Genomic DNA, 121,896 nt, shown 5'->3' with positions numbered 1-121,896 from the left:
AGTAGATTAATCACTACCTTGCTTCCTTTTACATAGTAGGTACATATTCCTGAAAGACTCAAGCAAATTCAAATTTTGTGAAGCAAGTCACATTTTAAATGTGCTAAGGCAGTTGTGACTTAAAGAAATCCTGTTGTAAATCTTTTAATGAGCAAAAATAGCTTTTTTTTAAAGCAGATAATCTGACATCTGTAAATCTAATTTTCCCCATATATTGGGTTTTCTTAAGTGAGGTATGCTATGAATAACTAGGCACCTATATCTGTGTTACCCAGATGTTTTTTGATGATTGAATTTACAAATATTTACCTTGTTAGAGACCCATAAAATCTCTTCTAGTTACTAGAAAGAGCTTTTGTAGATCTTTAACAAGATCCAGAATATGATATTTCATCATAATAATATATGAAATTGTATTCACTCTAATCATGTGAATAATTCTATTCATTATATCATATATGAAGTATTTTGCATATTTTTTATGAAAGTAATAAAGCATCTTCCACTTTTTTCAAATTTCAGCATCCTGGCTTTAATTATTTTGCCTTCGTAATTGTAAAAATTATCAAATCATAATTACATAGGCTGGCTTATTTTTGTCCATTTCAAGTGGTAAAAAGATGCAAGTAATAAATTATGTCTGTAAGTTGAGTCTCTTTTTAAAACAATATTTTGCAATTTAAAGATACACAATATTGGCTTAATGTCACTGCTTCTCTACTGTCTCTAGAAAGAGAACAGCTCTCTGCTAACAAGTAACGATTATATCACAAAGGTTATGAATTTCTTAGAAACAGGGCAAGGGATTCATTTCCAGATGTTGCTACATAAATACTAGCAATATTTTTAACTCAGCAGCACCATGGGGACAAGAGTGGGTGAGAATTTTTGAGAGTCCAAAGATGGGGTGAAAGTGAGGGAAAATTCAGATGTAGAACTCTTCTATTTCATGATTTGGGGGTCTGGAGGACTCTGCAAGTGGTTGGGGGCTGTCCCTAGTCCCCCTGCCATCTGGAGAATGGGCAGCGGGGGGCTCAGAGGTCTCCTTGAGTGTGGAGGAGGATGCAAAGGGAGATGATGGGGGAGAGCTGGATGACCCCTCAGTAAGACAGGAAAGAGAAGCGCAGGAGGCCTCGGTTGGCGGTGTGCTTGAAGCAGACAGCGGCCTTCCATTGGAAGCTCCTTGCTTTGGCTGATGGGGATGACATTTTCTTGAGGGGAGATAAGTTTCCAAATTATTGCAAAACCCACTAGGAGCCGAGTAGGCTGAGACCACGGACAAATCTGAGAAGGAGAGCTTTAGGCCCGTGTCCACATCCGTTTCCTGGGCATCTTCCAGGTCATCCACAGATAGTTTGGGGTTCTGTTTCCGCTCCAATGGCTCTTCTGCTGGGGAACCCCTCTTGACCCCCCAGAGTGGATCAGCCAAGGGCAAGGAGTCAGGGGCAAGGATGGCGCCTCCGGTGGGCAGACAAAACAATGACTTGCTTCTCTGGAATGACCAGGGAAGGGGCCGAGCATTTCTTTGAGTCCGTCCTCCCTGATCCTTACGGGCTAGGTCAGGGTTGGGGAGCCCGTTGACTGGACCGCCGAATGGCTGCTGCTGGCTGCTGCTGAGGGTGCGACTCCGAGGGATGAAGCAAGAAGGGATGGAGGAAGAAGCCTTCTCTGAGAAGCAGTGAAGCCTGCTGGTTCTAGACTTTCTATATAAACTGTGTGCCTGTGGGGAAGACAGGAAACACTCCATTAATGTGGAATTGTCAATCTCCTGGTATCACCTCTGCAATATTATGCTTGCTATAATCTCATTGGAAAAACCTAAAAGAACACTAAGATAACTCAATGGAAGCAGGACACTATACTTGGATGCACAGCAACATTAATAATATGAAAACAAAACAGCAATATCAATGACCATAATAGTAATAATTTAAGTAATTATTTCAGCAAAAAATGTTGACCATATTCTATAAACTATATCAGATGATCCAAATTTATAGTGAAATGAAATGTATTGAAGAAAAGATTTTGCTCTTCCTGAGCAATAAATTCCTAGAAAAATTCCTAATAAAAAGGAAACAAGAGTGGCTCCTTACATTCCCTGTCCTTTAGTGTTATAGCCTATATAAAGGAAGCTAGTAACATCTTATATTACAGTGGATTATAGAAATGTATGCAAACATGCACGCAGTTTTTGGCTGGATCAAATTGGAAAGTCACAGCTTGTCAATTTAAAAACCTATGTCAGGATTAAAATAAAATTCTAAAATTTGTCACAACTGAGAATACTAAATAAGCCCTAAAATGAGTGGAACACAATTTAAATACAACAACTAGTATTCCACATATTTCACCTCAGAAACATATAAACAATTAGTAGGTATTGATTGCTCTCTCCCTAATACTCCATTCACTTTTTATGATAATAGCACTGTCCAGTAAGCTATGGGAGTCATTAACTACCAGGTTTAATCCCACCTGCCACAGTTTCTGTGTGGGGACTTGGGCATTTGCCTGTCCTTTAGTTTTATTTCTTGTACTTCTGTTTTCTGTTCATTGCTTTCAGAAATTCAAAAGAGAAGCCTGCTGCTTACTATTGCTTAAAATCCGCAAACATTGCCTTAAATCCAGACAGCCATTTGCAGCTTTCTCCCTATTGTATAACCAGTCTTGCACAACCTGACACACAGTAAGTACTTTATAAAAATGTTCACTGACTGACTGTGTATCTCTCTCCACAAAGGACCCAAGCAAAGGGATTGGAGACAGTGGTTCTATCTGTGTCTCAATATCTGCACTCTATTATACTCCCTAGTATTGGAACCAGATTAAAATGTAATTGAGAAACTTAACAAAATAGGCAAAACACAAAATTCAACAAAATAAATTTAACAGAATTAATAAAAAAATAAACTAGATGATATTAATATGTAGTTTTCTAAGTCAATATGCAAACTTCAGGTATCTCCTGTAAATCGCTAAGACTCCCCTTTTGATTAGAATTTGTTACTACTGCCCAATTACAAGATGCATCCAGACTTATTAAAAAAACTTGCAAAGCATCTTTCCCACAACTTTGTAAGGTAGTGTTTAACCCTTTTTTGTGTTGAAGGCTCAGGTCCTAGTCTTGTCATGTATAAAATGAAGGATTTCACCCTGGAAACATGCATGCTACTCAGTATCAGAGAGCACCTAGCAAAAATGCTGACTTCCCCATGGGTCTTGCAGAATAAGTGACCTCTCTATCTTAACTCTCTCCTTTGAAGTAGTGGCAATGCTTATTAGTGTAAGGGTCTGATCTATGTGGATTTATTCAATTAATCTCTTGGCTCCAGCTCCCACCATTGGGAAAATGCCACTCTTTATTTTGTGTCATTTTATTTTTTGCTGAGGCAATTGGGTTTAAGTGACTTGTCCAGGGTCACATAGCCAGGAAGTGTTAAGTGTCTGTGCTCAAATTTGAACTCAGGTTCTCCTGACTTCAGGGCTGGTACTCCATCCACTGCACCATCTAGCTGCCCCAGTAGAGAAAATTTCAAAAGATAAACTAGATAATTTTGATTATATGAAATTGGAAAAAGTTTTATACAAATCAAATGAGTTCATTTAAGGTAACAAGATAAGTGGCCTAATGAGAAAAAGATCTTTTTATCACATTTCTTTGATAAGAGCTTACCATACAAAATATCTAGACAACTAAGAGAAATATTTAAGACCAAAAGTCATTCCTCAATATGGAAGTAATCAAAAGATATGATTAAGCTATTTTTTGATCCAAGGAAGAATTTAATCAACAGATATCATAAACAAATCAAGACTAGTTATAAAATGTTACCAACTATATTTTAAAATGCTCTAAATCACGAGTAATAAGAGAAATATAAATCAAGACAGCTCTGAGATTTTACTTCATACTCTAGCAAACTGGCAAAGATGGGGAAAGATAGGAATAGACAATGTTGAAGGAGTTGGAGAGAAATAGACACACTATTGTGTATATAAAATAATGGAGTTAACACAGAAGCATAGCTTAACTTCTGACAGTTCAACTTCAAACAAGCAAAAGGGAAAAAATCTCAAATATGAAACAGCAGTTATCATGTTAGTTATACTTTAGTTCTCCCCAAACTCAGGCATCCTAAGTTAATCCTAGATCTAGAAATTGCTGGACATAGTTCATGGACCTAGTCTCAAATTTCCCCATTGGATGCTCCTATCAGAAATTAGCATTTCCCACTTGATCTTCCAACTGTTACACAACATTTTCTAGCCATTTCCCACTTAGTTTCATAATAGGTCAATGTCCACTTAGTTGAGTAACTTAGGAACTGAGATCCACTCTTCATGACCCTGATTTTCTACTCAACTCAACTTCCTTATTAATGACCTCCTTGGGTTATATGCTTAGCAATAAAACCTCTAGATCAAATGAAATGGGTATTTTAAGCTATTTTATCTATAATTCCAGTTAGTTTTCAGGAAGGTTGGACCAATTCATAGTTTCAACAACAAAGCATTAGCGTGTCTATTTCTCTCCAACTCCTTCAATATTGTCTATTTCTATCTTTCCCCATCTTTGCCAGTTTGCTAGAGTATGAAGTAAAATCTCAGAGCTGTCTTGATTTATATTTCTCTTATTACTCGTGATTTAGAGCATTTTAAAATATAGTTGGTAACATTTTATAACTAGTCTTGATTTGTTTATGATAACTGTTGATTAAATTCTTCCTTGGATCAAAAAATAGCTTAATCATATCTTTTGATTACTTCCATATTGAGGAATGACTTTTGGTCTTAAATATTTCTCTTAGTTGTCTAGATATTTTGTATGGTAAGCTCTTATCAAAGAAATGTGATAAAAAGATCTTTTTCTCATTAGGCCACTTATCTTGTTACCTTAAATGAACTCATTTGATTTGTATAAAACTTTTTCCAATTTCATATAATCAAAATTATCTAGTTTATCTTTTGAAATTTTCTCTACTGGGGCAGCTAGATGGTGCAGTGGATGGAGTACCAGCCCTGAAGTCAGGAGAACCTGAGTTCAAATTTGAGCACAGACACTTAACACTTCCTGGCTATGTGACCCTGGACAAGTCACTTAAACTCAATTGCCTCAGCAAAAAATAAAATAAAATCTTCTACCCCTTATTTGTTTAAAAATTCATCCTCTATTCATAGCTTTGAAAGGCATATAATTACTTCTTGAAATTTTTAATGATATATTTAGATCATATACCCATCTTGAATTTATTGTGAAATATGGTGTAAGGTGTTGGTCTAAGTTTAATTTCTTCCAGTTTTCCTAATAGTTCTTATCAAATAGGTAATTTTCTCATAAGTAATTTGTTTTCAGGTTTATTGAATGCTGAGTTATGGAGAAGGATGTGTTGCTAGCTAACTTTCTGGAAAAAAAATAACACATTTTAAAATTTGATCTGCATTATTCATACTTGCTCCCATCCTTTTCTCAAGTCTAAATTATCAACCTAAGAAATCAAGTGCTGATTGCAATTATTTTTACATTTCTGAAGTATAAATGCTCATACTGAAAATTTAAAAATTGGAGTTCTCTAGCTGGTAAGAGCTGCTCTAGCACACCCCTTGTGGGGTTCTATTATATCTGCTTCCTCTTTATCTAGTTTAAACTATTTTTAAATTTTTTAAACTACGAAATAATTTTAATGATTGCTACTTTGTAATATAGTTTGAGTCCTGGAGGTGCTATTCTTTTTCCATTTCTATCCTAGCTTTTCTCCACACTAGTTCCCCTGATATTCTAGATCTTTTGTTTGTCCAAATAAATGGTTTACCTTTATAAAGTTTCCCTTTGGTAGTCTGATTGATATTGCTTTAAAACTACAAGCTAACTTTGAAAATACTGTAATTTTTATTATGTTTACTCACCATTGTTATGAACACTAAATGTTCCTCTAGCTACTTAAGTTATTCTTTAAGAAACATTTTGTAATTCAGTTTATACAAGTGTTCTGTGTGTTTTAGTAGACAGATTCTCAAATATTTTGTGCATTATGAAGTTATTTTGAATGAAACTTTTCTTCCTGTCAATTCCTCTTAGATTCTGTTATTATATAGAAATGCTGTTTTTTTTTTTGTGTGGATTTATTTTGTAGCCTGAAACTTTTCTGAAGCTATTATCTCAAATAGCTTTTTTATTGATTTGCTAGAATTTCTCTCTGTAAACCAAAATCTTATAAGTAAAGAAGGATACTTTTTGTCTCTGTCTATCGTTATGCCTTTAATTTCTTCTGCCTGTCTATAAAATATTAGGATAAGGGCATCTCTTTATTTGATTTATTTAATGGGAAATCTTCCAGTGTATTGCCATTCTCATAGGATGATTGCTTTTGGTGTTGGATAGATACTTCTGTTATAATAAAAAAAATCCTTATATATTTACACTGTGGGCAGAGAGGTGGCCTGTTAGATAGTGCACCAGGCCTGGAATCAGAAAAACTCAACTTCCTGATCTGGCCTTAAGACATGAGCTTTGTGTTGCTAGGCAGGTCAACTGCTTGAATCAGGTTCCTCAAAAATGAGCGAAAGAAGAAAATGCCAAAACACTGCAGTATTTTGCCAAAAAGAGCCCAAATGGGTCATGAAGAGATGGACATGATTGAAACAAATGAAAAATAACAAAAGTCCATATTTTGTTGGATTTTCTAGGATAAATCAATATCATACTCTGTTAACAACTTTTTCTGCAACTACTGTTATAAACATGTGATTTTAGGTGTTTTTTATTACTTACCTTAATTGTTTTCCAAAAAAAATTCATAATCTTTACATTTTTAGTATAAATACAACTGGTTTATGATAAATGAGTTCTCGAATAAATTACTGTGATTTTTTTTTACTAAAATTTCATTTTAAAATTGTTGAATTGATATTCAGAAATAATATTAATCTTTTGCCTTACCCTTCTCTGGCATTAAGACTATATTTGTCTTATAAAAGGAGCTTGGTAAAGTGTTTTCTTTATCAACTTTTGAGAATAATTTGTATGACACAGGTATTAAATTTTCTATAAAATTTTGATATAATTCTCAAAATTCACTAGGCCAGGATTTCTGCTCCCCCACCTTTGTTGGCTAATTCTTCAATGAGAATTGGGTTATGAAATTGGTTTAAATATTGCTATTCGGGATCTGTTAATTTAGGTATTTTATATTTTTGAAGGTATTCCTCTATTTCTTTTGAGGTCTTGGTTTTGTTGACATGAAAGTGCATAAAAGGATCTGGTAGTTTGATAATTCTCTTTAGTTCCTCTGGTTTTGTCATGATTATATTTTGTTCATTTCAAAAAATTTGTTGAGCTCTGTTATTTTTCCTTTTTTTTTTTTTAGTGTTCCAACTGTCAGGTTCTTTTCATAATGACTTAGATTTATTGGTAGTATGGAATTTTCTAGGGCACAAATAAAACCTTTGCTATTATTATATTATTATCATCTTGTAATATTATTGTTTCTGTTTTACAAAGGGAAAAACTAAGAAGTAAAGTGACATCTCATGACTGCCCAGATAAACATTGGGGCAAGGAACTGAATTCAATCTCCTAAATTTTCATTTCTGGAGCTATTTCGAACAGTTCAACAGATTATCAGTCTCTATGAGATGATTCCTGGAATCTGATGGGCTGAAAACTTCTATACACCAGAGAACACCCAGCTACACAATTAGGCAAGAGTGTTTTTGTCCCAAATATAACTCTTGTGAGATATGTCAGGAAAAAAACTTCCCTTTCAGGCAGGAGGAGACATATCTCTGACAATGGTGTCAGAAAACACATGCTGGAAGATAGTAATCTCTGGATGCAAGACTGAGAGAATGTGTTCAGTACAAAATGAGATAAAGACTGAGGGGCTACAGAGAATGCTACTGTCACTGGCAGGGAGACAGCTTGAATGGGAGACCAGAAGAGGCATGGGTGACTGTACAATGAGAGCATGAGTCTAGGTAATTTGTGTTGGGAAACAGGAAAAATGTTGGTGTATTGGAGCCAGAAAGTGAGATGATTTTCAGGAGCTCTGGGGGTAATTCTGTGAGGAAGAGAAGTTAGCATGGCCATTAGGACAGGGATGAAAGTGCAGTTTTTTTGCACTAGGCTTGGAACTGAGAAGGAAATGAATGAGAGGCTTAAGAACTTGTGCCTTTGACACACAGCCACAGCAATCCTGAGGAGCCATGAAATGTGTCGACATTAGATCATGTTTTTTGAATGGCAAATGACTATTGCTTCTTATCATTTCAATATGAGTATAGATAATGTCTCTGGATCACAAGAGGTCCAGACCTCAAGATCTGAGTAGAACTAGTTGCAATGGTCTGAATGTTTAGGAGTGGATGGGAGACCAGATGGGATGTTCTGATTGAATCCATTACCTAAATTATGATGGAAATCAATGGGGAAATTATTTTGTTTATAAAAACTCATCTTACAAATGAGTATTTAGGAGCACATTTGTCTTATAAAATGAATTATATCATATGGAGGAATGCAAGATATGACTTCATTACACCTCATATCAACTAATTGCCAAACCATCTTGTGTCTTTCTTGGAAAGATTTGGGGCCTTACAATCTGTTCTGAAGTGAACAACACCTGAGTTATCTGTTATTCTTTTCCTTCCAAATTTTACCTGTGTGCTTTTCTTTTGCCTCAGTCTAGACCACTCACAGAAGAAATCCTTATTCCCATTTTCTTTCAGCCAAAATCTTTATTTAGGCTTAATCAAGTTTCATTTCCACAGAAGCTTTTCCCTGCTTCCTCAAGTCCGATTTGCCCAAACCCAGGGATTTTCTTTTCCTTCATAAAGGGATATTTGGTCACATTTTAAGTTCCTTCTAGAGGCTTCCCATCGACCTCAGGGCTTTCTGTGTAATTCCTCCATTTTGATCTCTTCTAATATATTCCCTGACTGAACAGACAATCATGTCTACCCAGTCACCTTTTCTTTCAGCTGGACTATGTTTAGCCTGGAGCAAATGAGGTCAAGTATCTGAAGAGTTGTTATGTGGAAGACAGATTAAACTCATTCCATCTGCCTCTTGGTTCTGAAAAACTAGGAGCAATGAAGGAAAATACTGAGCTGAGGGGAGATTTAGACTTGATGCAAAACCACATCAAACCCATGTATAAATTAACAAACATAAACAAAAAACACCCCTTCCCACCTCTAATTCTTCATTGTAATTCTTCATTACAATGAAGAATCTAAAAATGGAATGGCCCATTTTGGAAGGTAGTGAACTTTCCTTCACTTGAAGTCTTCAGACAAAGCTTAAATAATCACTTTTGGACATAAAAGGGGCAGAAAGTATTAGCCAGTTGTTCTAGTACACTTGTCCCAACAATCTATATATAACTTATGAAGATGATATAGAGACCATTATGACATCTTGTAACTTAATGTGGGAGTCATGATATTGAGATTTATTATCAGTAAATATTTGATTTGTATACCTATTTTATATACCTATATATATCTGGGGGTCACATAAAAATTTCTCAGGTAGAAAGGAATTACAAGAAGAAATAATTTAAGAAGCCCTGATGGAGAATTCTTGGTTCAATAACTTGATCTTGAGGAAACTTGATATCCCTTCTGACTCTGATTCTGTGATTTATTCTCCATTCTTCCCTTTCTCCCATGCCACGCCAGATAATTCTCACTTAAATTTTACTAACAGTCACCTAAAGAAGTAAGGATGGCTAGGTGGCACAGTGGATAGGGCATTGGGCTGGGAATCAGGAGAACTCCTCTTCCTGAGTTCAAATCTACCCTGAGACATTTACTTAAGTCACTTAATCCTTTTTACCTAAGTCCCTCATCTATAAACTGAGCAGAAGAAGGAAATGGCAAACCACTCTTGGGCCAAGACCCAAATGGGGTCACAAAGAGTCAGATGTGACAACACAAGAAGTGAAGAGATAAAATTTTGGATTTGTTAAGGATGTTTTGTGTGGTATACTCCCAGGTAAAACAACAGATAAGCAGTTAAATAGGATTTATTTGTTGATCAATCAACCAGCATTTATTAAAAAGCCTACTATATTCAAGGTACTATACTAAGTAGCAGGAATATATTATTTGTCTAATTAAGAAGAGGTCTGGGGTTTTGATAAATCTGGGTCTGCAAGTATATAAGATGTGTTGTCTATAGCTGGCTAAGCAAGGAAAGAAAGGAGAAGCAGCTGAAGCTTGGTCCTGATAAGCATGCCCATAATGGCTTTACATATCCAGTTTGCTTTCATCTGTTTCATGGTCCTAAAGTATTTCAAGCCCTGGCCAGCTGCAGCATCAGAAATCTGGATCCAACAGTTACTCACCTGAAGGACATATCTATGAAGGGAAAACTTCAGCCTTCTCACTTCCAGCAAGTGTGCATTTTTTTTCTGTACAGGCAAATCTCCCAAATTGCTAATGCTCTTCATTGACCCTGAAATTACTTTTATTTACTCTGTAGACTGTTTATTCACCTTCATCCTGTAGCTTCCCTATCTTTCTTCAAGGTTCCATCCAAATCCCACCTTTTTATAGTTTTCTCCTTATGCAAATCCTCAAATACTTGGGATAAATATTCCCCTAACTCACCTATAGATTTGAAACTCATTAGTTTGTCAGACCCCTCAATCTCCATTGCAAGTCTTCATATACTTGGGGTAGACATTCCCCTAATTCACCTACAGGTACGTTAGTTTGTCAGGCCCCTAAATCTGGTTTACTCCATCTGCTGAGATAGTTTACTGGGGTGAGGCTGCTGTCCATGCTATAAACTTCTTGCAGCCACAAATGAGTGTGGGGGGACAAGTGGACAAGTGGGGGGACAAAGGTAGATGAGCAGCCCTTAGAGCAGATTGGCTAGTTCTCTTGAATATGCCCTTAGCATATATCTGACATTTAGTAAGTACCTAATAACTATGTATTGATTAACTGTATTTAATTTTCTAATTATATGTTGTTTTCCTGCAATAGAATGCAAGGTTCTTCAAAGCAGAAACTATTTTGTTTTTGTCTCTGCATGCCTAGGAGTAGCACAGTGCTTGACACATAATAGGTGTTTAGTAAATGAATGAATACTTACTGAATTAAATGTGTTTAGAGATCTGTTATGATATCAGACCTTGGTAAGATCATTGTACTTGATGATATTTCTTTCCAGTACTTTTGCTGTGTCTGACACAAAAAAAGTTCTGTAGTACTGTAACATAATAAAAATGCTTAAATTTTAGAAGCTTATGCCTGAAGATTTTGTTTAAATGATTCAAAAGGACTCTTCTAGGAGTCAGCAAGGGAAAGAGGTGAAAAAATATAATGGTTGTTTCAGCTGGCTTTTTTGTTTTTCTTCTTGAAGACAGTAATGGGGTTATCATCAAAATCCTTCCATCGAGCACTTTGGCAACATATAAAAGCTGATAAATTCTTGACTTGCCGGGTTGATCATTTCATCCCTGGGAATGTAGAGGAAATGAAAAAAAAAGGAGCTCATAAGGAGGAACTGGCTGGAAAAATTAAACAGAGGTAAGGGAAACTTTCTGAGGCTGATCAGTCTCAAAATCAGGACAGATTAATAAAGGATTTCTAAGACAATTCAACATTGACCCAAGAGGTCAGGAAAATAGTTCTCAGTGAGATCAGAGCTAGGGTACGTAAGTCTGAAACTCCAAATGAGAAGTTGGATCAAGAGGGCTTTGAGACTCTTGATGTAATTCTGATGATATTGGACAGGGCTTATGATTTAGATCAGAGTTGGACAGGATGACTGTTCAGTTGGACATCCAAGGTTCTCTCTGTATTTCAATAATCTATGATCTCATTGATATGAAAACCCCTCCCCTGTATCAACAGAGATCAGAACTCATCTATACCTCAGTATCCTATGTAATTCTTATCACTGTATTCATAAAACCTCCCCAAAGGATTCTCCCAATTCTCCATGTTTGCTACTTGTTCCTTTAATATTAAAAAAGGTTTAATGATATCTTTTGTTTTTATATACCTAGGATTTTCCAATATTCTTTTTCTCCTCCCAAAAATCTCTCCCTTATAATAAAAAATAAAAAAAAGAGAGCAAGGAAAAAATTCAGTAAAAATGACCAACATATAAGAGAAGTTTGATGATATTTGCAATATTCCATGCTCACATTCCTTCACCTCTGCAAGAAGGGAGGGAAATAAGAGATATTTTCTCATATCTTCTTTGAGATCAGTTTGTTCATAAACATCTAGGTAGTACAGTGGATAGAGTATTGGACTTGAAATTAGGAAGATCAAAGTTCAGATTTGATATTAGATTTACCAGCTGTGTGACCCTGGACTAGTTCTTTGTTTACCTTGGCTTCTTTATCTGTAAAATGAGGATAATTATGAAGGATTAATTTTATTGGACTTGAAGTTAGGAAGATCAAAGTTCAAATCTGATCTTAGATCTACTATCTGTGTGCTAGACTAATCCTCTGTCTGCCTTGACTTCCTCATCTGTAAAATGAGGATAATAATGAAGGATTAATTTTTTTGTATATGTCTATGACAGAATGCTGAAATAATGAAAAATAATTCTTGTTTAATCCACAAGTTTGTAAAACAGAAAAAGGAGGCAACATAATAGCTAATAAACTGCAGGATTATGCAAGAGACCTCTGGACAATCTTAAAATCAGAATTATCTTCAAAAGGAGAAAAAGGACTTGCATCAATATTACATCAAAAAGAGAAAATGATAAACAGAATAATTCAGAGTATATTAATTTAGAGAATAATTAAAGTAAGAAAGTGTGAGTGGGTGTGTGTGTATGTGTGTGTGTAATGGGGATGTGGCTTGCAATTAAAAAAGAGAGATTCTGAATTTGGTTGGCCAGAACAGAAGTCAATGCTTCAGATCATTAAAACCAGCTGAGACCTGATATGCCGATCTGACTTTGGACAGAGCCATCTTCTCAGAAGGGAACTTGGGGACTGTCACCAAATGAGCAAGGGCTGGAATAATCTGGATATCTGCCAAAATTATCAAGGCTTGGAGGACTCCTAGTATGGCCTGGAATAAAATTTATGAGGAAGGGGTACATGAATGTCATATATTTATAGAAGGAAAAAATTATTCATGATTTCAGCTTGGCTAAATAAGTAAGTCACAAGTTTTCCAGAAAAAGAAGACTTTGTACATGAACTCTGCTTCCAGAAAACTTTGTAATGGCTATGGCAAAAAAGAGTAAAAGTAAAACTCTGCTGTACTTTCCCAGGAGTGTCAGCTCTCTCTGGTTCCCTATGTCCCTCTCTTACTATTTGGAAAAAATCTGTCTTTATTTTCAACTTTTGCAGGTTTTTCCCCTAGGCTTTTCAAAGAATGTGATCATTATAAGGATTCCTGCTCCATGAGTCTATGTTTCTAAAAAGTCCCTATTGCTATTAGTTCATGATGAGCTAAAGGGCAGTGTTCATTGCATGACCCTTCGAGAGGCTATCCAAATTTTTCCACTGTTTTGGAATTTGATTGTATTGAATATGGCTCAAAATACTGGTCCACTGTCTGAGAATTGGGAATATTTGTTGTATAGACATTTGTTACTATGGTATTTGGAATGTTGTATTGCTTAATTTTTTAATTATATAATTTATGTCAAAGTTGGAATGACTCATATATTACTCTTTTGAAAAGAAGATAGGTATATCAGTAAAAGGGATATACCTATGCCGTGGGAAGAGGACTCCCACTAAATGTGAACTCCAGCTAAATGGTAAAGTATAGCTGAAGGAGCTTGTGCATGGGAATTAGGAGATCTGGTTTTAAGTCCCAACTCCACTGTTGAAAACTCACACTTATATAGCACTTTAAAGTTTATGATGCTAAGATGTCAGTCCCTATACAGATGCTCTTCCTGGAAGCAAGAACCTGTGACTGCCAATCATTCAGATTCATTGTACTCCACCAAATCTGCTCTTATAGCTCCCATCTTTATTTATTCCACTGTTTTAAGCTTGGCTTTGTTGGGCTAGGAAAAGATAACTAATGTATCCTTATTTAACATGCATCTCACTTCCATATATACATTATGATGATCATTAGGGTTCCCAGCCACTCCCAGTCTATTCTGAAACTGAATGAGCCCCAAACACACACTGGTACTCTGTGATATTATAGAAAAAGCATTTCATTTAAACTCAGGGAATTGAGTTCAAAGCTTAGCTCTTTGTATGACCATGATTAAGTTGCAACTTTCTCATCTCTAAAATGAGGAAATTGAATTAACTGATCTCTGGGGTCCCTTTCTAGTATAGATCTCTGAACTAATAATTATTATTAATAATTATCAATGGCATTTACTTGCCACACTCATGAATCCAACCATACGAACTATAGAGCTCCCTATTACCTCCAGGACCAAATAGGAAATCCTGACATTTAAAGCCCTTCACAATTTGGCCCCTTTCTTTTTTTTTTTTTAATTAAAAAAATTTTTTTTAAATAACTTTTTATTGACAGAACCCATGCCAGGGTAATTTTTTACAACATTATCCCTTGCACTCATTTCTGTTCTGATTTTTCCCCTCCCTCCCTCCACTCTCTCCCCCAGATGGCAAGCAGTCCTTTACATGTTGAATAGGTTACAGTATATCCTAGATACAATATATGTGTGCAGAACCGAATAGTTCTCTTGTTGCACAGGGAGAATTGGATTCAGAAGTTAGAAATAACCCGGGAACAAAAATACAAGCAGTTTACATTCATTTCCCAGTGTTATTTACGTGTAGCTGCTTCTGTCTATCCTTGATCAATTGAAACTGAGTTAGATCTCTTTGTCGAAGAAATCCTCTTCCACCAGAATACATCCTCATACAGTATCGTTGTTGAGGTATATAATGATCTCCTGGTTCTGTTCATTTCACTCAGCATCAGTTCATGTAGGTCTCTCCAGTCCTCTCTGTATTCATCCTGCTGGTCATTCCTTACAGAACAATAATATTCCATAATGTTCATATACCACAATTTACTCAACCATTCTCCAAGTGATGGGCATCCATTCATTTTCAGCTTCTAGCCACTACAAACAGGGCTGCCACAAACATTTTGGCACATACAGGTCCCTTTCCCTTCTTTAGTATCTCTTTGGGATATAAGCCCAGTAGAAACTCTGCTGGATCAAAGGGTATGCACAGTTTGATAACTTTTTGAGCATAGTTCCAAATTGCTCTCCAGAATGTCTGGATGTGTTCACAATTCCACCAACAAGGTATCAGTGTCCCTGTTCTCCCACATCCCCTCCAACATTCCACATTATCTTTCCCTGTCACTTTAGCCAATCTGACAGGTGTGTAGTGGTATCTCAGAGTTGTCTTAATTTGCATTTCTCTGATTAATAATGATTTGGAGCATATTTTCATATGTCTATAAGTAGTTTCAATTTCTTCATCTGAGAATTGTCTGTTCATATCCTTTACCATTTATCAATTGGAGAATGGTTTGACTTGTTAAGTGTGGGTCAATACCTAGTTTCTGCCATACTAATTTCCAATTTCCCCAGGAATTTTTGTCAAATAATGCGTTCTTATCCCCAAACCTGGGGTTTTTGGGTTTGTCAAACACTATATTATTAAAGTTATTGGCTGTTTTGTCCTTTGAACCTAATCTATTCCATTGATCAACTAGTCTGTTTCTTAGCCAATACCAGATGGTTTTAGTAACTGCTACTTTATAATATAATTTTAGATCTGGTACAGCTAGGCCACCTTCATAACTTGGCCCCTTTGTACTTTTCCAGTTTTTCTTGCCAATCTTCAATCCCAGGGACAATGGCTTCTGTGCTTTTCCTCAAACAAGACATTTCATCCCAGTTCTGGACATTTTCTCTGGTTCTCCTTCCTTATCTCTGCCTCCTGGCTTCCTTCAAGTCTCAACTAATACCCCATCTTCTTCAGGAAGCCATTCTCAGCTCTTCTTATTCTAACATCTTCCCTTCTTTTTGTTATTTCTTGTTTATCATGCATAAAGCTTGTTTGTATGTAATGGATTAATTGTTGTCTCTTAGAAGACAAGGATTGTCTTTGTCTTTTTTTTTTTGTATCCCTAATGTTTAGCACAATACCTAGCACATGGTAGCACTCAATAACTTTTTATTGACTAACTAGCAGGGACATCTTCTGCAAGCCATTAAGTCTTTTTCAGTCTTGTTTTTTTTTCCTTCTACAAAAGGAAAGGAAAAATGTAGAAAGAGCAGGAGGCTTATAGAAGGATTCCAAAGAATTAAGCTGTAGCTCTGGCTTGATCCAATTTCTGTGTGATCAGGGACAAGTAATTTCTGCTTAACTTTTATATTCTCTAGAAGACTGGTGGGATTAGACTGGATAATTTTTCTGTCTTTAACATTCTGTGTTGGTGACTAGATGGCCTTTGGGTTCTTCCCTAGCTGAAATGGTCATATAATTCCATGATTACACAGGGCTAGATCAGTGAAAATACACATATAAACTGAGTGCTAGAAGTAGACAATAATAGAGATTTTGGAGCAGGGGAAAGGATTATATTCAAATGGTCTTTAGCACCTGAAGCAGTTGTGTCAATCTTCATCTGGGTGTAACTAGTCCTGGGGTCAGGTGTGGCAAAGTTTCAAGATCAGGATTGACCCTCATTCTTGGAGAGGTAGGCTGGGATAGCAGCTCATAAACTCGAGGGATTCAATTACTCTATAAGAAAGTGTATGGAAACAATAGAAACTAGAAATGAAGAATTAGCCAGGGTATAAAAGTAACGAGTTCTTCCAGAATGAATAATAACTGGTGAACTTCATTGTATTGGAAGTCTCTCCTGAACTCCCTAGGGTCACCTTAGAATTTTTCTCACAGGTTACTCCCAGCGACATTAACAAATTTACTGTTCTATCTGATTCCTTTCCTTTTGAAGTAAGGGAGAAGGGAGAGACAGGGGTTCACATTCCCAGACATCCCTACTCAAGTGGTTCATGGGCTCAGGGAATTCCTTTGATGTTTGGAGTAAACACCTTTCACTAAGTAACCAAATAGCTTTCCATAAATTAACCTGCCCAAGAATGCCAACGGGATGGAGATGGATTTTCCTGGCAGAGATATCTGGTTCCCTCCCAGAAATCAGCATAAAACTAGACTCCAGGGCAAGTCTTAAGGGTTTTTGATCTAGCTTCTGCAGACAGCTGGCACATAAGTAGAAATATATTTGGTGAATGTTTTTAGAATATAGAAGGTTATTAGCATAGTTGCAGAGGTCAGAAATGAATCTATGTATTTTCATGGTTCTTAATGACAATATAATAGCCAGTAAAAGGGAAAGAGCCTGTCATCATATAATCAATAGATTTTTGAATTCTTGTTTAAAAATATTTTGATAACTATGACGAGGTCTTTAATGGTGTGTTGGACAGAGAAAAAACTAAAAAGATGATCCCCAAGGCAAGCAGGGAGAAGATGATCAATTTAGCTCCAAAGTCCCACCCTCTGGGAAGGTCTTCTAAGGCAAAAATCCAAATTATGTCAAATCCCTGAGGTTCACTCTCTGTAGTGATCTTGGGCAACCTTACCTTGCAATGTCCTGTCAGAAATCCCAGTCATGTCCCTGAGGTTAAATTTTTTTCTTATAAAATCTACTTAGACCTTCCTTAGGGTCAGTCTGGCACAGCATTCTGCCTCATGATATCTTTCTCTTTACTTCTCCTCCATGCCATGTGGTATCTCTCCTAGCTCCACTATGCTTCCCCAACCCACTTTTCCTCCTTGCAGCTAACTAAGTCTTTTTGGGTACCAAGCACTTTCAGGATTTAGCCTACCAGCTAAGGACATGTCCCAACCTAAAATGGTTTTTTAGGTTCATAATTACCCTTTTGCTGGGTAATTATGACTTCTACTGAGGAACTTGTCTTTCATATACTCTCCCACTCTATTTCATATTTACCATTCCCAGTTTCCATTGTATCCCTTCATTTTGCCTAAATAAATCTACCTTTTGCCAAAGAGAATGGCCACACGAATTCTTCACATGACTCAACCCCAACTTTTGGGACCTACCATCATCTGGTGTCTACATCATCCACATCAACTATTTTGCTATAGTTTTTTTTTTCCTTTGTAATGCTCTTTTTATACATTAAATAATCTTATTCTGATAATTTGTTCTTGTTCAGTTGTGTTGTTTGGGGTTTTTTTTTGGGCAAAGATACTAGAGTAGTTTGTCATTTCTTATTCCAGCTCATTTTATAACTGAGGAAACTGGGTAAGTGACTCTCCCCGGGTCACACAGCTAATAAGTGTCTGAGGTAGTATTTGAACATAGGAAGATGAGCCCTTTTGATTCCCAACCTAGTGCTCTATCCACTGTGCCATCTGGCTGTTCTGAGAAAGAGTTCTCCCTAAACTGCTAGAAAGGCCATGACACCAAATTGCTTAAGAACTCCTGTTTTAATCCACTTCTCAACAAATGGATAGCCATAATATATATAATATTTGTATAATATATAAAATATACCAAGGGCATCTCACATCTTCAACTATCATTCCCTGTGGGATTTAATAATTTTCGGTAATTTGTCTTCTCATTCTCTCTTTCCCCTCTTACCACTTTGGAAGCTTATTTCCTTTTTCTCTAGCATAAGAACACTTTCCTTTGTTCTCTCCTGTGGCCATACAGAACAATGCAATATCATAGCATCATTTTATGTGTAAGGATTTGGCCAAGAAAATCACATATCCAGAGCCTAAAAGAAATCTCAGAATGTCAAGTGGCAATCAGCTACAGGGATTAATAAAAACCAATCCATTAGAAGGAGAAGCACAGTTCATTTATATGCCTTATCTGGCCTTTTACTAGCCTTCAGGGGGTTGGTTATTCCATTTATCTTGAATGTAGTGGGCTCAGGCAAAGCTTGGGCTTTGTCCAACTTAGTACTATGTATCCCAGTAGAAAGATATGAAGACAGTTTGGAGAGGAAGAAAATGGCATACTGGTAATAAGAATACCTCAAATTTGTATAAAAAATGCTATAGATGGGATTTCTAAAGTCCCTTTCCAGTTCTAAATCTATGATCTGCTATTTCATTTGGTATTGACTGGACTAATGATAATTTCATTTTACAGGTGACTCCACAGAGACTAAGAGAGAGTGAATGACATCCATGGCTTAGTAACATGGCAGAGTTGGGACTAGAATCCAGATGTTCTGTCCAACAGTCTTTTGGCATCATGCTGTTTTTACTGAAAATACTGCTTCAAATTTTACAAAAATAAATAATTTCTTTGAGGAATACTTTTAGAAAATTAGTTTTTTTTAAAAAAGTAAGAAAATAAGAAACTAGTTATAAGAATGTGGTCATTGAATGGTGAATATATAAAATGTAGATATATGTATTTTGTATACACACATATATACATGTATGACATATACATGTATGTGTGTGTGCAGGTAGGTTTATTTGTTATTTATCATTTGTGACTCTTTGTGATCCCACTTAGGCATTCTTGTCAAAGATACTGGAGTGATTTGCTATTTCCTCCTCCAATTCATTTTATGGAATAAGAAATTAAGTTGGGCTAAGTGACTTGCCCAGAGTCACACAGTTGGTGAATGTCTAAAGTAAGATTTGACCTTGGGAAGAAGGGTCCTGTTGACTCCAGGTCTGATACTCTTAGTATCATTTTCATTTTACAGGTGACTCCTGTAATCTGCCATCTGGCTGCCCTCCAATCCCTGAAGGTGTTGCTAAATACTTTGGTGGAGGGAGTGCTCACAAGAGCCTTAATAATAATAGTCATTATTGTCTCTGTGGTGAGACTGGCTCTTGGATGACAAATGGTCTATTACCAGACCTGTAGTCAAAGCCTTCTTTATTGGGTTATAACTGCCAGAGCCTAAATCTACAGGTACAGTCAAAGAGAAGTATCAGACTAAGATGGTAGTACAAATATATAATATCATGAAGCTTCCTCAGCTCCATAATTTGGGACAATATTATAAGTAAAAACTGATACCTTCCATCTCTTTGGAACGGTGATGGGGAAGTATGGAATAATTTCCCATTCAAATGGACTGCAATCAAGGTCATGAATTGAAGGAGCATGCTTCTGTTCATTAATAGGACAGGACCTCTTAATTCATAATGTGGTCTCTAAATGCATCATATGGACTGGATTGAGAAGTTAGTTTTTGATTCACTGATGGAGTAGGTTTCCTTTAATTGAAAGCTGGCTCCCTTCCTAGAAAAATCCACAATGGAAGGAAAGAGCCATTGTCCCTACCCTTGGGATTGGAACGGGAACAGTCATGGGATGCTAGCAAGAGCCCATGAGTTTAGGAGCGTGTGATCTGGCATGACCAGTAGGAGGAGACTGGGCTTCAAAACCAGGGCCATCTAAAAACTTTCTCTTGACCCATCTTATATCCTAGTCAGCTATGGAAGCAGAAGCTTCTTGACTCTGTTTTGAGCTTTCTCTTATTTCTCTTGGTCTTTCCCCTTTTCTCTCAGGTTCAGCAGAGGAACAAATGGTTAGCCATGAATTCACATTCTCTATTTTTCATTTTTAATTTGGATAGAGATGAAGAGATGTGATCATGTTCTTGTGGACTCTTCTTTTTTTCCTCTCTTCCTTGTCAGTTGGAAACTGACACACTTTTTCTCTGTCTTTTTCTCTCTCTGCTACCTTGTCTCTGTCTGTCTCTGTCACTATCTCTGTCTTTTACTTTCTGTATTTGTCTGTTTTGTCTATTTTTTCTCTGTCTCTGTTTCCCTCTCTCTCCCTTTTTTCTCTTTCTCCTCCCTTCCTTTTCCCTCCCTTTTTCACCCTCCCTCTCCTTCTCCCTTCCTCCCTTTCCTCTCTCTCTTCTCCGTCTCTTTCTTTCTCTTCTTTGCTCTTCTGGAGGACAAAACAATGAAGAATATAATAAGCTTATCAACTGCTCCATGAAGGCCTGGATATAAAGTTACTCCTCCGGCAGACAGAGTAGCTATCAGTCTTTATCTTCCCTATTCCTTCTTTGCTCTCTACATAGAGTTAAGAAATCAATGTGGAGTTATTTCAAGGTAGACTCCCTCCCCCAACCCTTGCCACTCATTCCCCACCAGGTATCTATTATTAATACATTGTCCTCTTTTCAGGAATAATTTCTTGCCTTATATTTTTAGGATTATTGTTAAAAATTCTATTTTCATCATATACAAGTCATTTTTGATAGATTTGTATGTTTGTACTGAGCTAGGAATTTCCCATGGTAGTCTATGTGTTTGATAGGTCTCAACTTTTACTGGATTTATATCTTCATTATTGAGCTAATAATTTCCCCTGGTAGTCTATGTGCCTGATAGTTTCCATTAAATCTCTCTCCTTTTTTCTCTCTCTTGAGGAAAATTTATCTTTATTTCATGGGATTCAGCTTCCAGGTATTCTCATGGACTATACATAGAAGATCTTGAAATATTGGTCCCCCAAAGATTTGGGATGTAAGTAAACTTGAAAACAATGATTAATAAAGTCTTTTAAATTACAATTTCCTCTTTCTTCCCTTCTCGCCCATGATAATAACTAACACTACTATATCCCTTTCTTCACAACAGCCCTGATAATATACAGCAGCCTATAATTTGGAAATTATACTTAAGGAAACTGAGGCTCTATAGTGTGACATAATTTGCCAGGATCACAAAGGGAGTAGCTATGGAAAATAACTTTCTGGGATAACAAAGCTAGTATTCACAAAGATTTGAATTCAGAACTCCTGACTGTAAGACTCATATTCAATACCTCACTGCTTCTCAAGAATAGATTCTATTTTTTTTTAAAAAAGGGAATAAGTTATGGCTGACTCTTCATGACCCCATTTAGGTTTTGTGTTTTTTTTTTCTTCTGGAAAAGATATTAGCATGATTTGCCATTCCTTCTTTGGCTCATTTTATACATAAGGAAACTGAGATAATCAGGTTAAGGGACTTGCCCACAGTCACACAGGTAATAAGTGTCTGAGACTGGATTTATATTTTGATTTTTCTGACTTCAGGCTCAGATTTCTATCCACTGTTCTACTTTGCTGCCATAGGTTCTAATTATCATCCACTTATAGCAACATGCTAGCCCAGATTGTTGTGTTTCTTATATAAAGTAAGATATAAGATGACCCATATGAATTGCTAAAATAGCCATGGAGGCATATTTTGTGCATTTGGAGGGATTCCATTCATATATGCTTCTTACATTTTAGGCATTTTTCTTTTTTGAATGTGGAGATTTTAATTTGAACCTTCCTCATTTGTAACAATCCATCTAAAATGATTTTTAGGATGACTGAGACTGCAAGTCATTCCTTCCTTCCTTCCTTCTTTTTCTTCTCTCCCAGCTTTCTATACTTCATCATTTCCTTCAGTAAGTATGTTTTTTTTAATTTAAATTTTATTTTATTTAATAATAACTTTGTATTGACAGAATCCATGCCAGGGTAATTTTTTACAACATTATCCCTTGCACTCGCTTATGTTTCGTTTTTTCCTCTCCCTCCCTCCACCCCCCCCCCCAAGATGGCAAGCAGTCCTATATATGTTAAATATGTTACAGTATATCCTAGATACAATACAGTTCTCCTGTTGCACAGGGAGAATTGGATTCAGAAGGTAAAAATAACTTGGGAAGAAAATCAAAAATGCAAATAGTTCACATTCGTTTCCCAGGGTTCCTTCTTTGGGTGTAGCTGTTTCTGCCCATCATTTATCCCTTGAAACTCAGTTAGGTCTCTTTGTCATAGAAATCCACTTCCATCAGAATACATCCTCATACAATATTGTTGTCGAAGTGTATAATGATCTCCTGGTTCTACTCATCTCACTTAGCATCAGTCCATGTAGGTCTCTCCAAGCCTCTCTGTATTCATCCTGCTGGTCATTCCTTACAGAGCAATAATATTCCATAACATTCATATACCACAATTTACCCAGCCATTCTCCAATTGATGGGCATCCATTCATTTTCCAGTTTCTAGCCACTACAAACAGGGCTGCTACAAACATTTTGGCACATACAGGTCCCTTTCCCTTTTTTAGTATCTCTTTGGGGTATAAGCCCAATAGAAACACTGCTGGATCAAAGGGTATGCACAGTTTTTTTGGGCATAATTCCAGATTGTTCTCCAGAATGGTTGGATTCGTTCACAACTCCACCAACAATACATCAGTGTCCCTGTTTTCCCGCATCCCCTCAGTAAGTATAAATCAGGTCAGTTATGTCCTTAATTCAATGCTAGATTTTGAAGCTATGAATCATTAAAATGAAGATGAAACTTTATAAAAAAGTTATCTTCATCCTCAGATGTTCTGCTAGATACCTGGAAATATTCTCTTTTTTCTTTTCTCATTTTGTATTTAAGTTTAAAATGAATTTTAAAATCCTGTTATCTTCCTTCAAAGAGCTATATACAATACAAAACAACCCTGGTTGAATGCTAGATCCAAAGAGCAGTTACTGGTGAATTAATGTTAATGTGGGGGAGAGCTCTAATAGAATAATCTTAACATCAACTCTAGGAAATTGTGTTTTGGACTTTGCATTTAATATCCTCATCAATGTCTTAGATGAAGTAAGAGATGGTATGAGCATCAAGTTGTCTGCTGACACAAAATAGGGAAGAATGGCTAACATGCTGGATAAAAGAATCTAGATCCAAGAAACATCCAACAGAATTCAATGTCGAGGTAAGCTGAATAACATGAAGTTTAAAAGGAATAATTCTGGGTGTCCCAAAAGTCTTCACGTGCTTGAAAAGTACACAAAGACTTTTGGGACATCTTGTATCAAATCCCTCACTAGAGCTAAAGTCATTAAATATCCAGAAGACCAAATGTGAGATGGATAGAAAATATGCTAGTGATAATCACAATTCTAAAAGACCTCGATAGAATAGAACATTGAGCTGAATATAAGAAAATGAAATGTGAAGTTGATTTCTTGAACCCACATGTAAGATTCTTAAGATTCATCATCTGGAAAAAAATACCTGGGAAGGGTAGTGGACTGCAAACTTAATGTGAACCAAAAATATGATTGGCAGGCAAAAATGCATATATTCATACATTGAATTAAGATAAGAATGATGTCCCAGATTGTTTTACTCTGTCCTGCCCTAGTCATACTTCAACTAGATATTGTGTTAAATTGGGAGCCACAGTTAGAAAGGACACTGATAAACTGAAAACCACAGAGAAGGGGGCAACAAGAATAGTTCAGATCCATGTCATGTAGTGCTGGTTAATGGAATTGGGGCTATTTGGCCTAGAGGAGAGAAGACCCTATTGGGGCAACATGGTGGCTACCTTTGAGTATTGAAGCTTAAGTCAAGAGAGATTAAGTTTGTTCAGGCAGAACCAGCAGCAAGGAGAGGAAGTGGAAAAAAGGTAAATTGTAGTTCAATATTAAATAAACTTCCTAAAATAAGAGTTATCCAAAGTTTGACTAAGTGGCTTTGACAAGTAGTTGGAGCCTTCTCACTTGAATTCTTTAATCAAAGACTCTCTGACCCCTTTTCACATGTTTTGTAATGGGAATATATGTGGGGTATGATTAGACTAGAGGGCTTCTGTGGTCCCTTTCAACTCTGAAATTCTGTATTCTGTTTTAGAGATCTGTTACTTCTTTCCCCTGTATAAATAAATACACCTTAACAGGGAATCTGAAACAAAGCACAAAAATACAGACACAGAAACAGACACACAGACACACACCAGCAGGAAAGTGGATACACAGTGAACTTCCTCCCTCTGTATCAGAATAAGAAAGATACAAAGTATCATCAGTATCTTAGTGATTCTGTATCTCTTCTTTCTGGAGACTGCCTATAATCTTAGATTTATGAAATTCTAGACCTGATTTTACAGGATTTGAGGATAGGAGGGGGTGGTGATGGTGCTATACACCAATGGAAAAAAAATACACTCAGCTATGGAATTCCTACCCTTTCCAGACACTTTTTTAAAAAAAAATTCCATTAAATCTTAGACTGGGGGAAAAAACCCAGCTGTCTAATTTGCATTACAGTCCTCACAAGAATTTTTCACTATTTCTACAACTTACCTCATGGTATCCATAAATGGATATAGATAGTCAAATCAAAGGGGAGCTCATTTACTTAGAACTTCAGGCCACTGAGGATGGTTGTGGGATTTACAATCTGAGAAAGACTGAAAAAGAGGCCTGAAGGTTGCTTGTCTTAGATGGTTAGAGCTCCCTGGATGATTAGGACTTAGAACTTAATTGACCTTTCCCATCTCAATGATTCTCTGAATATTCAGATAAATATTCCTCTGGGCACAAAACATTTTGCTTGATAAGTAATATTTCATAATAAAGAAAAGCACATGATAATATTACAGTGTAGTAGGGGAGGGAGGGGAAGCTTGATTTGGAGGAGGAAGACAAGTTCAAATCTCCATTGTTTGAAACCCAGGGCAAATCAGATCCTCTGAGCCAAAGTCTCCTCATCTATAAAATGGGCATGATGATATTTACTCCATAGGGTTAAGGAGAGATACTAGATCTATGATTTTATTGATATAGTAAAGACATTTCTTCTATCTATGCAGTGCATTGCATTTATTAGTCTAGAGAGCTGCTCTCTCTAGCATCCAATTGTTTTTGGATTACTTAAACTCTGTGGTCACACAACCAGTATATGTCAGAGGCAGGATTTGAACTCACATGTCTCTGGTTTTAAAAGTCCATTATACCATGCTACTTTGAGGAATGTGCTTTGTAAGATGCAATTCACTATAGAAATGTGAGCAATTCATATCAAATATTTCACCAGGGACTCTGTTAATCCTTGCTTTCCATGTTTATTCAAAAACCTACTATACAACCAAGAACCCATTATAATTTTGTTTTGCTATGAATAGTCAGAGGACTAAACTCTTGCAAGAGTGAAAACAAGAGCCAATAATAAATGTCATTTTTCAGGCTGAGAATTGCCAACAGGGATGCCATAGGGACTGGTCTTATTTATCACCCACAGTTACACTTGGGAAAAGGTAGGAAGCAGCGCATTAAGTCAAGCTCAGAGTATATTAAATTGAAAAGAGTATGAGCATTGAAGTGCTGAGAAACAACTAGGTTATTAATCTGTGTTATATATTTAGAAAGCTTATAAATCTAAATAGGAAACAACAGAAGGACACCTAAGTCAAATAAGCTAACTCATATATCTGGGGGGAAATGGGCTGAAACATAAATATTTGATGCTAGGGAGAGACATACAGAATAATAAAGTGCAAAGGAGGAAATTTCTTTGACAAAAGAGAATGTTGTTTCTCCATCTATCTAAATCTGATGAAGTTATTCCTGGATATTTTTGTTTACTTGAGTATTTTTAGTATGACATACATAAGTTAATTGTTACTCTCACAAGGAGATTCCTGTTTTCATGAAGGGTGAGCAGAATTTTTCCATCAGAATATTTTGAATTTGGGAAAAGAAGAATCCCTTCATATTATTTTATGGACTTATCTACACTGCCAAGTAAAAAGCAACTAACCAGACAAGAGAAATGAAAATCCACTTTTAAAAAATAACAGGATATTATAGGAAGGAAATTTGATGGGAGAAGAAGGCTGGGATGATTATTCATATCATTGGATGTAGAGCTGATTTGACAATTATTTTAGATTATCAAAGATAATCTTGTCACTTTTCTCTATGACATTACATTGTTTGATATTTTTCAAAGGGGTCACGGGTCATGCTTGAGTGCAGGGTGATGGGGTCCTAAAGAGCAGGATGTGACTGGGACAACACAACAACAACAAAATTATAGCTTGAGCTTGGAATCCAGCCTATTGCCTGGTTTTGTCAGTTAAGAACATTTACTTACATTTTTGTAATAAAAACCATTTTTAGCTCCAGGATTATCTGAAACCAGGTGGGAAAATTTGACCTTTGAAACTGTGATTTACTGACATCCCACATTCCCCCCCCCCCCCCTTTTAGTGGACAGAGATGAAAAGACTTGGACTCCATATCTTGCTTCTGACAAATACTGGTATTTGGGAAAACCATTTAACCTCTCAATTTTCTAGGCAACTCTCAAAAATAATAAAAAAAAACCAAACATCTATTTTCTCTCCCTTTTACCTTCCCTACTAAGAAAGCATACAATTTCAAATCTCTTATTCCTTAAATGTATAGTAACACTAAACAAATTTCAACAGGGGCCATGTCCAAAAATACATGTATATATTATATGGATATATTTATTTTTCTCTTTCCTTCCTTCCTTCCTTCTTTCCTTCCTTCCTTCCTTCCTTCCTTCCTTCCTTCTTTCCTTCCTTCCTTCCTTCCTTCTTTCCTTCCTTCCTACCTTCCTTGCTTCCTTCCTTCTTTCCTTCCTTTCTATCTCAATGGATAGATGAATGCTTCAATCTGAACACTGATTTAAAAAGTATACATCACTATTTTATTAAGTGGAAGGTGACTTGTTTCATCATGAGTCCTCCAGAATCATGGTTGATAACTATTGATTTCATTCTCAAGACTGAAGACTATAAGTTGTAGAGAAGATGCCAACCTACAAAGGGAGAAAACATTCCTTATCTGAAAGTTCCCTAAATCAATAAAATCACAAGTACAGTCCCTATCCCTAAAGACTTCTGTAATGGGCTGAGGCTTGAGTTGATGCACTGAGGTCCCAAGCACGTGAAGCTAAATAGTAATTGGACCATACTTATTATTTTTGTCATAGAGAAACTATATATGAACATTCAAAAATTTCTGAGTTACTAGGCCTTGTCAGGCAATATTCTTTCAAACTCCTGCTGGGATCACAAAATTAATATATATGCTTGGAGAAAGAATGGCCCCCACCCACTCTTTGTGCAAGTCCTGATGTGTTGTATAGGAAATGACGATTTTGGTGGGTGGAGGCAAGGGAGTGGAAAGGGAAGCGGAAGGAGAGACTGCTGGCTGGCGTCTTGACACAGATGCTCGCATTGCCATTGCGACGGCCCTTCAGCTCAGATCTCCCTCTGCTGGCTGGCTTCCTGTCGCACCTGCCCATATTGCTATCACAATCTCTTGCCCACATTGCTATCGCAATCCTTTTTCACCTCTTCACTTCAATAAAGATTGAAGATTTTTCCCTTAACCTGAATTCCTGACTCCGGCTGATTTTAAATACGCGGTCATCACAGACTTCAGATGAAATTATCAAACCAAGAGATATTAGATGAGACCAAAGAGCCACAGATCAAACAAATATGAGTAAAAGAGTGTCAAGGTAGGATTAGTCTTGAGAAAATTTTATTTGACTATTGACTTATTAATTCTCCAAGAGGGAAACTGATCACCATGGCAGAAACTTTCAGGGGTTTTAGTCATCATCCTCTTGATTTAGAAGTTGGATTGCCTTGGAGGTTATGAGGTATTATGAGGTACACTGTCCAAAGAACAAAACTGGTATCACAATTTGTATAACACACACTCATGAGGGGCTAAATAGATTGAGAATCCAAGTTCATATCCTTCTTAAAACACTAAGTCAGTGTATGACCATTAGGAAGTCACTGAATATCTGACTCCCATTTCCTCAACTGTAAAATGGAGATCGTAATAGTACTTACCTCACAAAATTGTTGTAAGGATCAAAGAAGATAATTGTATAGCACTTAGCATAGTGTCTGGCATATGGTAAGAATTATATAAATGTTAGTTATTGTTATCACTACTGCTTTTGGTGTTGTTAAATGAGACATTTGTAAAATACTTAGCATACTGCCTGTCATATAATAAACACCATATAAATTATAGCTTTTATTATTATTGTTGTTAAATGAGACATTTGTAAAGTGCTTAGCATAGGCTGGCACATATTAGGCACAAAATAAATAAGTGAAGAACATTTCCATCATGGAAATTGATGGAAATTGGAGAGACAGACCTACCTTTCCTCCTCTCATCATATTCAGACTGAATCATTGAGCCCAATACTAGGCACTTAGGAAATGCTAAATAAATATTTGATTAATTGAATTGAATGTTAATCTTCCAGAGCCTCATCTATAAAATAAATTCATCTCTAACATTCTTTTTATCTATGAAATTTTGTGATCCCAGCAGGAGTTTGAAAGAATATTGCCTGACAAGGCCTAGTAACTCAGAAATCTTTGAATGTTCATGTATAGTTTCTCTATGACAAAAAACATCAGGCTTCATTGCAATGTTGTATCACAATAGTTTAGTCTTATATAAATAGAATATCCCATCATTTCATGCTTCCAATTGCCTACTCAATAAGTACCAGACACTTTACTTTGCCATTAATACTTTCTCTCATCTTTCTCTGAGTTATTTTTTGCTTTTATCTATCATTTATATATCATATCCTCCCTCATATCCCCTACCCTCTAATTAAATAGGAATCCTTGCTGTGGGCAGACACATTAGCCTTAGCTAATGTCATTGCCTATACTTGGAATATCCACCTATTGGTTCCATCTGTTACTCTTCTACTGAACCTTTAGGTCTGGTTGAAATGTCACTGACTCTATGAAATCTTCCTTGACAACCCCCAGCAAAGAGCAATCTCTCTCACATGACAGATGTTTCATGCTTTCCTAATATGCTTATCACATTCTAATTTGCATCCTATCTATTTGAATAGATATCTTTTCTCTCTTCATTTCCTACTGATCTGGCCTTGGATGAACCAAATCTTTTAACTTCTCTCACTTCCTTTCTCTGAAATGGAGAGTATAAAATTTTCTCTACCTAATTTGTAAGGTTATAAAAAGAAAGAGCTCTATAGAACACAAAACACCATGTAAATGGAAACTATTATTACAAGACTCTAGACTGGAGCCATACCCTTATCATTGTATCTCTCCCAGTTTCAGTTAGTTGGTTTTGCAAACATATTGAACAAAACAGCTTGCAAAGCAGACTCTGGCTACAGTCACACTGACCAGCGTTTTCCCCTTCCCCTCCCAACCAGTGCTAATTTCTTCTCCTGTGACAGCTATCATTAGTCTGAGAGAAAAAGATACTCAGGACTGGTTCTCTCAGAATAGATTCACATGGAGATAAGAAAAAGGGAGGAGAGACTTTATTTAATTTCTTCAGTTCTCTGTTCGATTTCCCTTCATTTAAACTTATTTCCCACATGGCTAAGCTATATATTACTTTAATGACCATTTGTCTTTTAAGTTTACAAAAACTTCCCTCCCCCAATGTAATAAACAATCAACAAAAAAAATGTGTAATTTAATGGCAGACCAGAATTAGAACCTGTGAGTCTCTCTCTGTGTATGTGTTTTTCCATTTGAATTGATTAGACTCTCACTTCTACTATTTCCTCTACCTTTGAGTGTTGTAGCTCCTACAGTTCACGGTTCTATTATAGCTGGAAAAGAAAAATGCAACTCAAAAGTCAGAGAGAAGATCCTTTCCTATGGAAGCTTCCTCATTGCCCTACCTCCTTCATCCTCTGGGTCTGCTCTAGTTACTTTGCAAATTTACATTTGGGTAACAAAGCCCAAATGGATCTCACTCTTTTTTCACTGTTTGGATGTTTTCTGCAGTATCTGTTACTTCCCTTGAGACTGACCCAGAGCTGTCTAAGATACTTGTAATGTCAATGCCAGAAATAAAACACTACCAAGATCAGAAGGAGACATAGTTTTCCAGAAGAACAAAAGTCTATCATAGAAAACAGACTTCAGTCTAAACTTTTCATAGCAAAAACAGAATTAATTCTTTGCTTGACTGGAAAACAAAAAAAATCTTGATTTGATAGATTTGATTTATAATAATAATAATTCCCTACCCTTGCAAATACACTATAGAAATATAATGCTAGATTTCTTACTAAATTGAAACTATTACTTAAACAGATAGGGGAATTCAATTTCATCCCATCTAATTCAATGAACACTTAATAAGTTCATGCTTTTATAAGTCACTGTGTTAAGCTCTTGGGACACAATCTGGGATTTGTTAACACTAAGCTCCTTGAGAAGAGAGATTTTTCCCTCCTTTCTTTCCATCTCCAGTACTTAGCACAATGCCTGACACATAGTAAGTGTTGACTGACTAATAATTGCAAAGATGAAAAAGAGATAGTCCTGTGTTCAGATACTCTAAAGAGCTAAATTTCTATAATGAAAGCAAAAAAAAAATCTGAAGTAATTTTGGTGAGGAGGGTACTAACAATTTGGAGCATTGTGGAATCAGGAAGGGCATCTCATAGCTCAGCCTTGAAAAGTTTCAAGAAGTAGAGAAGAAGCACAGTGAGTGGATAGCTTGTACAAAGATGTACAATGATATGTACAAGGAATGGGAATTAAGGTCAGTTTGGTTAAAAGTCAAGAGTACATGAAGGGGCCTAATACAAAGGGCAGTAATATGGTTTAGTGAAAATGGCATAGGATAGTTTCTTAAACTGTGGGTTGCAAACCCATATGAGGTCTCATAATTGAATGTGGAGGTTATGAAACTATGATTTATTATCAGTAAATGTTTGATCTGAATATTTATTTTATATACCGATATACCTGAGGTCACACAAAAATTTCTTGGGCAAAAAGGGGTTGTGAGTGGAAAAAGTTTATTAACTCCATAATCCTAGCTTCAAATCTGTGATCTCAAGGTTGAAAAAAAATCACATCTAGAGTCAAATTAGTTATGTATTTTAGAGATATCAGTCCTAGTTTATTTGTAATGAGGAAACTTCTTTGCACATTCTCCATTTCCTGACTCTTAAAAGACTTTTTACTCTAAGAGTCTCTCATTCCAGGAATCCTTTCTCATCCCTGTTTCCTAGCTTTCCTGATTTCCTCAAATCTCAGCTGAAATGTTACATTCTGCAAGAAGCCCTTCTCAGTCCTCCTTAATCTTGGTGCCTTCTCTCAGAAACTACTTCCAGTTCATCATCCATCTATCTATCTATCTATCTATCTATCTATCTATCTATCTAATTATTGTTAACAGGAAGAGAATTGTTAATGATTAACATCATTAGCACCATTAACATTAATAACTAACATTAACATTAATGAGATATGTAATATATGCACAAGATATGTACACATATATAATATATGTTATGTATTTCATATATATATCTTGTGCATTCATAAATTGTTTTTCATGTTGTTTCTCTTCTTAGAATATGAACTGCTTGAGTGCAGGGAATGGCTTTTGCCCTTTGTTTCCTCAGTGCTTTGCACAATGTTTGACATACAAAAAATAAGCTCTTCATTAATCTTAGTCGATTGACATATTCTCTGGAGTTTTGTTTTCCTGCTTAATAACTGTTATCCTAGAAGGATTTTCTGTTTTATTTTGTAATTCATTCCATTTCTATGTTATATATATATATATATATATATATATATATATATATATATATATATATATATATATATATATATATATATATATATGAAAATCAAGTTCTTGAGCTTTTAGAAATAATTTTCTTTGGCAAAACAATGCAAACAAATCTCACCCAATTTGCTTAATTCTTGAAACCTAAGAATGATTATTTTTGATAGAAATATATAATAAAAGCAATGAAAGATAAGAGGCATCACTGTGTACCAGAGTAGAAAAAGCACTGGATCCAGAATCAGAAATTTTGGCTTTGAATTCTGACAATTACTAGTTGCATGGCCTTTGAGGAAGAAAGGTATCCTGTCTGAGCCTTTGTTTATCTATAAAATGGGGATAATAATTCTTGCCTTTTTCCTTTACAGGAAAAGGAAGTACTCTGTGAGCCTCAAAACCATACAGGAATGGGTGCCATTGTTGAGTGTGCTGATTAGCTTGAATCCAATTGGTGGCAATTCTAGAATCCAAACAAATATTTCATAAACGATTCATTGCCCTTTGTCAAATGCAAAATGAATAGCTCTGCAGTATAGAAATACAGCCTTCCCTGGGGATGCTCAAACAACACATATCTGTGGCTTCTGGGAATTTAGAAATCCCAGATCTGCTCATCTATGGACAGGGACTTAGTTAGCTGCCTTATATTTCCAAAATCTACATGGCAGGACAGGGCATGATACCTGCCAGAGATGTGTGACAGATAAGATAATCAACAGTAATATTGATTCTTAGCACACAGGAGCATGATGCTGTGCGGGGCTCTGAGAAGCAAGTTAAGGAAAAAACTTTGCCCTTAAGGATAGGGCAAGTTAAGTTACTCATATAAACATAAGGCCTCAGGAAAGACATTTAAATAGACATGCAGCAAATTTGTTGACTCTTTGTGATCCCATTTGAAGTATGTTTTGGTGTGTGTGTATGTGTGTGTGTGGCAAAGATACTGCAGTAGTTTGTCATTTTTTTCTCCAGTTTCTTTAACAGATGGGGAAACTGAGGTAAACAGGATTAAGTAATTTACCTAAGGTCCTGTAGGTAGAAAACATCTGAGGCCAGATTTAAATTCAGTTTTTCTGATTTGAAGGCTAATGCTCTATCCACTGAAAAGTCTTCACATTATACATAAGAAGTGAGTTTGTTAGTGATTATATTTTCAGATTTGGCACTATTCTCCCAGTTTCTAAACACTTCTTAGTCTCTAATTGGCTTTGACCTAATGGAATAGCATCCCAAACTGGAGAAGATTTAGAAGTCTGAGCTTAAAGTCAGACCCGAGGTTGCTTTGAGAGGGTTCAGATCAAAAAGCACCTCACACCACTCACATAACTGGGGGATGGTCTGAAAGGAAAGATGGAGTGAAGAGAAAAGTAGGAAATGAAAAAGCCAAACTGATTCCTGGCCCCTGGATTCTAGAAAATGGAAAAGAAAACCCCAAACACTGAGTTTTCCAGTAAATGGTTAACACTGACTCTAGGGAGAAAATGTGTGTGCCCTGATGTATATGCATAAACTTTTAAGTTTGATCTGCATTGTAATATTTTCTCCATTATTTTCTTAAATCCAGACAATCAACAAAACAATAAATCAAGCCCTGATTAGTTTGATGATTTCCAAGATATAATTAATTACACTGAAAATGTAACAATCAACTCCTTCCAAAACTGCAGACTTGGCATTTTTTCCCACCTTGGCTCTGGGGACTACTCATTCACTCTCTCAAATTATGTGCTTCTAGGATAAAGTCCAGATAAGGACTGGTATAATCAGAAAAAATTAATGAGTTTTGGGGGTGATGGAAACAGGGAGCTTGGAAAGCCATAAACCTCAGATGGGAACAATGTAATTGGAAATTCCTAAAAAGAAAAAAGAGCTCACATTTATGTAGAACTTCTTATGTGCCAGGCACTGTACTAAGCCCTTTACAATATTATTTCATTTGCTCCTCACAATAACCTAGGGAGATAGATGCTATTATTATCCCCATTATATAGATGAAGAAATTGAGGCAAATGGAAATTAGGCTCAGGATCACAATTATCTATAAATGTTTGAGGCTGAATTCAAATTTGAGCCTTCCTGGCTCCAACTTCATTTCTCTTTCTCTGTACCATTGAGTTGTCTCTATGATCCTATAAACTTATATATTGTATTTCTCTGCCTCTTACATCTTGGATATTGTTTTCATCCTCCTTACCTCTCTAAATCCAGGCAAAGAAGACCACTATTTCTATAGCCTCCATTTAGGGCTTTACAGTTTAAGATCTGGACATCTAACACCAAAAATCTTCCAATGATCAGTTCCCACTTTCTAACTTATATAAGGTTAATAAAAATCCATCTTCCTTAAACTTCTGGGATAATCCTCTTTAGTATTCAGTAACTACTAAACAAATCTAAAGGCTTGACACTAATTGACCCAGGAGGTGTAGCTAAACACTTTCATATATTTCATTTAATTCTATGCTCTTGACATAAGCAAAAGATATTGATTTTAATAATATAATTTTTTTCTCTCTTCCTCTTAGCATTTCATGACTTTTGATATTCAGTAATTTCAATCATGTCTGACTCTTTGTGACCCCATTTGAGGTTTTCTTGGTAAAGATACTAGAATGTTTGCTATTTCCTTCTCCAGCTCATTTTAAAATTAGGAACTAAAGCAAATAGGATTAAGTTACTTGTCCAAGATCACACAGGTAGCAAGTATCTGAGGCTGGATTTGAACTCAGGAAGATTAATTAGGTTCAACATTCTATGTACTATGGTGCCATTTAGCCACCCCATCAATTATGGTATCCCCTCTATTAATTTCCTCAAAATCTAGGTCACTAAATTCCTTTAATATTTTTATGTGAATCAATAAAACAGACAAGTTCTATGTGGGAAACCTAATTCATAATTTATAATTTGTATTAATTTAGCCTTTACAATAAATCTCCACAATTGTAATTCTCTTCATTCCCATATGTCATGTTTATATGTATTTGAGTTATGTCTATTAGGTTGTAACTAGAAAGCATGATGGATTTCAAATCTGATTCCAATTCCAGGTGTTTTGCTTATTATTTGCATTCCTCAAGGTATTTAATTTAACTATTCTGGGACTCAGTTTCCTTATCTATAAAATGATTTATTGAGGTCCTTGTAATTTATAGGGGTGAGTATGTGAGAGCCAGCTCAAAACCAGCCAAAATTGTTAACTTTTCAATGTGAGCATTTATACCTTGGAAATCAGAAAACACTTGTCTACTCAAGGCTTGATATAGTATTCTGTCAATTGTCTAAAGAAAGTAATGGAGAAAACATTAATAATGCAATTAAACTTAAAAGTGAGTTTTTTTTCCCCTTTTGGCACTAAATCTATTATCTCACTAGAGGCTAAAACTGTTGCAATTTCCTTGTGTCTCTATAACATGAACACTCGATATCTAAGTTTATTTTCCCATTGTATTTGAACAGTCACAAATGAATAGAAAAAGTCTTGAATTCACTTCATCTTTTCTTGAATTATACATTATAATTATAGTATAGGTTTGTGTTGATTTTCTTTTTTTTTTAATTCCTTAAGTGTAACACTAATTTTTAAAAGATACAATTTGATTGCCACATGATATAGCACTGTATTTGGAGTAAAAAAAATCTGATTTTGAATCTTGGTTCCAATATTTGCTCTGATCCTGAGCAACTCAGTTAATCTCCAATAGCCTCAATTTTCTCATTATATAAAATGGAGATAAATAATACATATATTGCCCATTTCTCAGGATTGTTAAGAAGAATGCCATATCAATGTTTATTACCATGATTGCCATAGATCTTCAGAAGCACAGATCTGAAACAAACTTCTAGAGATCAGCTGGTCCCATCACCCAACTCAGCTCCACATAAACTAATGGATATAAATGGTTATCTATAATTAAACATCCCAAAGGATGAGAATTGACATGTGTTTTTCAATGTTAAATGTACTTTTTATTCTAGGACCAAAATCTCTTCACAATGCAGCTCCAACTCCCTTTCCCAAATACATCCCATCCTAATCCATATACTGGATCCAGATGGCTCTGGAGGGGAACCTGAGACAGGTGGCCTTACACAGCCCTTCCTTCCTTAAATCCACTTCACTTGCATGTCATGTTATCACCTTTTTGATGTTTGAAAACAAAGGACAAACAACAAACTAACACTTCCCAGCATGGCAATCTCTATAGTTGTCTCACTGCCTCTGATTATCTCTAATTAATACTTTCTCACACTGCTAACTTTGCCTGGAATGAGCTCTACATCTTCATCAAATCTTACCAGTTCTCTCCCACCCAGTTCATGTCCCAACTCCTTCATGAAACTCTGTTGTCCAGCCCATAGATCTCTTTGCCTGCCTTCCTATCACCATGATTGGATTGCGCACTTATTACATATCATCTTTCACCATTAACTTTTTATGTGTCTAAAAACTCCTGTCCTATACTCCTAAAATTTCACAGTACACATTAAATTTCACAGTGTGTACCAGTTCTTTCTAGAGAATACTACAGTTGAATCTCAGGACTACTTTAGGGGATTAAGCTCATTTCAGAGAGCAAATTTGTACCAGTTCTTTTTGGAATAATTGAAAACCAAAGTTGAATCTCAAGACCACTTTAGAGCAAAATCTATTTTCAGGCAGTTCTCCCATTTTAAAGTTCTCCTTAAATGCCCAGTACTATGTTTTAACACAGCAAATGGTCAATTATTTGTTGACTAATCTGAAATCAAGAAACCTTTTTCTTAGCACTAATTTAAACTTCTATCTTCTAGTTATGGAGGAAAAAAATAAACAACAAACCAGTCCAAAGTTTTCTTTATAACATGAAGAAAGCAATGTATGTGGACATCCAGAATGCCATGATTCGGTTAAACCTTTGGGAGACATTTCTCAGTGCCAGGCCAGCTGCCCATAGCTTATGTTCTATTTTTTTTTCTCCAGAGCCCTGGGTCTTAGTTTCTCTTGGTCCACTGCCACTGACCACCCAAGTAGGTCTCTTCCTTCTTTCAATTTCTCTAAAGCAATTCACTCACATTTTAGATCCCCCGGGTAGAAGGCTTCTGGCTGTCACAGGGTTTATCCCACTATGAGAACTCGCTGACCGCCTGAGCATCATTCCTACACTGATTCCAAATTCAGTGTCTGATCTCCTCTTCCCATCTCAGTTACACAAATCTAACAACTTTGCCAGATTTATTCTGATGAATCATTTCTCAAGAAACTGCAAAAAAATCCCCCATCTCTAGACTTTCATCAATATAAATTTACAGGAAAAAATGCTTTAAGCACATGGTAATAACAGACAGCTTAGTGATGCATTGGATAGAGGGCTGGCCTTGGAGTTAGAAAGATCTGAGTTCAAATACTGTCATAGACATTACCCATGTGATCCTGAGCAAGTCATTTAACCTCTCTGCCTGAGTTTCCTCAACTATAAAACGGAGATTATAATAACATATATCTCCTAAGGTTGTGAGGTAATATTTGTAAAATGCTTTGCAAACTTCAAAATCCTCCATAAATAGAATTTCCAGTAAGTGCCATGCTCTCATGAGTTATTTCCTCTTAAATTCTGTCAATAAGAATAGCTCCTTCATACTTTTCCCCTTGATCTCATTTTCTTGTCATTTAAAAATGTGTTTATATTTGTATTTGCGCAAAGATACACCTGTAGGTAAAATTGTGTGTGTGTGTGTGTGTGTGTGTGTGTGTGTGTAAATATGTTTTGCATGTATGTAGATTTGTCTCACCTTCCACAATAGGCTGTTACTCATTACCCCCAAGTTGCTGGACCTTTGGGGGTAGCTAGCTGGCACAATGAATAGAATGACTAGCCTGAAATCTGGAAGATTCATCTTCCTGAGTTCAAATCCAGCCTCAAACCCTTACTAACTATGTGACTCTGGGCAAGTAATTTAACCTTGTTTGTTCAGTTTTCCCATCTGGGAGCAGGAAATGGCAAACCATTTGAGTATCTCTGCCAAGAAAACCCCAAATAGGGTCACAGAGACTTGAACTTAACTAACAACAACATTCACCCCCTAAAATTACCTAGTATTGATTTTGCATATCCTTCCTATAGTGCTCTCTGCATACATGTTTCCCCAGTAGAATGTAAACTTCTTGAAAGCAGGCTCTGACGGTATGGGGGTAACCCCCACACCTGGCATAGCGTTTGACCCACAGCATCAGCTGCTTGATTGATTTTCATATGTAACAAACAAAAGTGGATTCAGTCCTCCTAGGACAAAATTGACCAGTACCAAATAGAAAAGAATAGTTCACTCCTAAATCTTGACTGTCCCACTATTGTTCAGAAGTTCAAAATTGTTAATTTTTTAAACAGAAACATTGAATTACCCACTTATATGCTAATATTGAGGCATTTCAGTCATGCCCCATTTGGGATTTTTTTTGGCAAAGATATTGAAGGGGTTTGTTATTTTCTTCTCCAGATCATTTTTACAGATTAGGAAACTGAGGCAAACAGGGTGTAGTGATTTGTCCAGGTTCACACAGCTAGTAAGTAAGTGTCTGAGACTGGATTTTAACTCATATAACTGCTTGCTTAAATGTAATTTCATAATAGGAAAGGAGATAATCTTTCCTGACACAAATAAAAAAAAATTATGGGACTAGGAAAATTGTATAACCTTTCTTCCTAGAAATGTTCAGAAAGAGAAAAGAAAGGCAGTTGTCTGGGATGATTCAGATGTGACATCAGTCCAATAACTCTAGTTATTTTATTTTCTCTGCTATTTCAGTAAAAAATTTCTCTCCCTTTTCAAGAATACTGTATTTTGTTTCTCTGAAACAGTTTAGGCTCTTTAGGCTATGTTTAAATTCATCATGAAATAATATATTTAAAAGAAAATATGATGAAATAAAGGTTTTTCGAAGAATTGAATTATTTCAGGGACTAAAAGTTTAGCAAACAGGTAGAATATATTTGGGTTCAATTTTTTTCTTAAAAGATCACAGATCCAGTGCTGTAAGAGACCTCTGGGGTCATCAGATTGAGTCTTCTCATTTTATAGATGAGAGCCCTAAAGTAGGGAATTTAAATAGTTTATTAGTCTAGAGTCAAGGAAACAAATGTATGAATTATGAACCTCAGTCCTGTGACCCCAGGGCCAAAGTTTTGCTCACTATTCCACAGGAAAAAAAAAAAAATCCTAGTGTGATAGGCGGGAATGCAGAATGTCATAGCTATCTTTAAGTATTCCAAACAATCCCATGTGGCAGAGAGATTAATTTTTTTTTCTTTTTGATTGCAGACTAAAAAACTAGGAGAAATGGATGAAAGTTTCAGGGAAGCAGATTAGGGCTTGAGCTAACTATAAAGAAAACAAACTTCCTAATAATTATAAAAATGAAAAAAAGAGCTGTCTCATGAAGTATTGAGGTTCCCATCACTGGAATAATCCAAACGAATATTCTCTGCAGAAGGAGAAGAAATAAGAAAGCCCCTGCCTTCAAGAAATTTAACAGGGTATTATAATATATTGCTGGAGATGTTTGGATATGAGTTGGCTTACATGACTTCTGATATCCCTTCCAACATTGAGATCTTGTGATTTATTTCAGGTATGGTCTATTTTTTGAGATAACTTTTTAGGGTGCAAGCAGATATTATGTTCCTGTGCTGATTTTAATGACTGTTATAAAGATTAATCACCTCAAATGATTTCTTCACAGGACTTTTCCAGCTTAAGGTTACATGTAAATATTTTAAAAGCAATTATAGTTTTAAAGGTGCTTCCAGTATGAAAGAATGTTTTGCCATCTTCTAAAAAAATTATCATTTCACTTTTCTCCAATTGATACAGGCAATCTCAGAACATTTTTCTTAGAAGCCAGAAGTTGAAATATATTCTTTGACTACAGACTCAGCCCCCACAGTAGGGAGGGAAGATGATCAGAAAGGCCTCCTGTTGAGATTTATACAAAGGGAAAACGGATTCTTCTTTATGGTCATATACAGAACTGCTTCCAAGGAAAACCACAGTCCTAATGAGGCACTCTGGATGGAAAGTCAAGGTTTGTGGATTTAACCATGATAGGGTGCTGACAGCTGTCACAGTTTGGATGGCACAGATGGCCATAATGATTAGTGGAGAGGGGTTTTTCCTTTCTACTAGAACATAACCATATAGCAGTTCTTTCCACCCTTTCTCAAGCCCTTGTCAAAAACAATTCATGTGTATTGTGAAACAACAAACAACAAACTAAAAACTGACATTTATAAAACACTTTCAAGTTCACAATAACCTTATATAATTATTTCATTTAACCTTCCTAGCAACCTCACTGAGTTGGTATTTCAGGAAGTATTTCTCCCATTTTACAGATAAAGAAACTGAGTCCCAGAAAAATTGAACAACTTACTCATGGTCACATGCTAAATGCCAAAAGGAAGAATTTGAACTTGATTCCATTTCCAGAGCTTTTTTTCTAACAGGAACCAACTTTGAAGTTAAAAACTATGAATTTGAATCCTGCCTTGATATTATCTGTATGACTTTGGCTAAGTCAATTAATATCTCTGAAATTTAATTTCTTCATTTATTAAATGAAGAGATTTGTCTAGATGCTTTCTAAAGATCCCTTTCTGTTTCTTAAAATAAGAGCCTATGGTCTTTTTAATATAACTTATGTCTATGTCATAATCTCTAAAGATCTAAGAGGCATTTATCTGATTTTTAATAGTAATTACAAAGTACAATGATGCTCACATTTATAGGGCAGTCCATCCATTTTTGCATAATATCTACCTTTACAGCAACTTATGTACATTATTTAAAGAAAAAGAAAAACTGAAATACAAATAAAGAATTCCAATCATATTCACTCATTGCTGCAATTTATAATCTTAGCCTATTTTGGAGGGCAGAGAGAGGCCCCGTACATGTCAGTGGGTAAAACTTGAATCTGGGTCTTCCCAACTACCAGAAATCCATGCTTTCTCTCTCGAACCCTTGCTATCACCTAGAAAAAAAATCACCCAATGTGCTGAGAGCATATTCATGGAATGTATTCTGACTTCCTTCATAAACAAAGCGGTCAATGTACAGTTTTACATCCAAAGGGAATCATTCATACTTCTTTACCCTTGGTTTCCTCACCCATAAATCTATCAAACCAATTTAGCATCACACTTATATGTGTGATTAACATTCTCGTTGTAACTCATGTAGTGATGGGATGTCATTGTTGGCAATTCATCTGGGACTTGTCAGCTGTGGAACAGATGCAGCACTCTCCTAGCTGAGGAACAATAGCACAGTGAGAAGCAGGATGCTCTGAGACATTCAGTAAAATACACCATAGGGAAAAAAAAAGGCAGAAAAATAAGAGGCCTGTGTTAAGTTACTTTGGTGGGGACTTATCTGTAGCATTTTATGTAGTCTCAATCCTAAATGTCCTCTTCCAACATATAAGAGAGAAAGTAGGGTTCCTACATTCTCAAAAACTGAGGTGAGAAAGTTCTCTTAAAGAAGGAATCCGGAACCCTTTTCCCCAGGGAAAATAATTTTCCTAGATTAGGGAATGGAAATTTATGACATACATATCCAATGTTGGAAAGAATCAGTAAACCAGATTTGTCTCCAAAAAGGAGATGAGATGATGCAATTCCCTTTTTTCTTTGCAGAGGTGGCAGATCATGATGCAATACTGCATGATACTCCAACTCAGATAATGTGTGGATTAGTTTTGCTAATACTCTTTCTTTAATTTTTTCTTAGCTACAGATGATGGCTTTTTGGATAGGTAAAGAAGGAGGCTGATATTTGAAAATCAAGGTGATATAAAACAAAAAAAGATTCAGTCAATTTATAAACTCTCTTTCTTGGTTACCATTCCACCTGACTCCCACAAGAGTTGCATTTCAGACTATTCCACCTTTTACCTTTTCATAACCTTAGAACAAAGCTTGGAAGTTTGTTACTACCTTAGAGTAGGTTTTGGAACCTAGTTCCAAAAGGTTACCTTCAATTCAGTAAGTTCTGGGACTGTATGATGACAATATATGGAAAATTTTGGCAGTAAAATGATCTTAAACTTTGGGGAGAGTTTGGTTTTATACAGAATGTTCTTGAAAAATGGTCCTCTTCTTGACCTCAGAGGAGGAAATATTCTCTCCTGTTTGTTTAAATCTCTGGAAGACATCTATTTGGAGATTCGTGACAATACTTCAATATCAAAATACATATTATAATTTCTAATTGTATTATATTTTCAGATTTACTGTATTATAGAATCAAAAGATACAAAGCTAGAAGGCATTCAGAGGGTATCGAAGTCCAACTTTTTCATTTTTTTTCCAGTGAGGAAACAGTTTCAATAAGTTAAATAACTTTTTCAAGGTCTCTGAGGTCATAAATATGAAACTTGGGAATTAAACCTAAGCTATCTGACTTCAAAGTCAGAACTATTTTTTATGGAACCATGTTATCAAATAACAACAAAGTGAAAATGTGTTTTAGAAGATGGAACTACTTTGCATGTTTATAACAATATATTCTTGTTAAAAGGAAAGGAAATAAGAAAAAAATGCATTGTTGAAAGTCAACTTACTTGCTCAAAAATGAATGTTTTTAAGAGGGAGTTGAAAAATTTTACTCAGATTCTTTCAGATATCTACTATCATCTAGACTCCTTTATCATGGCCACATCATGTGTTAAATGAACACACACATTTTTCAGAAATAAAAGGATCTTTAAAAGGATTGAGCAAACTCCGATCAAGGCAATGATCCAAGACAGTTCCAAAGAACCCATTATGAAAAATGCTCTCCATCTCCAGAGAGAGAACTAACCAGCTCTGAGTGCAGGCAAACATACTGTGTGTATGTTCCTTGTTTGTGGCTGCTTTCTTTTTCAGCACAGCTAATATGGAATTATGTTTTGCCTGACTTCATATATATAATCGATATAATATTGCTTGCTTTCTCCAAGAGTGGGAGAGGGACAGAAAAGGGAGCATTTGGGCTTTGTCCTTTTCAGGACTATGAACTACTCTCTCTCCCTCCTCATAGTGCCTTCCTTTTAATGGTTTCTTTTTCCTTACTTTAACTGACTCCAGTTAGATTGTTAAATTTTTATGTGGATTTAATGTGCTAGTCAATGGTATATACAAGCATATTCCTTTAATAAATTCTTCCAAATTCCTTTCCTTGGTAACCTTGTTGCTCTCCCAAATCCATTTCATATTCACCACTCCTATTTTATCTCTTCATTTTTTTGGTAACCTCATTTCCTAAATAAACCTACCTTTTGGCCAAAAAAAAAAAAAGAGGTAGAATTTGGAACTCAAAATTTAGAAAAATGAATGTTTTTACATGTAATTAGGAAATATTTAAGGAAATAAATAATTTTTTTTTTTTAAAAAAAGATCTGCTCTCTATTAACAAAATGCTGCTGAATGGCTTCAACAACATTTGAAAACTCAGTCTTAAAAGGATGGGAATGCTAATCCCTATTGGAAACCCACTGAAAAGAGAATTTTATGCTCCCTGGCAGAAGCCCCATGCTTGGGTGGGGATATGGACACCCGGCTGACACAGCATCACCTGCTATTCTAAGAGTACCCACAGATAACTGACAGCAGCTGTTTCTTTAAAACATGCAGAATATGATATGTTTTAGAGTGAAGCCCTAAAGAGAACAAATGAAATGGACCATGTGAGACAAAGATATATTTTTTTTGAAAGAGTTCAAGCAGAAATTTTAAATTCTCTTGTTTTCTTCCTTTCTTCTGGGAGGAAACAAAGTAGAGTGGAAAGGGCAGTAAGTGGTTTTGGAGGCAAAACTCCTGGGTTGAAACACCACTTCTGAAACTTAGTACCTTTGTAGCTTTGCCAAATCAATTAGCTTTCCGAGCCTCAGTTTTTATCTGGACAAGGAAAAGGTTGGACAGGCTGACCTCTGAGGTGATTTCCAACTCTGTGAAACTATGAATGGCCCTTAGAGTCTGACATTAAATCATCCCCAAGACCACTGGTGAGGGTCCACTGCATTTTTCAAGAGAGTCACTCTCCCTTCCCAGCCTGGAGCAACAACAAGGTCACCATCACTAACTCTTTGGCAGGAACATCAAACCATGCTCTTGGAAAGTCTTTTTCTGGGATTGCTTTTCCAAACACTCTGGGCATCATGGATGGAAAAATAAAACCCACATTGAGCAAAATTAACAATAGTAATAATAACAACACAAAGCTAACATTTATATAGTGTTCTAAATTTTCCAGAACACTCTACATAAATTAAACAATGTATACAATCAGTACTAATAGATTAGAGATCATCTGCTTCCAAATCCACATTGTATAAATGAGGAAATTAAGACTGAGAACTACACTTTCTAGCTGCTCCTTTGTACCACTGTTAAACATTAATAATTTTATTAGTATTTATATAGCACCAACTATGTGCCAGGTACTGTGCTCACTGATTTACAAATAATATTTCAATTGATTTTCACAATAACTCTGGGACATAGATGCTGTTATTATCTTTTTGTGTAGTTGAGTAAAATGAAATTAAATCACTTATTCAGGTTCATACAGGTAGTAAGTGTCCAAAGCTGGATCTAAACTCAGATCTTCCCAATTCCATGATAAGAACAGATTCTATTGTTCCTATTCTCCATCCTAGCCTCAATCTTGCCCATCTATTTTCTCTATTGAAGTCTTTTGAGTTTGTATTTTTGTAAATTGATCCAGCTGGGACTCCGGACCCATAGCTAACTGATGAATTTATGCAGCAAGGTCAATGGAAGCTTTGTTTTCATTGATGATACTGTATTAAAGATGCTAGTAGGTACTAATCATATGAGTTCTGTTCCCAAGCTAGCCCATTCCACATGACTTTCACACTAATGTTCTTTTTCATTCTACTTCAAGGTCAAAATGTTTCACAAAAAGTTATTTAATTCAGTTCTCTATAGTAAAGGCTGAGCTACAGTTCAATTACACCAAAGATGACAGCTTTAAAGCTTCTCAGTGAAAATTTCAAACCCTCTGGAGGAGCTCAACTCAGTATTTAAATCCTTCATTTTGTATCAATTAATTTTTTCTATTTGAATCTAACCTATGGCATCAATATAAGCCCATTCTTTTATCTAGCCTTGGTGATGATAAACAACTGCTCTCTATTTTCTGTGAAAGGAGTTTTCATATATATATATATATATGAAGATCATCATTAAATCCTTCTTCCACATTCAAAGACATAAAATAAATTCTTAGCTAGCTACAAATTCCCCCACTCCCAACTCTAATACATATCATCTCTTGTTTCACACAGTATTCGTTCCATATATTTACTGAGTACTGATTACATTCAAAAAAGGCAGAGCAGTACAGTAATTAGGGAGCTGAGCTCAGAGACAGGAAGACATGAGTTCAGGTTTTATCTTAGATGAATACTGGCTGTGAAATCCTTGACAGACCACCTCTCAGTGCTTAAAGCAAAAGACTATAACATTACAAAGACATTGCCAATCTGCATTGGTTAAAGGGAGTTTCCTCCCTGGAAGTTCTTCATGCCAGTGAAATAACAGATCCAATTTCTATTCTTATTACATGCAAGATATTGAGCTAGATACTGTGAAGAATATAAAAATATTCTTATAATCTAGAAGTATCAGCCAAGTAGGCACAGTGAATATTGTTGGATCTGGGAGTCAAAGAGAGCTCAAATACTTATTAGCTGTATGATGCTGGGCAAATCACTTAATCCCCATCTGCTTCAATTTCCTGAACTGCAAAAATGGGGAGGGGGGATAATAACAGCAGTAAACTCTCAGGGTTATTATGAGTTCCATATCTTTGCAAATTGCAAAGAATTATATAAATTCTGGATATCTGTTAAACAATAACCACAAAATCTTCTAAATTAACGACTAAAATGCTTTTCTATGGGACCTAGTATGTTTCTTCATATCTACTTCTTTGCTTTTGTTGTAGTCACAGCTTTTGCATCTTTCAATTAAGCATACCATGAAGAAGAAATGGCAGGAGAAAGGAATAAGGATTTATATAAAGTCCATGATGGGGCAGGTTATGTGCTAAATGCTTTACAAATATCTCATTTGAGCTTCACAACTGTAAAAAGCAAGTGCTATTATCATTCCTATTTCACAGAAGCAAACACAGGCTGACTTGTCCAGGGTCACACAGTTAGGATGTCTGAAGCTGAATTTGAACTCAGGACTCCCTGATCCTGTGCAGAGTACTTTACTGTGACATCTAGTTGTGAAGCGAAGAGTAGGAAAAGTAGCATCTCACCAACCCACCAGAACCCAGACTTATTTATATCTAAGTTTTTGGTTGGTGAAAACCAAAAGAAAAAAGAATGCTCTAAGAAAAGCATCTCTGAGTTCCTCTCATAAGCCACACGATGTTTAGAGAATTTATAAACATATTTTATGTCAATTTTTTCCTTCCTTTGAAGAGGAAATATAATCTTACTTCAAATACAAGTATCTACCTTAGGGGAAGCAGTCTTCCTGAAACATGGGAGAGGGGAACAGGGTTAAGTTGATTAGGCTGACAATGAAATACAATCTGTATTTTAAGCAAGCAATTAAACAATATTCAGTTGAGCTGGTCTTCCACACTGAATTCCCACAAACTGAACAAAAGACTTTGGCAGAAATTCTAGTAGAAAAAGCAGCTTAGGAGAGGGAATGCTTTTTATTGTAAACTTCTGGAAAATATGGGTAAAAACAGGTTTTCTATTACTATCCTTCCACCAGATGTTGTGGTCCACGCCTGTAATCCCTATTACAAGGAAGGCTAAGGCTGGAGTTCAGAGTCATAAATGGCTCAAGGGCTAGAGCTGACAGGTGAGCCCTCAGAAAGGGGTACCTGGTGGCCTAAGGAGGGCCAAATTGGCCCAGATTGAAAAAACATGGAGCTGGTTAAGGCTTCCATGCTCATCATAAATGGAATTGATTCCTGCAAAGTCCTTGCATTTCCAGGGTGAGTGAGTAGGGAGAAGGTTTTTTTAAAGCATAAGAATAAATAAATTCGAATAAATATAAATAAATAATTTCTCCCTCTACTTTATCCATCCCCATTCACAAACGACTTTATGCCAACCACGCAATGTGCAACCCACTTTTGGAGATTCCTTTAAGGACCCTAGAGGCTTATATTTTGTGAGAAAGCAAAATATTCTTTTCTACCACAATCCATTAATGTTGCCCTGTCAAACTAGTTTTAAGCACGAATCATGATTCCTACATGGCTGTTTTAAAAGGGTCAGTCAGTCCTTTCTGTCCACATTGATTTTCTCTCCTCCACACAAAGTTCCCTTTGATGTCATGCATTACTGAGCCCAGAGACCGCTTCATTTCTCTGATGTTCTTCACACTTTGACGCCAAAGGCTGAACTCGGACAAATTGGAGGGTCTAGGTTTTGTGGGGCTCCTTTTGAAAATACATTTTAGAGGTCACTCCGAACCAAACTCAGGTCAAGCTTTCGTACTCTGCCTCGGGGATCAAAAAGGAGGAAAAGATTCTCGATTTCTGAATTGTTTCATTTGCAAAAGTCATCCTAGTAAACATCTGATTCTTTCTGGTCTTTCAACATTATAAATGCTAACATTCATCAGTTCTGATTCAATTTTACTGTCCTGCCAAATGGTGCAAATACAGATTAACAAAGAACATGAGCAACCTGAGATGAGCTATGCTAATAATCCATGCAACCCACCCGCATGGACCAATGCAGAATCTGGATTAATTGCAAAAACCTAAGAGAAATTTCTTTATATTAGAAAAAAGTTATCATAGAAACAGCATGGGAAAGTTGATAGAGATCAGGAAGATTTAGGTTCAAATTCTGCCAATGACACATCCTGACTGAATGATGCTGGGCAAATCACTTACCCTCTCACTGCCTTAGGCAAAGGTCTCAAATTATAAATTACAGAGTGGGTACACTGGTAAAGGGAGATTCCTCATTTAAAATTTCATTATGCTAATGAAATCTCAGATCTACTCTCTATCCCTATTCAAAAATGATTAGAAACCAAAAATTAGATTTGTATTGTTTTGTTGTTGTTGAGTATGAAGGAATAAATGATTAAATGAAAAAGCATCTATTAAGTCCTTACTCTGGGAGTATCATATTACTATGGCTCATGTATTCAGCCGGATTCCTGAACATTATTCAGCCAGCATTGATAATCAGATTGAATAATTCAGATCTCTAGGTAGCCCTATTTTTGGCTTGAATTATGTAGCCTAACTGCCTATTCTAAGCAATTAACCCCATCATTGCCAAATTGTAATTTCCTTTAATTTTGTGGGAATATGTCTATGTTTAAAGATATATAAATATAATATATAATATAATAAATATTATAACACAATACATAGTTATAATGTTATATAATATATATTATAACAATATAATGTTATATTATATATTATTATAATGTGATATAATAAATATATAATATATAATAAAAATATCATAGAAATTCTATATCTTTACCTGGAGTTATATTAACTTTTTTGTGATTTCAGGAATAAGAACTGCTAATAGCATTTCCCTAATAGCAAAGAGCTTTTTCTTTCTTGCAAAGCTATCATATGGAGAACTCAAAAGCTAACCACTGAGGCAACTATGGAATGGTGACAAATAACAAAGCAAATAATTTTAACACCTCTGGAACTCAGTTTCCTTATCTATACAACAAAAGAATTATACTAGTTGACTCTTAAGTATCACCTAACACTATGACTTATGCTTTCCATGGTGGTTCCTAACTTTTAGAATTAATTCACTTTTGGTTCAAAAAAATCTTGAAAGCATATATATTCAAACAGATCCCAGAGAGATGTATGATGGACTTAAGTTGTGAATTCTGAATTTTGAAGCACAATTAATTGTGACCAAAAGGCTAAAAGGAAATCCACTAGTGGCAGGGGGGTCAGGGAAGAAGGACTTTCAGGTTGTGCATTAGTCTAACTATTATAGAAAGGCAAAAAGTCAACTGAGTAGATTTCATTAAACTTCATTTCTTTCCCTTTTTCAAGGATAATCAAAAAAAATCAGGTCCATAAACTTCTCAAAAATAACATACTCTTTAAATAAGTTTATAAAAGAAGTATTTTTTTTTCCTAATGCATTGCTCAATTTAACAACCACTAATAATGCTCACATTGTCCTCTGAACAACTGGGGACAAGAGGGTATGGAACAATGAATAAATCTCTCTAATGCAAAATGATGCATTTTGCAATCAACAAGCTGTAAGTGGGTGCTTTTCTGCCATTTCTGCTTGGGGGCTCAGAATTGAAATTGCTGACAACTCATTGACTTCAAGAGGTTACTTCAAGAAATATTTAAACCATGAATTGGCCACATTGAAAACCATACAACATCTGCTCTATCAAAACCTGATAGTCATTGCAACTAAAACCCACTGGCATTCCTTTCTGTAAGTTCAGCCGTGGATGCTGCAACAGAGTAAATCAAAAGCCACTCAAAGAAAGCTGATTGCACCGACTGGAGGCACAACAGGAAAATGAAAAGATCCAGCGGAGAGATTCCTCCAGGCTTCTTCCTTTGTTTGAGATGGAGTATGAACTACCCAATTTGTACTTTTGAGTAAAGAAAAGTGAGTACACAAAGAATGAGGACTTTTTTTCCCTTTTTTCTTAGAGTATGAACAACCTGGCTTGTACTTTTGGGTGAAGAAAAGTGAGAGGACAAAGAATGGGAGCTTATTTTTTCCCCTTATTTCTTAGAGGATCTAAAGATGGCAGCATGAGCTAGTTGGCTAAAATTTCCCTCACTCACAGACATGATCTAACACAGGTACCTGCAAAAGGATCTTGTTCCCATCATGATCTTCTGTCTGCCATCTTCCTTCACTTATTGGGCTACAGGGATTGGGCAGAAGAGGGACGAGCTGACCAATGTCCTTCACTCGGAACTCTAGCACGGAGGAATCAGTGGGCACTGGAGTTTGACCACTGGGGAGTCTTTTCAGAGAGAACTGGATGTCCACATCCAGATTTGAGTAAATGGGAAAAATGCAGAAGTCTGACTTCCTCTGACTTGGGTTCCTTTTCAGGATCAGCTCATAGAGCTTCAAGATGTCAGCAAAGTTCTCATGGCGGCAGTAGATGGTGAAACGGACAATTTCTTTCCCGTAATGTACTGGACGAATGGCCCACAGCGGGGTTCCTGGGGCCAGGGTGAAGAAATCCTGACTGCAGGGGAGGTAGGGGAGGAACCTGCCATGTACCCGCTCCGTGTGGTGGTAGTGCCACGGTGGCCTCTGGAAAGTTTCATGGAGCTCTAAAATCTGCTCTTCTCCATATTCCTCCTGTAGGAAGAGAACGACAGCAAGGGCTGGCTGGGAAGCCTTGTTCTGCCTCTTCCGCTTCCGAGCCACTCTCCTTTCAGACACACGGAAGAGCTGGAGATCTGGGTGGACCCAAGCCAATACCTTGTCGATGGCTTCCTGGAGGGCTTTGGACTCACCTGGGTCTGTGATAACGTGGACACTGACAAGGAAGGGATCCTGGGTATCTTCAACAGAAAGTTCACCTGAAAGAACCAATAGAAAGATCATGTTAATGAAAATTTGTTTCTCTAAAATTTTTCTCTAAAAAATTCAAAAAATTTTTATGGTAAAGACTGGACAGAAAAAGGAAGGCACACCAGCCAGGTTGACCTCCATCAGTTCTGTCTCCACGAGTGTCTGCATCATTGGGAGATGGGACTAAATTAAGACAGGGAAAATAACCCTGCAGCTCAACATTTGCTTGAACCATACAGTGTTTGATCAGTCTCAGGATTCTGAATTGTGACAATGAAAAGCACCTGTAGAATAATAACTGACATGTACATAGTACTTTGAGGTTTGCTTCACATACATTAATTATATCACTTGAACCTTAGGACAACCTTAGGAGGTAAGTGTTATTGTTAACCCCACTTTACAGATGAGGAAACTGAGATTAAGGAAACTTGTAACTGGATCAGTGTAATATAGCTATAGTAAATGATAGAGACTGGATTTGAATAAAGGTCTTCCTGACTCTAAATTCAGCATCCTCTTCATTACATTAGCATGCAATGTATTCTTCAATAATTTGTTCCTGTCCTGTTCTCTATGCTTCTACTTTTTTCATTGTGTTGTTCTTTTTCAAATATTATCCTTAATGAATACTTTATTTTTCTGTTTTTAGGGTTTTTTGAGGGAGAAGATAGGGGTCTTCATTGTCATAGGGAATTCACATTGAAAAAAAAACCCTCAAAATGTGGGAAAATTGGAATTGGAATTGGAACTCTACTGTTGGCAGAGTTGTTAACTAATTCAAGCGTTCTGAAGATCAATTTAGAACTATGCCCAAAGAGCAACCAAACTGTACAAAAGTACCACTATTAGGTCGGTACCCCAGAAAGATCAAAGAAAAAGGACCTATATACACAAAAATATTTATAGCAACTCTTTTTATGGTGGAAAAGAATTGGAAATTAAGGGGACTCTCATCAATTGGGGAATGGATGAACAAATTGTGGTATATGGTTGTGATGGAAAATTATTGTGTTACAAGCAAAATCTGGAAAAACTTACATGAACCAATACAAAGTGGTATGAGCAGAACCCAAGAGAACATTGAACTCAGAAATAGCAATATTATATGGCAATAAACTGTGAATGACCTAGCTATTCTCAAAAATATAATGATCCAAAACAATTCTCAAGGCTTTATCATGAAAAATGTTGTCCTCTTCAGAGAAAGAACTGATAGAGTCTAAATGCAGATCGAAACATATTCTTTATTTTTCTTGTTTTTCTTTTTTCTTTTTTTCTTGGTTGTGTTTTCTCTCTCAACATGATTGATATGCAAATATATTTTACATGACTGCATATGTATATCCTATATCAAGTTATTTTCCTTCTCATAAGGAGGAGGATAGGGAGAGGATTTGGCACACAAACTTAAAAAAAATAAATCTTAAAAATTGTTTTTATGTGTAATGGGAAAAATATTTGAAAACTTAAAAAGAAAAAGAAATTCCCTTTTACCAATCCAAATTAGCAATACTCTGCATCTTATGCTCTTAATGTTTTTGTTGTTGGGACCCCTTTGACAAACTGGTGCAGCCTAAAGAGACCCCTTCTCACAATGTCTTCAAATAAAAAGATAAAATACCTAGGATCACAAAAGAAATCATGCATATTGAAATAAAGATGTATTTTCCCCACCCAAATTCATGAAATATATTCATGGGCACCAGGTTAAAATTTTCTGCTTTAGAGAAGAAGCATGGAATATGAATGCAAATTGAAGCATATTATTTTTACTTAATTTTTGGTTTTATCTTTCTCATGGTTTTTCCTTTTTTGTTCTGATTTTTCTTTCACAACATAACTAATGTGGAAGTATATTTAATATGAGTCTTCCTGGCTTGACATTCTATCTACACCTGCCCCATTATCTAATAACAATAGAGTATTTACTTTCAAGGAATTCAAATCAGAGTTTCATTAACTCACATCAACACCTCCACTTGATCAAGATTACATAAGGAGTTACCAGCAGAGTCAGTTTTCCTTCTCTGGGTTCTTTTCAGACAATATCATGTCTAGATTACCTACAACCATGTAAATGCTTTCAATATGTCACAGGAAAAAATTCCGATTCGACATCAGAATTCTCTCAAAATCAGATCTTGGAATAAGTCATTGATTAGGATAAATCCTATGGGGTTGCCTGAGGCTAGTATAGGTTAAATGTCTTGTCCTAGGTCACACAGCAATAAGATTCAGAGGTCAGTTCACAGTTCACAGCACCCTAAATTCTAAGCAACACTATCCACTATACAAATCTGCTTCTGATATTTTTTTTAAACAGAGATATATTAAACATATGGTTAAAAAGGTAAGAAAAATTATTCAATTCAAACAAAAATATTTATCTTAAATCCCTAGCATGGTCAATATGTTGAAAGAAGTATCTAAACAAATAAAAACTTTGATGAAAAAAGAAAAAATAATAACAAATATGGATGGATTTGAGATTTGAATATCTGGAACTATTTCCTATTCTAAGTTACGCTGAAGTAAGCCAATGAAAGTCCTTGGTGCTGAGAAGTCCATGTCATGGAAACTAGGGAGAAAGGTACATGTTACTTCCTTTTCTCCCACTAGTAAAATAATTAAGACCTTCCCTCATCAACCCCTTGCAGATGACCTGGATAGAAAAAATTGTAATACACTGTTGGTGGAGTTGTGAATGGATCCAGCCATTCTGGAGAGCAATTTGGAACTATGCCCAAAAGGCTATAAAATGTGCATACCCTTTGATCCAGCAGTGTTACTACTGGGTCTGTATCCCAAAGAGATCTTAAAGGAGGGAAAGGGACCAACATGTGTGAAAATGTTTGTGGCAGCCCTTTTTGTAGTAGCAAGAAACTGGAATGGATGTGGATGCTCATCAGTTGGAAAATGGCAGATTAAATTATGGTTTATGAATGTTATGGAATATGATGGTTCTGTAAGAAACAACTAGCAGGATGATTTCAGAGAAACCTGGAGATTCTGGGTGCCCATGGAATCTGGAGTCCCCAGCACTCTTCTGACATGGAGAAGAGGATCCTGAAGATCCAGTGCTCTGAATCTCAAAAGATTCAGAGAGCCCTGAACCCTAGAAGATAGAGGTCATAACAAGAACCAGTTGATCCAGAAGACCTATCACTGCAAAAGTGTAGTGAGGGCAGATCCTGACCCTGGAAAAGAGCCCAATTTTGGGAACTAGAGCTAGAGAGATTATTAAACCAAAAAAGACATCAATGTAACTATGGGAAGAATCAGATATAGAGATTCTCCCCATAGAGGAAAGGAATAGTTGTTATAGAACTGTAAGCAGAGACTAAAAAAAATTCTTCTAAAAGGATTACATGAAAGCCTCAAAGAACTGAACAAGAGGTAAAACAAAACAAAACAAAAACATGAAATATAAACTATGGGGAAAAATTGAAAAGATAATTAGAAAAAAAATAGTGAACCTTGTCTATCTAATAGACTTCCTAAAAGAATAAACAAATCAATGACTACATGAGGCAACAAGAAATACTAGAACAAAATCAAAAGACAGGAAAAAAGTAAATGAAAATTGTAAGAGATATGATATCCACAATAAGTAACTTGGAAAATAGGTCAAATAAATTAGGAATCACTTAACTCCCTATAAATGATGATTCCCTCCCACGAAATCCTGAATATTATATTTCAAAAAATCATAAATGAACATTGTCCAATAGATTAAGATCTATTAGAATCAGAAGGAAGAGTTAAGATAGAAAAACGAATAATATCCTTAAAGGAAAAATTCCATTGATGTTATCACCAAAATTTAGAGCTCCCACATCAAAGAAAACAAAACAAAACAAAACAAAACAAAACGTTATAAGCTTCCAAATAGAAACTATACAAGTACCAAAGAATCATAATTATCACAGAAGACCTGGCAGCTTCTACTACAAATGAGAGAAAATCTTGGAATAGAATATCTCCCAAATCAAAAGAGATAGGTTTATAACCAAGAATAACTTAGCAATGCTGACTCTAACTGTCTGGGTAAGGATAAGGATTTTTACTAGAAAAGAATTCCAGGTAGGGGAAAAATAAGCAGAACTAATATACAACTATAAGAGCCAAGAAAAACCTGGAAAGGCAGATTGAAAGAGGTCATATGATGTTGTAGTGTTAATATCCTAATGGGGGAGAAATAACAAGTGCCTATTTAGGACCTTAATATCTTCCATGTGTATTGATTGAGTTAAATAAGGAAAATATTGGAGGGGGGAGAGGAGTTGACTTTATTATAATGGTTTTTAAAAGGTTAAGGGAAGGGAGGGCAACTGAATGAACAGAAATGAAAAAAGAATAGAGAAAGGAGAGAAATAATAAGGTGATACTTAATATTTCTCATAATTGGGCGAGTGAAAAGTATTCATTGGAGGAAGAAGTAGGGGAAGTATCATATGAGCCTTACTTTTACCTTATACAAACAAAAGATGACTGAACACATGCGCATGCACACACATGAAATTTGGTGTAGAAATACATCAAACTCAAGAATGAAACTAGTAGAAGTGAGAAGAAATGATGTTAAATAGTAGGATAGTATCCAAGAGGGAATAACTACAAGCAAAACAAACTTTCTGATCCTGAATTAGGGTAAAAGATAGGAAAAAAGGAGACAGAGGGAGGGCAAGAAGGAGGGATTTTTAATTTATTTAACTTTGTTTTCAGGCAGATTAAGTGAATTTTGCCCAAGAGATGTCTTTGATTTAGAAATGACTTCTCTTTGTTACTGTCATTGTAAATTGTTTCAATCATGTTTGAAGACTGCTGATGCCTCCATTTGGGGTTTTCTTGGAAGATAATGTTTTGGTTTGCCATTTACTTTTTTAGCTTATTTTACAAATTAGGAAATAGGCAGAAATGAATGGCTTGCCCAGGATCAGACAGGTAGTAAGTAAGTAAGTTGAACTTAGGTTTCCTTGACTCTAACTCTAGTGCTCTTTCCACTGCACCACTCAGCTGCTCAGACGACTCATCTAGATTATACTAAACCTTGTGCGTAGTTACTTTAGGAATATTCATATAAAGTATAATGGCCAATGTTGGTCCCAGAGAAGACTTCCCTATCCCCTTTTGTAGGAGTGGAGGAATACAAATATGGAATTATACATATACTGTCAGATTTGATTGAGATGTCAATTGGTTTTGCTGAACAGCTTTAAAATAATTTCTTAATTTTTGTTATGAAGGATGATGACTCACTGACTTGTAGATGGAGGCAGTAATCATAAATGAAGATGATCTAACACAAAAGATAGCAATACTAATCAGATTAAAAATATAGACAGAGACAGTTGGACTAAATTAATCATTGGGCCATTAATTCTGTATCTTCAACAGAAGAATTTTTCATTCTTTGGTATAATTAGGGCAATGCTGCTGTATGGCTCAGAGCTAAAGAGTCTGAGGGATGTAGCTTTCAGAAAAGGTCTTTCAGGAGATCTTAACATAGCGTGGTAGGAAGTACATTTGATTTGGAATCAGAGGATCTTAGTTCAACAATTAACTCCACTCACATAGTTGACTAGAATCACTTAATCTCTATGGAGGTTACTATCTGTAAATGGTAATTTCTTCATCTGTAAAATGGGAGGGTATCTGCAAAGTACTCTTTCTTGCTCTAAATCTATAACCCTTTAACATCTAAGTTTCCATCCCAACTCTGAGGTTAGAATCAATAAATCAATAAGTATTTATTAAAACATTTATTTATGCTAGAACTTTGCTAGATTTTTGGGATAAGAAGCCCAAAATGAAATAGCTTCAACCCTTAGAGAACTCATAGTTAACATATATATATATATACACACACAAAATAAATGCATGACAATTGGAGACAGGAAGTACTAAAAGCTGGAAACAATAGTAAATGCTTCATGTAAAAGATGGTATTTGAATTTTTTTTGAAGGAAACATCAGGATTCTAAGATGGAGGTGAGAAAGGCTTGCATTCTTGGGAGATAGGAAAGTCACTGAAAAGGCATGGAGGCACCAAATGGCACAGTGGATAGAGCACAAATCCTGGAGTCAGGAGGACCTGATTTCAAGTCTGACTTCAGATACTCATTAGCTGTGTGACTTTGGACAAGTCTCTTAATCCTCATTACCTCCAAAAGAAAAAAAAAAAAAAGAAAAGGCATGTCATCAATTAGGGAATGGCTGAATAAGTTATGATACATGAAGGTAATAGAATACTATTATTCTCTAATGACAAACAAGAAAATTTTAGAAAAGTCTGGAAAGACTTACATGAATTCATGTTGAGTAAAGCAAGCAGAAGCATCACAACATTGTATACAGAAACAGCAAGATTGTGTGATGATCAACTATGATAGCCTTAGCTCTTTTCAGCAATTCAGTGATCCAAAGCAATTACAATAAACTTTGGATAGTAAATGCCATTCACATCCAGAGAAAGAACTATGGAGATTGATGTGAATCAAAACATACTATTTTCACTGTTTTTTTTCTTTCTTGTGATTTTCTTCTCCCAACATTCCTCATGTGGAAATATGCTTAAAATGATTGTACACATATAACCTATATCAGATTGTTTGCCGTCTTGGGGAGGAGAGAGGTAAGGGAGAGAGGGAGAAAAAAAGTTGGAACTCAAAATCTTACAAAAATCATTGTTGTTTAAATATAATTGAAAAAATACTATATTATTAAAATAAAATTTTTAAAAAGTAAAAAAAGAAGGCATGGAAATGGGTGGAGGTAGAAGAAAGAATGTCATGTGTGAGGAAAGACAGAGCTAATCTAGTTGGACTATAGCATATGAGATGAAGAACAAATTAGAAAAAGCCTAGGAAATATAAGTTGGAGCTATATTATGAAAGCTTTGAAAAGCCAGAGTAGCTTATATTTGATTTGAAAGTCATTAAGAAACTAATGGAGAATAATGAGTAAGAAGGTGATATGATCAGAACTTTGATTTAGGAAAATCATGTTAATAGAAAATTAACTGAAGTAGGAAAGAAATTGAAGGTAGGGAGACTAATTAGAAAGTTATTGCAATTGTCCAGATGAGAGGTAATTCAGATCTGAACTAAGATGGTGGTCATGCTAGTAGAAAAAAGAAGGACGCCATGAATGGAAAAACAAAAGGTTTGGCAACTGATTCTCCACATGGGGTAAAGGAGAATAAAGAAACAAAAATAAAAATGAGACGGGGACTCTGGATGACTGGAAGGATGACAGTAATCTTTACAGAAATAGGCAAGTTATCAGAACACAATGCTAATAGGGTCATGGGCTACATCCGTGTTGGGGGCAGTTGGCTTCCATCTATTTCCTAATCACAAGTTGTGTCCTTGACTTCAATCAGCTGCATGGCAAATATGGGCACTTAGCCATAAGGGATACTTGGTGGGAGAATGAATATGGATTTACATATATTTCTAATCTCTCCTAGGAAAAAAATAACCTCAAATTGTAATTTAGTCAGCTCCATTACTTTGCCTTCTCTCTTTGGCTACATGCCCATTGGCCATTTCACTGATATTTATGCTACTATCAGAAGATCATGGGAAACAACAAAAAAAAATGCTCAAAGTAAAACTAATTAATTTTTCCACTTGTCAGCCACTCTGGCAAGAGATTTAGCTGGGGGGGGGGGAGGATAATGACACTATACACTAATCTGAGGTTTGGGGATTGTCTCCTATGACTATGAATAATTGTGATTTGTCTATATATTAATTGATGCCGCATCATGATAAAACAGAATGGATAAAGACCTCTGAATAGTTGGAAAGCAAGGAAATCTTTTAGGGAAAGACCTCTTCTTTCATCTGGTGAGTTCTTTTTGATGTCACCTTTTGAAAAGGGCCAGTGTCAGAGTACTGAAGAAGAAAGGAACATTTTTGAAGTTGAAAATAAAAAAAGCAGAGCAGTGAAGTCAAGTGAATTGATCTAGTGCTAAGAAGAAGCTTGAAAATTAAAATAAAGATAAATTTGTTCTCCTAGCCATCAATGTTGCTAGTTGCCCAATGTCCTTAGTGAAGCAAAAGTTTCTGACAGGACAATTAACAAAAGTCATTCTTGATGTCTATATGAAACTTTGCTGCCTTGAAAGGAGCCAAGACAAGAACACTAAAGCAAAGAGACAAGATGGAAATTTTAGCAGACACCTTTCCTGTGAGCTGGTAGCTTTGGTAGCCAAAAAGCAAGCAAGCAAGCAAAGAAAATAGGATTGAAAATGACCTCTCGGTCTTCCCTTTGCTCAGTAAGAACTAGTAGATGTGAATACCCAGACCAACTCTAATGAAGACGAATTGTGTGAAGACCATCCTTGACATTAGTATTCCAGAACTGAAGGAGCCCCTCACGACCTGAGGGTGAAAAGGCTTCCTAGGACAACACAGTAATCATATTAGATATTAAGATTATCTACCCACCAGAGAAAATGAGCTCAATAGAACCAGCAAAAATTCAGTACAATAGAAAAAGCAGAGAAAATTATGTTGCTCATCAATATTTAATGACTATTAATAATTAATAACAGTTTTGCTTTCTAGAAGCAGAGACACAGCAATTTTATTTTCACGCCTTCCATTATCATCTTCCGTAAGGATCTCTTATGCCAACTGTTCAGAGAGTTGGGTAAAAAAACCCAACCAAAACAACCCACTGCCAGTATCACCAATGCAAAAGAAAGAATGAATCTGAAAAGTTTGCTGAACTTTTCTATAGTGGATTAGAGAATTTATTTTCACAGTGAGTTAGGCTTTCAAAAGAGTCTGATATTTCCTTCCAAAACCATCACCATCATTATTATTATCTTTTTAATAGAATATTTCTTTATTTTTATTAAAGCTTTTTATTTTCAAAACTTATACACAGATAATTTTCAACATTCATCCTTACAAAACCTTGTGTTCCAAATTTTTCTCGCTCTTTCCCGTAGATGGCAAGTAATCCAATATATATTAAACATGTGCAAGCCTTTTATACATATTTCCACTATTATGCCACACATGAACATCATCATAATTAACAACACTTATTAACAAAATAACATAATTAACAACACTGTATGTCAGGCATTGTGCTTAACTGCTGGAGAGTCACCAAGAGGTTCACAATCTAATGGAGAAAAGAAAAAAAAAAAATATATATATATACCTCCTTTCTACATAATTATATTCTTTCTTTTCCCTTTCCCTTGCTTTTACCCCTTATGAGATTCTACTTTTGGGACTGAAGGGGAGAATCAAAAAAAATTTGAGGAGAAAAGGATTAAGGAAGATTAAAAAGAATCAAGGAGAATTAGGGGGAAGATATCTATATTTTTTTGCATGAGACAATAAGAATTAGTAACTCATGCAGGATCACACAATTAATAAATTAATAAATAATTTGAGTTTCAGGTCAAATTTGAATACAGATCTTCCTAACTCCAGGACCAGTGCTCTGTCCACTATATTACTTAGCTATTCCGGGGGGAAGATCTCCAAGAAGTAGACTCAAGAAAAAGGAGAAGGTAGTTGATAAGACAAGGCAAAGTAAAAAATAAATCTAAGTGAAAGAATTAAAAGGTAAATTAAATTGATAGAGAAGCCTAGTGAGTGGTGTAAATGAGTGAAATAGTAGGCTGACATAAGACTGAAGAAAAATAGATGTGACTGAAATGTTGTTGAGGCTAAAGAAAGGAAGTTGAGTATATTATAAAGTAATTTAAGGGGACAACAGTCTATAAAAAGTTTAACTAGATTGAAATAAGTGTAAATATTAGCAAATAGTTTTTAAAAGCTAAGATTAAAAATCTCTACCATTATGGAGAGTAGACATTGCACAGTGTGAAATGTTTGCATTTATAATATAGCTGAGTTATTTCCTTACTGAACAGACGTCTTAAAGAACATTTTAAAAAGAGAACGAGGTTTTCCTAAAGGAAAGAGAATTTAAGCTTCAAAAGGGAACAAAGGAAATTGAAATGGAGAAGGGGATGGTCTAACTATTGTCTGAGTATTAGAGAATGGAAGAATGTGAATTGAGAAAATAACAGTTTTGGAGTATATATAAATATATCTTACTTCACAAAACTGAATTGTTTGACTCTTTTGGGAAGAATAAAGATCTAATCTAATCTAATGAGAATTAGCTGAAAACAAGATAATTTGGGTTTAATGTCAGGAAAAAACTTCCCAATTATTGGAGTTGAACAATTTATTCTGTATATAATTTGTACTTAATTGTTTACATGTTGTCTCTCTCATTAGATTGTAAGCTCCTTGCTTGATATCCTCAGCATTTAGCATGATGCTTGAAAGATAGTAGGTGCTTAATAAATATATGTTGATCAGCTGCTTGAATGTACTGCCTGGAGAAGTGGTAGTTTCCCTATTCTTGGAGGTCAAGCCGAAACTGAACAAATGCTCATTGGGCATATTATATAGTGGGAACTCCTGTCAAGTATGAGTTGGAGTTGAGAGCAGAGATGGTCCCTTTTAAATTCTGTACTTTTGTAATTCTGTGACCCCTCTTGTGACTAATAACCCCAGCAAAATAAAGCATCAGAAGTGGGCCAGTTGGCTCAAGCAAGCCATATTACATGATAAATGGATAATAATCAACATAGCGAAGACACTACAAGTAGAAGAAATTAGAAAAGACTTCTTGCAGAAGGTAGTATTTTAGCAGGAACTTTAAATCAGGAGGTGGTGATGAAGAGAAAGTGCATCCTAGGCAAGGGGAATAGCCAGAGAAAACTCTTAGAAGATTGGGTCTTGTTTAAGGAAGAGCAAAGGAGGCCAGTATCACTAGATGAAACAGTGATGTGGTGGAAGTGGGGAGGGTAATAAAGAAGAGTGAGTGGGTTGTGATGTTTGAGACTAGAAAGAGAGAGGAGGCAGTTTATAAAGGGTTTTGAAAGCCAAAGGATTTTATATTTGTTCCTGCCTTCACATCCAACAAGCAACTAAACAGGAAATGACCATATATATCATTAATGTGTTATTATTCTTTTCCTATTTTTGTATCATTTTTTTTAGTATATTTTGCTTTTTGTTCTGTGATTCTGACTTAACTAATGGGGTAAACCTGAAAGGGAAACTTTAAAAAACACAAACATTTTATTCTTGTTTCAATTATTTTCCAGCAAACTTTGACTAAATATGGGCAGCAACTATTTTATTTTTGCCTTTGTAATCCCAGCACCTTTTAATCTTTTGTACTCCCAGCTCCCTTTTCTACCCACTTCTTCATTTCATATCATTTAAATATCCCCTCTCAGTATTTCTTTCACCTCTATCTCACGTGAGGATGTGGCCCTTACTGTATCCTTAATTCCTCTGCGTACCATCTTTGCCAGAAATCGGCCCCTTTATGATCCCTACTCTTTGTTTTTTAATCTCTTCCTGTCTTCTAGCTGCTTCTCTGTGCCTACAAACACTCCCATGATTTTCACATCCTTAAAAAATCCTCATTTGATCTGAACATCCCCTCTAGCCATTATCTCTCTTCTTATATCCTTTCTCTCCTCCCAAGCCAAATTCATTAAAAAGTTGCATACACCTGCTGCCCCACTTTATCCACCCACTCACTGACCTAAAGCCAGGAGTCTGTCCCTACATAGACAAGAAGCCAGAAAGATCATGCTGAGGGTCCAGTAGAACTGACTTAGGGGACAGGGCTAAAGAGAGCAGTGGATTCTCCATTAGAACCTTATAAATCAGAGTCCAACATCGGACACCAATATATATATTAATAAAAAACTCAGCCAGAGACACAGTCCAATGGATACTAACAACAATAATACAGACAACAATTCTGTTGGGATCTGCCTCATGTGAGATTATAAGGAAAGATCTGTGAAAAACTTAAATATTATACAGGGTGTCCCAGAAGTCCCAGTGCAGCTGTAAGCTTTAATAGCTTAAATGCTTATACTGAGTGTTAAACACTTATACAAGTGTCCCAAAAATCTTGTGCAGTTGTAAGCTTTAAAAGTTTAAATGCTTATAAAAAGTGTTAAACATTAAACAGGTGTCCCAAAAGTCTCAGTGCAGTTGTAAACTTTAATAGTTTAAATGCTTATACTATCAAACATTATACAGGATGTCCCAAAAGTCTCAGTGTGGTTTTAAGCTTTTAAAATTATATATATAATAAAATTATTATTTAATTTTTAAAATTAAAATTATAATATATTATCTATAATTAAAATTATAATTTAAAAATTATATAAAATTATAATTAAAATTATAAAGCTTAGGACAGTTATAAGAGCTTACAATGCATTAAGATTTCAGAATACCATGAATACAGATGATGATTATTATTATGAAAGAAGCAAAACCCCTTACTCTTCTAGATTTCTGCTTACACTACAGATGAAGAGCTTTGTCCAACATGGAGATTAGAGATTACAGACATTAATCATGGGATCTGTCATTACCATCAGTACAGCTTCTTCTAGACCCCAGGTGTTGGGCACCCAAGGCCAATGGAACCTGAAAATGGGCAGAGGGACAGAGGCTGGCTGACCCAAGCCGCTGACACATGGGCGTCTGGGACTTTTTTTCTGGAAAATTGGCCCCAGAACTAAGCTGGAGACCTTTTCCACCTCAAATGCCAGAAGGTGAATAAATATCTTGATTGCATCATATCGCTTATTAGTTCAGTTACTACGCCAGCAGGACTTGTCTCCCAGAAAGAGGTCAAGTGGCAAAAGTCCCAGGAGAGGCCACATACAGCATACTAAGCATGTAACATTAAGATGAATAGGTCACTGCTGGATAAAGCTTCAGACTGTGGAAAGGCAGAACAGAAGACTAAGGAAAAAAGATCAGTGTTGAAAAACTAAATAACTAAATAGAAATGCAAAGTAAAAAGGGCAGCATGGGATTAGTAGTGAATTAGCCTGATTCCCTAGGAGGGAAAAAAAATGAGGGCTCATTTCAAAGTTTAATGTACATAATTAATATTTTTTTCATAATTTTCTTAACTCTAGATGACCCACAAAACATTAAATCAAGCCCTGATTTTTAGTTCTTTGGTTGAAGTGTAAATACTCATGTGGAAATTTTAACAGTCAGGGAGGTTCAGTACCAGTTGGCTCCATCCCTTCACCTTCAATGCTTTGAATATTTTGAAGGCAGGTTTTGAAGTTGCCTCATACTAATGGTCTGAACAGGAGAAAATGGTTACAGAATGGCTGGGAAAAGGAACAAACTGTGCTGAAGCCCAACAAACATAATGTTATGAACAGAAAGGAAAGGAAACAGAGAGAGTCAACAAAAAAAGCTATACTTTATATATCTATCTATATATATATTTATACACACACACACACACACACACACACACACACACATACACACACACACAGAGTATAGGTTCTGGCCCCAAGCTGAGAAAAATGGGTTATGTTCATAAAGACAGAAAGTTAAATGAAAACTAGAAAAGTATGGAAAACAATGGATAAATATGCAGTGAGAGAAAGCAGGGCAAAAATTCCCAGGAGAAAAAAAAAGACAGCAAGAAGACTACTAAGAATAATGGAATGACAGTAAGAAAACTCAGAATGCTTCTAAAGAGAAATAAGAAAATTAAAAGAGAAAATAAAGTTGGCTATCAGGATTAAAATTAAGGTGAAATCAGAGTTGGCTCTCAAAAAACCCCAATATGACAAAGGAGAGATAGGCAGTTTGGAACAGATATTGGAGATTTTGTCCAAAACCATAGAGGCTCCAAGAAAGAGAACGACAATCAAAAATATGGATGTGGGAGAAATTTTGATAAAACAAAGGACAATATCATTGGAAGAACATGTAACTTTTTTTTAGAATTCAAAGCAATCAACCTTGAGGACTGGATACATAAGATAATCTAAGGATCCTGGATCTCCCAGAAAAAACACAACAAATTGAATAACTTGAAAATTATGCTGTAATAAATAATACAAGCAAAATTATTTATAAATATTGAAAATAGACATTAAAGTACTTATTGATAAAATTTACAATTACTAACAGATAAATCCCAAGATTTAATCATGAAAGAATAGTGATTAAAATACAATTAAACTTCATGATATAAATGTCAAACAATATTGGAGGGAGTCAAGAAAAAGGCATTTAATTATCAAGGAAAATTAGTTTAAATAACCCAAGAACTAGAGGTGAATTTCCTTGTAGAGAACAACAGGGCAATATCATAACATGCATAAGTGGAGGGGCTGGAGAACAAAGGCATCTTCATCACTCATTTTATTAAGAAGGGGTGAGAACCCTAGAAGATCACCTTTTCTGTGCTTGTTCAACTCTAAATGTCTTCGTAAGAGAGAGAGTTAGGGATCCTCTGGATATTTAGCATCCAGAGAGAATGGATATATATAATATAAATATTAGAATAGACAGTAGTAAATATGAGGGTATAAATTGGAACCTTCAACTAAAAAAAACCATAATGACTTGCATTATCTGGTCCCCCAAAAGTCTGCCAAATATCTCTAAACATTGCCTTATTTGATACTGATATAATCCTGATATAAAATTAAAAATTCATTCATAGGTACTGATACCAATCATATTTATCAACATAAAGAAACATTTTAGTATCTGTTTATCATATTTTCAGAGCACAGTCTTATAGTACATAAAAATCAATGGGCTCCAATATGATTTTCAGCAAACCTATATAATCTCTAATTATATCAGCAAGATGGATACTGTTGGAATTCCACAGAAGCCATAGGGAAAGATTTACACATCAAAGAACTAACAGCAAAAAGGGGAAGATGTATAAAAGGGAAAATGATAAATTAATGAGCAAATGCTAGGAGATTCAACTGAACTTAGCAGATTCTACAGGGTTACAGTTGATGTCTCAGCTTAAGTAAACAGGGGCAATAAAGCTGAGCCAGAAATTCTTCTATCACTGCCCAGTTAATTACCTAAGTTAAAATTTGATGTCTCTGCTAAATTCTGCAAGCTCTAGCTTGTATGATTATCTGTCAAAAATTTTTTTTGGGCAATATTAAAATTGTCTTACTACAATCCTCACAATAATACTATAAAGGAGATGTAATACTACAGGTATTACATCAGAAATGTGATGTCAAGACTTGCAAGTGATTTGGAATTTAGTAAGGGAGGGCTATGCAAAGTCACCAGACTCACATTCTCTCCAAAACCATCAAGGTCCAGTGGCCAGATATAAATCACGATGACTGGAGATGGTCCCAGATGCAGTGGGAGACCTTGGCCTTTTTAAGCTAAGTTTGACTGAGGGAAAGCCCATTGAGCAATTAAGTGTAAGAAATGAGGCAGAAAATAGCCTCTTTTACTAAGTCAAAAAAAGAGAAAAATCAATCTGGGAAGATTAGACCCTCCAAATTTATGGCCAAAACAGAAACAGTCTGTCTACATAAGGTATATAATTGCCAGTGCTCTGTCTAAAGGAATGTAAATTTTGATTGGGGACTTCCAATATATTGGGGTTTAGGGGCTACATTTCTTTCTTAAGAACCTTATATGCAAAACACTCTTATTGATTGGCCACCCCTATAGGTCCCAGTCCAAGCTCAAGTGGTCATTGTTTGGATCCTGATTGCTCAGAGTAAATGTAAAGAGCTACAAAATATTACCCCTAAAGGAGGCTCAAGAAATTTATATGACTTTTCCATGATCATATAGCTTAGTCAGTAGCAGAGCCAAAATTTGAACCCATGTCTTTCCTGATTTCATGCAAATGCTCTTTTCATACTGCCTTGTTTTTTTTTTTTTGTTTGCTTCTTTGCTTTTTAAAAAATAATACTAAGAAAAAAATCTCTTCAAGAATTTAAAAGCAATATAAAAGATATTAGAGCAACTAGGGGTTGCAGTGAATAGAGCTCTGGCCTGAAGTTAGGAAGAATCATTTTCTTGAGTTCAAATATAGCCTCAGACATTACTAGCTGTGTGACACTGGGAAAGTCATTTAATTTTGTTTGCCTCAGTTTCTTCATCTGTAAAATGGACTGGAGAAGGAAATGGAAAATAACCTCTAGTATTTTTGCCAAGAAAACCCCAAGTGGGGTCATGGAGAGTTGACACAACTGGAAAGCAACTGAACAACAAGAATAAAAAATATTATAGTTAAAATACTATCAAGTTTAATATAGTATGAAATTTTATACACAAAGCTCCAAATCTCCCAGTTCAGATCAATCATTAATCTCAAGATAGCACATTCTCAAATTTCATCTTTCATTTACTTAACCTCACTCATTCATTTATCCATCCATCAATCTACTCATCTATCTATCTCTTGTGTACTTAATTTTTTATTTATGAGGCAGATGCCCTTAATTTGCTCAGGCTGGAAGTGGTCACTTACAGGCCAATCCCATTTCTCACTATTTATAAGCAGAAAGCCCCCAATCTCAGTGACTCATCATATAAGTGTTAGACTTAGCAGGGACACTGTAGTCCTCCAGAACTCTAGAGCTCAAGCAATCCATCAGCCTCTGAAATTACATGTTCCAAGACATCTGGAAAATTTTAATTAATTTTAGCATAAAAATAAGTTTTTGCAAGCAACTAGCTAAAAATCAAGTAGTCTTTTGGATCCTTTATACCAAAAAAGATCTGAAATTATGCTTGACATGCTTAATAGCAATCAAGAAATATGCTGGATAAACATTTATATTTGTTAGTGATCTTTTAATGTCACAGTAATTAAGAAAGGAACCAAGGCAATTATCTATAATAGGTGTCAATCATATTGCCATTGTAGCCACAACACTCCAGAGTGGCACACGACCCATTACCAGATAAATATGTAATTGGAAAATATATAATAAAATAAATAAAAATAGAATAGAATATAGTTAGTATGTAGTTTTCTATATTAGTATAAGGCCAGCAGGGATCTTTATGTATGGATTAGTGGTTCTGTTTCCATTTAAATTTGACATCACTGATTTAAGCCATTCAAGGAAAAAAATATTTTTCTCAACTTATATTGAATGTTTTGATAATACTTTACTTTATATTGCTACTATACATCAGCCTTGACATCTTTTTCTCAGTTTGACAAAGAATATAGAATTCTGTGAAGCCTTTTTTTCCCAGAAGAATGTAGAAAGGACCAGTAAAATCTTTGGATCAGCATCCATTTATTGATTATCTTCTGGATTCATAAATCTCAAACAAGAAGGGACCTTAATAAGAAGCAGAGTGGTACAGTGAAAATATAACAATAACAATAACAACAATAATAAAAATGCTTTATATGGTGTTTCAATATGGTTTCCAAAAGCTTTACATGCCATCTTGTTTGATCCTCACATAATCTTATTAGGTATTATTATTCCCATTTGAGGAAACTGAGGCAGAGATTAAGTGACTTGGTCAGGGTCACACAATTAGACAAGTCTAATAAACATTTGAACTCGATTTCCCTGGTTTCTATTCCAACACTGCAGTAGCCACTGCAGTCAAAGGACCCGGATTCACATTCAAGCACATCATCTCCCCTCCCAGGCTTCAGTTTTAGCATCTATAAAATGGTACCTGGGAGAAGGAGGAGGGAATTTCATTGACTTTGAGGTTTGGCCCAAAGATCTCACAGCTAACAAGTATCTGGGGCTAGACCTGAACTCAGGAAGATGAATGTTTCTGACTCCAGATCTGGTGCTTTATCCATTGAACCACTTAGCTGTCCCTCTAGAGAAAAGAATGTGATAGGGACTGGACCTAAAATTCTATTGTTGTGGGGAACTCTTGGATGAAGAAATTCCCTTTAATGAAGGCTTGTACCTCCAAGCTTTAGAGTCTCAGAGTGTTACCCAAATAGTCGTATCCAACTCAAATAGAAAACAGAACCTTCAAACCATCCAGAAAGATCCATGTAGGCCCCATAAAAACTTAGAAAATCACATATTTAACATTTTCCATGTTCTGTTATATTTTTATTTATTTTGTGAAATATTTCCCAATTAAATTTTCATGCCATGGGGAAGGGGAAAAAACTCCAGCCCTATATGTCTCTAAGGTCAATTCTCTCTTTATACCATGTTTCTTCTATACCTATACAGTAAATACATAAAATTTAAATACATTAATATACCCAATAGATATGAGATGATGAAAGCATTAAGCTCTTTTAGTTGTAGATGTCTGAAAAATCCTTGAGTATATTACAGGAATTTTAAATTTCCCTTTATTATTTGGAACTCAGAACCATGTCCCTCATGAGAATTAGTTAACTAAAATTTTTTAAATATTAACCTTACCTGAATAAAAAGTGTCCTATGGGATGTAAAAATTAACTTAAAAGTCTTAAGTATTGATAAGAAGTCAGAGGAAGAATCTCAATAGTCCCAGGCTCCTCAATCAGCTTAAAAATTCTCTAAAATGTAGTGTAATCTGTAACCTATTTTTACCCATTTACCCATAGTTTGATGAAATTTTGTTTTCTTAAGGGATGTGTGAGATTGTGACTGAGTTTAACAAAATTCATCCAAATGACATAGAAAAAAGTAAGAGATGATAAATCTATCTTTTTTTTTTTAACTTTTATGGTCTAAGAGGATGTGCGAGATTGCAATATGTTGGAGAATTATTTCTCTATCACTCTGATGTAATTTTGCCTGAGAATCCATGTCAAAATCCTCATGATGGATCAGATTATCTCTGAGGCCTGAAGCTATACTTGAGCATAATAATAAAACCTAGGGTTTGCATCTATAATTTCTGTGTCATGGTAAATATATATATATATATATTTGGCAGCTGTTAACCACATGAATTCAGAGAGGAGATATTTCTTCCATAACAAGTAGGTGACAATGCTTGAATTAAGACTTGAAAAATAATAGAGAGTTGAAGATTCAGAGGAGATGAACAAATATGTTCTAGGCATGGGGGGGCAGTCAATGCAATAATGCACAGATATGGGAAATAAAGCCTGTTTATGAGAAGCAGTTTACCTAGATCATAAAGTATGGAAGGGCAAATACTATACAATAAGACTGGAAAAGTACATTGGGGGACAGATTGGTTTCAAATGTCAAATACAGTGTTTACATTTGATCCTAGAAACAATATAGAACCACCAGAATCTATTCATAAGGGCAATGACACAGGCAAATTTGCAAAGCAGTTTCCCAGGAATTGCAAACACTAGATTGCTTAAAAGCTATTCTGTTTTCTTCAATGATCTGGAACTTTCTAAATCTATGTCATAAGAATTTACAAAAGTGTATCGACATTCATGTCAAGAAATTAGAACTTCAGCTAATTTTATTGTCTGGGGTTCTTAGTGCTTAGTAATCCCACAAGAAATTACACCTTTCCTCTCTTTCAGTGCAGTCCAGTCATTGATTCACAAAGACAGAATCTGTTATAACCAGAGAACAGCACCTTATCCAACTTTATAGACTGCCTTGATAAGAATGATTTTTTATCTACTTTATTTTAGGGTAGGATGAACTATAACAGTATATCACATCTTTTTAGTTGGAAAACAAAAAAAAGAGAGGAAGCAGCATGGTATAGTGAGAAAGAACATGGAACCTGCACTCAGAGACTTTAGATCAAGTCACAGCTCTACACTTAATAGCTATGAAGCCTTGGAAAACACATGGAATCTCTCAGTTTCTTCATTTGTAAAATGGCATAATTGAACTATGTTTTAGGGGGCCATTGTTAAGAAAACATTTTGTAAGTCTTAAAACACTCTAAAAATGAATGATCACTAATGTAGCATATGTAAAATACTTTGTGCAGATTCTTATGTTATGTAATACTGGGGACACTAAGTGAATTTAGACCTCAAAATTTATAATCCACTCCCCCAAAAACCTATCATTTTTAAGGTAAGAAATCTGACCAAAATAAAGTAACTTGCTCAAAATTATACAATCAGTATACACGGGAGCTGAGATTTGAAATCAGGATCTCTGACTTCACATTCAATATTCCAGTTTCTAGTGGGAGGATGAGGTGGGGATAAGGTGAGGAATTAGATGGATGGGAAAGACTATGGAAACCTGAAAGGTAGGGGATTAGAGAATTTTAAGCTAGAGAGAACCTTAGAGATCACCTACCAGACTCCTCATTTTATAAATGAGAAAATTAAGGTTTAAGGCTTTGAAATGACCTGCCTAAAATCACAGAATAAGCAGCATGTCTGAGATTCTAATCCAAGTTTTTTGATTTAATGTCCAGTGCTCTTGGCACTATTCCTACTGCATTACATACCACCCTAGTGAATCAGAGCCCAACACACTGACTTTTTCTCTAACACAGATAAACCAAAAGGGCGAAATCTAATTCTTTTCTGAGATTTTCCTTCTCATTTTCCATAGCCCAGCCTATGATGCTGCTTCGTGCTCAGCTAGAAGACTCTAAGTAATTCTAGCTTAATTCCCAAATGATAGTTTTAAACCAAATCACTGAAGGGGCATGGAATGAGAAACAGCATGTAATCTGTTTTCTTCTTATATTTTTCAATAAGATAATTTTAGTACTTCTTTAATGAAATATCATCAATTTTGAAATTGTTCAGTAAAGTGGGAGATACTATGACCTTAGCTTGTGAAATTTTTTTAAACAAGTAAAACTTTTATTTTATTTTTTTTTAATGATTGAAAGTATTTTATTTTTCCAATTATGTGTAATGCATAGGAAGCTTTGGACAGGACTCTCTTTATCACAGAAACAGAATTCAGCCATAAAAGTAAAGAAAAAGAAGAAATACAAAAATAAAAAGAATGAAAATGAGCAAGAAACAGAAAAAAACCTTGAACATAGAAAGCTACTATAGGGACAAGGAAGACCAAAACACCAATTCAGATGAGTATAAAATGTCATCAGAATTGGTCTCAAGCCCACAGAGGCTTCTTGGAAGTGTTCACAAAAACTTTAAAAGGCAAATAAGAGAGATAGAAGAAAAAATGAGAAAAGATATGAGAGGTATGCAAGAGAAAGTCAACAGCTTTGAAAAGAAAGGCAATTCCTTAAAAAACACAATTGGCCAAATGCAAAAAAAAAAAAAATCCACTGAAGAAAACAATACCTTCAAAAGTAGAATTAACCAACTGGAAAAAAAGAAACACAGACACTAACTGAAGAAAATCACACACTACAAGAGGGCAAATGGAAGCTAATGACTCTATGAGACATGAAGAATCAGTCAAACAAATTAAAATGAATGAAAATGTGAAATACCTTATTAGAAAAACAGACGATCTGGAAAATAGATCCAATTTAAAAATTATTGGTCTATTTGAAGGCCATGACCAAAAAAAAAAAGATCTTGGATAGCATTCTTCAAGAGATCATCAAGGAAAACTGCCCCCCAAATTCTAGAAATAGAGGGGGAAATACTTATTGAAAGAATCCATTGATCATCTTCAGAAAGAAATCCCATAAGGAAAACCCCAAAGAACATTGAGCAAAACTCCAAAACTATGATCTCAAGGAAAAATACTGCAAGCTGACAGACAAAAACAATTCAAATATCAAGGAGCAACAGTCAGGATTACCCAAGATCTGGCAGCTTGTATAATAAAGTATCAGAGGACCTAAAATACCATATTCTGGAGCAAAGGTCCTGGAGTTACAACCAAGAATTAACTACTCAGTGAGACTGAACATTATTTTTCAGGGAAAACAATGGATCTTCAATGAAGTAAGAGACTTTCAATTATCTCTATTGAAAAAACCAGAATTAAACAGAAAATTAATTCTACAAACACAGAACTCAAGAGATGCATAGAAAGGTAAACAAGAGAGAAAGATATAATATTTAAAGGTTAAACTGTTTACATCTCTAGATGGAAGAATGACATCTGTAACTCTTGAGAACTGTACCTATTACTGAGACAAACTGAAGGGGACATCACATGGACAAAGAGTGTGGTTATAAATGGACTCCAATGTGATGACGAAGAAAAAAAAAACATTAAGAGGTTGAAAAAGGTTGTTACAGGAAAAAGAGGAAATGGGAGGTATAAAGGGACACATCAGATCACATGAAGAGGCACAAAAGATACATTACAACTCAAGGAAAGAATGGAAGAGGATGAACATTTTCTGAAGGTTAATCTCCTCAGTTTTGGCTCAAAGAGGGAATAAATCATTCAATTGGGTGTAGAAATTTTTTTAACCCTATAAAGAAGTGGGAGAAAAAAAAGAGGAAAGAAAAGGGAGGGGCTAGATAAGAGGTAGGTCAGAAAAACTAGGGAAAAAAAGGTAGAAGAAAGGGGGAGTATGATAGAAGATAAGGTAATGGATGGGATGGGTCAAAAATACTATTAAAGAAAGGGTGGAGAGAACAAAAGTATATAGAAGGGGAAAAAAGAATGGAGAAAAATACAGAAGTGTGAATAACTGTAAAGGGCCAAAACTATGAAAAGGTGCATTCGAATCAGATAACCAAGTACTTAAGGCTATTTACCTATTTGCCAATGACTCTATTAGCATATTTTTGGAAAAATGGCTTTTCTCACTGTTTGGTGCCTATTTGGAGTTAAGATAATTGTAGACAAGGATTAGAGGGTGGGGTGATAGAGGCCAGAAACTCACTTGGCAGCAGGATGAGGAGGAGAAAGGTGGAGATTCTGGACTGCAGAATTGAGAAGAGACCTTTGGAAAAACTCCTGGAAGTTTGCCTGCTTCTTCCCCTAAAGACCAAGGACTTTTAATTATTCTGGCTCTGGCTGATATTGAGACCTCCAGGGAGTTAGCCTGGACTTAACAAATAACTATGAATGTGAATGGGGTAAACTATCCCATAAAATGGAAACAAATATCAGAGTGGATTAAAAACAGAATCCTACAATATGTTGCTTAAAAGAAACATAAATGACACAAAGAGACACATATAGAGTAAAGGTAAAATATTGGAACAGAATTTATTATGCTTCAACTGAATTTTAAAAAAAATAGGAGTACCAATTTTGATCTCAGATAAAGCAAAAATAAAACTAGATCTAATTAAAAGAGATAAGGGAGGAAAGTACATCTTGATAAAAGGTACCTTTGAAGTACCTTGAAGTAATGAAGATATTAAATGCATATGTATCAAATGATAGAATCTAAGCCAATTACAGGAAAAAAGAGACAGCAAAACTAGATTATTGAGTGACCTCAACCCTCACCTCTCAGAATCAGACAAATCTAACCACAAAATAAACAAGAAAAAAACTAGGAAGGTTAATAGGATTCTAGAAAACCTTGAATAGAAACAGGGAGAAATATGCCTTATTCTCAGCAGTAAATGATAACCTATTCAAAAATTGACCATGTATTGAGGCATAAAAATAAAACAATCAATGTAGAAAGGCAGAAATAGTAAATCTTCTTTTCAGACCACAATTCAATAAAATTATATTCAATAAAAGATCAGGAAAAGTTAAGACTAAAAACCAATTGGAAATTAAATAATCTAATTCTAAAAAATTAATCAGTGGGTCAAACAACAAATCAGAAAAACAATCCATAATTTCATCTAAGAGAATAACAATGAAATAACATACCAAAACCAATGGGACGTAACCAAAACAGTTATTAAGGGAAAATGTATATATCTAAAAAATAGCTACATGAATAAAATAAAGAGGAGATCAATGAATTGAAAATAATGCAAGTAAAAAAACTAGAAAATGAATGAATTAAAAACTCCCAATTAAATATCAAATTTGAAATCCTGAAACTCAAAGGAGAGATTAATAAAACTGAAATTAAGAAAACTATTGAACTAATTAATAAAACTAAGAGTTGGTTTCATGAAAAAATGGATTAAAAATAGATAAACCTCTCATTAATTTGATTATAAATAGAAAAGAGAAAACCAAATCCTCATTAAAAATGAAAAGAGTGAACTCATCACCAATGAAAAAGAAATACTTAGGAGCTATTTTGCCCAACTATATGGCAGCATATCTAACAATCTAACCGAAATGGATGAATATTTACAAAAATATAAATTGTATAGAACAATAGAAGAGGAAATCAATTACTTAAATAGTCCCATTTTAGAAAAAGAAATTGAACAAGTGATTAATGAACTCCTTAAGAAAAAAATCCCCAGGGCCAGATGATCTGAAAGTGAATTCTACCAAACATTTGAAGAACAATTAATTAGAATACTATGTAAACTATTTGGAAAAATAAATAAAGAAGGAGTTCTGTCAAATTCCTTTTATGACACAATTATGGTACTGATACCTAAACCAGGAAGAGACAAAACAGATAAAGAAAATTTAAAAATTGGTCTCCCTGATGAATAATAATGCAAAAATTTTAAATAAAATATTAGCAGAGATTACAGCAATTTATCAGCAGGATAATACACTATGGTGAAGTGAGATTTACAATAGGAATGCAGGGCTGGTTCAAATTCAGGAAAACTATTACCATAATCAACAATGTCAATAACAAAAGCATCAGAAATCATATGATAATCTCAACAGATGCAGAAAAAGCTTTTGACAAAATATAGCACCCATTCCTATTAAAACAAAGTAGTGAGCATAGGAATACAGGGAGCTTTCCTTAAAATAATAAACAATATATATTTAAAACCAACAGCAAATATCATTTCTAATGGAGACACAGTGGACATATTCCCAATAAGATCAGATGTGAAACAAGGATGCCCACTATCACTACTATTATTCAACATTGTACTAAAACTGTTGGTTTTAGCAATAAGAAAAGAAAAAGAAATTAAAGGATAGAATAGGCAATAAGGAAATAAAACTATCACTCTTTTCAGATGATATGATGATATACTTAGAAATCCTGGAAAACAAACAAAAACCTACTGGAAACAATTAACAGCTTTGACAAAGTTGCAAGATATAAAATAAACCCACAGAAGTCATCAGCATTTCTATATATTACTGACAAAACATATCAGCGAGCATAGAAAGAGAAATTTCATTAAATAACTATAGACAAAATAAAATACTTGTCAAGAAAAACCCAAGGTATATAAACACAATTACAAAACACTTCTCACACAAATGACACATAAAAACAGATCTAAACAACTGAGAAAATATCAATTGCTCATGAATAGCCTGAGATAATATAATAAAAATGACAATTAAGCCCAAATTGATCTACTTGTTCAAGGCCATACCAAACTGTGAAAAAATTATTTTATAGAACTAGAAAAAATAACAAAATTCATCTGGAAGAACAAGAGATCAAGAATAACAAGGGAATTAATGAAAAAATAATACAAAGGATGGTGGCTTAGCAGTACCAAACCTAAAACTATTATAAAGCAGCAGTCATCAAAACCATTTGGTACTGGCAAGTACCATTTGGTACTACCATAAGAGTGGTAAATCAGTAGAATAGATTAAATATATATGACCCGATAACCAAGGCCTATTGTTAATCTAGTATTTGACAAACTCCAAACTCCCAAAATGGAATAAGAACTCACTATTTGACAAAAATTGCTGAGAAAACTGGAAAATAACAAAATAAAGTTAAAATGAGCACATAATTTGGGTATAAAGGTATAAAGAAGAGCAAGGGATAATTTAACTATCAGATCTTTGAAGAAGGGAGGGATTGATGACCAAAGAAGACCTAGAGAACATTATGAAAGGCAAAATAAACAACTTTGATTACATTAAATTAAAAAGTTTGTACACAAACAAAACCAACAGAAACAAGATTAAAAGGGAGGTACAAAGCTGAGGGAAAATATTTCCAATGTTTTTGATAGAGGTCTCATTTCTAAAATATATAAAGAAGTGTCAAATTTATAAGAATACAAGTCATTCTCCAATTGATAAATGGTCAAATGATATGAATAGACAATTTTCAGATGAAATTAGAGCTATCTGTAGTCATATGAAAAAATGCTCTAAATCACTATTGATTAGAGAAATGCAAATTAAACTACTCTGAGTTACCACCTCACACCTATCAGACTGACTAAGATGACAGGATAAGATAATGATAAATTTTGAAGGAGATGTGGGAAAACTGGGACAGTAATGCATTGTTGATGGAGTTGTGAAATGACGCAACCATTCTGGAGAACAATCTGGAACTATGCCCAAAGGGATACAAAACAGTGTGTACCCTTTGACTTAGCAGTGCCATTACTGGGTCTGTATTCTAAGGAAATTATAAAGGTGGGGAAAGGACCAACATTGCAAAACTGTTTGTAGCAGCTCTTTTTCTGGGTAATAGTCTGGATAACAGAGAATTGGAAAATGAATAGATGCCTAATAATTGGGGAATGGCTAAATAAGGTAATGGAATATTATTGTTCTATAAAAAATGAAGATAATGAAATACTATTGTTCTATAAAAATTACAAACAAGTGATTTTTGAAAGGCCTGGAAAGATTTACATGAACTGATGCTGAGTGAAATAAGTAGAACTAGGAATACATTTATATTGTATACAATAATAGCAAGAATGTGTGAAGATCAACTGTGAAAGACTTGGTTTTTCTCTGGTTCAGTGATCCAAAGCAATCCCAATAGATTTTGGACAGAAAATGCCATCTGCATCCAGAAAAAGAACTGGAGATTGAATGTAAATCAACACATGCTGCGTTCACTTCTTTTTTCTGTTTTTTTTTTTTTCCTCTACCGTGGTTATTCCCTTTTGTTTTGATTTTTCTCTCCGAACATGATTCATAAAGCAATGTGTAGTAAAATAAATAAATTAAAGAAAAATCACCTCGTATTCATTATATATTCTGTAAGTATTCATGTGTCCATTTTATCTCTCCTATTAAAATGTCTATAAACCCAGGACATAACATATTTACTGACACATATTAGGCGGTCAGTAAATGCTTCTTAATTGATAACCTGATGAGTGATACTCTTGGAATCCTTTCAAATAACTCCAAACATATATAAGCAGTACCAAATATCTTATTGCTGCTGAAGATAAGTCAATTCAATAACTAAAATTACTCCTCATAAAAAACCAACAAATAGGTTTCTGTTTTATCCAAATTTTATGTGATTAGGACAATAGAGATTATTCAGCAAAATACTTTGTACTTAAACACACAGAATGAATTAGAAATGCTGAATTATAGCTTCTGTTTAAAACTGCATTCAGGTAAGGCACAGATATATAATGGAGAAGATAAGCTGTTTTCCACTGTGTTAAATTCACAAAAGAAATACGAAGCTAATTTGACTACTATAAGCCCTGTTATCTTTTTGAGGGAATTTCTGACAAATGCTTTCTCTGTATGTGAATAAAATCTGTAAGTCACTACCTCCTGTTATAGCACAGAAGAAAAACCAAGTGATTGTCATTCATTTTAGTTTGAATTTGACTCTTGGATGTTGTACACAGCTCATGTACAATATTCTAAATCATCCATTAATTTTGCAACATGTAATCAGCTCTTCAATTTCCTTGCTTATAAAAGAAAAAAAAAAACCCTCAACCACCCCTTTTAAAAAATCAGCTCATTCACATTAGCTAATTTCTTTTTAATGCAGAAAAGCTGAGCAGATGTGCACAAAAGCAGATGTGGGCACTTGACGCTTTCAAAATTCCTATTATAGCTTCAGCTATCAAAGCATGCTATGTTTCCATTTCTTCAAATTACAAGGTAATGATGTAATTAAAGGAAGGTTAGCAAACATGAGTGAGGGAAAGAACCATTGCCATAATTATTGGGGAAAGAGGTTAGTGAGAAAAAAAGCAATATGTGATCTGGATTCCTTCTAGGCTACTCAGGAAGAGAATTTAAACCCTTCTAATGAAAAAGCAGTCTGCTACACAGAATAAGCTTATAAGTACTAGTTCTAGATTTCCTGTATTGTCCACATAGACAATTAACCTCTACATGCCTCAGTTTCCCACTTTCCAAAATGGTGGCTTTCTCAGCTATGGGTCTGCCACTGAACTATGGTAAACCTCAAAGTTTAGATAGGGCTGAGGAGGGGATAAACAGTTTCTGGACAGTGTAGGAGTGACTACTCATAACCATCTGTTTCCATGTGCCACAGACATATGGAAGCCATGGTCAACCCTGGGGAATTTTCCTGCGGGCAGAACATTCAACCCAACTCATGATCCCTACCTTCTGTGTCTCAAAGTATATTGAAAAACATTTAGTCTTATTTATACAGATGCAATAAACGGCAACATATAGGCTACCAGACCAGAAATTTGAAAAGGAAAATATTCAGATGTAAAGGAAGGCTAGGGGAATAATTTCATTTGCTTTGTGCTTATTCTAGATTGTAAGATCTGATGATCAAGGGTGCCATAATAATAATAGCTAGCATTTATACAGCACTTAAAGGTATACAAAACACTTACAAGTATCTTATTTGATCCTCATAATACTTCTAAGATGGAGGCAGCTAAATAGCACAATAGATAGACTGCTGGACCTAGAATTAGGAAGACTCATCTTCCTGAATTCAAATCTGTCTTCAGACACTTATTAGCTGCATGACTCTGGGCAAGTCACTTTAACATTGTTTGACTCAATTTCCCCAGCTGTAAAATGAATTGGAAAAAGAAATGGTAAATCACTCCACTATTTTTACCAAGAAATCTCACAAAATGGAATTAGAAAAAGAAGTGACTACAACAAATACTGCTAAGGAAGTTGAATTTTACTGAGAGAAAATGAGGCAGACAGGTGTCTATCTATAACTATATAGGTCTTCTTGACTTAATCAACTAAACAACCTAACTGCACGTGTTTTGCATGCCTTTAAGTGGTGTATAAATGCTAACTATTATAATTATCATGTCACTGTTAATCATCAGATCTTATATAACCCAGAATAAGAACAAGGCAAATGAGATTATTCCCTTTAGCTCTCCCTTACATCTGAATATATTCTTTAGTGGAGAAGAAGAATTGTCACTTTTTCCTTTCAAATTTCTGGTCTGATAGCCTATATGTTGCCTTCTATTGCATCTGTATAAATAAATATGCTGATGACAATATGAAAACACAAATTGGAATATTCAAGGTTACATTACCCTTAACAAAAAGAAAAAAAGAAAAAGGAAAAGAAAAAAAAAAAACCTGAGCCTTCAGATTCAGCTCTGAATAGTTTAAAGACCACAGTTTTATTTATGTGGAAATATTTTGTCCTATCATGATGAGAATTTCACTAGCATGAAATGGAAGTATTGAGTTTCCTTGGCATAATTGTTGTTTTTCTTTCCTCCTGTTTATAAATCCTCCCCCTCTTGTTTAAATCCATAAGAACCCAAACTATACACTGTGGCTTGCTAATCTCCTAACCAGACCTTCTGGAAACAGTTTAATATTCTGAGAAGGTAAATTCAGCCTGTATTCCTTGGGACAGATTGTGATTCCTAAAGATTCACAAGTGCCAATGGTATATCTCGCTTTTTCAGAAAATGTTAAGAAAAATCCTGTCTGGTCTGTCAATTGAAAATCAACACATTTAGAATAGGAGAAAACCCTAAACAAAACTGATGTTAGCCATGAAATTAAAGCATCCAAAGGAGAGGGATCAGATAAGAATCTCCTAATAGAAAGGGGAAGACTGTGGCTGGGAACCTCCAATGCCAGAGGCACGAAAGGTGGACCTAGAAAGCACACCTTTCACTATTCACACATCCCTACCTCACAGAAGATCTTTGTACTTAAGGGAATAAGGTAAAGGCCACTGTTCCAACACACATGCAGTTGCTATAGTAACAGACATATAGATGAGAAAAGCATATGGATTCACCAGGAACTGGCTTGTGCTTTCTCATTAATGCTGAAGGCCAAAATAGGTACTTTCCACACTCTGCTCACCAACTTCAGGTTTTTTAATGTGACTCACAGGAAGCAATATGAAAAAGGATTTCTATTTTTCAGAAGATCATCTCAGTGACATGCAAATTGATTTAAATCTGATTCAGTTAAGAGAAGAATGAGCAGAGAGAGAACAGGATCTGTTGCTTGGCTAGAAAAAAATGGCCACTAAGTGTTAATAACTGATACCTAAGAAAGAAGTTAAAATAATTTCTTATAAAAACAAATATAAGACAGAGATAAAATATAGTTTATGTTATCATTTGGATAAGTATGTAAGCTATACACATTTGCTTGAGGCATTTATTATATAGGAAGTATCTTACTCTATGAACGCATGTATGGTTGTGGCAAAAAATGCTATTTCTTAAGGTGGTAATTGGCTTAAATGGAAAGATCACCCATACCAAGGGAATCATGGATCTGCTAATGTAGCAGCAAGAACTGCATAGAGATCAAGCTGGCTGGTGTGGCCAGGTACTGGAGGGTCTGAGCTCTGGACCCTGGATGCCCTGTGTTTGTGTGTGTATAACAGTAAATACATGAGGTGTATAGGAGGAAGTACAATGTGTATATTGAAGAACAGCTATGAAACAAGAGGAAAAAAATTCCATTTTCCTTCATCCTCTTCAGCAAAGGGTGAGCCAAGGCTGTATGTACTCATTATGCATTGTGTATCAATACAGAAGTCACCATACAAGCACAGAATATGTCACATGGTCAATCTCCCATGTAAACAATCCCAATGGCAGAAGCCTACATCACAACAATTGGCTGCCAGCACCAAACACTAATCCCTTTCAGGACTGACAAATGGTGCTTGTGAAAGTGCAGGGTAATCCCTGCCTTCTGGGTAACACTGGTAAAGTGGGAGTAGAAGGGGGAGGTTAGCCCCTCCAAGCTACATTTACCAGCTGCAAGAAGCATGAAGCAGAAGCTTCTGATAGGATAAATAATAAAGTTATTACCCTTAGAAGAAGGTTAATCAAGGCCATTCATGTCAGACACTACGACTTTCAGTTCACTGAACAGAAACCTGAAAACACTCAATTATTTGTCCAACAAAGGTCTTACTTTTATAGAGGTGAAATTTCAAAGATCTACTTTGATATATTTTTCCTAATGCCTTGATCTATATTGTTGAAGTTAAACTGAAGTTCTGAGCCCCAAAGCAAAAATTTTTAGAAAGGTCACTTTGGAATGTTTTGTTCATTGAAGCAAATAATCAGAGGCTAAGAATACAGACAGAATTGAGAAACATTGTACATACTCACCAATAAATAACACATCTGAAAGTTAGAATTCTGGTGATTTTTGAGTAGGAAAAAGAATTGATAACAAGACATTGATTCCTATATGATCACACATACACACACACACACAAACACACACACACACGTCTTAACCAGGTAAATGCAACAGAAAATAATAGTGATATCGTAGAATTAATCAATAAGCATTTATTAAGCTCCTACTATTTGCCAGATACAATCTCTTAGGGCAAATAACATACACACACATCTATATATGTATAGGAATAGTTATATATGGGACAGCGAGGTGGTACATTGAATAGAGTATCAAGTTTGAAGTCAGGAAGATCTTAATTTAAATCTAGCCTCAGACATTTATTTGTTGTGTGATCCTAGGCAAGTCTTTATTTGCTTCAGTTCCTCAACTGTATTATGGAGACCCACTGAAATGATAAATCATTTTAGTATCTTTGTCAAGAAAAGCCATGACATGGCTCTTTTCAACAATGAGATGATTTAGGTCAGTTCCAATGGTCTTATGATGGAGAGAGTCATCTGCACCCAGAAAGAGATTGTGGGGAACTGAGTGTGGATCACAACATAACATTTTCACCTTTTTAAAAATTGTTGTTTGCTTGCTTTTTTTTTTTCTTTTTTCCTCTTTTTGATCTGATTTTTCTTGTGCAGCATGACAATTCTGTAAATATGTATAGAAGAACTGCATATGTTTAACATATATTGGATTATTTGCTGTCTAGAGGAAGGGTGAGGAAGGAAGGGAGAAAAATTTGGAATACAAGGTTTTGCAAGAATAAATATTGAAAACTATCTTTGCATGTATTTTGAAAATAAAAAGCTATTATTAAAAAATTTAAAAAGAAAACAAAAGAAAACCCCATGAACAAAGCCATGAGTTATGAAGAGTTGGACACAATTGAACAATAACATAGTATATGAAGAGCATGTACTACACACATATATGATATACATATGCATATATTTATACACACTCACACACACATATTGGTTGTCCTTCATTCTTGAAGAGGACCACAATGACATTACTATGCTAGAGTAAAGTTATTATATCCAACTGTGGCTGATCAGAAAAATATGAGCTCTGAATGTTCTGTCACAGGTCCAAAATAAATAGTCCCACAAACATTTGAAGTGGCTTCTCTAATTTTGCACACTTCATGTTTTTTCTGAGATAATTCAATTATATTTTTTTCATGGAGCATAGCACCTTCTCTGGTGAGGGCACAGCATACTGGGCAATCCTGTACTAGTGTCTCCTGTGTCATACAATCAATTCTGAAGTTCTTAAGAGAGACCTTGAGAGTGTTCTTGTGTCACTTTTTCTGACCATCTTGTGAGCGCTTGTATGTATGTTTCTCCATAAAATAATCTTTTTGGCAAGCATACATTTAGCATTTGAACAATGAAGTTGTGCTCTCTCTATACATATACACACAACATGAATCTATAATATATGTATATGTGTGTATTTGTATATGTATATACATACATATGTATATATATTTTAAATACATATGTGTGTAACTATCTAAATAAACACTATACTTATGTATGTTTCTACATAAATACAAACATACACATATGTATATAAGTATCTATGAAATAGATATAAACTCATCTGGGATGGGGAACTACTAGCTATGGCAATTAGGAAAAGCTCCTTGTAGATGGCTGTGGTTAAACTGAGTCTTATAGGAGACTAGTGGTTTTAAGAGATTTTTGAAACATTATATTCTCATGATTCTCTTCTTAGCTCTTACCTCCTGCTTGGAGAATTCTAGCTCATTCTCCTTCTTTCCCCTTATATGAAAATGCTCATTAAGTTGGTGCACCTCTTCTCTCTATAGACATTCTACTTTAACTAGGGAAGAGAAGATGATTGAACTACTCCTTTGGCTTCAATTATCACTTCCTATGCAGATGATCCCCAAATTGACCTTCACCCCAACTTTTTCCAGGAATTTATTTTCAATTGGTTACTGAATATCACCGTTATAAAATGGGGATATTAATAGCACCACATTGTAATGAGAACCAAAAAGGATAACATTTGTAAAGCACTTACTATAATGATTGGTGCATAGTAGGAACTTAATAAATGCTTATTTCCTTCCTGCCCTACTGGATTTGAAACTCAGTATCACCACCAAAGTTTAACTAATCATTTTCCTTCTAAAAGCCATCCCTCCTCTGACTTTCCCAGTTTCTATTGATAACATAATCATCCTTCTAGACACCTAGGATTAAAACTCAAGAATTGCTTTAGATAATTCCCTCTCCCATGTCTTCTATGCTAATAAGTCCTTTTGATTGTACTTCTGTAATGTTTCACATTAATGTCTTTCCCCCATTCCCAATGAAACCACAAAAGGTAAGATTTTTTTTCTCATCTTTACCTTCAATAAGAGGTTGTTGAAAGATGTTACCTCTTTCTGGTGGAGATATGAAGGACTTTGAGTAGAAAATTCTCCTTCCATTTTTAGACATGGCCAATGTATCACTTTTGTTTAACTTTTTTTCTTGTTAAAAGACAACATTTCTTAGGAAGGAAAGATGCAAGCAGTATGTTCTGGAATGACTTATGATGTAAAACAAAAATCATCAATAAAATTGTTTTAAATGGCGATAAAAAAAAAAGCCTTCACAAAACAAATTGCATTTCTCTGGCTAGAAAATATTCTTAAGATCTCCCCCAGAACATTGTGCTGGATTTACAAATCCAGCAGACATATTAAAAAACCACTTTTCAAATCTGATGCTTAGGGAAGTGTAGGCTCTTTGTGAGTGACAGAAGTCTAGGGATTTCCCTAACTTTAGTAGGCAAAAGGCCTTTGGGGACTGAAAAGGCACACCGGCAAAGCTGTTTGGCATTCTTTCTGATTCTTACTCACAGTCCTCAGTGACTGAGGAGAAACAAATGACTCCCTTGCTTTGTCAAGCTAGCAGCTGCTCATAGGACTACCAGCAATTACTCAATCCCTTTCTAATAACAACCAGAGTTTCTATGGCACCAACTTATTGCCTCAGAACATATAAATATCAAATATACTTTTTCTTTTTCTAATAGAAAATAACTTCACAACCAGCAAGTTGGCAAAGATTACCAAAGAAGGGAAAAGTAAATGAGGAAAAGGTTATGGACAGATGTATACATTAATGAATAATGTATAATTGGCTGAGTTATGAATTGGTCTAACCATTTTGGAAAGCAATTTGGAACGATGTTAAAAATACAACAAAAATATCATAAGTTGATGAATTTATTAGAACTGAAAAGGACCTCAAGGGCCACATAGTACAACTCTCTTGTTTTAAGATGAGGAATCCCAGGCTCAGAGAGGTGAAGTTGCTTGCTCAAAATCACATAGGTCATTAGTCAGAAAAAGGATAGCCTAGAGATTTCATTGTTAGGTATATACCCCAAAAAGGTAAAAATTTTTAAAAAGTTCCATATACTCCAAAATAGTTACAGAAGCACTTTGATAATAATAAAAGACTGTTAGAAGATAGGTTAATTGGGGATGGCTAATAAAATTGTGATACATGAATGTAATAAAATATTATTTTGTTTTAAAAATGATGAATCTGATAAAATATGATATGCACATACATGTAATGATACAATGTAAAGGAAACAACTATAAAATAATTTCAATGGAATGCTGTAAAATTATAAATGACCAAACTTGACTCCAAAGAAAAAAAATTGAGAAGTCATTTCCTTTCCTTCTTTGCAGAAGTAAGGAACTGGGATATAAGGTACTGCAGATAATGTCAGAGTAGCGGATCTGAGGTATTGAACACTAGGGATGTCGACCTCTTTTACTGTGTTAAGAGTTTTGCTGAACTAGGTTTTTTTCCTTCTTTTTCTAATCTTCTGTCATTAAGAATAGCTTTATGGGAAGTGATGAGATACATGGAGGAATGTCGGTGCTAAAAACATCAATAAACATTTTTTCAAAAAGAAAAAAATCAGATTATCTGAGAATAAAATGATGAATTGTTTATTCTGTAAAAATGCCCTAGTATACTAATGCATAAGTCATATTGGACCAGAACTAAAAACTCTGTTTACTGGTTCATTAAAAAATTTAAATCTTTCATTGCTTCATAATTATTTAATGATAATTAAAGAAAATGACCAATTTAAATGATTTTGGTTGATTAAGCAACTATAGTAATCTTTTTGAAAAGAACAGAACTCATTACTGGCATCTAGTTGGAATTTGAAATATATTTTTCCCCAGAAAAAATGTTACAAGTTGTGTTTCTTGTCCCAGAACAATTTATAAGAATCTTGTTAACCAGATTGAATACAATGTAAACCATTAGAAGTAGCAACATTTCTAAAGATAATATGTATCTCTAATAACAACTCATCATGCCAGACGCACACTATCCTGCCTTTGCAATGGCATCAATGACTTCTCCCACTTTCTTTTCTAACTAAATGTAGGATTAGGGACTTCCTTAGCTCGAAGATAAAATCAATGACTCTCTTGGCATGGGGCTCTTGCAGAGTGACAACTAGAGGATCACAGGATCATAGCTTTTGAGCTGAAAGAGACATTAAAGATCATTGACTACAATTTTTGTATTTTGCCCAGAGAGGGGGAATTGCCTTTTAAGATCACAAGGAGGCAAGATTTGGGCTAATCTGACTTCAAATCTAGTGCTCTATCTGGAGAACAATTGGGAGAGATGAAGCACTGGTTTAAGGAACTGATTTAAGGATGGCAGGAGTTGGAGACTTGGAATTTAGAATCACTGGGGTAGGGGAGTATGGCTGTTTCTCTTTCCCCTTTAACCTCACCAATAATTCCACTAAAGACCTATCCTGAGCTGATCCTTGTGTGAACTGAAAATTAAGGGATAGAGTTAGGAGGGCTTGGTTCCAGGCAAGAAAGACTTCTGTAGCAAGAGACGAGAAATGGAGAGAAAATAGGAAGTAATACAAGTAGAAAAAGGAGCTGAGATGGGGCCACTCTACTAGAACAGATGTTAATATAGGACAAAGAAATATATGCCAAGTGGATTCAAGAAAACTTGGACAGACCTGTAGGAGCTGATACAGAACAAAGCGAACAGAAGTAAGGGAACAAATTATGAAATGACTGTTAAATAAACAACTTTGAAAAAAAACTCGGATTATTCAGCAACCAGTAATTACTTTTCTTCCCCTCCTCCCCCCTATTTCCTCTTTAACAGACAGGAGGTGGACTAGAGGCACGGAACGAGACAAAAATTTTCAGACACAGAGAATGTATGGATTTGTTTTACTTGTGTAACCTTCTGTCAGAATTACCATGCTGGTGGAGATGTAAAATCCATTGCCTAGTGATATCAGGGGACTGGGGTTTTTAGGACTGTTTGCAGAGAATCTTGGGAGAAGAACAAAGAAGCCAGATCTACAACTGGAGATTGTGGAGCTTCTTTCTCCATATTGGTACCAGATGGAATTTTTTTCAGGGTCTAGAGCTCGCTGCTGATTTGTGCCCCTTTGTGTTTCCCTAAAAGATGCTGAGAAGTAGCTGTAGCAACTGTCATCATTAGCAATATAGTTAACATTAAACTGAAAGAGACTCCAAAGAGTCCAAGGTGCAGTAAATGTGATGCTGACTTCGATCTGCTTTGGAGAGATGATCTCCCATTTACTCTATAGAGACAATATTCTTCTCCCAGAATTTCAAGCTGTAAAAGGAAGCAAGTGCCTTGACCTCTCTCTGGGAGAGAAAGAAGTTAAATAAAGCAGCCAACCAGTTCTCTACTGCAGTTGGCAGCAACCTATGTTATGCTGCCTGCAAACACCCAGAGATTATTCCCCTCCCCCATTACTTCTCTGTTCTTTTCCTCAAAGCTGCTTATTTCCATTTTCATAAGAAGAAATTAGAGGCTACTAACTCCCATTGGGTGGCCAATGTTATCCACAGCGATGGAAAATAGAAAGTAGAATGGCAGGCTGAGAAAAATCCATGCACATCCAGCACTTAACATGAGGTATGGGATGGGTGATAGCTGAATAATAATTTCTTCTTTGGAAGATTACAGACCTTTACAGTTAAATTGCTCTAATATTTTTAGCAGGGGGTAAGCAGAAGGATGTTCTTAACAGGAATCAAAATCTCTTAGACAAGAAATATTTTGCAAGCCTTCCCAGAACAACAAGAAGAGATGAGTATCCTTCTGGAATCATTTGTTGGTATATACCAGATTCCCTCCCTTTTTAGAAACACTTCACAGATGAGTGAAGGACTTATAGAATGAGTGACTCTCTCTCCATATCTACCTGTTACCAGTATTATATATTATAGATGGAGTCTAGCATCCATGGAATTATTATTAGTTTTTCCCAAAGAGACCAATCTTCTCCATTGTATGTAGGAGACTGGAACAAGTCGAATTTCCTTAAATCATGGGGTGCCATGACTCATTTTACATGTGGGAGATATTTTTATTGAACTTTATACTTGACTATGCTCAATTCTTACAAGAGAGCACTTCTATTTGTTAGGAGAAAGGATCTTGAGAAGTTAGTTGGTAGAGTTAGTGATGAAATAAAGAAGGAAAGAAAAGGAGTATTAATGAGCCATTAAAAGTATGCATAGAAGAAAACAGGAGGAAGTTCAAGAGGGGTACAGGCAGCAGGGAAATTTTATTGCTATTAAGTTTGCTACTGTATTTGCAGTTTCAGGTATAATGATTTTTTTATTATATTATGTTATAGATTGTTTGTTTTAACCCATAAATTAAAAATAAAGTAAAACTGGCAGCACTGAAAAAAGTTTGCTATTGTCAAAATATGTAATATTTTTAAACCAAAATATGTAATAGAGTTCAAGTCTAATATACAACCTTTCAATTATTCTGTTCTCTGCATATTGAAATATTCATGTTTGTTGAGGATGGTCAAGTTCAAAGATAACAAAGAAAATGAGAAGAAAAAGAAATATTTATCAGTCATTTCTTAGTCGAGGGACATGCCTATATGTGACACAAAGTAATTACAATTTTTTGCTCCCAAGCCTTTTTAAATAAAATGTACTGATAAAGTCTGAATCCCAAGGAGATAATAAAAAAGGAAAAGGACTCACATGTGCAAAAATATTTGTAGCAACCCTTTTTCCAGTGCCAGGAACTAAAAATTGAGTGGATGCCCATCAGTTGAGGAATGACTGAATAACTTATGGTATATCAATGTAATGGAATGTTATTATTATATAAGAAAGCGTGAGCAAGCTGATTTCAGAAAAGCCTGGAAAGACTTACATGAGCTGATGTTAAGTGAAGTGAGTAAAAGCAAGAGAACATTGTATAAAGCAAAAACAAGATTATGTGATGCTCAAATGTAATGGAATTGGCTCTTTTCAACAATGAGTGATTCAAGACAGTTCCAACACACTTGTGATGGAGGGAGCCATTTACATCCAGAGAGTAGACCATGGGGACTGAATGTGGATCAAAGCATAGTAGTTTCACTTTTTTTGTTATTGTTGTTCGAGGGCTTGTTTTTCTTTCTTTCACGTGTTTACTTTTCATTTTTGATCTGATTTTTCTTGCACAGCATGACAAATATGGAAATATGTTTGGAAGACTTGTCCATGTTCAACCTGTGTTGGATTGCTTGCTGTCTAGAGGAGAAGTTTGGAGGAAAGGGAAGGAGAGAAATCTGAAGCACCAGATTTTACAAAGATGAATGTTGAAAACTATCTTTGCATGTTTTTGGAAAAATAAAAAGCTATTATTAAAATATACTGATAGCACAAATCATTAAAGTTGAGATAGGCTACCCATTTACTCATCTCTTGAGTGCCAGAAGAGTCCCTATCAAGTGCCATCTGCTTAAACTAAGCAGTACCATCAGAAAGAAAGCAAGAAGGGACTCCAGAAGTCAGGGAAGGCAGCAAGATAGAGAGGAGGCAGTAGTACAGTACAGCCCCAAACAATCCAAGTAAAGGAACCTCAGAGGGAAGTATCACTGGAAAGAATCTTCCCTCCTTATCCGCATCCTACTCAGGGCAATATTGACAGACTGTCCTATGTTTTGATCCTGGTGAGACTCAGCGCATGTAAGACATACTAGTTCCCCATAAGCAGGACAATAAGCCAGTAAAATAAATTATCTCCAGACTGTAACCAGTTCTTCATTTCAGGAGCAAATCTCTGATGTAAAACAAACATAAATAATTATGTTTCTATTGTTTTCATTTAAAGACCAACTTCAGGTTAAGAACATAACTTAGAAAAACCTTTAGAGATAGATGGAAGCATGTCATTTGAGATTTTTTCAAAATTCTCTTGTCTCTATTCTTATTTTCTTTGAAACCATGTTTAAAGTTTTAAAAAGTTGGCTATACTCTCCCATTTATACTGATGTTTATGTCTAAAGTATTCGTTCACAGGAAAGGTTTCTCTAAATACTGAATATCTTCTAAACACAGCCATAGTTCTCTCCAGATACAGATATATTAGAGGGGGAAATCCCATGAGATTTCTTAGTAGATTAGGTGAGAGTACAACCATGTGGATTTAGTGAATTTGTTTTCTGTTAATGTACTTCCATCTTTAGATGCTTTATTAAAAGTTGACCTTGCTGAATATCCTAACAAATTTTCTTTCACATTCTCTAGCCCTTCAAGGTAATTAAATTCAAGGATCACAGAGTTAGGAGGGGCTTTAAAGGACATTGTACAATCTCCTATTATAAAGGAGGAACTGATTCCCAAGGAGGTAAGTGACAAGTCAAATCAAGAAGCATTTATTAAGCACCCACTATGTGTGAGGTGCTGTATTAAGCACTGGAGATATAAAGAAAGGCAAAAGACTTGCTCTCAAGGAGCTTGCAGTCCAATGGAGGGAGGGGGGGGGAATAATATAGAAACAAAATATATACAGGATAAATTGGAAATTAACTCAGAGGGAAAGTATTAATACTGAGGGATATCAGAAAAGGCATCTTGTAGAAGGGAGGTGTGTGAGTGGGAGGAATGAGAAGAGATGAAAAAGTTTACAAAAAACACTGTGGTGAATAGGATAATGAGACAATATGTTGTTCATTCTTGTCTAGCTCTCAGTAATCCCATTAGGGGTCTTCTAGGCAGAGATACTGAATTAGTTTGCTATTTCCTTCTCCAGCTCATTTTTACAAATGAAGAAACTAAGTCAAACAGAGTTAAGTGATTTGCCCAGGGTCACACAGCTACTAAGATTTGAATTCATGAAGATGAGTGAATGTTCCTAATTCCAAGCCCAGTGCTTTATCTACTCGCACCACCCAGCTGTTCTCAAGTGAAATAATTAAGGAGATATAAAAAGATTGCCTTTCTGCAGTGAGTGCCCAGCTGAGATTATGCGACATAAATTTGTAGTGGATCTAATTGGTAGTTTCATGACTGCTTACAGTTTATTTTAGGATTATATAAATATGAGTTAAGGGAGTAAATCTGAGAATAATCCAAAGCAAGGATTGGCAGGACAAGAGGGATAATAGGATAGGAGGGCAAAGGATTTGAGAGAAGAGATCAGTATAGAGTTGAACTATTTAATCAAGGGGTAAAGATGCATGAAACCATATAGGGGTGATGGCAAAGAACTGAGGATTGGAGGATTCAGAGATCATGATGAAGATGAAGAATAATTTTTAGGTTTGCAAGAGAGGAAACATGGAATGATTGTGATCAGAAATAAGAATTTATGTAGTTCTAACAACTCAAAGGTAGCTGATAATGGGACTAGGGCTTAAAATCAAGTCACAGGATTGTGAATCTAGAGACAGAAGTGATATTAGAAACTCTCTAATCCAATATTTCCATTTTAAAAATGAGCAGACTATGACCTAATATAGATGCTCTGATTCCAAATGCATGTACTTGCATAATATTTTTCTAATTCTAATTTCAGTGATTTTCTCCACTTATTCCATGCTGTATATAATGAATATTCTCAAAGATTTTCTCCTTTACCAAAGAACTTTCAGATATAGGTATGATCTTTAGCATCTGATTTTTGGATGATAAGTCTGGTAACACATTATTTATGCTACTTTTACTATTATTAATAATTTCTCACATTTAAAGAAATTTTTTTATAGTTTACACACTATTTTAATAAAATAATCACCTCTAATTTCCATATAGTACTTTAGAATATACAAAGTGTTTTCTTTCTGAAGTATTATCATTCCCATTTTACAGATGAGAGAACTGAGGCTCAAGGAAGATAACACATTTGTCTTTGGCCCCACAAATCACAAGTGTCTGATTTGTGATTGGTATCCGGGGCTTCTGGCTTGATCAGTTGTCCTTTCACTGTCCCATATATACATTAGAGAGATAGAAACAACAAGAGGAATAACTTTTAAGGAAATGAAGAATGGTGATACTTACTGCTAGTAGAGGACATATGGCTGTAGTCTGACCTGAAATATAAAAACCATGGTATAAGTATAGTTGTACAATTTAATTTTTCTTTATCCAAACAATAACAATAATTCACATTCATATTGCACACTAGGCTTTCCAAAGTACTTTCCCAATAACAACCTTGTATGGCAACATAATTCCCCTCCTTTTGTGTGTGGGAAAACAGGCTCTGAAAAGGTAGGTGACAAGCCCATTATCATATAGCTGAAGTAATCATGTTATGCCCTGAATTGTTATACTCTGAATAAAGTTATTATGGCCACCCCCATCCTCTTTCTTGCCATCAGGACTGGGAGAATTTAGTCTGGAAAAACCTTGGAACGCCATCACTTTTACATACCATAGTGTCATAAAATCCAGATACATTATCTTGATCCTTGGTAGGATAATTCCCCCTTCTGTTTGACCATTGCCTCTCACTTCATTGTCTCCTGCCTTTGATCTTCTTATCTTGACTCTCATCCTGTCAGGATTAAGTTATGATCCTTTCCTGGAGTTATGGCTTATCTATCCACTCAGTGTTCTCACCCCCTTTATCTGCCTTTGTTGCCTCTATAAGATTGTATTCTCAGGTTATATATTCTGTTTGTAAACCCTAATTAGTTAAAACCCTATTAAGTTCCCTACCTCGGGGCTGGAATGATTTTTTGGACAAGAGTCCCATTTCAGCCAGCTGGGCTAAAACTCTCAACATTAAAAGATTAAAAACCAATCTCTGTCTTGCCTCAGTTTCTCTGGCATTATAATAAAACCAGAATTTAAAACCAAGACTTTCAACTCTAAAACCAAAGCTGTTTCTACTACATGAACTCATTTACATACATATAGTCTTATGCACATACATATATTATACATATAGTCTTATACAAACTTACCAGATTAAAATATGTACATTTATTTTTTAATTGTAAATGCTTATGTTGGAGTTGGTCATTTGCCATTCAAAATTTCATTAGAATAATTTCCCCCAAATAGTAAGAATTGACATTTCTATAGCATGTCCACTAACTGGATATCTTCCAAGGCTTTGTCTTGGGCCTTCTCTTCTTTCCCTCCACTCTTTTTGAGACTCTCATCAGCTCACAGGGGTTTGAGTACTATCTCTATGCAGATTACTTATAGATTAAGCTCTATATTCTCTCATTGTCTTGTTCCTGAGTGCCTCTTTTACATAATAAACTGCTTATTGGGCATTTTCAGCTGGATGTCCTATAAGCATCTCAAATTCAGTATGTTCAAAAGACAAGTCATTACCCCCATAACCCCCACTTCCAGACTCTCCTCTTTACTATCAACAGAGCTACTGTATTTTCAATCATTCAAGTTCAAAATCTTGGTTGGTGTAAACTCCTCATTCTCATTCATTCCATATAATTAGTTGCCAAATCCCATCATCTTGAACTCCAAAAGATCTCTAAGATTTCTATTATTTGTACTCATGCTGCCATCACCCTAATTCAGGCCTTCATCACCTTTCTGCCAGGACTATTTATTTGTCTCTTTACTTCAGGTCTCTCCTTAATCCATCTTGACACAGTTATAGAAGTGATTTTTGTAAAATACTGCTCCCCTGTCACCCTTCTGCTCAAACTTGAGGACCAAATATAAACTTCTCTGCTTAACATTTAAATCTCTTCACAAATTGTTTCTGTCCTACCACTTCAAACTTCTTATAGGATCCAGTCATGTTAACCTACTTATTGTTCCACCCACAAAACACAAATTTCTCATCTGAGTGTCTTTGCCCTGTCTGTCTCATATGCCTGGAATAAACTTCCTGTTTATTTCTGCTTCTCTAAAACCTTAGTTTCCTACAAAGCAGCTCAAGCAATTTAAGTTCTTCATGAAATCTGTCCTTATCTTCAGTTGCTGGTATTCCAGTTACTCCCCAAACAACCTAGTATTCATTTTCTATGTATATCTTTGTGTATCTACATGTTGTCTCTCCCAAGACAATTTTAACTCCTTGAGGACAAGCTTCATTTATTTCACTTTCATCTTTGTATTCCCTAGTGTTTTGCATAGTGATTGGCACATAATAAATGCTTGATAAGTGATTGTGATTTGATGTGTAAATATTCCTCACAATTATGCAATAAAAGTCACTAAACTTTGACCTAGAAATATTCCACTAATAGATCACTATTTTGAGAAGACCTAGGTTGCAATCTCCTTGAAGATAAGGTCTGTCTTTTGCCTCTTTTTGTTTGACCAGCACTTACCCCAGGACCTGGAACTTAGTAGTGCTTAGTAAATGTTTACTGATTGATTGATATGAAAAATATTCTTAGTATCATTTTTTCCCAGAGAAATAATAATAGCTACAATTTATAAAGCACTTAATTTGTGCCAGAAACTTTCAGGATATTATCTCATTTGATCCTGATTTCAATCCTGGAAGGTAATTCCCCATTTTTACATTTGGGGAAACTAAAGCAAACATGGATTTTTTTTTTTTTAAGTGACTGGCCCAGACACATAGCTAATAAGTGTTTGAGGCTGGATTTGAATTCAGTCTACTTGACACAGGTTTTGTGCTCTACCTACTGTACCTATCTAGGTACCCAGAAAAAATATTTGAAAACAAAGTGTTTGTCAAACACCTGGGGAAGAGGCTAATAAATGATGGGATTTGAATGTAAAGGGATTATATTACTCCATCAAATATAAGGAATTCAGAGAAAAACAAGAAGATTATTGATGGAGAATAAAGAAAGAACAGGGAAGCAATATCCACAATGACTACATGATGTAAATGAAAATAACACTAAAATCAACTAAACTCAGATGATTTTCAATGATCAATCACTTCTCAGACATTTCCAAGCCATTCTACCCATGCTCTAGCCATCTTCTTTATCCCCTTCCCATAAGAATTCAGACGTTGCCCCTGGGGTATTCATCTCTGAAAGGTAACCTCTGAATTTTCTTGCCCTTAATTAGGCCACCACAACAATACGATTCATTTCTAAATTAAAGGGCTGTATTCAAATCCTCCTCACCCAACTTCTTGCTCTCTCTTTGATGATGTCTTCTCTCATTAGAATGTAAGCAGGACTGTCTTATTGGTTTGTATTTGTGATCTCAGGGTTTATTCAGCAGTGCCTGTCACTTAGGAGTCACTTAAGAAGTGTTTTTTCTTGCATTCATTAAATGGAACTGAAGTATATTCTAGGTAGAAGGGAGACTGTGGGTGTGGAATGTTACATATTATATCTAACATGATTTTATTTAACCCACTGTTTTTTGTTAAAAGAGAGAAATCTAAGGGAAGTTAAGGGGTAGAGTATAATCCCCCCAAATATGAATAAAACACATAAAAGATTACTTATTATAATTTTGTAAATTCTTTAATTCAATTATTATCATCCTTAATCCATGTATATGGAAGAAAATACAGTACAGGAAAAGTAAATCATTTGGCTATGGTCTCATAAATAGCGAATTAAGTTTTAAACCTAATTATCCAATGTACTATGCACTTTTGCATTTGAAAATTAAGGGAAACTGAGAGACAATAGTCTGAGCATGATCAATTTATTAGCTAGGCTACCAGTACCAATAACCAAAGACTCAAAGCAAAGCTTACTAGTCTCTGTATATTTCTGGATTACAAGAGAAAAAAAACAGGGTTTGGAAGGTGGGAAAAACAATGCAAATAGTTACAGAGTAGATAACCTCATAGAGATGGGGACAATATGATTGGTTATAACAAAGAAAGTGGGCTATCACCCATGTGTGGCTAGTAACTACTTCACTTTGACAATTAAGGAATGCTAATTGTTTTATGGGATCCATCCATCATCTTGTAACCTTTGTTAGGGGATCAAATCTACCAGATTTGCTATCTTCCTGGAAAAGAGTTATACAAGGAAAGGGAAGGACAGTTGACATGTCCTTTGGGGATGCTACCAAGTCAACTTGTGGGGCTTAAAGATAATAAATAGATATCCTGGAAGTATCTCAGGGGCTATCTGTGTGAGAGGGGAAGCCTGTATTCAGAGGGAAAGCTAAATTCTTGAGCTCAACTCAAGGGCATAGACATATGGCTTTAGGCAGATGCAGACTCAATTATAAAAAAACAATACAGCAAAAAAAATCAAATACATTGTAGAATCAATATAGCAGAAATCAATACGGGAGAAACTTAATTAATATTAATTTGATCTCTTCACCACCACACCAGCTGCCTCTATGACAATGTAAAACTGTAGTACCGTAATATTAGAAATAGATATGCATAAATATAAAACACAAACGTAAACATTAAAAACTTTCCTGTATTGGAGCAGCTAGGTGGTGCAGTGGATAGAGCACCAACCCTGAAGTCAGGAGGACCTGAGTTCAAATTTGGTCTCAGACACTTAACATTTCTTAGCTGTATGACCCTGGGCAAGTCACTTAACCCCAATTGCCTCGGGGCGGGGGGGGGGGAACTTCTCTGTATTGTGGTATATAACCTGGACCATCATTCCATAAAAAGTCCTTCACACCTTCTATCTTGGTGACAGAAGATATTTGACACAAGGAAGAAGGATGTTTTGACATATTTGACCTCAATAAGCAACCCCACAGGGGAACTAGTGAAGAGAGAGATGATGTGAGAATTGGTATAAAATTGCCAATCGCAAGCATCCAGACTTTAAAAAAAAAAACTCAACAGAACTTGTTTCCTGAAGAAAGGGAACTTGACTAAGGATCCTTCATGACTTCATCTTCATTAAGTTCTTATCTTTGGGTGTGGATACAAAGATCTCCCCAATTTGGAAGTTGATTTATAATATAAATGATTTATATATAGGGAATGACCAAGGGGGCTCAATTGATCACTTTGATGAGTTTATAGGATGGTAAACCTTTAGGACTTGAGACTGTATATGCCTGTAGTAGGTATGGATATACTTATTAACATCCTGTTAAGAGGACTGGAGCCATGGGATTAAGATTTAGTGAGATTTCAGGATATCCTCCAATCCTGAATCTCAGCTGTATGAGTCTAGGACTTGATAGTTGCCAGTGGAATTCCATTAGACTCATGTGAATTAAAACAATTCACCTAGGATTGATTTTTTGTTTTGTTTTGTTTTGTTTGTTTTATAGACGTAAACTCTTTGTATTGGTGCGGTGTGAACTCAAGAGACAACATTCAGGACTGTCTGATATCTTCCGGGAATTCCTATTAGTATCAAGTTTATAGAAAGAGGGTTGCCAGACTCCCTAGCAAATCTCAAATTTGAACTCAGGAAGATGAGAGACTAAGCACAGTGTTCTATCTACTATATCACTTAATTTTTACTACTCTTTAAATATTTTAGATTTAATTTTTCTTTTTCTTTTGAAAGGAAAAGTCTTTTCTTTTTTTCATTGACCATTTTTTTCTAATGTAAAATTCATAGTTTCACTTTTTCCTTTTAGTTTAATTTTCCTCCTAAAAAAAAAAAGGAAAGGAAAGGTGAAGAAGTGGTAGAGCTGGATTGGAGTCAGGAATATGTGAGCTCAAAGCTACATCCAAATATGTACTAGTTGTGAGACCCTGGGTGAGCCACTTAATTTCTACCTGCCTCAATTTCCTTATCTATAAAATGAGGATAATGATAGTACATACCTGTAAAGGGCAGAACTTTGGAGAAGTATACTTGAAAGAAGTATACTTGAAACAAGGTGTTAACACCTTGTTAACTCAGTGGAATTGAGGAGATAATGGTTTTCTAGTTCACGTATATCTAATATGACATAATGATATTATCACTTCAGTTTGATATAATGATATAACCAGTCTACCTACCTCCCATGGTTGTTTTAAGAATCAAGTGAGAATTTTGTAAAGTTCTTTATAAGTCTTAAAGCACTACATAAATGTGTGTTTACATACATATATACATACATATGTATATATACATATATGGAAATGGGAAGAAAGAGAGGAAGATAGAAAGAGAGGGATGAGGGAGAGAGGAAGGGAATGAGGGAGAAGAAGGGAGGGAAGGAGAAAAAGAGAGAAAGGGAGGAAGAAAAAGAAGGAAACAGCAAGAGGGAAGGGGGAGAGAATGAGAGGGAGAGGAGAGAGAGAGAGAGAGAGAGAGAGAGAGAGAGAGAGAGAGAGAGAGAGAGAGAGAGAGAGAGAGAGAGGAAGAGGGAAGGGGGGAAAGCAAGTAATGAGGGAAAATGAGAGAGGGAGAGAGGGGGAGGAAGGAAGGGAAGAAGGGAAACAGAGAAAGAGAGGGAGAGAGAAGAGTAAGAGAGGAAAAGGCAGAAAAAGAGAGCAAGAGAGGAGAGAGGAAGGAGCAAAGGATGGGAGGGAGAATGGGTGAGATCCTGATAAACAATAGGAAGTATGAGTTTAGGGGAACTTTGTATGATTATGTGGGTTTTTGGGGGATGACAGTGGTGGAATGGGATGAATGTAAGGTCAAAGGCATTAGCTATAAGGTGTATAGTGAGTGAAGAAAGCGGTCCCCAAAAAGGCTGTTTCTGCATCAAGAAGCTGCCTGACATCATGGAGCCTTCCTGCAGCCTCAGCGGATCACTCAGAATTGAAGTTATGGATTTCATTGCTATTTGATAGCAAAGGACTGCTAATAATTAACTGGGGCAAAGGTGCAGCTAATCAAGGCTATCTTTATCAGCTTTAAAACTCCTTTACAATCTGACTCCAGCTTATGTTAGAAATCTCATTGCACATCTCTCTCTCTCACACACTCTTGCTTTAGTTAAACTTGCCTGTTGGCTTGCTGGGGCAGCTAGGTGGAACCATAGTGCACAGAGAAGTAGGTCTAGAGTTGGGAAGATTTATCAAATGTGGCCTGAGCCTTCAACTGGGAAACCCTGGGCAAGTCACTTAACTCTGCTTCAGTTACCTCATCTGGAAAATGAAGTGGAGAAGGAAATGGCAAACCATTTGAGTATCTCTGCCAAGAAAACCCCAAATGGAGATGTGAAGAGTCAGAAATGATTGAAAAATGACTGGACAACAAAAAAAATTTGTTTGCTATTGTTTAAATATGGCAAGCTATCTTTGATCTTTGCATAAGCTGGTCTCCATGCCTGGAAATGACTTATATCCTTAGGTTTGCCTCATAAGATCCCTAGTTTGCTTCAAAGTTCAGTTCAAGCGCCCCTTCCTATAGGAGGTCCACCTGGATTCCCTTGGTTGCTAGAGGTTTCTCTTTGGAAATTATTTTTAGTCTGTTCTTGCTGTTGTTAAATTGTTTCAGTCATAATTGACTCATTGTGATCCCATTTGGGGTTTTCTTGGCAAACAAACTGGAGTGGTTTGCCATTTCCTTTTCAATCCATTTTATAAGTGACTTGACCAGGATTCCACAGCTAATGAGTGTCTAAGGCTAAATTTGAACTCAGGAAGATGAGAGCCCAAGCACAGTGCTCTACCTACTTAACTGTCTTTTAACTACTTTTTATATATTTTAGATTTAATTTTAGGTATATATGTTACTTCTCCTTAATAGAACATAAGTTCTTTGAGGATAAGAAGTGTTTTGCTTTGGTTTTTGTATCCCTGCCACTTAGCACAAATTCTGGCAAATTCTGGTCCTTAATAAATATTTTATGAATGAATAATTTGATAAGCTCTGCATGCTGTAAACAAGCCTTTGTTTAGGACACTGGACTGCAATTCTCCATAAAACATATAAATATGACTCTAAGGCAACAATTTTTTTTTTTTTGCTGAGACAATTGTGGGTAAATGTCTTGCCCAGGGTCACACAGCTGGAAGTGTTAAGTGTCTGAGACCAAATTTGAATTCGGGTCCTTCTGATTTCAGGGTTGGTGCTCTATCTACCATGCCACCTAGCTGCCCTAAAGTAGTAATTCTTAACCTGGTGTCTAGGAACTTATTTTTGAAAATATTTTGATAACTATATTTCAATAAAATTTATTTTGTGATACTATGTATTTAAAAAAAAATTATGAGGAGGGATCCATAAATTTTACCAGACAAGAAAAGTTAAGAACTCTTCTCTTAGAGGGCAAGTTGTCATGATAAGGGCAGGATAAATTGGTTGACTTGGACTCTTGGCAAGATGAACCCTTGTTGGAAGGGTTCTTATATGTTCTTCTATAAGGAAAAAACCAAAAATAGTGTTCATCTCTTTTCTCTCCTGTTTTCCTGCTGGAGAATTTCTGAGAGCACAACAGGAAGGAGAACTTCACCTGAGAGCTTCCTTGTGGTAGAAGCACACGGTAAGAAGGGCATGTTTACCTACATGGCCCAAGATCATATTCTCAGGCAATGTCATTACTGAATTCTAGCTTTCTAGTTAAAGGAGGAAATACTTCATAGGTAACATGTTGTGGAAGTTGCCCTAAAAGTTAGTTCAGGTTTAAGAGCTCAAAAATCTAGTTTTCTTTGAAAACAATAGGAATTATCCAAGAATTATCAATCAGAGAAGGAAAGGAGATGATAGAAGAGAAGAGGAGAGGGAATTAGAAGGAAAGAAGAGAAAAGAGGAAAGGAAAGAAGAAAAGACAGGAGAGGAGAGGAAAGGAGACAGGAAGGAAGAGAAGAGGAGAGGAGAAAAGAGAAGAGGAGAGGGGAAAGGAAGGGATAAAGAAAAGAGAAAAAAAGATGAGAGATGAGAGGAAAGGGGACAGGAAGGAAGAGAAGAGGTGAGGAAGAAAGAGGAAAGGAGAGAAAGAGGAGAGGAGAGGGGAAAGGAAGGGATGAAGAAAAGAGAGAAAAGGAAAGAAGAGAAGATGAGAGAAAAGGGGATAGGAAGAAAGAGAAGTGGAAAGGACAGGAGGAAAGAGGAGAGAAGAAAGGAAGAGAGAAGGGAAAGGAAGAGAAGAGGAGAGAAGACTTTGACTTTGGTCATGGGAGCAGTGAAGAGGGACTAAAGATATAATATAAGAAAGTAAGGGACTTAGATTTTACATTGCTATTACAGTGAGTTATTTGGATAGAATGGGTCCAAAAGGTAGCCTAGCATTGTTTGCCTAGCATTCCCAGATGTGTTTCCTTTCCAGAGATGTCCAAGTCCTTAGAGCAGTACCATAAGGCATGTGTAGAATTCAAGAAGGGCTCACTGTAATGTTAGAGTGCTACCTACCTACCAGTTTCAACCTCAGTTTCTTTCTGAGGTCAGAGCCCAAATCCATCACAAGTTCAGATAACTTTAGGATCCTGTGGAAGGGAAGGGAAATGTACTGCTTGATCATGGGTTCCTCTATGACTCCTTTGAATTTTTTGCTTTTTTCATAAGATGAAAAAAAAATCTGCCCTGACCCAATAAAATCATCATTGCCTTCAGGGCTTATATGGGATCTGAACAGACCTTTTTATTGTAAAATGAAGAGAATGATCCAGGTGGCCTTTCAGGTTCTTTTCCATTTCTAAACCAATGACCTTGTGAATCACATTAGTAACATCTTAGATGCATGATATATAACAAGATTTCTCTAGATATGTGGCTAAAGTACTAATTTCTTGGTTCAGCCCCTAAGATTATTTACATAAATTATTATTTATGTAAACCTAGAGCTTGTTATGTTGGGCCATCTTTATGATTCTGTAAGATTCACCAAACGTTTCTCCTACAGCCACCCTGTAAAGGTAAACAGTAGAAATATTATTCCCATTTTACAGATGAGGAAACTGGGTTTTGTTTTGTTTTGTTTTGTTTTTGAAGTGAAATGGTTTCTCCAGTGTCAAAGCTGGCAGATGCTTGAGTCACAGTTCTACACTAGGTTTATGGACCCCAGGTCATGTACTCTTTCTATTATGACTTGCACCTAATAGCACTTCATAGATTCCAAGTCAGTCATGCTGATCAGCTAAAGACTTGGGCAACTCAATGACAAAGCATTAGGATGAATTAATGTGTTCCTCTTAATTTGACTAAAGAGTATTATACTCTCTCAACTCCCCAGCTGTCATTAAAAGCTAAAATGTCATGTGTCTTTCCAATTAAAAAATTTTGAACATATTGAACTAAAAATATTTTCAAAACTATTTCTATTGCTTATTTAAATGACCTAACAGAGAACATAATGCCAACAAAACAGAATGGAAGGAAAACAGCATTTGGCTTTCTCTTATCAAATGAAATTCCTTGATAATTATAGAACTTGAAAAATAGAAAAATCTTAAAGATCATCTGGTCCAATTACATTGTTTAATGTGTATGGAAATTGAAATCCAGAAAGGACTGTGTGTTTTTTCCAAAGTTACAGTCAACTGGTGACAAAGCTGAGGCAAGAACTCATCTTTTCTGCTTTACTATTCTGTTAGACCACAATTTCAGATTTGAACATTTTAAATACACAAATGCAACATTTTATTCAAAGAACTTCCATTATCGCAAATGCCAAAATATGACAAATCTACTTGGCTAATTCTATTATTAGTTTAAGATAAAAAGAATATTAAGATGTTTAATGCCTGGAGATAAAATACTATAACAATTTTGTAATAAAATGTTTAATAATTTGCTAGTTTTCTCAGTTAAAATGACTAATCCCAAAGCACATGAGAGGATGCAATAGATTACATAGATACATATTAGGTTAAGCTATATAATCACATAATAATCATTTTGTTTTTAGCTATTTTTTAGTCATGTCTGATTCTTTACTACCCTATTAAGGATTTTCTAGGCAAAGATTCTGAAGTGGTTTGTCATTCCTTCTCCAGTTCAATTTATAGATGACAAAACGAAGGCAAATAAGATTGAATGACTTGCCCAGGATCACACAGCAAGAAATGTATGAAGCTGGATTTATATATAGTATGTGTACATATTTTATATACATATATTATATATGTAATACATAGTCAGTTGGTGACAAAGCTGAGGCAAGAGCTCAACTTTTCTGTCTTCCCATTGTTAGACCACAATTTCAGATTTGAACATTTTAAAAATACAAATACAACATTTTATTCAAAGAACTTCCATTATTGCAAATGCCAAAATATGACAATTCTACTTGGCTCATTCTATTATTAGTTTAAGATAGAAACTTAAACATTAAAACTTAAACAAGTTCATTTGGACTCAAGCTCCCTTGTTTTAGAAGTAAGGAAACTAAAGTACTCCAAAATAACATGATTTGCCTAGGATCATTACAGGGTACGTGATGAGGATTTGTACCCATGTCTATAACTCCAGAACCAGTCTTCACTCTTTACCACACCACATTCATTTCCAATTAGTCTCAGTGGATTTGGACACATCTGGGCCTTTTTCACTTCTGATTTTGTATCCTCAGTATATTAACATGGTGCCTGACATTCAGTAGGCACTTAATAAATGCTTGTTTAATGATTAATTGAAATATTTATCGAGCTTTGTATGCTTGTTTTATGCATACAAATTTTATGAGTAGCAAAGTGGTATGGTTGGACATTAGAACTAGCATTAAGATATGTGAGTATATACATATATACATACACACATATATAATTTTATGTTTTATAAATATATATATAAATTTTATATATAAATTTATATGTAAATATATATACGTACACATATATCATATATATCTATATCTATCTCTATGTATATATCTAGCTACCTAGATATGAAAACTAGCTAGCTGTTATATCAGAACTTTTTGCTCTACTCAGATTATTAATCAGGAGTCTCTTAAGTGTCCTCCAATAGGGCATAACTTACTCAATTCAACACTATAGGGGCTTGAAAGTTAAGATTGATTGGCTCCATGGCTATTTAATTAGTAGATGAAACTAACTCTGTCTATAACAGAGATAGGAGGCAGTTCAGCTTAATGGTTAGACTACTGATCTAATAAAGAATAAAAAAGACTGGGGTTTAAATCATATCTTTGGCCTTAACTAACTATGTGCCCTAGTTTAGTCCCACCCCAAAGGTCACATCTTGTAAACTCATCCTGTTGACCTGGGAACTCCCCATCAAGCACAAACAGTGAAAACTTGGTGAGCACAAACAGGTTTTTTTTTTTTTTTTTTGATAATTTCTAGATTTTCCAATTATATTTTCCTAAAATTTTCTCTAGGAAATTGGCATAAAATTTAAAATTATAATTGATGAGCCACTTAGTCTTTATGAATAATATCATTCATTGCAACACAAACCTCATTGGTTTAACTTTCAGCAAATCCAGGGCACTGGACCAGATACTATGTAAAAGAAAACAAAGATCCACAGTGAGTAATAAGTGTATCACCTTCTCTGGATCAGAAAGAAGAAATACTATGACTTCTCCTTGCCTTCCTCCTTATCTATTTCAGAGTTGGTTTCTTCAGTTTATTCTTTGTCTATCAACCCATTCTAAAAGCACTAGATGGTCTGGCTCTCATCTCCCAATTCTATGATATCATCAACTGGAGGGAAGCCATAGGTAAGGGGCACTGTATGACCCTGATTCAATGGTTCAGGAATGACGTAAAGGGGGTGATTCTGTAATGCTTGATTACAATGTCCAAAGAAATGAATCCACTTTATATAGTTCTACTTGAAACAGTATTTCAGTGGACAAATCTTACTGATGGCCATTCTAAAGCCAAGTTTCATTTGTTCTATTTCCTTTATATAGATATAAAACAATCTTGCCTGTCCCTTTGTTAAGGGGATTCAGTTACTTAAAATAGTTTACTACTCTCTAGCAGTCTGCTTGTCAGCCGCAGGCAACAAAAAGCATGCTGAAGTACAAAGCTTGCTTTCAAGTGGATTTGGGAAATTGTGGCTTCCAATCGAAAGCAATTACAGTTGAAGAATACTGCCTTGCTTACAATGTTGGCTTGAAGGATATGTGGGGCAGTGGCAATGCCATACCAAGCAAAGAGAAAAATGTCAGGGCAAAAAACACAAGAATTAATTAAAGATTGAAAGAGTATAATTATTTATACTCTTTATAAAAAAATCAACAGTATATAGGTAGCTGTAGATAACACTGGCCATAATATGTTTCTTTGTTTATTCTGCTCTATAGCATTTGTTGCTTGTTTAATGGGCAAAAAGCCAATTGAGTATTAAATAATGAAAAAATAAAGTCTATCCTTTTGATAGTTCTCTCTTTATATCTATACATGGCAAATTTCTGTCACTTTCATTCAAACGGATTAATTGCAATTTGTATTTATGGTGATATTACCATATGGGCAGTTAGGTGGTACATTGGAGAGAGTGCTGGGTCTGGAGTTAGAAAGTCCTAATTCAAATCCAGCCTCAGACACGTACTATTTATATGATCCTAGGCAAGTCATTTAACACTGTTTACCTCAATTTCCTCATCTATAAAATGAACTGAAGAAGGACATAGCAAATCATTCTAGTGTCTTTGTCAAAAAAATCCAAATAGGGTTTGAAGAATTGGATGTGATTGAACAACAATTATCAGAGGGGAAATAGAGAGTAACTGTGGGCATGTAGAAAGGCTTTGTGTAGAAGGTCAGCACTTGTGCTGAGTTCTGAAAAGGGCTAGAGATTCTAAGAGGTAGAGGGAAGGAGGATGTACTTTTCACTCATGGGAGACAGAAGACAAAATGTCTTAAGTATTTACCAGCAAGAAAACTAGTTTAGTTAAAACACATGTGTGAAGGTAACTCATGTAAATAAGGCTAAAGGGCTAAGGAATATCTCTATAAGCTTCACACTACTAGAAAAATGTGTTATTATATAGTTAGAAATTTGGGAGGGAGGCAGAAGGGATAGCAATAAGCATTTATCAAGCACTTAATATGGGCCAGACACTGTATTAAACACTTTTAAATCAATAGTATGTCATTTCAGACTCACAACAATCCTTAAAAATAGTTGCTATTGTTATCCCATTTTACAATTGAGAAAACTAAGGCAAACTGGTTAAATGACTTGTTCAAAGTCACAAAGCTCAACTGTGTCAGAGAGCACATTAAAACTCAGATATTCAGGATTGCAGTCCCAGCTTTTTATCCACTGAGCCACCAGGTGCCAAAGATGAATGAATTAACAAAAGAATAACAAGTACTTATCATGTGCCAAGCCCTGTGTTAAATACTGGTAATACAGACACAAAAGGATATAGTCTTTGCTCTCAGTGAGTCAGTTAACAAGTATCTACTATGTGTCAAATAATGTTAAATGATAAAGATACTAATTATGACAAGTCCCTGGTCACAGAATCTATACTTTCTTTTGGAGGAAATACCATTTAAATCACTAGGTGCTGTTGTTCAGTCATGTCCACTCTCCATCATCCCATTTGAGGTTTTCTTGACAAAGATACTAGAGCAGTTTGCCCTTTCCTTCTCTAGGTCATTTTACAGATGAAGAAACTGAGGCAAAAAGGGTAAATTGACTTGCCCAGGGTCACACAATTAGTATGTGCCTGAGGACAGATTTGAACTCATGAAGATTAGTATTCCTGATTCTTAGCCCATTGTACACCTATATATCTCACAAATCACTAGGTACATATAAGATGTAGGAAATGGATGGAGAATAAACTCCAAGGGGACAGAAAAATTAGGGATAGGAAAAATAGACCACAAAAGAAGAAGAAGATGGACTTTGTTCTGAATTTTTAAGACAAGAAATTATGAAATGGAGGTAAGAGGGCAGAGCATTTGGGGTTTGGGGGGACTGCCAGTGTGACAGGACAAAGTCATTGACTGAATATGAAAAACAGAAATGTCAGTGTCTCTGATAGCAGAGCCCTCAGAGGGGATTGAAGCAAAGGAAGACAGGAAAAATAAGAAGGACTGGGACACAAAGGATTTTAAATTCAAAACAAAGTTTATATTTGATCCCAGAGATAACAGGAAGTCACCTGGGAACACAGAGTAGGAGACTGACACAGTTAGACCTACTTGGAAACTTAGCAAAGAATAGATTGGCGTGGGGAGAGACCTGATGCAGGGAGATGAACCAGAAGAGAACCAGAAGCTGTAGTAACCTAGGCAAGAAGAAATGAAGTTCTGAACTAAGGTTGCTTCTATATGAATGGAAGGAAAGAAGTGGATATGAGATGTCATGAAGGATTTTTTAAAATAGAATTAATTTTCCTTCTGTGGGATCTTTTTTTTATTGTTTATCTTTTTCTGTGGGATCTTTTATCTTTTTTTTTTGTAACTTTTTTATTTTTCAAAATACATGTCATGACTGATGCCAAATGAATTGAGTAGAACCAAGAGAATATTGTAGATAGCAACAATCAATTGTGAAGGATTTAGCTCTTTTCAACAATGAGGTGATTCAAGGCAGTTCCAACAGACTTGTGATGGAGAGAGCCATCCATACCCAGAGACAGAACTATGGAGACTGTGGATCAAAGAATAGAATTTTCACCTTTTTTGTTGTCTTTATTGTTTGCTTGTTTGGTTTTTCTTTCTCATTTCCCTCCCTTTTACTCTTATTTTTCTTGTGCAGCATGATAAATGTGGAAATATGTTTAGAAGAATTACATGTGTTTAATTTATATTGAATTACTTGCTGCCCAAGGAAGGTGGGAGGTGGAGAGGGAGAAAGAAAAGTTTACAACACAAGGCTTTGCAAGGGTGAATGATGAAAACAATCTTTTCATGTATTTTGGAAAATAAAAAGCTATTATTATTTAAAAATACATGTCATAAAAGAATTTAAAAAGAGATTGGATAAGTGAGGCAAATGATAATGAGGAGTCAATGATGACATCAAATATGTGAGCCTGGGTGACTGGGAGAATGGTGGTACACTGGACAATGATGCAAAAGATGGAGAGATGGGAAGAAAGGAAGGGAATGAGATTGTGGATTCTGTTTCAAATATGCTGAATTTGAAATGTTTTTAGTTTGAGATGTCCAAGAGCATCTGGAGATGGACAATATCCTCAAATGAGAGACTAGACCTGGATATAGAGATCTAGGAATCGGATGTATAAAGATGATAATCAAATCCATGGGAGCAGATAAGACCACCAAGTTATAAATAATGTATAAGCAAAAAATAAAAAAGGGCCCAGAAAAAGGCTTTTTGGGATATTCATGGACATTGGGGGTGATATGGATGAAGAACCAGCAGAGGAGACCGAAGAGTAGTTGGACAGATTAAAAAAAAGAACCAGGAGAGGTCAATATCATGATAACCTAGTTAGGAGAGGCTATACAAAATGATCAACAGTGTCAAAGACTAGAAAGAAGGAAGAAAACAAGAAGCATATATTTAAGCACCTACTATGTCAGGCACTATTTCCTGTCTATCATGTTTATAGATTGCTTTATATATTTATTTGAATATTGTCTGGAAGGATGGTGGTGCTCTGACAGTAATAAAATAAAATGAAAAAAAGGGAGAGATAGGAGAAAAATTAGCACAAAATTAGCATTGTGGTAATATTATCTCATTTGATTCTCACAACAACTCTGAGAATTTTACAGATAAGGAAACTGAGACAAAAGTTGACTTGTTGAATTATACAGATAGTAAATGTTTTGTATTAAAACTCAAGTCTTCCTTATTCTAAATTCAGTCTTTTATCTACTGCACCACCTAATCAAGAAAGACAAAAATTGAGGAGAGGCTATTAGGATTGGCTATTAAGAAACTGTCAGTAACTTTGGAGATTGACATTACAATGTGTGTGTATGTGTGTGTGTATGTGTGTGTATATGTGTGTGCGTGTGTGCGTGTGTGCATGTGTGTGCCTGTGTGCTTGTGTATGTGTGTGCCTGTGTGCGTGTGTACGTGTGTATGCTCGTGTAATAAATAATAACTCATAATAATGTATAAAGGTTTTTTACCACTAAACCCTCCTACCCCCCTTACTAAATTTTATAATGAAATCAGAAGCAAGATTGTAGATGATCTAGAAGTGTGAGAGAGAAGAGAAAGTAGAAGCAAAGAGTGAAAGACTTTAGCTACAAATGGGAGGGGAGATATAGGACAATTTTGAAATGATAGCTTTTTATTTTCAATATATATGCAAAGACAGTTTTCAACATTCACATTTGCAAAACCTTATGTTCCAAATTTTCTCCCTCTTTTCACCCCATCCTCTTCTGTAGATGGCAATATGTTAAATGTACAATTTTTCTACATATTTCCACATTTATCATGCTGCACAAGAAAAATCAGATAAAAAAAGAAAAAAATGAGAATATGAAAAGCAAGCACACAACAACAAAAAGGTGAAAATACTATGCTGTGATCCACACTCAGTCCCTACAGACCTCTCTCTGAGTACAGATGGCTCTCTCTTCATCACAAATCTAGTGTAATCTTCCTGAATCACGGCACAATTGTTAGTGGGGATAGTAGGATCAAGGACAGTTTTTCTTAAGGATGGGGAAAAATGGGCATGTTTATAGGGAGAAAGGAACAAGTCAGTAGATAGAGGGAGACTAAAGATTAATCAAAAAGGAGTTATGATAGTTGAAGAAATCAGCCAGAGAAGTTAGGAAAGGATGGGATCAAGAACAGAAGAGTTTGTCTTGGTAGGCATGAAGGCAATTTCATAAGTTACGACTGGAGAGGAGGTGGTAATGAAATCTAATATAGAGGGAACCTTTTGATAAATGTGCTCTCTCTCTCTCTCTCTCTCTCTTTTTCTATTTCTCTTTTTGTCTCTGTTTCTCTCTATCTGTATCTTCTGTCTCTCTCTCTCTCTCTCTCTCTCTCTCTCTCAATATGATTTAAGGTTATTAGTAGAGAAAGTAGGAAGCTTAAAGAGAGACAAGGTTTAACAGTTATAAAGAACAGAATGCTTACCCTGCTGTAGTGAGAACCCAGTTGAGAGTAGATAACAAAAATTTGAAAATCTGTACAGTTTCATGAATTATTTTCGTTCCATTCAACAACACATGAATAACTGATGAGGTAGACAGTGAGATTAAACTGAGGCTGAGATTTGGTAAGGCAGGATCAGCAACAGGACATGTAGGCAAGAAATTCAAAGGTAGAAAATAGTGAATCAAGTGAAGATTATGAAATTATTTACTATCTATTTTACTACCAAGAGTTGGTTAAGCAAGGGACAGAGAAGGGAGAAAGAAGAATGTAAGTATTACAAGGATGGTTGCCTGAGAAAGAACTGGAGAATGCAAGATATGGAGATCACAGAAAGGAGAAAAAGGTGTGTGTGTGTGTGTTAAAAAGCACAAGAAAGTATGGAACAATAAAAGGTTATGATCAGAGAAAAGAATTTCGAGGGCCATGAAAAAAAAAAAAGTAGAATCTTCTGGCTAATGGTAAGATCAAGGGTTTGATCATCTCTGTGGGCAATAGAGTGAAGAAACATGGAAACTGAGTAAAATTGAGAAATCAAGAAGCTAAGATGTTTGAAGGAATATTGCTATGCTTGTTGCAGAACTCTAGTAAGATAGGAGTTGAGGCTATGAGCTAAACACTGAACTCAATGAAGAAGGAAACAGTAAATCTGAGTGTCCAGTGATAATGGCCATCAGTAACTGGAAAGGATAATAAATTTGGAAATTATGAATGTCAAATGAGAAAAGATTGTACAGAAGTGACAATGATAAACTAAAAGAATTCTAATGTGAATTATGGGGATATGGAAGTGTGGCAAGTAATGAGGGAAGTCACATCATCAGGAGGGAGCCATGTCTCATTGAAGAGCAGATGATGGAGTGAAAAACAAAAAAGATTTCAAATGAAACAGAGTTCCAGGATCTTACATTTAGTGGGAGAGGCAGCATATATAGTAAAGTTTTGGCTAGTGCATGGAATTATGGTCTGGGAAGTCACAAAGACATTGTGTGGAATGATAGAGCCCTTTCCAGAGGTAATAATGGTATTGACTATAATTCAAAACTAGATTCTGACACAGGAGCTGTGTGAACATTGGTAAATCACACAGACAGTAACTATAATATAGTTACTGATTCATTGGAGAAGGAGGTTTTCACATCAGAGGGTCTGGAGTTACAGGTCTCCATGAAATAAGGAATGTGGTAGACAAGATAGAAAATCGTTATGAAAGATTTCAGAATATAAATCCCACTAAACTCAATTCAAAAGTTAACAAATTTTGTCTCTTGACTGGATACCCGAAAAAAGACTTGAATGCTGAAGTAGCCAATAACTATCAGAGAGAAGAGTAAAGCATGGTACATTTGGCAAAAGAAATTTTGCTTTGTGACAGGGAACTAAAAAAAAACATAGAGAAACTAGAAATAGCTCTAGTGACAAAACGAAGATTTAAATTAAAATGCTCATTTAAAAGAAGAGAAAATAAAGCTTATGTCTTAAAGAGTAGTCAAATTAACAAATATAACAATAGTTTACTTAGATATATCTAGTTCACTTCTCTCCTCCAAGTTTAAGGATGATATTGAAAGAATAAAAAATTTTCAACTAAGTCTTCACTGGGGTAGCCACAGTTTTAGTACTACAGGCACTAAAGAGCTCCATAAAATCATCAGCATTAACAGTCCATTGCTGGCAGACATAAGCAGATGTCCTGCTGACTGTCTCAGTCTAAAGGATAATGTCACCATCTGGGTCAATGCCTTCCACCAGCCTAGCTAAAGACCCTTTTTATCTGTTCTAGTTAGAAATTGCAAATTGGAAGTGAATTGAAATGCCAGAGGTTTGAACCAACTAAGAATAAATTGCTTTTATGGCTTCTTGGATTCACATTCCAGGTCATAGCATATAGAAAACAAAACCCTAAAATGAAAGTTGATAAAACTTCACAAATTTATAAAAACACCAAAAGAGTTGAAAATCACACATTATATTATCCCTTAGATTAAAATTAGCTGATCATTAAAAGGGAAGTCCTCCAACAAAATGAATACCATAAATGGCTAAATTTCTCACAGGTTTGGGATGGGGAAGTCCCAGGAGAGCTTGCAGCTTGAGGCCATTCCAAGTCCAGAGTAAATACTCCATGGACTAATAGGTCCATTCTGGGGGTGAACTCTCTAGGAATTCCCCTAGGTCTGCCCTGCAGTTCAGCCAAACTCTAGAATGAGTCCTAACTGCCCCCAGACTAATTTTCTACTTTGGAAACAACGAGCTTCTTAAGCAAGTCTCTGTCCCTTAAGGTTTCCCCCATAAGAGATACCATCCCTTTCCACTCCAGGTCATCCCAGGTCTGTTACTATATCCTGTGAACTGGGCAGGGGAGGCACTGGGAAGTCCAGGCCGAGATAGGAACTGGGTAGGAAGCACTGGCAGCAGCATTCAGCCTTTTGTCCTACACAGGAAAACAGTGGTGGTTAGGAAAAGAGTAATTATTCTTCTACTGATATTTTGGGCTTATTATTTTATTTTGCTGGCTGATAGGAAATATGTCTTCTAGATAATCAAAAGTGTATTGTACTAGGCTTACCCCGCTCCCCTTTATCTCAAAAGTTGAGAATCAGACTCAGGAAGGGAGGGAGACACTCTAATGATTCAACTGCGGTGTGGAGGACTCCTGGGGGAGGGTATGACCAGGAAGTCTGCACTAAAGCCAGACAGAGAAAACAAATATTCTGATTTGTAGTACTTAAATACCTAATATATATGTATACATAGAAATATTCAAAGATGCATTCACTTGCATGTATACATTTATACACACAAAAAACATGTGTGTGTGTGTGTGTGTGTGTGTGTGTGTGTGTAATTGGAGGTGCCAGATGAGAGCAGTCTTTTGTAATCCTGCCCAAACGTCCTAGACAGACTTTAATAGCTTGGGCAAGAAGAAAGCCAGGGCAGCAACAAGTGCAACAGTATCTCGAGCCGCTCTCAGCAGGAGGTTCCGAAGCAGCAAAGAGCGGATGGTGGAGGGGGCATCAGAAGTGCCCTCAACACCCGCTCCTAGACTCTTTCTCCTATACAAGAGGGCTCACCTATCTCTCCAGGCCCCGGCCAGCAGGTCCCAGCCCCCCCCCCCCCTTTAGCTGGGATCCGGGGCTCTTCTTCCCTAGTGACTACCGCCAACCCCCTAAAACTCCTCGAAAAAGACTGATCTTTATCACATGGGGGGAGCCTGATCTACAGCCCAGCGGGGAGAGCAAGCAACACCCACATGGAAACTCTTCTTACTCCACTCTAGCTCTCTCCCCTCCCATTGTGGAGTGGGGGAGGGGAGTTTCCAAGGATGGAGATTGGGGGGTATGGTCCCTGACCCGCGCCCTTCTGACGCCCGCTTCCCCACTGAGCTTGGGGAACCCCTACCGCCCCCTCTCTTCGCGTCCCCAGCTACAGCTGAGCCTGCGCGCTCTCTCTCCCCGCGTCCCAATTGCGCTCCAGTATCGGTATCCCTCCCATCCCTCCTCACCCTCCGGTCTCAGCTCCCGAGTCCACACAGTCATCCTCTTCCTCCTCGCCCCCGCCCGCCTTCGGGTCCATGGCAGGCTCGAGTCACGACTCCTCCTCGGGATCCCGGGCTGGCAGCCTCAGCAGCAGCAGTGACATTATCCTTTCCTTCCTTCCTTCCCACAGGGGCCCCTCTGGCTCCTGTCCGAGGACAGCGGTCGCTCCCCGCTCGCGAATCGCAACTCTGGCATCCGTGCTCCGGCGGCGGCGGCCGGCGCCTGTACCTCTTTTCTCCGCCTTCTTCTTTCTCCTCGCTAGGCTGTGCACACTGGGTGTCAGAGTCCCCCTCCCTCCTCCTCCTCCTCCTCCCACTCCCTCCCACCTCCTCTCCTGCTACTATGGCCACGCTCCTCCCTCCTAACGCTTGTGAGTGTGTTTTGTGTGCTTTTGTGTGCGGGCGCCCGTGTGCATGGATGGACGTTCGTGTGCTGCCTTCGCTGGGTATATTTTTCCCTCCTGTCTATAATTTCCTTCCCAAAGGGCTTTTTGTAGGACGAGATCGAACATGATGTAGTGTATAGGGTATTGGAGGCAGGAGGGCCTGAGTTCAAATTATACTCCGTACATTTCCTAGATATATGACCCTGAACAAAACTTTTGTGTTTTAGTTTCCCTTTCTGAGAAATGAATAGGGTGGGTCCCATATATTCCATCTATCTATGATGTGGTGCAATGGATTCAGTGGGCTCTAAAGTTCCATTTCCAAATCTGTGATTCCGTGCCTCGATTTTCTTATCTGCAAAACAAACGCATCGGACTCTGGCTGCCAAATTCCCTTCTAAGTAAGGAGCGCTAAATCACAGAAGGGCACCAGGAGAGTGAGCGCTTCTATAAATGCCTATCAAGGAACTTCTACTGACCCGCTTCCCCCACTCTTCCCAAATTATAAGTTTGGAATAGAGAAGAGGATTTTGAAGGAGAGCTAAAGATGCTCCAGCATTTTTCCATCAGTGACCTAGGCTTGACACCTAGATGTTTTTCTTCTTTTTTCTCGTCATAGTTTGCAACACTGAATTAATTATTACCTATTTCAAAAGCAGTCTAATTGCTATCCATCCCACAAGACTGTTCTCCTCTCTATCCTAATTTGTTTTCATTTTTTAAAAAAAGCATTCTTTAAAACAAACAACAAAACTGGAATCATACTTGTCTCCAGGGTTAGTTGGATTAATGAGATCATCAATATCAGTAAATCACCTTCAATTCCAGAGGAAAAAGACCTAATAAGTGGGAGGCTAGTCTATTAGAAGATAATTAGCAGACTTGAAGACTGGAAAAAGCCCTCCAGAGGTCAGAGTAGTGTTCATCCCCAGCTGGCAAGCTGGAGTTCATTTAAATTACCGGTGATGATGTCCCATAATATCATCTTGTGTAAATCAGGCAGGACTTGGATATTTCTCTAAAGATTGCCTTACTATGCAGGTAAGGCGCCAGCATCTGCTTTTTCTTTCTTACTAACACTTTGGGGAAAACTTAAACTAAATTCTTCACTCTAAGCTGGTAAAATAAACTGACAGAGGGATCAGATGAAGTTGAATAAGAAAATGCCTATAATGGGTTTTATTTCCTGTTTATGTAGCACTTGGGCCCTTAGCATAGTTCTTTCTCCCAGTTTGGAGACATTCTGTGGGTCAGCACCCATTCTTTTTTTTTTTTTTAATAACTTTTTATTGATAGAACCCATGCCAGGGTAATTTTTTACATCATGATCCCTTGCATTCACTTCTGTTCTGATTTTTCCCCTCCCTCCCTACACCCCCTCCCCCAGATGGCAAGCAGTCCTTTACGAGTTGAATAGGTTACAGTATATCCTAGATACAATATATGTGTGTAGAACCAAACAGTTTTCTTGTTGCACAGGGAGAATTGAATTCAGAAGGTATAAATAACCTGGGAAGAAAAACAAAAATGCAAGCAGTTTATATTCATTTCCCAGTGTTCTTTCTCTGGGTGTAGCTGCTTCTGTCCATCTTTGATCAATTAAAGCTCTCTTTATTGAAGAGATCCACTTCCATCAGAATACATCCTCAAACAGTATCGTTGTTGAGGTATATAATGATCTCCTGGTTCTGCTCGTTTCACTTAGCATCAGTTCATGTAAGTCTCGCCAGTCCTCTCTGTATTCATCCTGCTGGTCATTCCTTACAGAACAATAATATTCCATAACATCCATATACCACAATTTACTTAACCATTATCCAATTGATGGGCATCCATTCATTTTCCAGCTTCTAGCCACTACAAACAGGGCTGCCACAAACATTTTGGCACATACAGGTCCCTTTCCTTTCTTTAGTATCTCTTTGGGGTATAAGCCCAGTAGAAACACTGCTGGATCAAAGGGTATGCACAGTTTGATAACTTTTTGAGCATAGTTCCAAATTGCTCTCCAGAATGGCTGGATGTGTTCACAATTCCACCAACAATGTATCAGTGTCCCTGTTTTCCCACATTCCCTCCAACATTCCGCATTATCTTTCCCTGTCACTTTAGCCAATCTGACAGGTGTGTAGTGGTATCTCAGAGTTGTCTTAATTTGCATTTCTCTGATCAATAATGATTTGGAGCATATTTTCATATGTCTATAAATAGTTTCAATTTCTTCATCTGAGAATTGTCTGTTCATATCCTTTGACCATTTATCAACTGGAGAATGGTTTGATTTCTTATAGATTAGAGTCGATTCTCTATATATTTTGGAAATGAGGCCTTTATCAGAACCTTTGATTGTAAAAATGTTTTCCCAGTTTATTGTTTCCCTTCTAATCTTGTCTGCATTTGTTTTGTTTGTACAAAAACTTTTCAATTTAATATAATCAAAATTTTCTATTTTGTGGTCAATAGTGATCTCTAGTTCTTCTTTGGTCATAAATTCCTCCCTCTTCCACAAGTCTGTGAGGTAAACCATTCTATGCTCTTCCAATTTATTTATAATCTCATTCTTTATGCCTAGTTCATGAACCCATTTTGACCTTATCTTGGTGTACAGTGTTAAGTGTGGGTCAATGCCTAATTTCTGCCATACTGATTTCCAATTTTCCCAGCAATTTTTGTCAAATAATGCATTCTTATCCCAGAAACTGGTGTCTTTGGGTTTTGTCAAACACTATATTATTAAAGTTATTGGCTGTTTTGTCCTTTGAACCTAACCTATTCCATTGATCAACTAGTCTATTTCTTAGCCAATACCAGATGGTTTTAGTAAATGCTGCTTTATAATATAATTTTAGATCCGGTACAGCTAGGCCACCTTCATTTGATTTTTTTTCATTAATTCCCTTGAAATTCTTGACCTTTTGCTTTTCCATATGAACTTTGTTGTTATTTTTTCTAGTTCATCAAAGTAGTTTTTTGGGAGTCTGATTGGTATAGCACTAAATAAATAGATTAATTTAGGTAGTATTGTCATCTTTATTATATTTGCTCGCCCAATCCAAGAGCATTTAATATTTTTCCAGTTGGTTAGATCAGACTTAATTTGTGTGGAAAGGGTTTTGTAGTTTTGCTCATAAAGTTTCTGATTTTCCCTTGGCAGATAGATTCCTAAATATTTTATACAATTAGTAGTTACTTTAAATGTAATTTCTTTTTGTAACTCTAACTGTTGGGTTTTGTTAGTGATATATAAGAATGCTGATGACTTATGTGGGTTTATTTTGTATCCTGCAACTTGGTCAGCATCCATTCTTAATAACATAGCCTAAGAGCAACTGTTTCCCAATCCCCAGGGTATATATCTTTTGCCAATGGACACATTTACTAAAAAAACAAAAAACATTTCACCAAATGACATAAATCTCCTCAGAACACTAGGATATGTTGTCTCACAGTTTACGTATGAAAAGAGTAGATATCACTTCCCTAAAAGACTCTAATTATTGCCCCCTTAGCAAACAGGCCCTCCTTGTTGGAGGGGAATAGAACTTTCTCCTCTTTGTTTTCGGTACTTTTTGTGAAAGATGAAATGATCACTAAAGTAAGTCGATAAATTATTAACTGCTCTGCTTTAGGAGAAGAGAATTTGCCAGCAGATGTCCTAATATTAGAAGATTATCATCCTCCCACAGATAAACACAAACACCTCACCACCATTATGTCATTTGAAAAGTTTGTGTTCTGTTTTCTCAATTTCTTACCTATTTTTCTTTTCAGTTCAAGTGGTCTGTAGTGTATGCAATGGAGGGAGGTCTCTAGTTCTGCATCCCAGAAATCATCACTTGGCTCTACACTGTTTTACATTTACATTTGGATGAAAGTATAGTTATATATTTACCAGAATTGTAGATGCTTAGTTAATCTGCATCCATCTGGTTTCTTTATTTTTAGTTGTTTTTTTTTTTTTAATGTACAGAAATCTATTTTCTCTCAACTCCTTCCCCACCTCATTAAAAAAAGAAAAATGTCTCATAACTAATATATATAATCAGCAAAACAAATTTTCTCATTGGCTATATACAAGTATACATGTGTTTAATATATTTGTTCACTTTGCCATGCATTAGCTCATACAAGTCTTTCTAGGTCTTTTTGAAATAATCTATTTCCTAATTTCTTAGCACAAGATATTGTTCCCTCACATTCATATACCATAACTTATTCAGTCATTGTCTTATTGATGGCTATTCCTTTAGTTTTCAGGTTTTTTTTTTTTTTTTTTGTCACAACCAAAAAAAAAGATGCTATAAATTTTTTTTATTTGTCAGATCTATTCCTATTTTTATAATTCCTTTTGAGTAATGGCCTAGCAATGGTATATCTGGGTCAGAAATAACTTTATATTTACTTCTGAATTGCTTCCCAGAATGATTGTACTCATTCACAGGTCCACCAAGAGTACTTCTATGTATCCATTTCCCTATAGCCTCTCCAATATTTATCATTTTCCTTTTTTTGTCATCTTTGCCAGTCTTATGGATATACGGCAGAACCTCAGGATTGCTTTAATTTGCATTTCTCTAATTAGTAATGATTTAGAGTATTTTTTTTCATTGTTTTGAAATGATGAAAAGAAGTATGAATAAAGGGAACTTACCTGTGCTATATAGTATAGCACTAATTCTCAAAACTATTTAGTCCTAGTTAGAAAAATAGAGAGTTTTGTTTGTAGAATCAAGTAGATACACAACTCACTTTATGAGTCTAAGAATTTGAACATGTAGTTCTTGGGGAAGAAATCCAAAACAAAAAAAAATGCTCCAAATAAATTCTGGAATTTTCCAAACCAAACTATCCCTCCTTGGCTATCACTTCCCACTATCCCACTTGGCTATTGTGCTGTTTTCTCATTTACATATATACATACATAATATATACATGAATACATAATATGTATGTAACACAATAATTCTTGTTGCTATGAATATTTTGGTAGAACTTTTTCTTTTAGTCTTTGTCCTTCTTGGGGATGTATGTCAAAGAATAATCAAAGGATAGAATTTTAGAGCAAAATTTTTTAAGCGAGGGAAAAGCTGAAAAAACAAAAGGTCATAAATTGGCCCTGTGATAGATAAGAGATTAAGGAATAAAACTGGCAAAATTTGTTGTTCTTGTGGTTGTGGTTGTGGTTGTGGTAATGGTTGTTGTTGTGACTGTAATTGAGTCATTTTAGTCCTGACGCTTGATGACCACATTTGGGTTTTCTTGACAAAAAGAATGCATAATTTACAATTTCTTCTCCAGCTCATTTTATAGATGAAGAGAGTTAAGTGACCTACTTGTTCAGAGTCACACAACTAGTAAGTGTCTGAAACTGGATTTGAAGTTGAGTCTTCCTAATTCCAAACCCAGTGCTCTATCCATTGTGCCACCTAACTTCCATTTCTTATTTTCAACCTTGCTACTTCAGTTGATAAAGGGTCAGCAGTAACTATGAAAGCTTTTAAGTGAGAAGAACATTTGTTATCTATGAAACCGGAAATATTAAGAGTTAATAACTAAACATTTGTTAAGCACCTACAATGTGCCAGGCCCTGTGCTAAGTGTTGGAAGAGAGTTGAAAGAACAATTATCTTGTTTTAGAAAAGTCTTTTTCTAGACAAATAAAGCTTTGAAAAAAAATGAGAAAAACCCAGAAAATAATTTTTTTGCCAAGTCCTGGAAGAGCCTGCCACATGGAACGTAAATATTATGACCATGACAAGAAAAATTATCAACTATTGGCAAATGTAGTTAGACAAAGGAAAGCACTAGTGCTACATGTAAGGGGAAGGAGAACAGATGGCAGAAGGATAAATTAAGCTAAAGATAAGCTGTTAAGAGTTAGAAAGTCTCAGGACAATACAAATAGCTCTTCTTTAATGAATGAAAGCTCAGTTCCTGCTCTCAGTGCTATTCAGCCCTGCTTATGCTATGCACTCTCTGAATATGCAAAATCATCAGTCTAGATTCCCAAGTGGAGCACCACATTCTCTTTTTTTTCCTTTCTTTTATTTAATAATAACTTTATATTGCCAGAATCCATGCCAGGGTAATTTTTTTACATTATCCGATTTTTCCCCTCCCTCCCTCCACCCCCTCCCCTAGATGGCAAGCAGTCCTATATATGTTAGATATGTTGCAGTATATCCTAGATACAATATATGTTTGCAGAACCGAACAGTTCTCTTGTTGCACAGGGAGAATTGGATTCAGAAGGTAAAAATAACCTGGGAAGAAAAACAAAGATGCCGATAGTTCACATTCGTTTCCCAGTGTTCTTTCTTTGGGTGTAGCTGCTTTTGTCTGTCATTTATCAATTGAAACTCAATTAGGTCTTTTTGTCAAAGAAATCCACTTCCATCAGAATACATCCTCATACAATATTGTTGTCGAAGTGTATAATAATCTCCTGGTTCTGCTCATTTCACTTAGCATCAGTTCATGTAAGTCTCTCCAAGCCTCTCTGTATTCATCCTGCTGGTCATTTCTTACAGAACAATAATATTCCATAACATTCATATACCACAATTTACCCAGCCATTCTCCAATTGATGGGTATTCATTCAATTTCCAGTTTCTAGCCACTACAAACAGGGCTGCCACAAACATTTTGGCACATACAGGTCCCTTTCCCTTTACTATTTCTTTGGGATATAAGCCCAATAGAAACACTGCTGGATCAAAGGGTATGCACAATTTGATCATTTTTGGGGCATAATTCCAGATTGCTCTCCAGAATGGTTGGATTCGTTCACAACTCCACCAACAATGCATTAGTGTCCCAGTTTTCCCGCATCCCCTCCAACATTCATCATTATTTTTTCCTGTCATCTTAGCCAATCTGACAGGTGTGTAGTGGTATCTCAGAGTTGTCTTAATTTGCATTTCTCTGATCAATAATGATTTGGAACACTCTTTCATATGAGTGGTAATAGTTTCAATTTCGTCCTCTGAAAATTGTCTGTTCATATCCTTTGACCATTTATCAGTTGGAGAATGGCTTGATTTCTTATAAATTTGAGTCAGTTCTCTATATATTTTGGAAATGAGGCCTTTATCAGAACCTTTAACTGTGAAGATGTTTTTCCAATTTGTTGCTTCCCTTCTAATCTTGTTTGTATTAGTTTTGTTTGTACAAAGACTTTTTAATTTGATATAATCAAAATTTTCTATTTTGTGATCAGTAATGGTCTCTAGTTCATCTTTGGTCACAAATTTCTTTCTCCTCCACAAGTCTGAGAGATAAACTATCCTATGTTCCTCTAATTTATTTATAATATCATTCTTTATGCCTAGGTCATGGACCCATTTTGATCTTATCTTGGTATATGGTGTTAAGTGTGGGTCCATACCTAATTTCTGCCATACTAATTTCCAGTTATCCCAGCAGTTTTTATCAAATAATGAATTCTTATCCCAAAAGTTAGGATCTTTGGGTTTGTCAAACACTAGATTGCTATAGTTGACTATTCTGTCTTGTGAACCTAACCTTTTCCACTGATCCACTAATGTATTTCTTAGCCAATACCAAATGGTTTTGGTGACTCCTGCTTTATAATATAATTTGAGATCAGGTACAGCTAGGCTGCCTTCATTTGATTTTTTTTTTTCATTAATTCCCTTGAGATTCTCGACTTTTTATTGTTCCATATGAATTTTGTTGTTATTTTTTCTAGACCATTAAAATATTTTCTTGTAAGTCTGATTGTTATAGCACTAAATAAATAGATTAGTTTAGGGAGTATTGTTATCTTTATTATATTCGCTC

At 35.7% G+C, this 121,896-nt stretch overlaps 1 protein-coding gene across 2 annotated transcripts; it reads right to left on the bottom strand.

Annotated features, from left to right (window-relative positions):
* Positions 1 to 506: 506 nt before the first annotated feature.
* On the bottom strand, positions 507 to 113,953 carry FAM124A (family with sequence similarity 124 member A). Of its 2 annotated transcripts, XM_051987373.1 has the most exons (5): positions 113,674 to 113,953; positions 92,449 to 92,480; positions 50,917 to 50,982; positions 50,249 to 50,758; positions 507 to 1,720 (listed from the first exon to the last, which is right to left on the bottom strand). In XM_051987373.1, exons 1-5 carry the CDS (start codon positions 113,705 to 113,707, stop codon positions 926 to 928), a joined length of 1,437 nt encoding a protein of 478 aa, XP_051843333.1. In that variant the 5' UTR covers positions 113,708 to 113,953; the 3' UTR covers positions 507 to 925. The 2 variants fall into 2 exon arrangements, with proteins under 2 accessions (XP_051843333.1, XP_051843332.1); XM_051987372.1 differs by having other exon boundaries at positions 50,249 to 50,982.
* Between the last annotated feature and the right edge of the window lie 7,943 nt (positions 113,954 to 121,896).

This window comes from Antechinus flavipes, chromosome 3, assembly GCF_016432865.1.
Source record: "Antechinus flavipes isolate AdamAnt ecotype Samford, QLD, Australia chromosome 3, AdamAnt_v2, whole genome shotgun sequence".
Classification (NCBI taxonomy): Eukaryota; Metazoa; Chordata; class Mammalia; order Dasyuromorphia; family Dasyuridae; genus Antechinus; species Antechinus flavipes.
The sequence above is the reverse complement of the archived record's forward strand: the minus strand, read 5'-3'. Positions and strand labels throughout refer to the sequence as shown.

Coding starts and splice junctions, on each gene's coding strand:
- FAM124A (XM_051987372.1), bottom strand. CDS start 113,744: ATGGACCCGAAGGCGGGCGGGGGCGAGGAGGAAGAGGATGACTGTGTG. Junction 92,481..113,673: donor TCGGGAGCTGAGACCGGAGG/GTGAGGAGGGAT, acceptor TTTATATTTCAG/GTCAGACTACAGCCATATGT. Junction 50,983..92,448: donor CCATATGTCCTCTACTAGCA/GTAAGTATCACC, acceptor TGGTTCTTTCAG/GTGAACTTTCTGTTGAAGAT.